The sequence below is a fragment of the Gigantopelta aegis genome, chromosome 9 (genome assembly GCF_016097555.1).
Source record: "Gigantopelta aegis isolate Gae_Host chromosome 9, Gae_host_genome, whole genome shotgun sequence".
NCBI classification, from domain to species: Eukaryota; Metazoa; Mollusca; class Gastropoda; order Neomphalida; family Peltospiridae; genus Gigantopelta; species Gigantopelta aegis.
The window spans coordinates 84124185-84241570 of NC_054707.1; the positions used below are offsets into that span (position 1 = coordinate 84124185).

Genomic DNA, 117386 nt, shown 5'->3' on the forward strand with positions numbered 1-117386 from the left:
TTTAATGCTTTTCGACTGTGACAAGTCCGATCGTGCTTAGCTACACGGGTTGGAGTTACCGGTGGGCCCATCAAAGACATGTGGGCGGGATGTAGCCCACCTGATTGGCGGTCTGTCTAGCGTCGATCCCCGTCGGTGAGCCTATTGGGCTATTTCTCGTTCCAGCCAGTGCACCACGGCGGGTAGGCCCTATATCAAAGACCGTGGTATGTGCTATCTTGTCTATGGGATGGTGCATATAAATATCAATGCTACTAGGCATGTAAAAGTTAACAAATGTTTGACATACAATAGTCGATGATTAATACATCAGTGTTCTAGCAGGTCCGTAGCTAGGATTTTTTGTTGGGGGGGGGGGGGGTAACTGAGTACTTAATAGTCTAAAACTACTTAAACAGTTAAGAAGAGAATTTTCTTTAAGTTCCTATGCTTTCCGGATTTTTTCGGCCTTGTCTACTGGTGTTATTAAACAAAACAAAGAATCATCAACAGGTGACATATCTATCACCTATCATCTATGTTCGTTTGGGCTTAGGTTCTGAGTTCTTGCAACATGTATGAACACAATAAAAGAGAAAGCATTGTTGATAGTAACTTTTATCAGTGCGTCCACCATTAAAGGCCTGGGATGAGAAACCCGGATGTACTCCTTATGACGTAAGCAAATAATGTTAAATACATTCTAACCTTACATCAGACTGAGTAGGATCATGAGTTGCCGAAAAATAAGGATTGTTTGTGAGAGGGTGGAAACTTCGTCTTGCCGTGGTTAGTGAAAGAAAAGCCGGTGTAATGGTCTTACACATCTCATTTAGTAGTTGTAAGGCACTATGGGTTGTAGCGGATACTGGGAAGCGATCCCAGCGGTTACAACACCAGCTCATTGAGTGCTTATGTGTGAAAGGGTTAATGTACCCGCCAATACCACAAGTAATTTTTTTCTTTACACGCATGTTGATTGGATCATTTTGTAACTTCCGCTTTCTGTTATCCAATCCAATGTTTCCTTTCATATATCTAATTCTTTCCACCATATTTCCTCGTGCTTGGTAAAGAAAATGTAAGTGTGCGTATTTAGCGATGTTTAGTATTTTGTTGATCCCCAGTCAGATAAGAGAATACTTCCGTTCCTTGTTCGTTCGGGGTGTTTTATATAGTGTTATGCTGTGGTCATAAATCTGTAGAAAGAAGCCCAAACAACAAATGAATGAACGAATTGTCATAAATTTTCAGCCATTTTCATGAATTTGCGATACAAAATGTGTCGACTTTCACGGTGTTTAGTCTTTCTAGGGTAGTTTTTTTTTATATATATTACGAGAATTTAAAACGGCTTATAAATATGTTGCTATATGCGGAAAAATATCCGCCCGGTCCCCCCCTCCCCTAACCCCAACCCCAACCCCAACCCCAACCCCAACCCCAACCCCTAACCCTAACTAAAAATAATAATGGAGGGGACCGGGCGGATATTATACCCTATATGCTAGTAATTTAATAAATTAGACCGTCAAATTAGAGAAAAAAAGAAAAATGTGTTAAAATCCGATTAAGACTTGACCACTCATTCGCGACGTATTTCGAGGGCAGAATTGTAGATTTAATTAGTCATGACTAATGAATTTTTTTTATACATACTGTCATCATTTGTTTATTTTGCATTTGTTTGGAGATATCACATAGATTCATTATTTATATAATAAAAACAAAAAATGTAGTGACAAATATTTACACTTAATAACACTGCCGTTATAAAAACAAATCATTGGCTGGTGATTAGATCGACAAATCTTCTATCTCTCCCCACACCCATTTATTTTGTTTTTTAAATAAAATTTATTTAAATTGTGTGCCAAAGAAATTAAATACCTGATCAATAATCCTAGTGTTTGGACATGGCCTACTGGTAAAACACTCGACCTGATGCCCATTGAGCTATTTCTCGTTCCAGCCAATACACCACAAAGGCCATATACGTGCTATCCTGTCTTGGATGGTGCATATTCTGTAAATCCTGAAATGAACTCGTCCCTAAATTGATGCGAGTGACGGTGGGCAGACTAAAATGCAACATGAAATTAATGCGAGTGGCCTCCCTTTTCAAAAAACACACGTCTGTACTTTTCTGTTAAATCCTAGTTACAGGTGTCTTCAATAAGATCAACTCACTAACATGTCTGTGTTCACATCAATTAACCCATTTAGTCCCTAGTATTTTTGGTGAGATAAACTCGAAGCATATTTTTGCAATAATGTACATAACATGTATAGTTACCTAAATCTGGCTAAACATTAACATACATGAACCATAACAACTGTATCTTCCTTATTTGTGAACGGCGATTTGAGTCGTAATGAAAGAACAATTCACAAAGTGATAATGTAGACAAAGTTTCAGCGAACTTGAACAGTAAAAACTAAGAAAGGGTCAACCTCAGAATTGGTGTGCTAAAACCCATTCACGTGCGATGAATTGTTTTGACTTTTGACAGGTTGGCAAAAGACTGCAATCGTCACATGTGGCAGGTATCTTGCTGGACTATAGGGCAATTAGTCTTGCCTACGATGAATTGGAATTTTAATCTTTGTTTTTTTTGGGGGGGTTTTCTTTTAGTAACGTTGGACAGATAAAACAGAAATAAATGTGTCATATTATTAATGTGAATAACACAGACTTGCATTTTTCACATTAATATTATGATCGCATTAATTTCAAGATCTACAGTATATAAAAGATCCCTTGCTACTAATTGAAAAATGTAGCAGGCGTACTTTCTAAGATTATATGTTAGAATTAGCAAATGTTTGACAACCAATAGCCGACGATTAATAAATCAATGTGCTCTTATTTTCATGCTGGGGTGTTGTTAAACATTAATTCAATCATTGAATGTGCACTAGTGGTGGTGTTGAACAAAGCAAACTTTACTAATTGTTGAAATGAATGATAAACACAACAAAGCATAACACGTTATTCATCTACGTCTGCCATTTTTGTTTTGGCTTTTGGGTGAGATTTATCCAGAAACATGACCTTAACAAGTCTAATAGAAAGGTTTTGTAGCTGACGTTTCCTCCATGTAGCAGACCTTGTCTTTTAAGGTATGATCGTGCTCGTACAGCGCACATAATTTCAATCTGGTGAGTGAAAAATAACACGTTAGCACACATTTAAAAAAAGTATATTGATTGCCACTAATTACCATATGTAGCTGATGGAAAGATCCGTTTAATAATACCAGAATTTTTTTTTTTTACTTGAACAGTAGCATCCATGCAAGCTTTTAATATATGAGATTATGACTGGTCTAATACTTATCTTATACAGATCAAAGACGTACCAGTCCGATCAAAATTCCTTTGCCTCTTTAATTTATTATTAGAAACTCCACTTTCGTAAGGTAATAGATCACAACATTTGATGTGTCTTAACTCATTTATACTGTTCATATAGTTATGAAAAAAAAGGAATTGAATTAAATAGTGGCCTACACAAATTACCTAGTTATAGAAATCGGCGAATTCTGTCAAATTGTCTCGATTAGTCCATAACTTTTAGTCTACAAATCTTACGCGAGGCCCAGAAAATGGCATTCGTGCAACTTTCTACTCTTTAAAAAAGAAATGAAATTTAGACGAAGACAATTAAAAAGTAGACCGAATAATAATAAAAAAAGCAAAAGAAATGATAATAGGTATGTAGGAATCAGCCTAGGTCTTGTGTACCCCCAAAAATTCTTCTTTTTTTTACATCTTAATATTTTTCTTTTTGTATCTTTAACAAAAAATCAAATAAAACTTAATTTAGATATTTGTACTTCAGCCAGAGGTTAATCTGTACAAAATATAGTAACAGTAATCAATGATCATAGCTGACTATTTAAGTTTTTGTTTGTTTCAATATGTTTGTTAGAAAGTCACAGACCACGTGACTGGAACAAGATTGTTTTAACTCTTTGGAACTCTGGCTGCATGCACACGCTGGTCTACTTGATAACTTGTTTCGCATTTATGATAGTTCTAAAACTATATACAGGCAGACTGTCATTATGTGACTACGGTGCAACATACTGTTCGATTATGGGTAATACAGTTTCACTGTCACTTCTGTGAATTGGGACAAAAAACACCTTTATGTTTATTGAAAAATCTCACCTAAAACCCGTTGCCCTTCAATGACTCACTCTTGTACTTTTATCAAATGTTGTCTCGTCAGTTTCAGCCTTGAAACCAGGCCCTAATCTTGCCTGAAATCAATAGTTTCATATTCTTTTAATTTCGTACAGTTTAAATAAGTTGTTCGTCATGTGAACTACAATTCGCTGTCTGAGGCAATAAATTGTTGTGGCAACAAAATTCTATAGCAGATCCCTCAAAAGTACCCGGTCTCCGGCGGCGACCTGAAACAGCTTTTGCCGCCGCCTACTTTTTGTTGATGGTAAAAAAAAAAGTGCTTTCTCTTCTTTAATAAAGTCTCCTACAAAAGGGATCCAAACAAGGTGCCAAAATAGTTGTTTATTTGTCTTGAAACACGATTAGTTCACATCGAAATTTTTATCAAGCAGCGTTACCGTTTCGGGTGATGTGGTTGGTTCGTCATTACACGTGACTGAGGGCCCCCAGACCCCCTGCTTTGCCCCCTGCTATCATCACTGTTGTAGCCTGCTACTTCTTAAACTATTGAGGGCGCTGCTATAGTGCTTTCAGTGGTTTCTAATTTTTAATATAAACTATAGAAATTTAAACTTAATTTTTACCACATTAAAAAAAGCCCTACTGCTTCTACTTCATTATCTCCTCTCAGCTTTTTTGCCATAGTAATGAAAGTCACAATTTAACATTAAAAAAAATTACACTATTCAATGTTCTTTTACATAATATAATTTACAATTTACTAATTTTCGTACTATTATAGAAACATAATTTTGTTTATTCCATAAATTTTTATTATAAGAATGAGAGAAATTTATTGACTGTTTCAAGCAAAGTTCTGCCTTGTTAGTTTAGCCTGATAAGCAGCCGTGATAACACATGACAACACAGGATCGAATCCTGGTAAAGGTACATAGAAGTAAGGAAGATTTTTAAAAAAGGAACGTAATTAAAAAAAAAACATTCTTCTTTATTACTCTTCTCCCCCCCCCCCCCCCCCCCCCCGTAAAAAAACAACAACCCCACCATCTCCCTCTTTTCTACATAAGCTTATCCAATATTCTACATAAGCTGATGGTTATTAAAGGGGAATGGGGGATTTGGAAATCTTTCAGTTTTGCCAGTTAAACTTTAATGGTGGGATCAAAGAAATTGACCTTGAAATGGATTTAGTTTTTTAGTGACTAACACTGGCATTAAATAACACAAACCGGCCTCGGTGGCGTCATGGTAAGCCATCGGTCTACAGGCTGGTAGGTACTGGGTTCGGATCCCAGTCGAGGCATGGGATTTTTAATCCAGATACCGACTCCAAACCCTGAGTGAGTGCTCCACAAGGCTGAATGGGTAGGTGTTAACCACTTTCACCAACCAGTGATCCATAACTGGTTCAACAAAGGACATGCCTGTGGGAAGTGCAAATAAAAGATCCCTTGCTGCTAATCGGAAGAGTAGCCCATGTAGTGGCGACAGCGGGTTTCCTCTCAAAATCTGTGTGGTCCTTAACCATATGTCTGACGCCATATAACCGTAAATAAAATGTGTTGAGTGTGTCGTTAAATAAAACATTTCTTTCTTTCTTTAAATAACACAAAGGTAGAGAAACCAGTTGCCAAGTTACCCAAGGTACTCGAGATGCACACTTACTTGTTCATCAAATTATTATTTGGGAAATTCTGTAGCGAGGTAAACTAAAATGAAGTATTCAGAAACATTTTCTTCAATTGAGACAAGTTTAGTATCATTTGACAGGTTATTATCTATACAGAGCTATATGTTCATTTTAATGGCTTACTCTGGCTAGTGGACCACAAATGTTTACTGGCTGATTTTAAAACATTACTAGCGACACTACTCTTTTGGTGTCAGTTAAGCATGTGAACATTGTAAGCATCATAATATAAATTTGGCTTATGCAGCTGGATTAAAAGAATAGGTTGGAACCATGAATTCTTTAGTTTTTCAAGGGTGCACAAATCTGTTGTCCACGCACCTGCAACACCCAAAAATGTGTTACGTGCAACTATTCCTTATCAAATGGTTGTGCAATGGGCATCTATTCATTATCAAACAGCTGTGCGACGGGCAACCAAGAAAATAAATTGATAGCTGCTGCTACTGCTTTTTGACTACACATTGAGGCCAGCTGTGACTATGAATGATACTGCCCTCTGTAGATGGGCAACCAAGAAAATAAACTTGATAGCTGCTGCTGCTTCTGCTTTTTGACTACACATTGAGGCCAGCTGTGACTATGAATGATACTTCCCTCTGTAGATGGGCAACCAAGAAAATAAACTTGATAGCTGCTGCTGTTGCTGCTTTTTGACTACACATTGAGGTCAACCGTGACTTAGAATGATACTGCCCTCTGTAGATGGGCAACCAAGAAAATAAACTTGATAGCTGCTGCTGCTTCTGCTTTTTGACTACACATTGAGGCCAGCTGTGACTATGAATGATACTGCCCTCTGTAGATGGGCAACCAAGAAAATAAACTTGATAGCTGCTGCTACTGCTTTTTGACTACACATTGAGGCCAGCTGTGACTATGAATGATACTGCCCTCTGTAGATGGGCAACCAAGAAAATAAACTTGATAGCCGCTGGTGCTTTTTGACTACACATTGAGGCCAGCTGTGACTGAATGATACTGCCCTCTGTAGATGGGCAATCAAGAAAATAAACTTGATAGCTGCTGCTGCTTTTTGACTATACATTGAGGCCAGCTGTTGCTATGAATGATACTGCCCTCTGTAGATGGGCAATCAAGAAAATAAACTTGATTGCTGCTGCTGCTTTTTGACTACACATTGAGGCCAGCTGTGACTATGAATGATACTGCCCTCTGTAGATGGGCAATCAAGAAAATAAACTTGATAGCCGCTGCTGCTTTTTGACTACACATTGAGGCCAACTGTGACAATGAATGATACTGCCCTCTGTAGATGGGCAACCAAGAAAATAAACTTGATAGCTGCTGCTGCTGCTTTTTGCCTACACATTGAAGCCAGCTGTGACTGAATGATACTGCCCTCTGTAGATGGGCAATCAAGAAAATAAACTTGATTGCTGCTGCTGCTTTTTGACTACACATTGAGGCCAACTGTGACAATGAATGATACTGCCCTCTGTAGATGTGCAACCAAGAAAATAAACTTGATAGCTGCTGCTGCTGCTTTTTGACTACACATTGAAGCCAGCTGTGACTGAATGATACTGCCCTCTGTAGATGTGCAACCAAGAAAATAAACTTGATAGCTGCTGCTGCTGCTTCTTGACTACACATTGAGGCCAGCTGTGACTGTGAATGATACTGCCCTCTGTAGATGGGCAATCAAGAAAATAAACTTGATTGCTGCTGCTGCTGCTGCTGCTTTTTGACTACACATTGAGGCCAGCTGTGACTGTGAATGATACTGCCCTCTGTAGATGGGCAATCAAGAAAATAAACTTGATTGCTGCTGCTGCTGCTTTTTGACTACACATTGAGGCCAGCTGTGACTGAATGATACTGCCCTCTGTAGATGGGCAACCAAGAAAATAAACTTGATAGCAGCTGGTGCTGCTGCTGCTTTTTGACTACACATTGAGGCCAGCTGTGACTATAAATGATACTTCCCTCTGTAGATGGGCAACCAAGAAAATAAACTTGATAGCTGCTGCTGTTGCTGCTTTTTGACTACACATTGAGGTCAACCGTGACTTAGAATGATACTGCCCTCTGTAGATGGGCAACCAAGAAAATAAACTTGATAGCTGCTGCTGCTTCTGCTTTTTGACTACACATTGCGGCCAGCTGTGACTATGAATGATACTGCCCTCTGTAGATGGGCAACCAAGAAAATAAACTTGATAGCTGCTGCTACTGCTTTTTGACTACACATTGAGGCCAGCTGTGACTATGAATGATACTGCCCTCTGTAGATGGGCAACCAAGAAAATAAACTTGATAGCCGCTGCTGCTTTTTGACTACACATTGAGGCCAGCTGTGACTGAATGATACTGCCCTCTGTAGATGGGCAACCAAGAAAATAAACTTGATAGCCGCTGCTGCTTTTTGACTACACATTGAGGCCAGCTGTGACTATGAATGATACTGCCCTCTGTAGATGGGCAATCAAGAAAATAAACTTGATAGCCGCTGCTGCTTTTTGACTACACATTGAGGCCAACTGTGACAATGAATTATACTGCCCTCTGTAGATGGGCAACCAAGAAAATAAACTTGATAGCTGCTGCTGCTGCTTTTTGCCTACACATTGAAGCCAGCTGTGACTGAATGATACTGCCCTCTGTAGATGGGCAATCAAGAAAATAAACTTGATTGCTGCTGCTGCTTTTTGACTACACATTGAGGCCAACTGTGACAATGAATGATACTGCCCTCTGTAGATGGGCAACCAAGAAAATAAACTTGATAGCTGCTGCTGCTGCTTTTTGACTACACATTGAGGCCAGCTGTGACTGTGAATGATACTGCCCTCTGTAGATGGGCAATCAAGAAAATAAACTTGATTGCTGCTGCTGCTGCTGCTGCTTTTTGACTACACATTGAGGCCAGCTGTGACTGTGAATGATACTGCCCTCTGTAGATGGGCAATCAAGAAAATAAACTTGATTGCTGCTGCTGCTGCTTTTTGACTACACATTGAGGCCAGCTGTGACTGAATGATACTGCCCTCTGTAGATGGGCAACCAAGAAAATAAACTTGATAGCTGCTGGTGCTGCTTTTTGACTACACATTGAGGCCAGCTGTGACTGAATGATACTGCCCTCTGTAGATGTGCAACCAAGAAAATAAACTTGATAGCTGCTGCTGCTGCTTTTTGACTACACATTGAGGCCAGCTGTGACTGTGAATGATACTGCCCTCTGTAGATGGGCAATCAAGAAAATAAACTTGATTGCTGCTGCTGCTGCTTTTTGACTACACATTGAGGCCAGCTGTGACTGAATGATACTGCCCTCTGTAGATGGGCAACCAAGAAAATAAACTTGATAGCTGCTGGTGCTGCTTTTTGACTACACATTGAGGCCAGCTGTGACTGAATGATACTGCCCTCTGTAGATGGGCAATCAAGAAAATAAACTTGATTGCTGCTGCTGCTGCTGCTGCTGCTTTTTGACTACACATTGAGGCCAGCTGTGACTGAATGATACTGCCCTCTGTAGATGGGCAACCAAGAAAATAAACTTGATAGCTGCTGGTGCTGCTGCTGCTTTTTGACTACACATTGAGGCCAGCTGTGACTATAAATGATACTGCCCTCTGTAGATGGGCAACCAAGAAAATAAACTTGATAGCTGCTGGTGCTGCTGCTGCTTTTTGACTACACATTGAGGCCAGCTGTGACTATAAATGATACTGCCCTCTGTAGATGGGCAATCAAGAAAATAAACTTGATTGCTGCTGCTGCTTTTTGACTACACATTGAGGCCAGCTGTGACTATGAATGATACTGCCCTCTGTAGATGTGCAACCAAGAAAATAAACTTGATAGCTGCTGCTGCTTTTTGACTACACATTGAGGCCAGCTGTGACTATAAATGATACTGCCCTCTGTAGATGGGCAACCAAGAAAATAAACTTGATAGCTGCTGCTGCTGCTTTTTGACTACACATTGAGACCAGCTGTGACTATGAATGATACTGCCCTCTGTAGATGTGCAACCAAGAAAATAAACTTGATAGCTGCTACTTTTTGACTACACATTGAGGCCAGCTGTGACTGAATGATACTGCCCTCTGTAGATGTGCAACCAAGAAAATAAACTTGATAGCTGCTACTTTTTGACTACACATTGAGGCCAGCTGTGACTGAATGATACTGCCCTCTGTAGATGGGCAACCAAGAAAATAAGCTTGATAGCTGCTGCTGCTGCTGCTGCTTTTTGACTACACATTGAGGCCAGCTGTGACTATGAATGATACTGCCCTCTGTAGATGGGCAATCAAGAAAATAAACTTGATAGCTGCTGCTGCTGCTGCTTTTTGACTACACATTGAGGCCAGCTGTGACTATGAATGATACTGCCCTCTGTAGATGGGCAACCAAGAAAATAAACTTGATAGCTGCTACTTTTTGACTACACATTGAGGCCAGCTGTGACTATGAATGATACTGCCCTCTGTAGATGGGCAACCAAGAAAATAAACTTGATAGCTGCTACTTTTTGACTACACATTGAGGCCAGCTGTGACTATGAATGATACTGCCCTCTGTAGATGGGCAACCAAGAAAATAAACTTGATAGCTGCTACTTTTTGACTACACATTGAGGCCGGCTGTGACTATGAATGATGCTGCCCTCTGTAGATGGGCAACCAAGAAAATAAACTTGATAGCTGCTACTTTTTGACTACACATTGAGGCCAGCTGTGACTATGAATGATGCTGTCCTCTGTAGATCATTGGTGTATTGACGACCTCTCTCTGCTGACAAACAAGTACCCCACTTGAGAAATTTGTACCATCCCATGATTGACAAGCAATACAAATGGGGAATATATGTTGTCTCCACCCTACCAATCCAACGATGACCATGATCCACTGATTTGCGTATATAGCGAGTGTGGTTGTTCAGCAGTAACAATATGCCTGGCGTTTCATCTTTAAACCCATTTGGCCCAAAAAAGACGTGTCTGTTAGCTTGATCTTAAATCATTTGTTAACCTTGCACAATTTTTATTGCATCCAAAAACTGCTAGACTACAGATGTCAATCGCCAGATAGCGCTCTCTAGAAGCTGGAAAGCTTTGACATCACAGTCTACTTTATTTTGTGACAAAATTGTGGATTAATTACTTAATTTAACCGATATTGTGAACAGCCTAAATCGGTACTAGTACCACATCCTTGTAATATTTAGATGTAGTTTGTTTCTAATATACTAATAAATAATAATGGTATTTTATTACACAATAAAAAAACACATTCTGCTTTGACCTGGTCCGACCATGTTACTAAAGGTAACAGTGAATACTATTTTTATAGCACCTGACCTTCGTTGGAACTTGGATGTTTCTTTCGATTGTACGATTAATTAGCCACGTGTGAGTAATGATCTTTTGTTGCTGCAAGTGATTTTTATGTTTTAATGAGAACAAATTAAGATGATTGATTTTGTGTATAGTGATATTACCACTTATAAAAACGACAGAAGTTGTTATGTCTTTCATGACAGTTATGTAGATCTTGGGTCTAGCGCCAAAATGAAACAACAGACCAACAACGTGAGCTATCACACTAACAAAGTTTAGTGATTTTGTTTTTAAAATCAGATTAGGTTCAAAATGTTAGGTGACTTAATTCACTACTGCTAATAACTTAACGACTTTTGGTGAAAAAACCTTCCATTTCGCCGGCTAGTTTGAGGCTTGGTGCATATAATAGATCCTTTGCTGCTAATTGAAAAGAGTAGCCCATGAAGTGGCAGCAGCAGGTTTCCTCTCTCAATATCTTTGTGGTCCATAACCATATGTCTGACACCATATAACCGTAAATAAAATGTGTTGAGTGCATCGTTAAATAAAACATTTCCTTCCTTGTGTTCAAGGAAAGATATGTGAGATTCAGCTATATTGATTGTCAGTGCCACATTATCTTCACGAGATTGTGAATGTTCACAAAGTCTGGCTTGTATCTCTCCTTGTGAGCATAGTCTGCCAGAGATTGACATGTATTGGTCTGTAAACACTTTACTGGCCAGTGATTTCAAATGATGCCATGCTGCATCTTTTTGGATTGAAGCATATTGCCATCTGAAAATAATGTTTTATCAAGTTTCTTTTTAATTTTCAGATAGTTGGAACAAAATGGCAGAACCAGAGAGGTAAGATTCAATTTAACATTTTATTAACGCTCCACTGGAATCGGGCATTGAAATGATCATAGTTGTGGTATCTTGTAGGTTGTGACAGTTGATCAACTTACAGTTCTCAATGATTTTACTACACAGATACTTCGTTCTTCATAACAATATTGTTCTAATTGCATCAATACTTAAATATTTAACTGATCTTTGAGTACCAAACAGGTTTTTCAACAGTTAGGTGGTTTTTTCATTGAGATTTTGTGGAGGATGAAGCGCCAGTCTCAAGTTTGTGTACATGTGGTAATCTGAACTACCATTGTCGACATAACTCGATGACTGCATCATAAGACTAGCTTAATACTCAGAATGGAAGAATATATATGATGAGTTAAGGAAACGCTTTTGTTTATCAACGTTATGTGGTGGCTTATTTTATGGATATAGAAAACAGAATTTTTATTCATGGAACAAATTAGCCCTTTTTGGGAGTTAATTTGATACATCTTAAGTTATAAATGATGTATTTGTCTAAAACAGGCCTGTGAGAATTGAAAATTGGTATAAACCATTGCACAAAATCAAATGGAGATAACCTATCCCGCTGTGGCTATGTAACGGATGGTTTAAATGTAATTCACCAACAAAAAATAGCTTACACAACAGCTGTGGCTATGTAACCGATGGTTTAAATGTAATGCACCAACAAAAAATAGCTTACACAACCGCTGTGGCTATGTAACCGATGGTTTAAGTGTAATGCACCAACAAAAAATAGCTTACACAACCGCTGTGGCTATGTAACCGATGGTTTAAATGTAATGCACCAACAAAAAAATAGCTTACACAACCACTGTGGCTATGTAACCGATGTTTTAAATGTAATGCACCAACAAAAAATAGCTTACACAACCACTGTGGCGATGTAACGGATGGTTTAAATGTAATGCACCAACAAAAAATAGCTTACACAAGACTCTACTTATGTGAGGAGTTGAAGTAAATTATCATTCTCACAACTGAGGTATGCACAAATATTAGTGAAGAAATGGCAAGCTCTGGATAATCGTATTGTTAAAAATAACGTTTACATTGCTTCAGTAGTGAAAAACAGTCTTAACTAATCTACAACCTCCCAATTTGTCAATCAAGTGGGTTTTAGTATCACTCAGAAACTGGTCCTTGTTTTTAAATGATTAAACATTTCACAATGATCCACTTAAAGATAATTATACAAACTCCAGTGCAGTTTTGATCTCTGACTGCTTGTTTGTGTATCTTATAACCTGTTTACTATGTTGTGTTGACAGCAAGGTGGTGGAGGAGGTTAAGGAGGAGGAGGAACACGAGGAAGGGGTCGATGAGGCAGAAGGAGGTAAGTAGTCGTTAATACAGTCAGCTCTTCATAAGGTGGAGGAGGTTAAGGAGGAGGGGGACGATGAGGCAGAAGGAGGTAAGTAGTCGTTAATACAGTCAGCTCTTCATAAGGTGGAGGAGGTTAAGGAAGAGGGGGATGATGAGGCAGAAGGAGGTAAGTAGTCGTTAATACAGTCCGCTCTTCACAAGGTGGAGAAGGTTAAGGAGGAGGGGGACGACGAGACATGAGGTGGTAAGTAGTCCTTAATACAATCGGCTCTTCATAAGGTGGAGGTACAGGAGGGGGGACGACGAGGCAGAAGAAGGTAAGTAGTCGTTAATACAGTCAGTTCTTCACAAGGTGGAGGAGGTTAAGGAGGAGGGGGACGACGAGGCAGGAGGTAAGTAGTCGTTAATACAGTCAGCTCTTCATAAGGTGGAGGTTAAGGAGGAGGAACAGGAGGGGGGATGACGAGGCAGGAGGTGGTAAGTATAGTCGTTAATACAGTCAGCTCTTCACAAGGTAGAGGAGGTTAAGGAGGAGGGAACGACGAGGCAGGAGGAGGTAAGTGTAGTCGTTAATACAGTCAGCTCTTCACAAAGTGGAGGAGGTTAAGGAGGAGGAACAGGAGGGGGATGATGAGGCAGGTGGTGTTAAGTATAGTCGTTAATACAGCCAGCTCTTCACAGGGTGGAGGAGGGAGATGACGAGGCAGGAGGAGGTAAGTATAGTCGTTAATACAGCCAGCTCTTCACAAGGTGGAGGAGGGAGACGATGAGGTAGAAGTGTAGTCATTAGTACAGCCAGCTCTTCACCTGGTGGTCGGTGACAAAAATGTGTAAATCACCCAGAAATAATAACCTGTAGTAAGTTTTGTTATTAAATGATTGTCAGTGGTGCTTGCAACTAATGCTGTAAAATGGTACAGTGACATTGTTCAGGGTTTTAGACCACATTATCTACTAACATGGGATTCATAACAAGTGTTTATTAATGTGTAATCTATTAACAAAGTGTTCTACTAACATGGGATTCATAACAAGTGTTTATTAATGTGTAATCTATTAACAAAGTGTTCTACTAACATGGGATTCATAACAAGTGTTTATTAATGTGTAATCTATTAACCAAGTGTTAGTTAATGTGTAATCTATTAACCAAGTGTTTATTAATGTGTAATCTATTAACAAAGTGTTCTACTAACATGGGATTCATAACAAGTGTTTATTAATGTGTAATCTATTAACCAAGTGTTAGTTAATGTGTAATCTATTAACCAAGTGTTTATTAATGTGTAATCTATTAACAAAGTGTTCTACTAACATGGGATTCGTAACAAGTGTTTATTAATGTGCAATCTATTAACCAAGTGTTAGTTAATGTGTAATCTATTAACCAAGTGTTAGTTAATGTGTAATCTATTAACCAAGTGTTAGTTAATGTGTAATCTATTAACCAAGTGTTTATTAATGTGTAATCTATAGTCTTATTCAACTTACTGTGCTAGCACAACAAATATGCTATTCAACCTGAGTCATACCTACACACTGCAGAATTCTGTCCCTTGCCGGATATGCGCAATGCTATCCTTGCACGGGCTACCTGTAACTTCATTCTCAATTCTACAGTCCACCTGTCAAAAAGTTTTCTTTACATTGTATCTTTGTGTTTGTTTTTTGTTTTGTTTTTCGGTTGAACTTGACATACGGTTGGTAGTTGGGAATTCTGTGTTGAATTTACCATATCCGACGCGAGTTCGTTGACAGCTAGCGCACGAAAAGTTTGTGCGCGAGATGGTTGTCTATTTCCTTCATGACGTAAAGACATACATGTGTTGTGTCCGGACTGCGCCACGTGGTCTCCTGACCAGTGGATTTGGTTCGGTTCGCAGACTCGGGGGTTCGGGTACCAGCAAAATCTTGTCGGCTGCTTCGGCAGTAGTCGGCAAGTCGGACTTAGTGGGTAGGTCCCCTAAGTCTGTGGACACTTCGAAAAGTGTCCGGAAAGGGGGGAAACACAAGTGTGTTTCTTCGTCGGTCCGTGTTACCAGTACAGATACCAATACTTCAGGGGCGCCTATTGTGACCATGGTACGTGAGCCGTCTTCGTTAGTGCCTCGGGCGTCGCCATCGTCTTTACGGTTACCTTTACAAACAGAAGTGGGGGCAGGGTGGAGTCATCGCGGCACCGGTTTTGACGACTTCATCGGTTACCGAGCACATGCACTGCTTCGTCCGCAGAGCAGGTGGCCCCGACTTTGCCTTCGTTTGCTGACAGTCGCTTAGACACCTCAGCATTCTCAAGGCCCGAGGAGAGTTCTGCCAGTTTGCTTCGAACTGAGCCAATTGTTCCGATGCCGGGATCCGTCTCTGATGGCATCCTGACCGATGTTTACCGTTGGGTGGAGGACTCGTCCTGTTGGGGTAAACATATGCAAATGGGGGACCCAAAGGGTCTGGTGACTTCGGTAGCAACGGACATCTCCTCACAGTTTGCACCGTCTTTGGTCCCTACCTCTTCGACTTTACTCGACAGAGGACGAGTTTCTCGCAGATACCCCGACCATTCCGCACCTTGCGCAAGAACGACCGTTAGGCTTTTAGGAAACGTTGTTTCGGAGTTTTTAACGCTTTGCCTCAATTGGGATCATTGCTTTCGCAGACAGGACCGTCGGTTGCGGCTCTCATTCCTCTCCCACCAGCAGACACTGCAGCTTGACGATGCAGTTAGGGATTGTCGTTCGGTTCCTATTGTTTCCGTCTCGGGAGACGCTGCCCCAGGGGCGTCTCGATTAGGGGGAAGAGTCCACGTAGATCTTCGCGATCCAATGGACGGTGACCTGGCTTCAGAAGAAGCGTTGGTTGGACCGGATTCTGTCGCTGACCCAGCTCTCTCTCACTCCCATTTCGGACGTAGAGGAGGAGTGCGATTATCCAGCGGTTCTGGCTTTTGTCAGGGACTAGGTCCGACGGGTATGCGGGGACGCTATACCTCAGGTTGAGGCCCAGCCTACGTTCAAGGGTGTCTCCTTCGGGAACCGTTCCTTGAATTGGTCACTCCTCGTGAGGAGTCTGGTTTACCACTTGCTCATGAGGTGCACAGTTCACTTTGTGACATTGATGCGTTGATCACTGGCAGTGATCGTATCCTGGGGGTGGGTGTTGAACGGCACTCGAACATATGACGGTCGTTCCCACTAGTGTGCGAGCTGCTCGTTACCCATCGCTGCATGTGTCATTGCTAATCAAGGATCTGGAATCGTTCGAACGGCTGGCTAAGTCGATGTTCCAGGTTAATAACCATTTAGGTACGTTCCTGTTTGGCTTGGATAAGGCTGTCGAGAGCCTTCCCGCGATGGCGAAAGGCTGTTTGGAGGCTGCGTCAAAAGCCTCTAAGCATATCGCTCAGTTATCTGTCTGATTGTTTGCTAACAAGTCTTTTGTTACAGCGTATCCATTACATGGCGGGTTTGAGTGCGTCAAATGTTGCGAAGACGTTTTTTCGTACACGTTCGGTACGGGAAAACTTACTTTTCGGTCCCGATTTTAATATTGTCCTAGACAAGGATTTGTCGTGACCAGTCCCGAACACTCAACCCTCAACCTCTGGTAAACGTCAGTCCACGTTTTCGGGGTTTAAGCCACCTCCTGTGAAAAAGGCTGCTTTTTTACAGTCTACTCGGATCCCTAGGGTTCCTGACACTAGGAGGGAACAACCCGTCTTCCGCTAAGCGAGGACGCAAACGTCGTACTGCGTTCCGTACTCAGTCCACCAACGGCGTTGTGCCTATGGGTGGTAAGCGGTTGGGGTGAGGGTACGTGAACGATTGGCAGTTGCTTTCGGAGGTACTGTTAGCAGCCATACCCGTGGGGGGCAGGCTCCGCCATTTCCTTCGAAATTGGTGCAAGCTGCCAGGTCTCGACCCCTGGGTTCTGTTGGTCGTTCGACATGGTTACAAAATGCCCTTTTCTTCGAGCCCTCCTCTTACTTCCACTCCGAGAATGCCGCCGTTACCGTAATCGGATCGGCGCGTTTTAGTGGAGAGTATGAAACTCGACGGGCCATCCAGAGAGTCAGTCTGGACACTCCGGGATTTTATTCTCATCTTTTCTTCGCCCAGAAGAAAAATGGGGAATGGAGACCAATCCTAAATTTGAAGCCACTGAACGTCTACGTCGACGTTCCTTCCATGAAAATGGAAACGGTTCATTCGGTCCAGAACCTGCTTCAAATTGGGGAGTGGGCTGTGTCTATCGATCTGAAAGACGCATACCTCCATGTCCCGGTGCACAAGACGTTTTGGAAGTTTCTGCGCTTCCTTTTCGACGGGAAAGCGTACAAGTTTTTGTGTGCTCCTGTACGGGTTGGCGATGAGTCCCCATGCTTTTACACGTGTGGTAAAAGCGGTGGTAAGTCATGTTCATTCGTTAGGGGTTCAAATGCATACCTATCTGGACGATTGGTTGATCCCAGCTCGTCGCAACAGGGGTGTCGAACCAATGTTGGGTTGGTTTTGGACACGATCCTCCAATTGGGTTTTATTCCCAATTGGGTGAAATTGGAGTTAACCCCGGCTCAGATTTTTACATATCTCGGTTGATCCCAGCTCGTCGCAACAGGGGTGTCGAACCAATGTTGGGTTGGTTTTGGACACGATCCTCCAATTGGGTTTTATTCCCAATTGGGTGAAATTGGAGTTAACCCCGGCTCAGATTTTTACATATCTCGGAGTGGTCTTCGATCTTGTGGTAGCGTTGGTTTGTCCCACCGATGCGCGTATCCACAATTTTCAAACATTTGACAGTTGCTTCAAAAAAAATATGGCCTGCTAAGAGAAAATATGGCCAATAATAAAATAGCATGTGTTGGGGACAGTGTGTGGAAAATTAGGTATAATAAAATAGCATGTGTTGGACTGTTTGTGGAAAATTAGGTATAATAAGATAGCATGTGTTGGGGACTGTGTGTGGAAAATTAGGTACCATAAGATAGTGTGGAAAATTAGGTATAATAAGATAGCATGGGTTGGAGACTGTGTGGAAAATTAGGTATAATAAGATAGCATGGGTTGGTGACTGTATGGAAAATTAGGTATAATAAGATAGCGTGTGTTGAGGACTGTGTGTGTGGAAAATTAGGTGTAATAAGATAGCATGGGTTGGGGACAGTGTGTGGAAAATTAGATATAATAAGATAGCATGGGTTGGGGACAGTGTGCGGAAAATTAGATATAATAAGATAGCATGGGTTGGGGACAGTGTGTGGAAAATTAGGTATAATAAGATAGCATGGGTTGGGGACAGTGTGTGGAAAATTAGGTATAATAAGATAGCATGGGTTGGGGACTGTGGAAAATTAGGTATAATAAGATAGCATGGGTTGGACTGTTTGTCGAAAATTAGGTATAATAAGATAGCATGGGTTGGGGACAGTGTGTGGAAAATTAGGTATCATAAGATATCATGGGTTGGGGACAGTGTGTGGAAACTTAGATATAATAAGATAGCATGGGTTGGGGACAGTGTTTGGAAAATTAGATATAATAAGATAGCATGGGTTGGGGACAGTGTTTGGAAAATTAGATATAATAAGATAGCATGGGTTGGAGACAGTGTGCGGAAACTTAGATATAATAAGATAGCATGGGTTGGGGACAGTGTGCGGAAAATTAGATATAATAAGATAGCATGGGTTGGGGACAGTGTGTGGAAAATTAGATATAATAAGATAGCATGGGTTGGGGACAGTGTGCGGAAAATTAGATATAATAAGATAGCATGGGTTGGGGACAGTGTGCGGAAAATTAGATATAATAAGATAGCATGGGTTGGGGACAGTGTGTGGAAAATTAGGTATAATAAGATAGCATGTGTTGGGGACTGTGTGGAAAATTAGATATAATAAGATAGCATGTGTTGGGGACTGTGTGGAAAAGATACCATGGGTTGGGGACAGTGTGTGGAAAATTAGGTATAATAAGATAGATTGTGTTGGACTGTTTGTGGAAAATTAGATATAATAAGATAGCATGGGTTGGGGACTGTGTGGAAAATTAGGTATCATAAGATAGCATGGGTTGGGGACTGTGTGGAAAATTAGGTATCATAAGATAGCATGGGTTGGGGACTGTGTGGAAAATTAGGTATAAGATAGCATGGGTTGGGGACAGTGTGGAAAATTAGGTATAATAAGATATCATGGGTTGGGGACAGGGTTGGGGACAGTGTGGAAACTTAGGTATAATAAGATAGCATGTGTTGGGGACAGTGTGCGGAAAATTAGATATAATAAGATAGCATGGGTTGGGGACAGTGTGCGGAAAATTAGATATAATAAGATAGCATGGGTTGGGGACAGTGTGCGGAAAATTAGATATAATAAGATAGCATGTGTTGGGGACAGTGAAAAATTAGGTATAGTAAGAGGATGTGTTGGGGATGGTGTGTGGAAAATTAGGTATAGTAAGATAGCATGTGTTGGGGACGGTGTGTGTGGAAAATTAGGTATAGTAAGATAGCATGTGTTGGAGATAGTGTGGAAAATTAGGTATAGTAAGATAGATTGTGTTGGGGACGGTGTGTGTGGAAAATTAGGTATAGTAAGATAGCATGTGTTGGGGACGGTGTGTGTGGAAAATTAGGTATAGTAAGATAGCATGTGTTGGGGACCGTGTGTGTGGAAAATTAGTTGTAATAAGAGCATGTGTTGGGGACTGTGTGGAAAATTAGATATAATAAGATAGCATGGGTTGGGGACAGTGTGCGGAAAATTAGATATAATAAGATAGCATGGGTTGGGGACAGTGTGCGGAAAATTAGATATAATAAGATAGCATGGGTTGGGGACAGTGTGTGGAAAATTAGGTATAATAAGATAGCATGTGTTGGGGACAGTGAAAAATTAGGTATAGTAAGAGGATGTGTTGGGGATGGTGTGTGTGGAAAATTAGGTATAGTAAGATAGCATGTGTTGGAGATAGTGTGGAAAATTAGGTATAGTAAGATAGATTGTGTTGGGGACGGTGTGTGTGGAAAATTAGGTATAGTAAGATAGCATGTGTTGGGGACTGTGTGTGTGGAAAATTAGATGTAATAAGATAGCATGTGTTGGGGACTGTGTGGAAAATTAGATATAATAAGATAGCATGTGTTGGGGACAGTGTGTGGAAAATTAGGACCTCTGAGATGTATTTTAGAGCATTATAAAATTAAAATATAACAGAATGACAAGCTCAGCTGAATAGAAGTTGAGATGATCGTACATACGTTCGTTTTCTGAAAAATAACCTACAACTTTTTTATAATTTTTGCAGATACATTTTTATTTCACCCGCTAGCTCTTAAAAAATGGACTGCTTTTTACAGTCGTCTATTTCGAGCCCTGTAATGGTCGTAAGTCTGCTATGACATTGTAACGCGATTTGCACGTTTAAAACTTGTTAGCCATGAGTGTAAATAGCAGATTTTTTAATGTAAATGTTAAACATGGGAGTATTTTGTGTATGCTTTTTTTTTCTTCTTCTTTTTTTTGGTGCTTTATTGTTATTGCCTTAATGTTTTGTCTATATTTGTTTCTCAAGCTTTTATTCTAATGAATAAAATTTAATTACTGACATTGTGATTGTTGATATACTAATATCAGTGAAAGTTGTTGTTCCTGTCTTACAGAGCAGGTTAGTGTTGGGGAAATAGCCAAAGTGATGCAGAACCCACAGCTGCTATCAGCAATTCAGGACAAGCTTTCTAACATGGTGGGGACGCCATCTGGATACGTGCAGAGGTAGGTGTGGAGAAATGTCGCCTTTATTGATTGTCTTCTCATACCATAATTACACAGCTCGGCTCCGCATACCTTACATTGTGTGAGTGCTGTTTAATTTTGATTCTTTATTGATTTAGTCTGACCTGGAGAAGTAGCTTTAGTCTATTGTTATGTCCTTTTCACTAGGCAAACAAATCTGTTGAATTAAGAATAAAAACTATTTGTGATTTTTAAGCAAATTATGCTGGATATGTCTTAACAGATGTTGGTGATAATTTATTTAATAATCTTAATTCTATTATATATTTGAACAGAATAAAATTATTACTAAAAACATTAAAACCATTGGGAATTATTGATATATTATATAAAAAATGTCACAAAATAATTTAAGAACTGAGGTACATATTTGTTATAACACCAAATCATGAAGTTTATTGTTACAAAGTTAGGAAAATTATGTATAATAGTGGCAGACAATTTTAAATCAGGGCATAAAATTTGGCACACGCGGTTTTGTCGTTCGTCTGTTGGTTATGCAAAACCAGTATCGACACGAACGACGGATCGTTCGTGTAAAAACTATAATCGCTCGTCAGAAATATAACTATTTTTGGAATAAAATTATTTCTGAAACATGTATTGTAATGAAAACGAGTACAACCCTTGCTAAATCAATTTATTAAAATATGACATACACAGCGAAGAAAATAGTATGTTTAATAAGGGACTTCAAAATAACGAAGTGGAAATTAGAACATGATGAAACACTGACTTGCAGCATCGATTGGATTGATCGAGGATTCGCAAAACTTCGGGTCTTTTCGTTCAGACCTGTTTCGTTTAGACTATTGTTTGGCGCCAACAAGTACTCCTCTGTAACAGAAAGGTTGGGGTAGTGTGCTGAAATGTAAATGGCAGCTTTCAAGTTAGTCCCAGCATACCAAATAATAATAGGAATTTAGTATTTATGATAAGAATTTGAAGAAAAGCTACGGAAATCGCCCATCTTAGATTCTCATTTGATTACCGTTGCCGGTTAATTTTTTCATTTGTATCTGAACCACTGGAGCAAATAGTTCATGCAAGCACTAAAACCACATGAACGACATATCGTTTGTCTGAAAAAATCAAATTTTATGATCTGTTGAATGTAAAATGAAATGGAATAATCTATTAATTAATTATATATTTAAGAAAATATTGAAAAAAAAATCTTGATTCTCATTTTCATCGAAATTAATGTTCTGTAATTTCAGTGCTAAAACTGAATCAAATATGTGGGCAGTTTATTCAGAAATTACAGAAATAACCAATAGTGAAATTCTACTTGGAATTCCTCGACCGAAGTTTTGGTACAAACGAAGGGTCGTGTAGAGATATGAAAGATCTACTGCCAGCCCTGTGTTTCCATTATAAACTATTTGTTGATTCATATGGTAAAAAAAGAGAGCAAAATATTGATTGTGTGTTCTTAAATGAACACAGCATGAGTTTTGTTCTCATTTCTATGTAAGAAAGTGTGAACTTTAAAGTATTGTTAATTTTTACTATTCTTTGTACTTTCAGTCTTCCTAAAGTTGTGAAAAGGCGAATTAAGGCAATGAAGAAATTGCAGTTTGACATTGTGAACGTAGAATCCGATTTTTACAAGGAGGTGCATACACTTGAGTGTAAATACGCTGCCAAGTATGCTTCAATGTTTGCCAAGGTACATCTGTCTCACCTTTACCAAGTAACAAGCCGACATATACACGTTTATTACCTACGAGGTACAGCATAACGAGGGTCATATTTATCGTACAGTTTCCCTCGTATGTCATAACTAAATCGTATGTCCTGACATTGTCGTTTAACGATTGGCAAGAGTACATTTCTTTCTGATTGGCTGACACGACATTCCACAGATACTACTTTCTTCATTAATACATTTTTATTTTGAGTATAAGCTGATCACATGCCGTAATGACAAATACAAAAATTATGAATATAAAGTTCACAACTGTTAGAAATCTATACTAAGGTCGACGAGTCACTTTTCGCACTCTTTGTTTTGGCTTCATACATAATAAATGTAGCATATCTTAACGTAATTTCACTTGAAAGACATATTTAGTAAAAGATACAATGTTTTAATCACAAGATTTTCTTCAAACACATTCAGGTGCGTTAATAATGTTTAAAAAAAAAAAAATTCAACAGCAATTTTGCACTGGAATTTTTCCAGCATTCTTAAAACGGAAACGTCATGTACCCAATTTATAGTTGTTGTAAGGAGATGCAAAGTGACATCATTGGAATACGAAATATGGCCATGAATTGAAAATGTGACAAGATAGGCTGTTATAATTGGGCCTGTTGTGTACGAAGCCAAAAAGATGTTGCGGCAACTGTTTGTCGTCAAACTGCTACTCTTTTTTTTCTTTTCTTTTGACAGCCCTATGTACAAATTGTCATCGTCATATCTAGTCAGTCCCATTCTACTCAATCAACAATTCAGTCATTATTGATAATTTGAGCACCTCATTAATTGAAACTTAATGCAAATTTTGTGCCAAAATATAAAGTGTACATTGCTGATGTCTCGTTTCTCAATGTGACATGATTTAAATTTATGTGACATTCCATGACTTAAATCACTTGCTGACCCAATTCGTAGAAAAATAACGTGTAGTAGGTCTCGACATCTGCTTACTTCTGCGTTGCGGCTCGTTTGCAGTTGGTTTATAATAAATAAAATACTGAACTAGCTTGCCTGTCGTACCATTTTTATGAAACTTGTGAACAGTGTTGATATCTGACAAGCTTTCACTCGTCAAGATACCAAAACTGTAAACTCATTTCGTAAAAATGGCATGACAGACAAGCTAGTTTAGTATTCTATATATAATACTCTTTAACAACAACAGCGGTGGTGGTGTCAACGTTTGCATTAAAGTTTCGTGTTCAGATCAATTTCTCACAAGATACAAGTCCTGGGTCATTGAAACTTGAACTTGCAGTTGCACCTGTGAATGTTTTTTTTTTAAAGTTGTTTTATGCTTGTTTGAGGGGGGATGGGCGTGCACCGAGATGAACATCTGTGGATGTAATGGTTGGTAATATGTAATACATTTATGGCAGGTGAGATATTCAATTCTTCACAATTACTTTTTTGAAATTTCTTAAAAATGTTTAATACTACTACAGACTTGTGTGTCCTTAGAACTTTGTTGATTTTTAGATGTTTATATTTTGGAGCACCTTTCCTTGAATGGTATTTTTCAGAGGAAGGAAATTCTGCTTGGTACAGTTGAACCAACCGATGAGGAAGCTGATTGGCCGAGTGATGAGGAGGATAAGGACGATGATTTACCAGTAAGTTTAATTGGTTTACGCTTAGTGATCGGTGTTAACCGCCACACAACATAATTAGTTTACGCTTGGTGATCGGTGTGAACCGCCACACAACATAATTGGTTTACGCTTGGTGATTGGTGTGAACCGCCACATAACATACTTGGTTTACACTTGGTGATTGGTGTTAACCACCACACAACATGCTTGGTTTACGCCTGGTGATTGGTGTGAACTGCCACACAGCATTTTTGGTTTACGATTGGTGATAGGGTTAGTATGGTTTACAACTGGTAATAGGGTTAGGAATTCTGCATGCACACGCTGGTCTACTTGACAACTTGACATTGATGATGGTGTCAAATTATGGAGTTTTTATTATCTTTATTATGGCATCCCACGTTTGGAATAAAATCCTTTGTAATGACAGATTTCATCAGAGTTTGTATATATTTTTTTATCAATAAGTCAACATTGGGCCGTTCTAGATCAATGACGTAACGCTGTCAGAGCCGTTGGTTACTTGTAGCGGTAGGTCAAATGACGTGTTACAAAATGTTGAGGGAGGGAGACTGTTTGTGTAATTGTTGAATTAAAAATACCATGTGAATGTCAATGTCCCAACCAACACTATCAATTGAAGTAATTGTAGACCTACGTTTCACATTGTGACTAGTTGTTTAAAAATAAAATGTTTTAATAATATGAGTCGGTAGTGCACACCTGAGATGCTTGAGTCGTAGTTCATGAACCACCTCCTCGGAGCCAGTGTTTTTTCCCCAACCAAACTATCCTAATCATGTTCAAGACAAGTTGATTCCTATATATGTTTAGCTGTATATATATATATATATACAGTGGCGGATCCAGAACATTGCTTTGGAGTGGGAGGCAATAATACCGGTATAATGTCGATATAATACATTTTTCAAGTGTGGGGTGGCATCTGGTAAGCGAAAACATTGTGTTTCATTACGCTTAAAAAGTATAAACCCAGCTTTATGTGGGACAAAAACAGAGATCACGGTTTTACGCTAGCCAATGAGAAGTTGTCTTACTGTTGACTGCCGTGATCACCAAGTCGAAGACAAAGCAGTGTGGATCGACTCTGGCAGTGTTATTAAAGGCGTGAAATAAAGAGATGTAATGACTTCCTAACCTACCCACCCCTCATCTTATATTTATCCTAACTTAACCTAACCCGGGGGAGGGTTGGGGGTAAGGATACCTTGTCGTACGGGATTAGCTACACGTAATCAAGACATCGGCATAAGATGCAGACTGGTCAATCATCGCTCGGTTATTGATGTTTCATTTTAGATCTTCAACAAAATATCAAGTTTTGCTTTCAGTATAATGTGTAATAACAATCTGTGGTATTTCTATCAGAAATTTTGATTTGTATTTATTATTTCTTGACCAGAAGTTGTTTTTGTCGACGAAAGTTTACGATTAACAGATTTGGAACATTGTGGTATGTTCCGGAAAACACCAAAGTTGCACAGAATTACGTTTCACTTTGGCTGTCATAGTACAAGACCAATTGAAAAAATTAAAATAGTACAGTATACAAACAGTGACGGTCCCAAAAATAATGTAACATAATTTTCTGTATTAAATAATAAAAACGAAAATATTAATAGTATTTTCGTGATTATAGGTTTTAAAAGGCCAAGATGCCTTACACACCTGTTACCTCAGTTGAAACTGAAAGTTTAAAGAACTAATATTGCAGTAACAATGAACATAATCAGCTGGATATCATTAGACAGTGCTATATGAAAAAAGAATGGATTAACTGTATGATGAATGTTGAATTAAAAGTAAGTAAGTTTTCAAAATGGGTCTTTCAGTTTTGAGAAAAACTCTTGAAAGTTTGTAAATTTTGAAGTGAGAAGTTTGTATGAACCCTGGGTTTATATTTGTTGATAGGTTTTGTATCTGCCCTCATCAAACCACCAACATGCTTGGTTTATGCTTGATGATCGGTGTAAACCGCCACACAATGTACTTGGTTTATTTTTGATAATAGGTTTAGTATCTGTCCTGATTGAACCACCCACACAACATACTTGGTTTATGTTTGGTAATAGATTTAGTATCTGCCCTCATCGAATCACCTACACAACATGCTTGGTTTATGTTTGGTAATAGATTTAGTATCTGCCCTCATCGAATCACCTACACAACATGCTTGGTTTATGTTTGGTAATAGATTTAGTATCTGCCCTCATCGAAACACCTACACAACATGCTTGGTTTATGTTTGGTAATAGATTTAGTATCTGCCCTTATTGAACCGTCCACACAACATGCTTGGTGCACATTGGGGTTGTTTGAAATGAAGACCCACGTCCCAGGTATAAAGCATCAGGCCATGATGTTGGACTGTCCTCATTGAAGCACCTACACAACATGCTTGGTGCACATTGGGGTTGTTTGAAATGAAGACCCACGTCCCAGGTATAAAGCATCAGGCCATGATGTTGGACTGTCCTCATTGAAGCACCTACACAACATGCTTGGTGCACATTGGGGTTGTTTAAAATGAAGACACAAGTCCCAGGTATAAAGCATCAGGCCATGATGTTGGACTGTCCTCATTGAAGCACCTACACAACATGCTTGGTGCACATTGGGATTGTTTGAAATGAAGACACACGTCCCAGGTATAAAGCATCAGGCCATGATGATGGACTGTCCTCATTGAAGCACCTACACAACATGCTTGGTGCACATTGGGGTTGTTTGAAATGAAGACACACCTCCCAGGTATAAAGCATCAGGCCATGATGTTGGACTGTCCTCGTTGAAGCACCTACACAACATGCTTGGTGCACATTGGGGTTGTTTGAAATGAAGACGCACGTCCCAGGTATAAAGCATCAGGCCATGATGTTGGACTGTCCTCATTGAAGCACCTACACAACATGCTTGGTGCACATTGGGGTTGTTTCAAATGAAGACGCACGTCCCAGGTATAAAGCATCAGGCCATGATGTTGGACTGTCCTCATTGAAGCACCTACACAACATGCTTGGTGCACATTGGGGTTGTTTGAAATGAAGACACACGTCCCAGGTATAAAGCATCAGGCCATGATGTTGGACTGTCCTCATTGAAGCACCTACACAACATGCTTGGTGCACATTGGGGTTGTTTGAAATGAAGACACACGTCCCAGGTATAAAGCATCAGGCCATGATGTTGGACTGTCCTCATTGAAGCACCTACACAACATGCTTGGGGCACATTGGGGTTGTTTGAAATGAAGACACACGTCCCAGGTATAAAGCATCAGGCCATGATGTTGGACTGTCCTCATTGAAGCACCTACACAACATGCTTGGTGCACATTGGGGTTGTTTGAAATGAAGACACACGTCCCAGGTATAAAGCATCAGGCCATGATGTTGGACTGTCCTCATTGAAGCACCTACACAACATGCTTGGTGCACATTGGGGTTGTTTGAAATGAAGACACACGTCCCAGGTATAAAGCATCAGGCCATGATGTTGGACTGTCCTCATTGAAGCACCTACACAACATGCTTGGTGCACATTGGGGTTGTTTGAAATGAAGACACACGTCCCAGGTATAAAGCATCAGGCCATGATGTTGGACTGTCCTCATTGAAGCACCTACACAACATGCTTGGTGCACATTGGGGTTGTTTGAAATGAAGACACACGTCCCAGGTATAAAGCATCAGGCCATGATGTTGGACTGTCCTCATTGAAGCACCTACACAACATGCTTGGTGCACATTGGGGTTGTTTGAAATGAAGACACACGTCCCAGGTATAAAGCATCAGGCCATGATGTTGGACTGTCCTCATTGAAGCACCTACACAACATGCTTGGTGCACAATGGGGTTGTTTGAAATGAAGACACACGCCCCAGGTATAAAGCATCAGGCCATGATGTTGGATGTTGGTGTAATCTGCTTCTGACTAATAGAACCTTTTTAACAACTAAAATCTTATGTTCCAGTAAGTCTGCAAGCGTGCACACATTTCGTTTACCTGCGCAGGTGGACATAAATAAGGATTGAAGTAAGGCTTCTTTATCATTCTATGAACCCTGTCCCCTCTCCCCAAAAACAACAACAATAAAAACCCAGGATCTTAATTAGTGGTAATATGGCCCAAAAAATGCTTCATGTACAAACTTCTGTTTCAGAAATCTGTAATCATTTTGTTGCTGTAATTAGCTTTTTGGTTAATATGTTGTGATGTTTATTGATGAACTTAAACATGTTTACAACTTACCAACCCTTCTTTATAATGGTATTAATTGTGTGTATCTTTATAATTTATGTATAGTTTTTCTAATGGTATTAATTGTTTGTCTTTATAATGGTATTAAATTGTGTGTCTTTATAAATGTATTAATTGTGCGTTTCTTCCCTTGTCGAGGAGGATCTGAAGCAGAAAGCTGTATTAGAGGACAAAACGGACGAAGAGAAGAAAGAAAACGAGGATAAAGATAAAGAAGACGGTGAGTAGCAGACTGACACGTTTCTTGGTGATGTCGTTTTATACCTGTAATTTAGACGTTTCTTGGTGATGTCGTTTTATATCTGTAATTTAGATGTTTTTTAGTGATGTTTTATATCTGTCATTAAGACGTTTCTTAGTGACCTCGTTTTACATCTGGAATTAAAACACTCATAATTTAAAAAACCCAAAACCAATATGAAGTAGGATGTAGTAGCATCAGATAATCATAAAATCCCTCCACCCTAAAAAAAAAAAGGGCCAAAATTCTAACTGCACCTCAGTTGTTTCCTTTCAGAACTACCGACTAGTTACTCTATAGTGTGGGTGTAAACTTGACTGTTATGGCAATCCTCCTTGAATGGGGGGGGGGGTGGGGGGTCAATGTGGGTATAAAACATGACTGAAATGGCACTCCTCCTTGAATGGGATGTGTTGGGGGGAATCGATAATGTGAGTGTAACACATGACAGTGGTGTGGCACTCCTACAATCATAAGTTATACAAATTCGTGGAGTTAAAAAGCCTGAACGATTGTTCCAGAAATTGAACTAGGTTTCTTTGACTGTCTACTGCCCATACTAAAATAAAAGTAATTTACTATCTGTTGCCACCTCCCCTTAGCTTTTAATGTGTCCTGAATGATACTAACCAAATAATACATACTAAAAGATATATTAATATAAAAACATCCAATGTTTTAATGTTACTTTTTCTCTTTTCAGATGATGTCAAAGGAATTCCTCATTTCTGGTTAACTGTTTTTAAGAATGTAGATATGCTATCAGAAATGGTCCAGGTAGGTTTAACACATTGAAACTACTCACATCTAGCATGTCTACTTTACAAAACAAAATTACAGCTACCTACTTTACAAAACAAAATTACAGCTACTTGATACGTAAAAAGGCTATGCATTGAGCTACTAGAATTCTATGATATAGATGATGTATAACTACATATTTTACCGTTTAATAGATGTGTAATTGTAACTGGGTGTTAACTGCATTCAATACACACATACTATTTTCAAAAACTGTTCACATAGGTTTATTCTGTCGGGTTATACTTGTGCAGGCTTTCTTTGTTTTCTTGCCTTCTCTGGTTTTTTGGGCTTTTTATTATTATTAATACTTGTTAAAATCTTGAAATACTTTAAAATTTGTGTTTTAGACAATGTGTTGATGATTTTGGTTAGTACTTGTTGAGAATCATGTGGTTTTATCGGAGGTTTGACTTGGCAGTAGTCTAGAAAAATGTCTGAAACTTATTAATTGGGGAACATTTGATTTTTCAGGACCATGATGAACCTATTTTAGAACATCTTCAAGATATACAAGTGAAATTTTGGGAAAGTGATCCTGTTGTGAGTGTGACTTGTCAGATATTTAGGATGGTTGATTTTATTACACTAAATTTTATTTATGGTTGATTTTATTGATTCACATTCAGAGCAGCAATCGGCCGTGCCATTGCGAAAGCCATTATAAGATCTGCAAACAGCAGTGTTTATCAGTGTGTATTGTTGATATCAGCTCTAAGAATGCCATGTAGCATTTCGAGGACTATTTGCAGCAGTTACGAATGTGATCAGTTGATCTCGGTAGATCCAGGTTATATCTCTTAGTCTTGGTCTATTCCCAATACAGTTACAGTGGAACCTCGTTAGTCCGGACAGTATGGTTATTAAAAAAACTGTTCGGATTAACAAATTTCCGGATTACTGAAATGTACGTGTTAAGTAACCTCCCTTGATTCACAAACAAAATAAAAAGGAAAAACCTTTTAATATTTTTTTTCTGGTCAGAATTATATACATGTGCCGTACGGCAAACCTCATTTACATCAATGGTTCACAAAGCACTCAGTGATAGCTGGTTGTCTGATTGAACAGTTTGGTGCAAACGACCGGTGGTGTCATGGTTAGGCCATCGGTCTACAGGCTGGTAGGTATGGGATTTTAAATCCAGATACCGACTCCAAACCCTGAGTGAGTGCTCCGCAAGGCTCAATGGGTAGGTGTAAACCACTTGCACCGACCAGTGATCCATAACTGGTTCAACAAAGGCCATGGTTTGTGCTATCCTGCCTGTGGGAAGCGCAAATAAAAGATCCCTTTCTGCCTGTCGTAAAAGAGTAGCCTATGTGGCGACAGCAGGTTTCCTCTAAAAAACAGTGTCAGAATGACCATATGTTTGACATCCAATAGCCGATGATAAGATAAAAAATCAGTGTGCTCTAGTGGCGTCATTAAATAAAACAAACTTTACTTTTGGTGCAAACGAGTTTTGCTTTCTGAGTACGAGTTCCAAGGTGTTTTTTCGTCACCCATCGTCTCAAAGTACGAGAAACAGCCTCACTAAATACCGTTGGTAGTGTGCCTTGAATGCTCGAATAATTCCTGCATCCATTGGTATTCGATGGTAGAAAATGGACTTTCTCATTACCCAACTCTTAACCAATCACAAAAAAGGTCGGAAGTCATCCACGCTTTCTTGTTACAATATCGGACGTAAAACCTCCGGGTTGAAATCACTACCAAAACAACATGGTTTCCGAGCTTTCGTGATCACAAATGGCTTTATTTTGATATCACCGTTAGAATTTCCACAAATTTTTCCTTCGATCGTTTAACACCTTTTGTTAGGCTTTGAAGCTAACGTGTAGTTTGGGCCCAGATTAAAAAACAGTCGGGTTTCGTCCATGTTGAAAACATCTTCTGGTGCATAATCTTTTAACACTTTCTTCAGTTTGGCAACGTTGTAGCGAGACTTGAATCGTGACAGCCATCCGTGAGAGTAAATAAAGTCAGTTACGTTCATCTTTTCTCCCAGACTTTTGGCCTTTTCAATCAACATTTGGTCATTGATTGCTGCATTCCGACTGGACATGTCACTTAGCTACAGGTAGAGAGCCTCTTTTAACTTCTGGTTCTTGACATTTCAAGATCTAGAAAGTGACAATTCATCTTCAGCTTTATTAAGCCATTTTTCTTTTTTCTTCAGAATGTCGCCAATTGTTTATTTTTCTATTTCTTGGCCGAAACTATTGGCGAAATATTTTGACATTCCATCCAGACTCGCTTTTGGATTTTCGGATTTATACCGGCAGATTTCTCTCTTTTCGTGAGCAGTAATTTCATGACATTTTCTTTTTTTTGGTTGACTCGACATCGTGACTGACAGTGAATTGTGTCATAAAAAGGCGTACATTTGTTTTTATGTTCAGACCTGCTGACAACTTGTGCTCAAAATTGTATTAACTCACGAATCGGACATTTACTAAAGAATAGGGTATTTAATCTTTAATTTAACATTTCTATAGATCAAGGAAATAATATGTAAAAATAACAAACACTAAATAAACACAGGTGAATGGTTAAATAAACGGCGGTGTGAAACCCTGTGCAGCCATTTTATCTCTGTCTATTCCTTGAGCATTAATTGGTAGATTACTTTTATGTTCAATTGGCGGCGACCGGTCAAAGGAAGCAATTTACATTTGATTCAGAATTATGACCGTCCGGTTCCGGAAGCTGAATATCTGGATTAATGAATAACTTTACTCAGTGGTTGTTTCATTTTGTGAGGATTCCGGAATACTGGAGTCCAGACTAAAAAGGTTCCACTGTCTTTTCTTTTCAACATCATCTGTCCTCAAACTAGTGCATATTCCCTTAGGGATAGTAGTCTGGTTCAAACATCCCAAAAGCCAATGGGATGGCCTAAAATAATTCTACTGCGCACCCCTTCCTGTCCCAGTCACATGAATGTAACTTCCTTTGTCCTTCGCTCTTATGATTCGGACGTTCTTATTTTTCACTCCGTCTTAATTTGAGCTATTGTCATTTTTTTTACTTGGTTTATTTGAGACTCTAATATGATTATCTAATGTGATTGAAGTCGCTTTTTGCCCTCACGAGAGAGATAGCAAATTTCACAATTCACCAGACAAACATTTAAAACTTGTTAAAGGGACATTCCTGAGTTTGTTGCAATTTTTAAGATGTTATCGACTAACAGACTTTTTAACGAATATAATTACATATCAGATATATTTTCCTGCATAACATGACTATATTAAACATGTTTCTGATCGTTCTAATATTTGTACTAGTGTAAATTTCATTTTATTTCCTAAAATAAAAAAATTCATACTTAACGAAATTATTTCAAGACAAAATCCAGTTTGGGCTTCTTTTAAATATTAACACGACCAGAAACACATTGAATATACAGACACTGATATTCTAAACAAGAAAATATATTTAATATGTAAGTTTAATCATAGAAATGTTTTGTTAGAAACATTTTCCAATGCAGCAAACTCAGGAATGCCCCTTTAAAGTTTGTTTTAATGACATTGCATTGGACATTGATAATTAACTAGACACGTAGGTCAAATTGAATTGGTCTGGGTGCTGTTTAATAGAATGTTCAGCAATGTCAGCTTATAATGTGTGTACGGGGTTTCATGCATTTCCATTGTTTTAGAAGCAAAATTTTCACAAATCTTAGCATTTTCATTTCAAATAAAAGTTGCATGTTTTTCTTATTTTGACCAATTCAGCTTTACCTTTTCAGGGTTTTACACTGGAATTTTACTTTTCACCAAATGAGTATTTCAAAGAAACAGTGTTAACAAAACAGTACACAATGCGGTTTGAACCAGATCCGACCGACCCGCTATCTTACGAAGGTCCTGAAATCATCAAATGCAAAGGGTACGTAAATGATTAGGTTTGGATAATAAAGGGGTAAAGTGCAATACACAGGGTACATAACTAATAAATAGGTTTGGATTATAAAGGTATGAGACGAAGCCCATTGGTAAAGTGCAATACACAGAGTACGTAAATAATGAATAGGTTTGGATTATAAATGTAATGCATGTATGGTTATGGCTGATTGTTTTAGATGGAGGTATTTATATATTTGACTTGCTATAAAAATGTCTGAATAGAGGGATTTTTACATTAAAAAACTGTTAAAAGTAACCATGTGGAATCAAGAGAATAACAAATCGATATGAGGAGTTATGAATGACGTGAATGAATGTTGTCAAACCTTTGCCAGAGGCCTGAGTTTACAGTATTCATTCCCTCGGCTCAGATATTTGTAATATTTCATAGCTTGTTGGTTATTCTGTAAATAATGTCACATATTTGCAACAAATTAAAACAATTCCTCAGAAACGTTGACTAAATATTTTTCCTTCAGCTTCATTACTATTTAATTAAAAGTTTTGCTTTGTTTCAAGATGTACTATCACTTGGAATACGGGGAAGAACATCACTGTCCGTGTTGTGAAGAAGAAACAGAAACACAAGGGTCGAGGAACCACGAGGACCGTCACGAAAACTATTCAGAACGACTCGTTTTTCAACTTTTTCAATCCGCCCACAGGTGAATATCATCAGCTAAGATGAGCGACACTCATTTTAGGCACCCTTGTTTTGGCTTCGTACACAATAAACATCACAGATCTTACCATAATTTCACTTCAAATCCATATTTTGTAAATAGTACAATTTTGTTCATTACTAGAGTTTCTTTTTAAAAACTCCCAAACGGGTGCTTTAGAAATGTGCAGACAATAACCTTTAAATAGCCATTTTGCATTGGGATTATTCTAGCATTATTAAAACGGAAATGTCATGCACCCAGTTTATTGTTAAATTATAAGAAGATGGAAAGTGACGTCATTGGAATACCGACGTCATTTAAGTTCAAAATTAGCTATATCATTACAATGCTATCGTCACATTAAAATAAAAATTAGTGTACTTACCATGACCCCTGTCAAAATAATTCTGAGAGCAGACAACTCGGTTGGCATGTTTTTATTTTTTTCAATTTTAACCTTTAGACTACTGGATTAATTTTTAACAAAAACTACGTTGAGGGGCACAAGTTTATAATTTTTACTCGCATATATTCACTTAAATGTTTTATAAATACATGAAATAAAGTTCATACAGGAATCGGTAAGTATTATTTTCGTGTCTTTTTTGTAATTTTTATCATTTTTAGATAGGCTAATGGTGATTAAAATTAGGCAAAAAATCTAAAAAGTTGCGTTTACTTACGGTCATTTGTGGCCAGCTGTCCATTATTTATGTCCATTATTCCTGATAAGTTGTTTTAACCAGAATTTTTTTTAAAACCCGAACTATGATTCATATAACAATATTTGGTAATTTTCGTTGTTGGTAAAACAATCAAATTTATTATCAAATTAGCTGTCACAATCAGCTATCGATCCCTGAAAGTGACCGCGACATGCTGTCATTGTTGTCAAGCGAAAATACTTGCCGAAAACCACTTTTTGAACTCAAAATTTCAAGGTATTTTCAGTTGAAAAAATCAAAACAAAAGCCACCATTTTGAAAAAAAATCTTTTTTCTTTTATTATATTTCCATTTCCGGTGAGTGTCGTGTGTAAAACGGCGGGAAATATGAATTGGGGAATGCACTGTATACAGTGTACAGTAAGGTGCGAAGAATGACTCATTGATCTTAAGGTGCGAAGAATGACTCGTTGATCTTGAGACAGTGTTAAAAGAAAAACCCTTGTATTGTCTCCTGTTATGACTGACTGACAAAAATTGAGCAAACTGCCTTTCAAAACTAGTTTTAATGTTATATAGCCAATCAGCATTTTAAAATCTAGTTGAGAGGATCAGGAGCCCATTTCACAAAACATCGTAAATTTAAGACTGCGACTAGCAGTTCCAACAGGTGAAATGTTTTCCTGTGTTCGGCATCTTATTTCACGCTGAAAATGATATTAGTTGCTTATTAAGCTACCATTTGTTAAATAAATCTTATATTGATACATCCGTTTCTGTTTGGAAATATATGGGGATGACATTTGGTTTTTAGCTACCTTGTGATTTTTCTCTTTCAGTACCAGAAGGAGAAGAAGGAGATATGGTAAGATGGTGGATGGCAATAGATGTTAACACTGATATGTTTAATATCATGGATGGGAATAGATGTTAACACTGATAGGTTTGTTAAGATCATGGATGGAAATGGATGTTAACACTGATATGTTTGTTAAGATGGTGGTTGAGAATAGATGTTAACACTGATGTTTGTTAAGATCATGGATGGGAATAGATGTTAACACTGATGTGCTTAAGATCATGGATGGGAATAGATGTTAACACCGATACGTTTGTTAAGATCATGGATGGGAATAGATGTTAACACTGATGTGTTTAAGATCATGAATGGGAATAGATGTTAACACTGATGTGTTAAGATCATGGATGGGAATAGATGTTAACACTGATAGGTTTGTTAAGATCATGGATGGGAATAGATGTTAACACTGATGTGTTTGTTAACCTTTAGACTACTGGATTAATTTTTAACAAAAACCACGTTGAGTGGGTACAAGTTTATAATTTTTACTCGCATATATTCACTTAAATGTTTTATAAAAACATGAAATAAAGTTCATATATTAATCGGTAAGTATTATTTTCGTGTCTTTTTTTGTAATTTTTATTATTTTAGATCGGCTAATGGTGATTAAAATTAGGCAAAAAATCAAAAAAGTTGCGTTTACTTACGGGCATTTGTGGCCAGCTGTCCAGTATTTATGTTCATTATTCCCGATAACACTGATGTGTTTAAGATCATGGATGGGAATAGATGTTAACACTGATGTGCTTAAGATCATGGTTGAGAATAGATGTTAACACTGTTAAGATCATGGTTGAGAATAGATGTTAACACTGATGTGTTTAAGATCATGGTTGAGAATAGATGTTAACACTGATGTGTTTAAGATCTTGGATGGGAATAGATGTTAACACTGATGTGTTTAAGATCATGGATGGGAATAGATGTTAACACTGATGTGCTTAAGATCATGGTTGAGAATAGATGTTAACACTTAAGATCATGGTTGAGAATAGATGTTAACACTGATGTGTTTAAGATCATGGATGTGAATAGATGTTAACACTGATGTGTTTGTTAAGATCATGGATGGGAATAGATGTTACACTGATATGTTTGTTAAGAATAGATGTTAACACTGATGTGTTTAAGATCGTGGATGGGAATAGATGTTAACTGTTTAAGATCATGGATGGGAATAGATGTTAACACTGTTTAAGATCATGGATGGGAAACATGTTAACACTGATGTGTTTGTTAAGATCATGGTTGAGAATAGATGTTAACACTGATGTTTAAGATCATGGTTGAGAATAGATGTTAACACTGTTAAGATCATGGTTGAGAATAGATGTTAACACTGATGTGTTAAGATCATGGTTAGGAATAGATGTTAACACTGATGTGTTTGTTAAGATCATGGTTGAGAATAGATGTTAACACTGGTGTGTTTGTTAAGATCATGGTTAGGAATAGATGTTAACACTGATGTGTTTGTTAAGATCATGGATGGGAATAGATGTTAACACTGTTAAGATCATGTTTGAGAATAGATGTTAACACTGATGTGTTTGTTAAGATCATGGATAAGAATAGATGTTAACACTGATACGTTTGCTAAGATCATGGATGGGAATAGATGTTAACTGATGTGCTTAAGATCATGGATGGGAATAGATGTTAACACTGATACGTGTGTTAAGATCATGGATGGGAATAGATGTTAACACTGATGTGTTTAAGATCATGGATGGGAATAGATGTTAACACTGTGTTAAGATCATGGATGGGAATAGATGTTAACACTGATGTGTTTGTTAAGAGCATGGTTGAGAATAGATGTTAACACTGATATGTTTGTTAAGATCATGGATGGGAATAGATGTTAACACTGATGTGTTAAGATCATGGATGGGAATAGATGTTAACACTGATACGTTTGTTAAGATCATGGATGGGAATAGATGTTAACACTGATGTGTTAAGATCATGGATGGGAATAGATGTTAACACTGATACGTTTGTTAAGATCATGAATGGGAATAGATGTTAACACTGATACATTTGTTAAGATCATGGATGGGAATAGATGTTAACACTGATGTGTTTGTTAAGATCATGGATGGGAATAGATGTTAACACTGATGTGTTTGTTAAGATCATGGTTGAGAATATATGTTAAGACTGATAGGTTTGTTAAGATCATGGGTGGGAATAGATGTTACACTGATGTGTTTGTTAAGATCATGGGTGGGAATAGATGTTACACACTGATATGTTTGTTAAGATCATGGATGGGAATAGATGTTACACACAGGTGTGGTCAGGTTACGACACCAGCTGATGGTTTACTTCAAGCTGTTTTACCAAATGGTTAACATAAAAGTATCCATGTTGATAATTAGCTACATTAAAGATGTGAGTGGGCTGTGTAATTTGGTGTCAAAGCGAGTGGTTGAGATGCAGTGTAAAATTTACTAGGGTTTTTTGTTTGTTCTCTATTCCAACTGTTACTTAGAATCTGTGGTATGTACTGCCTTGCCATTGGGAAATTCATAAAAAGAACCATGGTTGCTTTTTAATGAGAGGAACCTATATGACAACTTCATTTGTGTGTCGAAATAATCAGAAACTGTTTTGATAGGCCTGTGATATTAAAGATCACTGAATATTAAAATACACAATAGCTTAATATCTCAGCATCACATGCATTAAACTATAGTTATATGTTAAGCACACATTGTCACCCACACACATAGGTTATGCGTGCGTGCGTACACACACACACACACACACAAACTCATTTAAGCTTTGTATATCCGAGTCATAAAAAGTTTTTTATTTTTTTTTTTTTATGCGTGTATAATGTATATACCTGAAATCATTCACTGAGGAAGAGAAAAGAGGATTGTTTAAATTTTTATGTTTGTGATTTTATTCTGTTTTGCTTTACTTGTTCCAGGATGAGGATCTGGAGGCCTTACTAGCAGCTGATTTTGAAATTGGTCATTTCATCCGAGAGAGAATCATCCCCAAGGCCGTTTTATACTTCACTGGGGAAGCCCTAGATCACGAAGAGGTGGGTACCAACTTTAAACATCCACTGACTAAACAAAATATTTCAATTAGATATTCAGATGAAATTTTGTGTATAGCTTTATCATGTACTGTTACAGATCAAGTTTGACTTTCATGGCGATTTGGCCTTTGAGACTAGGAATACGAAAATATATTTTTCAGACTTTTGTTTTTGCAATGTCTGAAGATATCGAGCTGAAATTTTTTTGTACCTTTATCATGTACTGTTACAAATCAAGTTTGACTTTCCTGGCTATTTACCTATTTTTCCACTTCTTTTTTTTTTTTTGAAACTAAGTATGATTCATATCCTAATATTTTGTGAATTTATTTGTTGGTAAAACGATCAAATTTCTTATCAAATTAGCGATCACAAAGAGCTTAAATGACTGCGATGTTCTGAAAATACTCACTGAAAACCACTTTTTCAACTCTGAATTCCCAGGTATTTTTCATAGAAAAGACTAAATCTGCCATAGTCTCCATTAATCTATTCCCTGTTCTATTATTTTTGGTCGGTGCCATGTCCAAAATGGTGGGGAAATACGAATAGGGGAATGCTCTGTATACAGTGTACGGTGTGTCGACTTTCTGGACGTTGGACGAGATCTCACCGGCTGTATCCAAAAGATGGAGAAAAATTGGTTCTCTATTAAATAATAAAGATGTTACATTGTTATTTCTTTTGTTTCAGTTTGAAGAAGAAAATGAGGAAGAAGTAAGTTATATTACTGCTAATTTGTTTTACATTATATGGTTACTGTGTACAGCAACTAATATGATATATGAAATGTGCAAAAATTAATATAGAAATTCTTCATTTGTTCTTAATTGTTATGGAAAGTATTTTCCCTTAAAAGGAATGTAATTTGTTTCTATCTTAATTTTTAAAACCATGTCTTTGTTAAGCTGCAGTTTTGTTTTCCCATCTTAAAACGTTGGTTCCTAATGTTTCAAATTAAACTAAAGTTCTAGTAAACTTAGTTTTTACTATTGCTGTATATGGTCAATAAACTTGTGTGTGTGTTTACTATTGGTGTATATGGTCAAGTGTCTATATGACAAGTCTATTACTGTATTTTTTATTCCTTGTTACATTTGAGTGGGAAAAGGTATGCTGCAGTAATGGTAAATTAAGTATTTTTATGTGACCTCAATTATTGACTGTATGAAAGGTTAATTTAAAGAATACCGGGCCACAGAAGAGAAAATAGTGTTAACAATGTAGTTAGTACTAAACATATACTGAAGGTTACAGCTTTACTATGACGGGAAGAACGTTTTTGCTGCATGTGCAGTTTGTTGTTCCGTGAAGTGTAACGACGCTTGACGTGCTGGGTCAGTGTTAAATGTCTGACGCCATCTCTCACGGCCAGATAACTAACAGGTTGTGTTACGCTGCTTATTTTTAGCATGATGCTGATGAAGATTATAACGAAGATGACGATCCCGATTTTAACCCACAGGTATAACAACACTTCACCTCATCTCACATTTCACAACCAGCTCATGTACATACGCTATGGGGGAAGTACATACAGGCGGCCTTGGAATCTAAATTTGCTAATGTTTTACAAACTTGACTGGAGTAAAAATGAATATCATTTGTATCTTCTCAGTATTGATCGTTCCTCATGAGGATGACAGGATTAAGTTTACATAAAAAATTTAAAATACAGTGTACGGGTCTGTGGTTTTTGTTTGTATCATGACATATTGATGTGACTTTTCAAAACATTTTATTAAGTTGGTGTTATGAAGTGTGAAAAGCATAAGTAAGATATAATAATAATTTTCCAACTTTATATATTGGGTTTCCTCTCTAATACTGTCAAAATTACAAATGTTTGACATCCAATAGATGATTAATAAATCAATATGCTCTAGTGCAGTGTGTCCATGTCTCCTTTATTTCATCATTCTGCTAGATCTCCTTTATTTCCTCTTACTTTTTTGACAAATCTCCTTTTTTGGAAAAAAGGAGATTTTCTGCATTTTTATTGGCTTATTTCATCACAATTGTATTCAAGTGACTTTTATACTTTCAAATTGAGCTCTTTCTGCAATAAAACACTGGTTTATACGGGTGTATCGTCTATTTTCCCCATTCATGTCTTATATTATAAGTTTATAGCTCTCCATCTATGGTGTATTAATTTAATACAATATCTTGTTAAAATATAGATTGTGGACAGATGTCTTCAGGCCAAACCTTGAAATGTTGACAGATGCTGTCAGAATGCATCTCAGGTTACTTTTGTTTTTTTCTTCAAAAATTTTGGACAAAAAGGAGGGGGTGATACCACCACCCCCCCCCCCCCCCCCCCCACCCCCCCACACCACAGCCTAAAGCTTTATCTCCTTTATTTTTATTTTAAGTCTGTGGAAACAATGTAGTGGTGTCAATAAAGAAAACCAACTTTAAATTGTCAACGCGGACAACCCAGACCAATGCCTACAGGGAGCTTCAACCTTCATTTAATATGGAATAAAAATATATTAAACTTAATGACAACATTTTAGTACTCTGTCATCCTTATGTGAACCTATTCATTCAGAACATAATTTTTAAATATTATAATAACAAATTGAATGCAGTCCATGCCATAGATTTGATTGACTAGGTCCAAGCGAGTAATTTTCAACATTTAGTCTGTAAAAATGTTTGTTCAGAGTCTGGTGGATATATGTGATATCTGTATTGTTTTGCATGTACTAATCAAGTGTTAATGTGTAGTGATTCAAGTACTGTACATATCTACCTAGAGTAGCTTGTCCATTTTGTCACCAGTCAAAGGTTATTGTGATCATTAATTGAAAGTTTTACTTTCTCATGAAGTTTTCCATGAAACTGTATACAACAAGATTTACTGATTGATATGCAGTGTAAATTGTTTGTGTGCTGCTGCTAGGGAATATATATTTAATAACGGACACCTAGATCTTTTCTTACGAAAACAGTAAAAGCAGTTTGACACACAAGAACGTAGGGCTAAGTCGATGTTGAACTAACCCATGCCGTAAACAACTCTGATCCGTTTTTTTATAACTAGACTAAATAATACACTACCTGGGGAGGAGCATTTTTTTCTAACACTGAACTGATTTTAATTGTAAAAATTCAATAGTGCAAATCTCGAACTAGGTTTATTTAAAAAAATTTTTTTAAAGTCATGGTTATATTGATCCAGGCCCCATGCTTATAAACCTTTATTAAGTCCAGACTTTTAACGTCATGGCAACGCCATTCAAATAGCATTACGTTAAAGTGTGGACTTTATCAAAGTCTAGACTTGAAGTTTTATGAGCACTGGCCCAGAATGAACATTTGTGACCCGCTCTGGCGAAATCAGTCGCATGTCGCAGTTGTCGATTTTGCGTAATGAGACAATTAGTGAAAAAATACACTACCTGGTGAAAATTGCGATTTTGACAGAAAACAGTACCTACATGTTTAAGTTATCATTTCAAACTACCCTCGTTTAATTTAATAATGTCTAAATACTTTTTATTACGATTTGTAGTTGGAGTTATTATTCAGAGAGTCGAAACAATGGTCCGAGTTAGGCTCTTCTTTGTTCATTTTCAACACTTTGAATTGCGGTAGCCGTTTGTTGAATAGCTTCATATTTAGTATCAAATTGTGCCAAAATAATTCTTCTACACCATCCTTTCAGTGATGTGTGGGTATGACTTAGCTGTAAGCCAATAGGAATCGGAAACTGACCATACACAAACTAGTTTGTTACTAGGCAGACATCTTAGCTAAGTGATATACGCCTTTTGATTGGTCACTGACAAGGTCACTGCGGCTTTCTGGGTAATCGAAGTATTCAAGCTTAAAGTGATTCGTCGAAGGAAAACACAAAGGAAGAAAAAAAAAGATGGCTGCGCCTACGGTTTTTGTTCGAAGAGCAATTTTTAAATGTGAATTTATGTACCATTCTAATCAGTTATTTTACTTTGTGATGATCTTAAAGTAAGTAAAAAAAGACGCTCTTCTTGCTGGAGCTTTCAGTGGGCTGGACAATCTATATTTAAGTGAAGCCAATTTGGTTAATGAGTGGACAAATGTAATTTTCCGATTATTCCTGGGATGTGGACGATCACGATGACGGGGGCGGAATTCGAAACCAAAATTTGTTCCAGGGTGACCCAGGATGTGACTTTAGGAAAATGACGTTAGTTATTTTCAAGTAAAAAAAAAACAAGACCAAAAAAATAAAGGAAAAAAAAGAGAGAAAAAAAATAACCGACAGAAAAACACACAACCTTCCATGGATTTTCTCTGGAATCGGAATGTTAAAACCATCTAAAAGGTATAATAATAATAGTTTCACTCTGTATATTGTGTTTGACTTATTATTTTAGAAATTTACTATCTACTGGATTTTACTGCTTAATTTATAATTTGGAGCTTATATAGCTCATAAATTTGCAAAATGATTTTCACCAAATAAAAAAATAAAAAATTACTATGTATTAAATTATTTAATTTTATCCTATTTAACCACCCTAAACCTACACATCCTTTTTATTCATATAGTTTATGATTTAAACTTAATGTGTGCACAATTTGAGAGCTGTACCTTTATTTTAAGTATATTGTTGCTATGGTGTTTTGATACCAGTGACCAAAATCCAGCACCTTATCTTCAGCGGCCATTATCTCAAAATAATGATCTCACATATCACCGAACATTTTTCGCTCAAACTGTCAAAAATCAATATATTTTAATAATTTTTGCACCACATTGAAGCTGAGACTCTACAGGTTAAGAATATTCATAAAAGTCAAATTAATTTTTTGTGACATGTGACTGAATTTGCCAGGGTGAGTCACATTTGTATTTGATAGTGTTTTTAAAATCCTGTTGCCTAGTGGTCTATTGCCTGGTATAACAGTGTATAGGGACCTGATGCTGATCTGTATTTGATAGTGTTTTTAAAATCCTGTTGCCTAGTGGTCGATTGCCTGGCATAACAGTGTATAGGGACCTGATGCTGATCTGTATTTAAACGTGACAATAGGTTTTTCACTTTCTCTTGTTATTTTTGCTGGGATATATAGCCAGCTGTTACAGTGTGCTGGGTTGTTGTTAAACCATCGATACTGGGAGTAAACATCTTTTATATAAGTCCAGATTACTGAAGGCAATATATGTTACAAATATATCCAACATGGTTTGCACCGACCTTAAAAAGACTGAATTTTAATTTGTAAATATTTATTTTATTATTAAATGTAACGATTGAATTTTAATGATTGAATTTTATAAGTATTAAACTGAACTCTTGAATTTAGAAAAAGATCCAAATTGTTATAAAATTATTTTTCTTAAAAATGTTTTTGCATTAAAAGTAGTTCAGTCTAAGTTAATGGGGGGAAATGTTAGAGGTCAGGCCAAGTTGAAAACAAAATGGCTTTATCAATTAGTTGTTGGATATTTGTTCATAAACATGAGTTGCGTGTGTGTGTGTGTGTGCATACGTGCGTTTGTGTGTATGTGTGTCTAGATGTATAGCCCATACTAGCTATAGTCTATGCAATTAATCAGTTGAAAAATGTAATCATTGTAAAAAAAAATGTTTTAAAAAGTCCCTGGAAACATTTTTCCACCAGTTAGGATTTATCCAGACATTCTGTGTACCGAACATGGCCCTTTTCCAAAAGCAATTGGCACTGGAAATTACTAATTTTATGAGTAAATATTTTGTAATTGTCTGTTTTGGTAATTTAATTTAACAATAGTCCTTTGCTATCATTCAATGACCTAAAAACAAAATCCCAATTATGATTAAATTGCACTATTTTCCCCAATCTCATCGGATATGGGACTCTGTGGGAAAACTCTGGATAAATCTCTGGTCAGTATGACCCTACCCTGAACATGATTTGAAGCTGGGTTTCTGATGAAGATAATTGTACTGCATTGCTTATCAGGGCTCGAAATTAACATTTTAGCTAAGCACACAGTGCACTTAAAGGGACAGACCTTTGTTTTTAAACACTACAGAATATGTGTTCACTATTAAAGCCGTTTATGATCACTGAAATCAAACATTACTTATATTGTATTGTTTAGAGTATCCATTTCTGTAGAACCGGAATGTTTCTGGTCATCCTGTTGTTTCTAATACCACAAAATGCATTTTTCATATTTTTATAAACACAAGTGCATCTGAGAAGTAGCAGTGATTGATTAAGAGTTGTAGTGATTGATTAAGAGTTGTAGTCTATTTTTAATGGTATTTCCCGGGGTTTAACATCACAGACTAAATTTTCTCTCTGTTGTAACTTTAATGAAATGTGTTACTAGTTTGTAGATTAACTAAACTTAGTGTCCATTTTGAAACTAGGCTCTGTGCCTTTAACATAAGAAAAATAGGAGCCAAATATCGATTGTAAGAGCCAAACCATTAATGAATGTAAAAATAGTGCTCATTTATAACACCTTTTGTTAATTGAAGTATTTTAAAGATATGCAATACTGTTGCAGGTGTATAATGTATGTTGTGTTAGAAGCCAGTTACCATGTTTTTTACATGCACAATTTACTTGGAAAAAGTTTTCAAGTACTGTAGTCAACTGAACTTCATCCGGTTTTGACAAACACGATTACAAGTAATGTTAGTGGAGTATCATTAGAGAGGGAGGGACAGGACCATGTGTAAATTAAGGTAGTAACCATGATACATGTTACAGTATGTGCTTTTGGACGTGCAAATGGTAAAGATAACTGAATATATCATAATAGAATAATGGTCAAAGTTCAGGTTGCACAAATCGACTAAAGCAATTTATGTAAACGCACACATCAAATTGTGGTCACATTTATGACAATAATAACTGATTCGAGCCCTGTGTATTCCTTTGTTTGGAATAGGACTTCACTTTTAACATGACAGAGTGTAAATTGAATTAATGTGTTGTCATTGACAAGTGTGTTCTTTTAACGTGAAATTTTTACTTTGTACCAATTGTCGAACAAACATTTATATTATCTCTAACCTTTTTTTTCTCCTTATTTTTTCCTCTATAAAACATCTGTCACCAGGATTCTGAATAAACTTGCATCATTGAGAGCTTTAGGTATTTTTTACTTTTCTGTATGTGCTTTCCTCCAATTTTGTATGCCAATGTTTGCCATTTCATACATAGTCCTGTACTTAGTATTATGCAACCTTGCTATGGCATGCTTGTGTTAGGGGACTTTCAGCAGTTGCATGGTTGTGTGGTATTTTGGTTTATTTTATTTGATTATTATTAAATTTGTTTTATTCTACAACCGAAACTACATGGCATAATTACAAAATAAGCAGCCAACGTGAAAAATGTGAAGAACTAACGAGTTTACATACAGATCTTAAATTGCACATCTGTAACTAGTCATCATCATAGCATGCACAAATCCATACTTCCTGCACTTAGCAATGCATTATGGGTGGGTGGGGGGGGGGGGATATGAGTGCTCTTAACTTTTGGTTGATATTCAGTCTGTTAATTACTTCAGTTCGGAAAAAACCCAACAAAGTTTGATCCTAAAGTTTGTTTTAACAACACCACTAGAGCACATTCATTTAATCATCAGCTATTGAACATTTTGTAATTTTAATAGTCTTAAAAAGGAAACCCGCTACATTTTTCCATTAGTGGCAAGGTATCTCTTATATGCACCATCCCACAGACAGGATAGCACATACCACAACCTTTGATATACCAGTCGTGGTGTACCGACTGGAACGAGACATTACGGTTTGAATAAAACAGATTGATTTATTGGTTATGCCTGTGTCATTGATGTTAGATTATCAGTCCAGCCTGTGATTTTACAGATGGAAGCAAACAGTTATTTGAAAGATAAAATTCTGATACAATTTACCAGATATATCATCTTGTTTATCATGTGTTTCTGTCTTCCCGCATGTATCATGGGATACCATAGTTTGACACCCAATAGTGTATTTTTCATGCTGGGGTGTCGTTAAACATCTATTCTATTCTATTGTATGATGGGAGTGAACTGGAAATATTGATATGAACACACACACAAGCAAATGATGATTGCGTGTGTCTGTCTTCCTGCATGTATGATGGGAAAGAACTGGAAATATTGATATGAACACACATGGAAGCAAATGATGATTGCTTGTGTCTGTCTTCCCACATGTATGATGGGAATGAACTGGAAATATTGATATGAACACACATGGAAGCAAATGATGATTGCGTGTGTCTGTCTTCCTGCATGTATGATGGGAATGAACAGGAAATATTGATATGAACACACACAGAAGCAAATGATGATTGCGTGTGTCTGTCTTCCTGCATGTATGATGGGAATGAACAGGAAATATAGATATGAACACGCACGGAAGCAAATGATGATTGCGTGTGTGTGTCTTCCCGCATGTATAATGGGAATGAACTGGAAATATAGATATGAACACACACAGAAGCCAATGATAAGAACATGAAGTGAGGGTGTAGGCAGGTCTAGGACGTAACAGCAGCTCTTGATGGCAATAGATGTAGTTGAAGTATGGATTGCCATAGTTTGAGGGCTTTACTCGTAGCACAATCTTGCTGAGGGATAAACGTGATTGCTGTCGGTCAAAGGAATCATTTTTGGTTTTAAATTGTGTGATTATTTGTTGCAAAAGTTACTGATTAATAATTGCTGTAAGCAGATTCAAAATTGCCAGATGTAATCATTTGTTAATTGTAAAAATGTTTCAAAACTGTCGTTGGTAAGAAAATGTTAAATTGGAGCCATGTGTATCCATTGTATTTGATGAAACACGTATAGCAGTTGCCTTGTAGTTTCACAAGGTATTTAGATTTGTATTTCTTTATATTGTTGAAATAAATTGTCAGTTTTGTTGTTGATATTTGTTCATGTTTAATTTCTGGAAACTTTTTAGGACTATTCCATGGTTAAATGTATATAGCCTGGGGGATAGGTGTTAAAAAGTTGTTAAAAGAACAGAAACACAGCAAAACAATTCCGACACATATTCATGCATAATATTTGTCACCTGTCGGGGGGGGGGGTTATGCTATTTTGATAGATGACAACAAAAATAATTTTTCTAATTTCATTGGCATTAATATTTGTAATTTATATAGAATTATATATTGCTACTTTTGTGCATTCAGTGAAAAACCTTACAAAATCAGCTTATGGAGTCCATGAAAAGACTGTTAAAAGGCATTTCTTTTCCTGTCTTTGTTAACACTTGCAGATCATACTTTAATAACGTTTTGACGATCGCACCCTCAACATACATTTATGTCTGGAATAGTCGTAACATTTTTAGTTTTACTTGGTTGAAGGGCCTAGCAGTATGTTGTGATGTCATACCCAACTCAAATGAATACAGAAAAATATTCAGAAAAATTTGGGGTTTTAACTTTATAGTTTGATGAGATGTCAGAAAATTAATTTAAGTTTGTTTTAGTTAACAACACCACTAGAGCACATTGATTTATTAATCATCGGCTATTGGATGTCAAACATTTGGTAATGTTGATGTGAAACTGCTACAATTTTCCATTAGTAGCAAGGGATCTGTTATATTCACCATCCCACGAACAGGATAGCACTTACCACAGCCTTTCTTACACAAGTCGTGGTGCGCTGGCTAGAATGAGAAAAAGCACAAATAGGCTGACGGACAGGAATCGATCCTAGACGAACTGGTTAACCAATAGGCTACGTCCCGCCCTCTGAGTGTACTCCAATGTAAGACTCCAGCCACCTTACTAGATGGTTTGGTTTAACCAATAGGCTACGTCCCGCCCTCTGAGTGTACTCCAATGTAAGACTCCAGCCACCTTACTAGATGGTTTGGTTTAACCAATAGGCTACGTCCCGCCCTCTGAGTGTACTCCAATGTAAGACTCCAGCCACCTTACTAGATGGTTTGGTTTAACCAATAGGCTACGTCCCGCCCTCTGAGTGTACTCCAATGTAAGACTCCAGCCACCTTACTAGATGGTTTGGTTTAACCAATAGGCTACGTCCCGCCCTCTGAGTGTACTCCAATGTAAGACTCCAGCCACCTTACTAGATGGTTTGGTTTAACCAATAGGCTACGTCCCGCCCTCTGAGTGTACTCCAATGTAAGACTCCAGCCACCTTACTAGATGGTTTGGTTTAACCAATAGGCTACGTCCCGCCCTCTGAGTGTACTCCAATGTAAGACTCCAGCCACCTTACTAGATGGTTTGGTTTAACCAATAGGCTACGTCCCGCCCTCTGAGTGTACTCCAATGTAAGACTCCAGCCACCTTACTAGATGGTTTGGTTTAACCAATAGGCTACGTCCCGCCCTCTGAGTGTACTCCAATGTAAGACTCCAGCCACCTTACTAGATGGTTTGGTTTAACCAATAGGCTACGTCCCGCCCTCTGAGTGTACTCCAATGTAAGACTCCAGCCACCTTACTAGATGGTTTGGTTTAACCAATAGGCTACGTCCCGCCCTCTGAGTGTACTCCAATGTAAGACTCCAGCCACCTTACTAGATGGTTTGGTTTAACCAATAGGCTACGTCCCGCCCTCTGAGTGTACTCCAATGTAAGACTCCAGCCACCTTACCAGATGGTTTGGTTTAACCAATAGGCTACGTCCCACCCTCTGAGTGTACTCCAATGTAAGACTCCAGCCACCTTACCAGATGGTTTGGTTTAACCAATAGGCTACGTCCCGCCCTCTGAGTGTACTCCAATGTAAGACTCCAGCCACCTTACCAGATGGTTTGGTTTAACCAATAGGCTACGTCCCGCCCTCTGAGTGTACTCCAATGTAAGACTCCAGCCACCTTACTAGATGGTTTGGTTTAACCAATAGGCTACGTCCCACCCTCTGAGTGTACTCCAATGTAAGACTCCAGCCACCTTACTAGATGGTTTGGTTTAACCAATAGGCTACGTCCCGCCCTCTGAGTGTACTCCAATGTAAGACTCCAGCCACCTTACTAGATGGTTTGGTTTAACCAATAGGCTACGTCCCGCCCTCTGAGTGTACTCCAATGTAAGACTCCAGCCACCTTACTAGATGGTTTGGTTTAACCAATAGGCTACGTCCCGCCCTCTGAGTGTACTCCAATGTAAGACTCCAGCCACCTTACTAGATGGTTTGGTTTAATGTGGCATGACATTAGTAAAACTGTCAAATGTTTTATAATTTTGTGAATCCACTATAAAAGTTTTGGCAGTATTTTAAATTTAGAATGAGAGCTCTTATCCATCTTAATTTGTACTCTGAATAATGTGAGATGGTTTTTGGGGTGGGGGTTTTACAGTTGTAGGGTAAGTTGGGTCATGTCATCAGAAACAAATATTAAAATGTTGCCAAGGTCTAGTTCAAAGTGTTTGTAACAAAAGTGCTTTGATAGAAGGTATAACACTGCAGACCACTGAAATATTTACTAGCACTGACTTATGGTGAAGGAAAACATACATTTATGGAGTAGGGGAAATGTATCAGTTTTTATTATTATTATTTTTAATCTTTACAAGTTTTCATTATTGTGTTACCTTTTTCTGAGTAAATTTAATGTTTCATTAATTAGCCTAGGTAAAACTAATAATACATCTATGCGTCTGTGTATACTTCGTATTAGATGCCACCAGACAAATGCAGTGATGCATTGCATGTTAGCATCACTGTCGTGCTGGTTTTCCATGGGTATGATTAACAACAGCTCAGCACAGTGTAGGTCATCAGCCAGTAGATATCAGGGATGCTGTAGTTGAGAGACTAGCACACAATACAGCTACTATATAACATTCACCGTCAGTACTGACCGGATGTTTTTGTGAAAACCACAGCATTGCAAATATCAGCTGGCAAGGAAATGCACCCAGGTCTAAATAGTGGGATGGATCTGAGATTTGTTGTGGGGCGGGATTTAGCTCAGTCGGTTGAGCGCTCGCTTTAGGTGTTTGTATAGCAGGATCAAACCACCTTCGTGGATCTGTTCAACTGATTGGGTATTTTTCCGTTCCAACCAGTGCTTTCCTGTCTGTGGGAAAGTGCATATAAAAGATCCCTTGCTACATTAAGAAGGTTTACTCTATCGACTACGAGTCAGAATTACCAAATATTTCACATCCAATAGCCGATGATTAATAAATCGATGTGCTCTAGTGGTGTCCTTAAACAAAGCAAACAAACTTTAACTGAGATTTGTTGCAAATCTGGTAAAGTACCACTGATTTGTGTCGACCACTATGAAGAATATTCCATTCCATTTAAAACTCATTTCAGGGGAATTGGTGGAAGTGATTCCAATTTGACATAAACCATGACTTCCTCTCCAGCCCCACACTTGGTTGTGGCTTGCTGAAATCACCGAGGAGACATGATGCTTGTTTCTTTCAACTTAACCTGACCTCAAACTGCACAGTTTATCAAAAGTACCACTCACAAGTAGATTCCTACATGTGGTTCATATTATTTATACAAATTTTAAACATATTGGAAAATGACAGATCATCATCAGATTTTAGCACCTGGTTGCATATCTTTTGTCCAACATATAGAGAGATAAAAAAGATGACTGGTTTATTTTAATCTGAGTATCTTGATTTATGAAACCATAACATTTTGTGATGGGATTTACTGTTGTAAATAGTGAACATTTATCTTGCAAATCTTTGTAAATCTATGGGTTTGGGGGGGGGGGGGGGGGGGGGGGGGATGTGTGTGTGTGTGTTGTACCTTCATTTTTTGGGAACATTCTGTTAAATACATGTTTTTTTTTATTTGTACTTTTTCTCTCTTTCTCCCAGGGTGAGAAACCTGCCGAATGCAAACAGCAATAGCTACATGATTAGGAACAAAGTGAAGTTAACACGGATACCAGTGTCATTGAACTAGAGACCATTTTGTGTGTGTCGCTGCAACTGGCCCAGTCATCTTTTGTCAGTCGCTGTGCCGGTCTAATGGTACCGAGGCTGGCTGAACTGGTGGCCTGCGCATTTATCACTTCTGTCAGTGGAGAACTGGTAACTACTGCAGGACCAACAGAGATGGGAGACTGGACTCTGACCACAATCTGCCATCCCTGTTGATGACTGTCGACTATCCCTGTTGATGGATATCAAGCATTATTATGGTGCTGCTTCGACTATCTTGCTCTTTCCTTCAGTCTTAATAACGAGATCCAAGCATGTAGTCATCAAATGCAGGTTTCACATGCAAAAGTGTAACAGTTAACTGCTGCTAAGAACTATTAAAAGCAAATCAATTCTCATAACCATTCTACAGGAAGGTTAAGTTTATTTATTTTCAAGCCCAAGATTCATACAGTTAACTGTGTGCATTGACCAACTTCTCCTAGCAAACTACTTAAATTGTCTAAACTTCAGTTCTTCTTCACTGTATTAGCTTGTTATTTGTGGATATGAAATGATTGGGAGTATTTTCCTGAAGTCGTGTAATTTATGAAAGCATGTAGAAGTAACAACTGTGTTTTTGAATTTTTAAAAATAATGAATTATGGAGTTGTGAAGTAAAAAGTGCTTGAAAGGACAATTACATGTAGGTTTACTTTGGTTGTCTTGTTCAACCTCTCAACATGTTTAAAATGGAGTCACTTGTCCAACACAATTATAAGAGATTTTTAGTAGCTGAAATGTTCTGCATTATATAGTTGTTCATTTATGCAAGACAAGACCAAATTACAATAGTGTCACACACAATATGAAGCTGTGGTGATGATATTCATCAGATGATGAGTGTACAGTCGTAATCAGACAGATCAGTGCTGTCAGTCAGTCTGACGTCTATGGAGGGAAAATCTAACTTAAGCAGGGCCAGCTCTGGCTCAGCAGAAAGGTTTGCCATATTATCTATTAAATTTACAAATTTTATAGTTTTACAGTTATTTTGTGACAAAATATCAATTACTACATGAAATATTTGTTCAGATTAAAATAGAATGTGTTGAGTACCAGAGTGATCCCTGCTGAGACTAGAATGAGTGCTCTGTCATGTTTAATACATCATCACTGTCGGCTTTGTTGTTACTCGAGTTAGGAATATTGCTGTTTTCATTTACCATTTTGTGGATTAAGTTGCATAATCAGTTGCTCATTTTCATTTGCCACCAATGACATGTTAGTTTTGGGAGTTCAAATTTAATTTTTATTGTTGTTTTAACAGTAAATTGTGAAATTGTCTGACATCTTTACTGGTAAGTGGCTGATAGTGGCCGCTATGATTATGCAACTTGCAAAAAAATTCTGTGTCAATTTTGAGATCATTGCAGGTATGTTATTTATTGGTTGCTTTCAAAAGATGGCAATGAAATACCGCATATTGGTTTCATTTCTCATCATACATTGCATCCTCAGGGGTTTTCGGGAAAGTAGTAAAGAATCAGGTTACACTTGTTTAATCAGGGGTTTTCGGGAAAGTAGTAAAGAATCGGGTTACACTTGTTTAACCACAAGCATCTCTTAGGAATGTTTATTGCAATCAATTTTTGGATATTGCTTTGGCCAGTTTATTTATTTTAAGTGAATTTAAACATGTTTTGTTAAGAAAAACCCTAAACAACTCGATAAGCAGGGTTCACGCTGTTTGCCACGGTCAGATTGAAAGTTGAATTTCATAAATATATTAGCAATAAAACTAGGTTAGGTTTGTGAAAACAAAGTTGAATTTGGCTACAAACTTTCAAACTTGGTTAATATTTATCCAACAATACAACATAGTTTGAAATAACACCCATTGATTCTGGTTTAGTACCAGAACATAATCTTTATAAAAGTAATAAAACTATGTAGGCCTGTATAGGGGTGTATGACATTTATATCATGACTCACCAGTCCAGCATCGAACTCATCTGTAACTATATTTTTATGCATCCTCCACAATGTTAAACACATTTATGCACTAAGTTATATTTCGGTTCACATAAAACCACCCGTGGAGGACGATCTGAAGCACACTGGATAATGTGCAATTTTTAAAAACTTCTTATTTTTTCTTTTTTTTCAAATGTCATCAAAAGTGTGTCCTGATGCTTCAATGTGCAATAATCTGTAGGAGACATCTTGCTATGAAATCGGGAGGAAACAAATCCAGACAAAAATGTCAAATAATGAAAACTGTTAGTCTTTGGGCACATGTAATATGAATGAAGCAGTGTTTAACCGGTTATTGAGAGACCCGTGTTGGGAATCGGTTGGAATTTTATTATTGATGATCGATCGGTCAATTTTAGATCCCACAAATCAGTTAAAAGATCTTCATGAGAAAGATCTTCATGAGAAGGATTTGAATTAAATGACTGTTGTTGTGCAACTTGCTAATTTTACCTTCAATAACTAGTATATTTTTTCTAAACATGTTTATAATTCCATTATCTAAACTGGAGACACAATTACTGTTAACATTTTCCCACACAATCGATTATTATTATCAATATTACATTGGTTGAGCCTAACTGATTAATTTTCTATTATAGCCACTGGAACATCACTACTGTGTAATGAGACATTCAAATCTTTTGATTCCATGACAAAGTGTGCATCTAAAATAAATTCTGTAACTTCTTAATTTGAAAAACCTGGCAGACAGTGGGTAATAATCGTGGGTTATGCGTCGAAGTCATGCTCCCCAAGAAAATGATGAATTTTTTGGTGGGGGTGTGGAATAAGAAAATTTACTTGAACATTATGACCCCCTGAAACCCAACCCCTGCACACATGCCAGTAGTGTGGTGAAGACAGGTTTTTCTCTCTCGATGTAACAATGCTACAAACATTTGCACATTGGACCATTACAAACACCTTTGATGGATGTTTGTGTGTTGGAAAGGGAGGTTCACATAGAGATAAATTTTTAATGCATTTAGTGAATTTTGTCATTTTTACTGTTAAATTAAAATTGTTGCATGTGTTTTGGGGTATTTGTTTGGGCCTTGTTGACCTCTTGCTTCTATAAACTTGATGTTGCCTGCTACAACGGCTGGTCAAATGCAATTGTACATATGTTTTAGTTATACTTCGTTCTTCGATGCCTTTTATCCAGCTCGGGACTCTTGTTTGTGTTGCAGCAAGATTGACAAGTAAACATTTGGCCACATTTGTTAATAAATATTCACATGGTTGAAAAAAAGAAAAAACTATGGTAATCTCACAAAACTAAATTAATTAATTTGGAAATAAAACTTGTATCGTAAACATTTGTTTGTTGTGTATGTTTTGGGTTTTTGTTTTAACCAGCATGGTTTATGTTCTCAGGTCGCCTTAGGTGAAGTCTCAAGTGATCTATTGTGGTCAGTTTTCATCCAGCGTGCTCAAACGTCACTTAACACTTGCAACAAAATATTGCAGGAAGCTTCCTTGGCGCATGGAGAAACAAACTTATAAAATGGTTACTCTGGTGTTAAAATGGCTGCGAATGGTTCAAGACCAAAAGCAGTGAAACATTACCTTGGACGAAGTCTGGAGCCGGCTGTCATGGGTATTTTAACAACGCAAAATTAAGATTCATACAGTAAAATTAACTTTAGTGGAATGTGTTTACTATTAACAATTAGAATTATAGTTAAATATTCACGCGGATTTCCAGTGATGTTTAATTCTCGACATGTATCTATTTAAAATTTATTAAATTATGCCTCCCCTTCCCCCTAAAAAACCCAACTCGCAGACCTTTATCACAGCTCTATTTTCCCCTTGTCGTTTCATTAAAAAAAAAGACAGTCGTACAACTACTTATCAATGTTACATGTCTATTCACAAATTATTTATTCACTTATTTATTATGTTATTTTATTTTATTTTATTTTTGACTATCATTTATATCAAATACATATGTAACAGGGTCCAAGTATTGATAACCACAACACGTCTCGTTTGGAAAACCTTTTACTTGTGTGGGAAAATCGTGTGTCGTTGACAAACACCCTGCCAGATTAAAAGTACACAATATATAATAACAGTTCGTTGTAAGTTGATTATACAAATATTTAGCAAATCTTCAATTCATGATAATAAAAACAAATCATCAATCATAAAAATATTACAAACAAATAGTCAACTGCTTCGTTAAACATTTGCTGGATATTGCCCGCTTCCGAGTTCCGATTATCTACAGGAGTCCAGGAGTTGTTTTATTCAATCCATTATTGTTAGAGAAATCAACGCATTGGACCCATTTTCCATAATTTATTGGAATTAGTATGAAGCAATGAACAGAATATAACTATTTTCAGCCATAATATCAAAATATGCATAACACAACAACAGAATTCTTCCATTATGCAATGTTCTCAATTTTTCAAATGTAAAAGTGTCAACTAAAATAATGTAACGGTGCAAGAGTAGGTGGCGAATCTGAGACGTTAATATTATATTTTTCCTTGCTAAGAACTAGTTTCAGCCATATTAAATATCAAAAGCACAAGTCAGCACAACATAAAATTATTTTTTCAATTTACTCAATGTTTTCAAGTTTAAAAAAAAAAGGTTTCTATAAAAAAAAAAGAAAAAAAAAAGGTTTCTATAAAAAAATAATGAAACAAGAAGCCGCAAATCTTGGACATTAATAGTTTCAGCAATATTAAATAACAAAAACTGTTTTCAACGCGAAACGTTTCAGTTAAGTCGATCAAACTGGGGTAGAGCAGGCCGAGTCTCGGCGACATCAACAGTTTCATTTGACTGGCTCCTGTTTCACAAGGGCGGTGGCGGCAGACTCTTGAACAGCTTTTTCTTGTTGGACATTTTTATCGCGGATGCTCTTATTCAGAAATATAAGCTTGTCGACCGAATCTGAATCGAGAGAAGCACGCAGTTTTGTAACAGTTCCGCCTGCAACTGAGAAAACACGTTCTGAGGGGACGGACGTGGCGGGCACAGACAGAACATGTCTCGCAAGTACAGCTAGTGTTGGATACACCGTTTTATTCAGTCTCCACCAATCAAACGGATTCTTGTTTGTGCCGATTGGCTTCACGGTCATGTAAAGAGCCAACTCCTCACTACTTGACGTGGGAACAATGATCTCACACTCTTCTGTGTTAAAATAAGGCCCGAGCAGGAATGACACTTCATCTTGCGACATTTTAGCATATTTCAAACAGGGCTCAATTCCATCAGCATCTGCAGAAACCGTAGGCGAAGCGCTCGTGGATGCATCTATTTGGGAGGGGTTGTTTTGATAATCATTGGGAATTTGCAGTGCATTCACACCGGACAGAACATTAGCTTTCACAGTTTCTCTTTGCTCATCAGATAGAAATGGCAGATTTTTGTATCTTGGGTCAAGGAAAGTAGCAAGCATAGTAAGGCTGCTCAGTATCTTGTCGTCGTTGAGACTGTAACGTCTGTGAATGTCTGCGAGTAACTTTTCTTTGAAAGTCGCCACACTGACACAGTCAGTGTCTTTTACCAGAAGATGGTGGTTTTTCAAGCTATAGAGGATAGGATCGAGTCCACTAATGGTCGGATACTCTTCTGAGCACATGATCCGTGTGGCCATATAGAGTGGCTTCAGTACAGGTATCATCCCCTCTATGATGGTCCAGTGACTGTCGGTCAGATCGAGTATTCGGGCATCACCTGGACTTTTCATGTTGTGTACGACAGCATAGACAGATAGACGTTGTTCAATCAGTCGTTCAAACATGTCAAATGTCGAGTTCCAACGCGTTGGACAGTCTAATACCAGTGAATGTTCTGTTAAGTGCATTTGTTTTTGGCGGACTTTCAATTCGTTGTTAGCGACAACTGATCGGCGAAAGTATGATACAAGCTTTCTACCAGCGACGATGGTACCTGAAATTGATGGTATGTCATCGAATGCGCCTCTAATTGACAGCTGGAGGGTGTGTCCAAAACACCTTATGTGCATAATTCCACCCATGTGCTCCATACATGCAACCATGTTAGACGCATTGTCAGAGACCAGAGCAGTTACTCCCTCTTTCTCAATACCAAACTCACTGATAACAACTTTTAGATCTTGAGCTATGTTCATCCCTGTGTGTCGTTCTGTTGTTTGACGTGTTTCTAGTACGCAATTGTGATAGTAAAATTCGTCATCAACAAAATGAGCAGTAACAGTGACGTATCCCTCGACAGCACAGCTTGTCCAGTGGTCACACGTAAGTGCCACCCCGATCTGTTTGTTTAACAAGCGAACCAGTTCTTCTTTCATTTCATCATAACTGATAATATATGTATTTAGCAATGGTGGTTTTTCCTGGAACTTTAAATGCTGGGTTTAACGTATTGCAAAAGTTTTTGAAACCAACCTCTTCAACAATACTCATAGGGCGAAGGTCACGAGCGCACATACACGCCAATGCCTCGGCGCATCGTTGCCAGTGTTCTTTTGACATGCTGGTAGCACGTTGGCTGAACGCAGTTATTAGCTTTTGAGAATGGGCGTTGCCGTTCTTGTCATTATTGTCAATGTTAATTAGGGACTTAGGCTTGAACTTTAAATGATTCGCCATAGTTCCCGTACTACCCCCTGAGTACGACGTTGTCGCTGCACACAGCGAACACTTAGCGCCTGTTTTACCCCCCTGTTCTACAACAGAAAAGAATTTCCATACCGGCGATCTTTTCTTGCCCTCCATTTTGAATAAGGTCTATGGGATAGTGGATGACGTCACGACTCACATTCATCGCTACGTCATAATTCGTTTAAACGGATACCATTTTTGTAAACGTTTAGGTCTCACTACACAGATCACTTCCGGGTGAGAGTTCATTCATCACGGTCCACTATAGTTCCTAATTGTGACACATGTTATGGTTCACATATTCACTTCTAGGAAATGGTGAAGAATTAAAACAATATGTATGTTTAATGGTAAGCCTTCTGGCTGTATTTTGCCCATGTTATTTTGTAATATTGTGCATCGACCTTTTGGGACATGGGTATATAGCGCACGTGACAGCCGGAGTGAATCGATTAATGAACCACCTGTTCGGACCGGTACTACAGCCAGATGCGGTCATATAGCAAAAAACTGAGACGGAAATGTTCTCAATTTTGCAGTGAAAATAAATGCTTATATAATGTATGTTCGCAATGGTGTATGTTGTTGGTGCCAACGAGAACCCGTTCTATGGGCAATCTTCACTTGAAGTTGGGCAGTTTAACATGGGTTTCAATGGCAGATGACATCTGTGTAGTGAGACCATAATGTAAAACATGAAATTACTGTTTATCCCAAAATATATAACTTTAGCAAGCCAAAATGAAAATGTACAAGTGTAGCATCCTTATAAAAGGTAACTACATCGATGTTGATTTCAGCCAAGTGTATGGGGGCCCTGTTTGGGTAAATATTGCAAACATGTCAATTTTATTTATTTTTATTATTTTTATTTTTATTTTATTTTTATTTTTTAGGGGTGTGTTTGTCAAAATGTATATTCTAGTGTTCTTACATGTAATAAATAAATTAATCTGAGTGTCTAACACTGAGTTTCTCATTGTAAAAGGTCAAAATTCAAGATCACAAGGTCAATATCCAAATTCACCCTAATTTCTGTGATTTTGTGCATAATGATTTTTTTCAGATGTACAGTCATAATGACAAACAGTTTTGATGGTATTGTGAATATATAACATAGTTTTCTACTATGAAAGTAGAATTTGTGTCTGCCATTAACAATATGTGGATCTTCATGCTGAAATATACCGAAAAAACCAGGATTTCAACACTTCATTATGAAACAATTGTTGCCCATAGCAACAATTGATGGAAACTAATATTTTTAATGAACCAACTAGATAATTATCTTCTTTGTATGTTCCCCATATCAGAACTACCAACAAGGTCATACATTACCATATAGTGGCTGCTTGTTTGATGGCCATCTATTGTGTGGATGACCAAGGAGTAACAATGTGATATGAAGTTTTATTGGATGGTATGGTACATCTATCTTTTGGCGTATTGGTTAGAGTTGATAAGTTACACGGCTCTAGTATAGCTTTTCATGGTGTAAATGACCCAAATTATCAAACTGACTTCAAACCAAGTTTGACAGAATTGGTCACTAGACTTTAAGGTCTCACTACACAGATCACTTCCGGGTGAGAGTTCATTCATCACGGTCCACTATAGTTCCTAATTGTGACACATGTTATGGTTCACATATTCACTTCTAGGAAATGGTGAAGAATTAAAACAATATGTATGTTTAATGGTAAGCCTTCTGGCTGTATTTTGCCCATGTTATTTTGTAATATTGTGCATCGACCTTTTGGGACATGGGTATATAGCGCACGTGACAGCCGGAGTGAATCGATTAATGAACCACCTGTTCGGACCGGTACTACAGCCAGATGCGGTCATATAGCAAAAAACTGAGACGGAAATGTTCTCAATTTTGCAGTGAAAATAAATGCTTATATAATGTATGTTCGCAATGGTGTATGTTGTTGGTGCCAACGAGAACCCGTTCTATGGGCAATCTTCACTTGAAGTTGGGCAGTTTAACATGGGTTTCAATGGCAGATGACATCTGTGTAGTGAGACCTTAGGTCTCACTACACAGATCACTTCCGGGTGACAGTTCATTCATCACGGTCCACTATAGTTCCTAACTGGGACACATGTTATGGGTCACATATTCACTTCTAGCAAATGGTGAAGAATTAAAACAATATGTATGTTTAATGGTAAGCCTTCTGGCTGTATTTTGCCCATGTTATTTTGTAATATTGTGCATCGACCTTTTGGGACATGGGTATATAGCGCAAGTGACAGCCGGAGTGAATCGGTTAATGAACCACCTATTCGGACCGGTACTACAGCCAGATGCGGTCATATAGCAAAAAACTGAGACGGAAATGTTCTCAATTTTGGAGTGAAAATAAATGCTTATATAATGTATGTTTGCAATGGTGTATGTTGTTAGTGCCAACGAGAACCCGTTCTATGGGCAATCTTCACTTGAAGTTGGGCAGTTTAACATGGGTTTCAATGGCAGATGACATCTGTGTAGTGAGACCATAATGTAAAACATGAAATTACTGTCTATCCCAAAATATATAAGTTTAGCAAGCCAAAATGAAAATGTACTAGTGTAGCATCCTTATAAAAGGTAATTACATCGATGTGGATTTCAGCCAAGTGTATGGGGGCCCTATTTGGGTAAATATTGCAAACGTCATTTTATCTATTTTTATTATTTTTTTTTTCTTTTCTTTTTATTTTTTTAGGGGTGTGTGTGTCAAAATGTATATTCTAGTATACTTACATGTAATAAATAAATTGATCTGAGTGTTTAACACTGAGTTTCTCATTGTAAAAGGTCAAAATTCAAGGTCACAAGGTCAATATCCAAATTCACCCTAATTTCTGTGATTTTGTGCATAATGCATTTTTTCGAATGTACAGTCATAATGACACACAGTTTTGATGGTATTGTGAATATATAACATAGTATTCTACTATGAAAGTAGAATTTGTATCTGCCATTAATAATATGTGGATCTTCATGCTGAAATATACAGAAAAAAACAGGATTTCAACACTTCATTATGAAACAATTGTTGCCCATAGCAACAATTGATGGAAACTAATATTTTTAATGAACTAACTAGATAATTAGCTTCTTGGTATGTTCCCCATATCAGAACTACCAACAAGGTCATACATTACCATATAGTGGCTGCTTGTTTGATGACCATCTATTGTGTGGATGACCAAGGAGTAACAATGTGATATGAAGTTTTATTGCATGGTATGGTGCATCTATCTTTTGGTGTATTGGTTAGAGTTTATAAGTTACATGGCTCTAGTATAGCTTTTCATGGTGTAAATGACCCAAATTATCAAACTGACTTCAAACCAAGTTTGACAAAATCGGTCACTAGACTTTAAGGTCTCACTACACAGATCACTTCCGGGTGACAGTTCATTCATCACGGTCCACTATAGTTCCTAACTGGGACACATGTTATGGGTCACATATTCACTTCTAGCAAATGGTGAAGAATTAAAACAATATGTATGTTTAATGGTAAGCCTTCTGGCTGTATTTTGCCCATGTTATTTTGTAATATTGTGCATCGACCTTTTGGGACATGGGTATATAGCGCAAGTGACAGCCGGAGTGAATCGGTTAATGAACCACCTATTCGGACCGGTACTACAGCCAGATGCGGTCATATAGCAAAAAACTGAGACGGAAATGTTCTCAATTTTGGAGTGAAAATAAATGCTTATATAATGTATGTTTGCAATGGTGTATGTTGTTAGTGCCAACGAGAACCCGTTCTATGGGCAATCTTCACTTGAAGTTGGGCAGTTTAACATGGGTTTCAATGGCAGATGACATCTGTGTAGTGAGACCATAATGTAAAACATGAAATTACTGTCTATCCCAAAATATATAAGTTTAGCAAGCCAAAATGAAAATGTACTAGTGTAGCATCCTTATAAAAGGTAATTACATCGATGTGGATTTCAGCCAAGTGTATGGGGGCCCTATTTGGGTAAATATTGCAAACGTCAATTTTATCTATTTTTATTATTTTTTTTTTCTTTTCTTTTTATTTTTTTAGGGGTGTGTGTGTCAAAATGTATATTCTAGTATACTTACATGTAATAAATAAATTGATCTGAGTGTTTAACACTGAGTTTCTCATTGTAAAAGGTCAAAATTCAAGGTCACAAGGTCAATATCCAAATTCACCCTAATTTCTGTGATTTTGTGCATAATGCATTTTTTTTTCGAATGTACAGTCATAATGACACACAGTTTTGATGGTATTGTGAATATATAACATAGTATTCTACTATGAAAGTAGAATTTGTATCTGCCATTAATAATATGTGGATCTTCATGCTGAAATATACAGAAAAAAACAGGATTTCAACACTTCATTATGAAACAATTGTTGCCCATAGCAACAATTGATGGAAACTAATATTTTTAATGAACTAACTAGATAATTAGCTTCTTGGTATGTTCCCCATATCAGAACTACCAACAAGGTCATACATTACCATATAGTGGCTGCTTGTTTGATGACCATCTATTGTGTGGATGACCAAGGAGTAACAATGTGATATGAAGTTTTATTGCATGGTATGGTGCATCTATCTTTTGGTGTATTGGTTAGAGTTTATAAGTTACATGGCTCTAGTATAGCTTTTCATGGTGTAAATGACCCAAATTATCAAACTGACTTCAAACCAAGTTTGACAAAATCGGTCACTAGACTTTAAGGTCTCACTACACAGATCACTTCCGGGTGACAGTTCATTCATCACGGTCCACTATAGTTCCTAACTGGGACACATGTTATGGGTCACATATTCACTTCTAGCAAATGGTGAAGAATTAAAACAATATGTATGTTTAATGGTAAGCCTTCTGGCTGTATTTTGCCCATGTTATTTTGTAATATTGTGCATCGACCTTTTGGGACATGGGTATATAGCGCAAGTGACAGCCGGAGTGAATCGGTTAATGAACCACCTATTCGGACCGGTACTACAGCCAGATGCGGTCATATAGCAAAAAACTGAGACGGAAATGTTCTCAATTTTGGAGTGAAAATAAATGCTTATATAATGTATGTTTGCAATGGTGTATGTTGTTAGTGCCAACGAGAACCCGTTCTATGGGCAATCTTCACTTGAAGTTGGGCAGTTTAACATGGGTTTCAATGGCAGATGACATCTGTGTAGTGAGACCTTAGGTCTCACTACACAGATCACTTCCGGGTGAGAGTTGATTGGTCACGGTTGTTTGATCACGGTCAACTATAGTTCCTAATTGTGACACATGTTATGGTTCACATATTCACTTCTAGGAAATGGTGAAGAATTAAAACAACATGTATGTTTAATGGTAAGCCTTCTGGCTGTATTTTGCCCATGTTATTTTGTAATATTGTGCATCGACCTTTTGGGACATGGGTATATAGCACAAGTGACAGCCGGAGTGAATCGGTTAATGAACCACCTGTTCGGACCGGTACTACAGCCAGATGCGGTCATATAGCAAAAAACAGACGGAAATGTTCTCAATTTTGGAGTGAAAATAAATGCTAATATAATGTATGTTCGCAATGTTGTTAGTGCCAACGAGAACCCGTTCTATGGGCAATCTTCGCTTGAAGTTGGGCAGTTTAACATGGGTTTCAATGGCAGATGACATCTGTGTAATGAGACCATAATGTAAAACATGAAATTACTGTTTATCCCAAAATATATAAGTTTAGCAAGCCAAAATGAAAATGTACTAGTGTAGCATCCTTATAAAAGGTAATTACATCGATGTGGATTTCAGCCAAGTGAATGGGGGCCCTATTTGGGTAAATATTGCAAACATGACAATTTTATTTATTTTTATTTTTATTTTTATTTTTTAGGGGTGTGTGTGTCAAAATGTATATTATAGTGTTCCTACATATAATAAATAAATTGATCTGAGTGTCTAACACTGAGTTTCTCATTGTAAAAGGTCAAAATTCAAGGTCACAAGGTCAATATCCAAATTCACCCTAATTTCTGTGATTTTGTGCATAATGAATTTTTTCGAATGTACAGTCATAGTGACAAACAGTTTTGATGGTATTGTGAATATATAACACAGTATTCTACTGTGAAAGTAGAATTTGTATCTGCCATTAATAATATGTGGATCTTCATGCTGAAATATAGAGAGAAAAACAGGATTTCAACACTTCATTATGAAACAATTGTTGCCCATAGCAACAATTGATGGAAACTAATATTTTTAATGAACTAACTAGATAATTAGCTTCTTTGTATGTTCCCCATATCAGAACTACCAGCAAGGTCATACATTACCATATAGTGGCTGCTTGTTTGATGACCATCTATTGTGTGAATGACCAAGGAGTAGCAATGTGATATGAAGTTTTATTGGATGGTATGGTGCATCTATCTTTTGGTGTATTGGTTAGAGTTCATAAGTTACACGGCTCTAGTATAGCTTTTCATGGTGTAAATGACCCAAATTATCAAACTGACTTCAAACCAAGTTTGACAAAATCGGTCACTAGACTTTAAGGTCTTACTACACAGATCACTTCCGGGTGAGAGTTGATTGATCACGGTCCACTATAGTTCCAAATTGTGACACATGTTATGGTTCACATATTCACTTCTAGGAAATGGTGAAGAATTAAAACAATATGTATTTTACCCATGTTATTTTGTAATATTGTGTATCGACCTTTTGGGACATGGGTATATAGCGCAAGTGACAGCTGGAGTGAATCGGTTAATGAACCAACTGTTCGGACCGGTACTACTGCCAGATGCGGTCATATAGCAAAAAACTGAGACGGAAATGTTCTCAATTTTGGAGTGAAAATAAATGCTTATATAATGTATGTTCGCAATGGTGTATGTTGTTAGTGCCAACGAGAACCCGTTCTATGGGCAATCCTCGCTTGAAGTTGGGCAGTTTAACATGGGTTTCAATGGCAGATGACCTAAGAGAACTATTAAAATAAATACTAGATGGCAGACAACTATATCTGACAAATACCTAAAACATAATATTAAAAATAGCAAACTATATACACTTAATATTACTAAAATATCATCTGCCACACATACAACTTCACTTGAAATAATATCTGATATTTACGAAGTTTTAAAAGATATATGAGCTGTCACACGCGAAAACCTATAACTTATTAGTATGACGTCAGAAACCGAGTTAATGAGGCTCAAAGTTTGACGTCACATGTAAACGCGGAAGTAAAAGTTGACATGCTGTTTGCGTTGTTTGTTTTGAAGAATTTAGAAGATAATTTCTTTTTTACATGAAGATAATTTTGAAGTAAACTGTTACAAATATCTGTATGTACAATAGTGTTTGATTACTATTTTGTATGTACAGTAGTGTTTGGTTACTATTTTGTATTTTGTACCTGAGAACATTGGTCGAGATCGTTAGCAATACCATCAGTACTTTGATACACATTTACAAGCATAGGGTGAAGTCCTATATATCGATATGGTATGCAAGTATCACACGTGTTCATAACCTACATGATTATACATAACAAAGTTCAGCAACTATTCCAGAGTGGTAGACCCATGCAACCCGATACGATCCTAATTTGATGTTTGGTCCAACTTATAAATATTGTATACAATTTCAGGCCCGTAGCCCAGTTAAAAGTAATCTATCAAGATAAACCTTGGTTTATTTTCCTTTAAAATAGCTTAAAATATTAATACGTCTGATACAAATTCCCGAAAGCTGATTTTAATAGATGTTCTATGAAACGCGGCGCTTCTAATGATACCAAAATAAACACACCCAGACCAAGGTACTTGTAATTGTCACCGATAATATGGCACAAAGCAAGCATGACAGCAAATCGATTCATTAATAATAGTAATTTTTAGAATGTCAACAATTTAAATGCAACGAGCAACTTATACACATGTATACATGTATGCAGATATCATTTTAATTATTTATTTGCTTGTTTGTTCTTTTCTTTCGTTCTTTATTTCTTCATTTATAGATTTAAAAAAAAGAAAGTATTTTAATTTGTGGATGGTATTAAATGGTATACGTTCTACAAACAATAAAAAAATAAGAAGTAATAGTGATCAGACAGTTTGCAATTACTAATTATGGCTTATTTCAATAATATAACAAAATATATATGTTATGTATTGATACAATAATTATACCTATGGTTATGGGTACCTTTTCGTCAATAATCCAAATTTAAGAATAATAAATCTGGTTTTGGAAACTGATTCCGTCCCTGCAGTATACATACGTTTATAAATGTTTGAAATAATTTAATAATCCAAAATTATCCAGTCTTTCAGTGAATGAAATCGGTATGGTTGTAAAATAAAGTGCATAACTTCATGGTAGTAACATCATTTCATTATTTGTGTAGATTTGTGTAAATGTATTTGATTACTTTCAATTATCTTGTAATCGTAATCGTAATCGTGACATTCTAAAGTAATCGTAATCGTAATCGATTACTTTTGTCAAGTAATCGCCCCATCTCTAATATATATATATATATATATATATATATATATATATATATATATATATATAGAACCCCTTGCCAAACAATGATATGACGCGGTTACACTCGACCGGCCTCAGTGGCGCAGTGGTTAAGCCATCGGACTACAGGCTGGTAGGTACTGGGTTCGGATCCCAGTCGAGGCATGGGATTTTTAATCCAAATACCGACTCCAAACCCTGAGTGAGTGCTCCGCAAGGCTTAATGGGTAGGTGTAAACCACTTGCACCGACCAGTGATCCATAACTGGTTCAACAAAGGCCATGGTTTGTGCTATCCTGCCTGTGGGAAGCGCAAATAAAAGATCCCTTGCTGCCTGTCGAAAAAAGAGTAGCCTATGTGGCGACAGCGGGTTTCCTCTTCAAAAACAGTGTCAAAATGACCATATGTTTGACGTCCAATAGCCGATGATAAGATAAAAAATCAATGTGCTCTAGTGGCGTCGTTAAATAAAACAAACTTCTTCTTCTTCGGTTACACTCGAGAATAATACACGAACTTTTGTTGCGAAATATACGTTAACAAGTTGAATTAAGTTGTGGTATGCATGTAAAATGGCCTGGTCACAGAGCCACGACAAGAAACCGTTTGTTTTCAGTCGTACCAATGTATTTATAATAAATGATACATGGCAAACTTCTCACATCCCACAAACAGGATAGCATACACGACGTCCTTGGATGGATCATTGGTTGGGAAGGGAAATAATCAAACGGGCCCACTGAGGAGGATCGAACCTTCAGCAAATGAAACCTCAGACGGATGTTCTTGCTACATTATCCCGGTCATTTGGGGACAAGGACTTTTATATGTAAACTCCGATTTTTTTTTCATTTGAGCGGAACTCTCAATCCTGCATTGGGGGGATCGTCCGATTCCAATTTATTTCCTAAAATATATTTTTTCGTACGTATGAAATTATTTGAATACAAAATCCAGTTTGGGCTTCTTACAAGTATTAAGACGACCAGAAACGCATTGAATATACAGACACTGATATTCTAAATAAAAAACTATATTTAATATGTAAGTTTAATCGTAGAAATATTTTATTAGTCGGAAACGTCTTACAATGCAGCAAACTCAAGAATGTCCCTTTAAATAATCTTGCTTCGAATTTAAATAGCTGTACATGCAATACAGTTACAGTTCAGGACCCATATTCACAAAATATCGTAAGCCTAGTTTTACACGTAAACGTAAATCTACGACTGAAGAGCTATTCACGAAACAACGAAAACGTAAGTTACGTGTAAAGTTGGACGTAAATATAAGAGTGCCTCAGGTTGCAACTAACGCTGCACGTAAGTTGTGTACATATAATAAATCAAGTACGATCGCCGTTATTTACTATTATTTACGGAAACTAGCAGCATTTCCAATAAATGAAGCAGTTTGCTATGGCGAACGCCCACGGATTGAACATATTTTTGTTCGTGATCGAACGGATGTTTTCGACTTGGCCAATTTCTCCTGAGTTATCTTTTCCTTTTTAAGAAATGTCCTCAAATTCGTACCAAAACGCGGATCCCCACCAATACCAAAATGCCATGGTTCACTGTTCGCAATGTTATTGTTAGCAGACGACAAACAAAATTGCGTTTTGCGCATTTGTTATTTACCCGGTAGCCATCGTTTCTAATGTGTTTTTATTAATTACTCCGGTGAGAATGTTAAATCGTAGATTTACGTCCAACTAAGTTACGTTTACATTTACGACCATCTTTGAGAATAAGGTGCTTCTTGCACGTAAACGTAAATCTACGGCACACGTAAGTGCTAGTCGTAGACGTAAATTTACACTGTTTTGTGAATATGGGTCCTGGACCCATATTCACAAAATATCGTAAGTCTAGTTTTACACGTAAACGTAAATCTACGACTGAAGAGCTATTCACGAAACAACGAAAACGTAAGTTACGTGTAAAGTTGGACGTAAATATAAGAGTGCCTCAGGTTGCAACTAACGCTGCTCGTAAGTTGTGTACATATAATAAATCAAGCACGATCACCGTTATTTACTATTATTTACGGAAAATAGCAGTATTTCAAATAAATGAAGCAGTTTGCGATGGCGAACGCCCACGGATTGAATATATTTTTGTTCGTGATCGAACGAATGTTTTCGACTCGGCCAATTTCTCCTGAGTTATCTTTCCCTTTTTAAGAAATGTCCTCAAGTTCGTACCAAAACGCGAATAACCCACCAATACCAAAATGCCATGGTTCACTGTTCGCAATGTTATTGTTAGCAGACGACAAACAAAATTGCGTTTTGCGCATTTGTTATTTACCCGGTAGCCATCGTTTCTAATGTGTTTTTATTAATTACTCCAGTGAAAGTGCGCGTGTGTGTGTGTTTTACCACTGTTTTGCAGAGGGCTGTGGAAGATAAGCTTGTGCTAAACCTGTCGCCCTCATTACCCGACTTACTTTGTAGGCTAGGTCAGCTGACTGCAGTGCATGCGCCAACCAAATGGTTGGATCTAACCATAATTGAATTTGCGTTATGTAAATAGAAATTAATTTTCAGACACTGTGATTATGGCTACATTCGATCGCATAGACGGATATTAAAGCCCCGTTACTGGAACGTATAAACCACTAGCAGAAATCGATTAGTCAGAATGACACGCTTGCTATTACAGTTACGGTCTCTGGTTACCATATTATAACATCATGTACAAATATGAAATACAAGCTCAAATGCACTTTTAAAAAAATCGTGTATGTTCGCTATGAACGGAGATCGTCAAAAGTATACGCTCGATTCGTCGTCTGTGCCGCCATTGCTCGGCAAAGCACAAACGACAGCCTGTTGTCAGTTTCAGTTAACACGTGCGTTTGCCGATTTCAAATTATAGGGTTGTCTCAAAAACATGAAATGAGAAATCTTGCGCTGTACGAAGAACGTTCGGTTGAGGATATGGTACTAGAAGTTTTCGTTAAAACCGGTTTGGCGTATTATCGACAATCGTATCTTCCTATTTCAGAATTAATATTTTATAAAGTGTTAGTAGAACTTTCAAAGTTTAATTTGTATACTAGTAACACATTGATCATGTATATATTTCTTGAATAAAATATACTAAAGTATACAATGAACGTTTTCACTTCTTAATTTTACGTGTGTTAAAATCGACAAATTCAAATAAATATTCTTTCGTTTGGAAAGGGTAACGTTATTTTTTGTTTGTTTGTTGAACGACATCAGTGTTAGAGCATATTGATTTAATAATCATCTGCTATTGGATGTCAAACATTTGGTAATTTCGACATATAATCTTAGAGAGGAATCGGGTGCATGTGCAGGGGGAGGGTATTGGAGGTCTAAACCCTTATCTGCCCATGCTTACAAAAATTTAAATATATTTTCATGGGGAGCATGGCCCCATATAAACTTTCCTCAACACAGTCTATATCCCCAACCCCGCTGAAATCCCTGCACACGCGCCTTGGAAACCCACTACATTTAAAAAAAAAAATGTTTTAGCAAGGGATCGTTTATAGGCCCTATGTACCATCCCACAGACAGGATATCACACACCATGGCCTTTTATATATCCGCCGATGGGGATCGATCCTAGACTGACCGCGCATTTCCCAAACCCCTCCACCTTTTTAGGTCTAAGTAATGAATAAAAAATAACATATAGTCTTGAAAAATGTTACGTAAATCGAACACAACATCCTCTTCCTCTACCCCTAGAGCGTTACGTAATTATTAACACCCCCTTACATGTAATGCGTATGCCAACCGCTGGCTAGTGTCAAAATTTCAAGGCAAATCCCCCACCGACCCCTGGAAAGGTGTTGTTCCATATCTCTATGACTATAAATATGTCTTGAAGATATCAGACGACCCCTCAATCAAGACAGTGAAATTTGTTCAAAATCACGCGAGAAGCTCAGCGCCTGCGCAAATCACGTAAAGTCCCAGTTCTACTGGCGGGACGCTAAATGAAGAAAAACAAAGCTGGCCATTGCGTTTGTAGTTGACCTAGATACTGTAGATAGCGAGCATTGCGAAACTATAGCGATGTGGTGGACCTTTTCATTCATTCATCCATCCATCCATCCATCCATCATTCGTTCATTCATTCATTATTTTTATCATTCATTCATGAATTCATTCCCAACTCCAGAAACGCGAAATAAATCCAATGGTTCTCTCTTGCTGAAGGTGTAATTTATAAATAAAGAAGGAGAAGATGGCGGAGGAAGATGAGTCTGTGTCTTCTTCCCCATCAGTCTCCGAGAAAAAAGAAAGTCTGCTGCAGCGGATGTTAGCATCCATTGTCGAGGAAAGAACCAAAGTATTCTCAGGATCTGCGGGTACGTATGGGTACACATTTAAATATGAGAGCGAGTATGTACTAGCTTGGAAAAACATGATCATTTTAACATAGATGTGAGTTGTCACTGACAAAGTTGAAAGTTTCAACATTTGTGGGCGTGATAATAGTCAAATTTGGACATTAAATTAGACACCTTAAATTTCTATGCATAAAACTGAAATAAAAAATGATTACACACTAAAAGGTAAGTGGTTAAAAACAGCAAATAGAAGCAAACAATTCTTCAACATTTCAAGCGATAATACTAGGGACCGCGGACACTTTTTAAATATGACAAGAATGATATTGATTGTTTGCTATACTGAAGAAATACCTTTAAAAGAATTTAAAAAAAAAAAAAAAAAAAAAAAAAATTCAATTAGCCCTGACCCCCAAAATAAAGGTTCCATTAGACCAAATCAATTCCTATTGCTGATAATGTTAACGTTTACTAATAAAACTGATATAAGCAGCGTTTCAACACACCCAGGAAGTACAGCAATAGAAAGTGTGGCACCTCACATCTAATCTAGCTGCAAGAAAATGAGATTTAATTTATGTTTTTAATAGAAACCGTCATTTTTGCTGAAAATTGTAGTTCCATTTTTGGGGGTACCCAGCATTAGTTTCAACCTCTGGTATATACTGCATAACAACTGTATAACAAATAAAAGTGTATTTATTTATTGTCAATGGATAATAGTATTTGCACAAATAATCAATGTCACATATTACTACCAATCACACCCACAGCTGCTTTTACTCCGTAAATATTTGACGGTGCACGTCGAACTTTGACACGGTACTCTCTTCTTTGGTACTATGCAACCTAAAAAAATTGTAATCAGGGTAGGTAACTCCGTTTTGCCAAAAAAAATTAAAACCCAAAAAGTTTGGCACACTCAAAATTGTAGGAATGTATTCATTATTTTCAAATAAAATACCTTCAGTACCATTAATATAATCAGTATAATCGACTAATTGGTCATTATAATGCCCATCCACCCCCAAAAAGGGCCATTTTTGTTGCATAAGCATATATCATACAACATGTGGAATGTAATAAAACTCATTTGTGCATTACAAATTAACATTACCATCATCATCATTATCACAGCATTCAATTGTACAGAGTAAAGAGCATCAGTCTGCCATGGAAAAAGTGATATACAGGTCAATGGTCATATGTAAGAGGACAAAATGTGTACCATTAATGTTGTATCTCTGTCAAAATGTCAACTTGTGTGTATGTGTGTTATATGAGAGAGAGAAGAGAGACAGTGAAAGAGGGGGAGAGAGGAAAAGGAGGACAGAGCAAGAGAGATAACAGATGTATGTGTTAGGTTTTGGCAAATTGAGTTTCTTCATAATTACAAAATTTGGAATAATTAGAGGAATGTTTCATTGTTGTTTGTATGGCTGATTAGCCAGCCTGTCTTTGATTTTTTAAAAATAAGTTAGTGGCATGCTGTGTTATTGGGACAATTATATACACATTTAGTGCTGTCATTGTCAAAGGTGTGCAAACAGTGGTTTAATTGGTGAAATGAAAAGTTGTAGAATACATGGTTAGGATTTTAAAAAGGTTTTTTTACACATTAAGTATAATGTCAAAGTTGACCTTTTTACCTGGGTACCACTTTAATTGATTACAGCCAGTGCTCCACAACTGGTGTAACAAAGGCTGTGGTGTGTACTATCCTGTCGGTGGGATGGTGCATATAAACGATCCCTTGATGCTAATCGAAAAAGAGTAGTCCATGAAGTGGCGACAGCGGGTTTCCTCTCACAATATCTGTGTGGTTCTTAATCATATGTCTGATGCCATATAACCGTAAATAAAATGTGTTGAGTGTGTCATTAATAAAACATTTCCTTCCTTCCACTTTAATACTGATATTAATAGTTGATATTTTGACTTGACATTTTTTCCAGTGACACTTTGTCCTACATCCGTTAATTATAAAGATGGTGGTTATAGGGATTATTTTTATGTGATTCCCTAACAACAGATGTGTCAGGGCCACAATAAATGTATTCATAATAACAAATTGAAAATGTAAACAAATATCCGCCATCTTGGATTGTAGTAAACAGACAAACAGGAAGATGTTGTTAACGGGCGATCACAGTTATACAATAAATCAAAACATCTAAATTTTGTCATGTACTGCAAGAGTAATAAATTAAATTTAATTACCTCACAAAAATAAGTACTTGCAAGAACGACAACAACACTATTTTTCAATAATTAAATGCGATATCGCTACTTTTTCACTTTGCCACTGAATAAAACGTAAAGTGGCAAGTAACATGAGTTCTATATTTGTTATAAAGTTTTATCAATGTATTTTATACCTGTTACAAGTACTGGTATTCTTCCAATATTAAACAATAAATGTTTTATACAGACGTTAACTAACATGTGCTTTTCAAACCTTGCATTCGGCAATGGTGTAACGGATGTGAGTGGCGCTACCAGTCTTCCGGTGCGGTCTCTAATAATACCTACGATGTTGTCATGTCGGCCATTTTAATTATCATACAAAATAATACATTCCAAACGATACTCACCATTAACAAATATATTCCAAAGTGATGGCTCGCAACAGTTCACTGAATACTTCCTCTTTGTTGTATTTACTTCTCCACATGTATTCTGCAAGATGAAGGCCAAAATTCCCACGTGTGCAATGAGTACTTGGTAGTTGTCTTTTCACGTGCCACCATTTGTTTTCAATTAAGTTTGTACATGCCTTGGTTGTTGGATCTGAAGAATAAACATATAATTAATTATACATTATTAATTTTTATGTTATTCATGTAATTAATACAGGCACATAGAAATTCTTTTTGTTTTTGTTTTTTTAATTAGTTTTTTTTACACATACTATACTTACCTACGAAATTCTCCGAATGATTCACTGTTTCATGGATGTAATTTTGTTCCAATTCTCCAAATCGGGAATAAGACACTGGTCTGATATAATTTTAGTTTTTGGTTTTATGTATTTTACAATTAAACGTAATAATGTTTCTGCATTTCGTTTTTCCACTGGAATTAAGATCTTGTGTTTCACGACAAATTCCCCCAAAGACCCACTGTCCGTCTACTTGCCGACCCCGGTTGTATTTTCTTTTGCCGAATTTTGCTTCGTCTATTTCCACAGTACAACCTTCCCCGCCTATTATGTTTTTTCCACTTTTTTCAACTGATGCAGCACAGATTTCATGACAATAGTTGTAATAGTCAACAATAGTTTCAGATGAAGTTTTTTTCTCTCCTTTGATCTCTTCTTCGGGAATGGTTGTTTCTATTTGAGCAATTTCTACCGGATATTGCCTTGAAAAACAGTACAGAATTAACAAACTTCTTCTTATAGACAGGTTTGACGCCTCAAACCACGTACCTTTTCTTAAAGGCACCTGATTTTTACTTTTGTTTTTACAATTTTTTTTATTACACTGAAATCGATAATGTAAGTAATTATGATTTTTTCCATTTCACCAGTATTAATTTGTCTAAATCACATTTACAATTGGGGCATCTCACAATTTTTGGAAGAAGTTTTAAATTTTGGCAAAAGTTAATTGCTTCCTCCTCGGTTCTAACTTCACTACATAGTGTAAATAAATTGTAATACTTCAGTATAGGGGTATCAACACCATGGTCTATTGTAGCACTAACAGGTTCTTCGTTGTTGTTTTCTTCAGTAGTGTCAAACAGGTCAGCACTCTGGTCGAACGAACAAGATGGGGTGGGTTCGGTTTCGCTGCAAAACTTCTTTTGACCGCAGGGTATTTCAAAATCGCTACTTGAAGAAAATAAATTGTCACTAGAAGATTCCGGTAATGTTGTAGTACTTTTTAAATACTTATTAGGTGGTATGGCATCATCCTCATCATCACTGGATATATTTCGCTTGTTTCTATCATTACTCATTTTACAAATGTGGCAATTAATAGGGCGTGATATGGTTCTTTTATAGCTTAAAAAGCATGATTATCTCTACTATCATACAGTGGACTTTATATGTGAGGAATGTGTGCACAAACATATAATGAATACGCTGACAGTCAAGCTTTGGTCACTAATTGCACGTGCTTTCACATCCAATACCTGGGTGTTATACAGCAATCCGACTGGGATCCATAACGAAATCAATTTCATTACTTACGGAAAGTAGGTTTTACGGAAAATTACGAATAGCTATATATTGTCGGTATATTTCGGTATTTTCTGTAAAACCAGCGGAAGAATGACTAAAACAAATTAACTAATTTCATTAACTTACGTGTTTGGTCGAGTGCGTACAGTCATGGACTACGCTCCTGAAGGTCTGGTGTTCACGACGTCGTAATGTAAGGTAAGTGTTTATAAAAATACATAGTGTTAATTAGTGTACATGTCAATGTATGTGACTGTTTGTGATGGTATATGAATGTATGATATGTGAAAAGTAGACAACTGTTAAGGAAATAATAGTACATGGATTAATACAACAGAACACAACAATATTGTAAAATATATTTTATTAAATTTTTTTTTTATTATTTCTTTATTTCTTTATATCCCCCCAAAAAAACATGCCCCATTTTTTTTATGGAAGCCCCATAAAAATAAATCCCACTTTATATCGATGATAACCGGGGGGGGGGGGGGGGGGGGGGGGGTGCAGGAGGAAATCTTTCCAAGTAAACATCTAAGGTCCGTTTTTTAACATTTTGACGTCACATTTATTGGACCTCCGATGTTTACTGTATAAAGAAAACTTCCCGAGTTAGGTTTTATGCAGTTTGTCCAAATAGTAATCCTGCATTAATCCAATTTTCAGTTACGAACAAAATCACGAATATTCCCGCCAGCCGTTATAAGCACATTAAAAATGTGATTGAAAACTGTTGGCGGAATAGGATTACTTTTACAATTATTCATCTCAGGTTCACGATTTTCTTCCACAATATACGAAAATTAATGGAATATCACATTTAATAACAAAAATAATAATATACTCTTCAAAAGAAGAAACGCAAAACCACATTGTCGTAACATTTGGAGAATTGATTTAATTATTGAATGGTGAGTCCGATAATTACCAAATGTTGCAGAATTGTTCACAATTCACTCTAGTCCATTGTGAGTAAGTGATAGGACACACCACCAAGGTCAAGGTCATCTGGAGTCAATACCGGGTGTGGCCTCCGCGTGTGTTGACAACTGCCTGGCACCGCCTGCCCATTGAAGCAACCAGAGTATGGATGACGTCCCGGGGGATGGTGGCCCACTCGGCCTGCAAGGCTGCTGCCAGCTCGGGCAGGGTCTGGGGCTGTGGTTGTCGCTGTCGGAGGCGTCGGTCCAACTCGTCCCATAGAAGCTCAATTGGGTTCAAATCCGGTGATATCGATGGCCAAGGAAGGACATTAATGTTGTTGTTCTGTAGGAAAGCCGTTGTGAGAAGTGCTGTGTGAGGCCTGGCGTTGTCATGTTGGAACACTGCGTTGGCGTTGGCCATAACTGGAACGATGTGTGGCCGGAGGATCTGGTCAATGTAGCCCTGTGCATTCAGGTTGCCCTGCACGTGGACCAGGTCAGTTCTGCCAGTGTGTGAGATGGCTGCCCACACCATGACACTACCCCCGCTGAATCTGTCCACTTCCTGCATGCAGTTTGCCGCATAACGTTCACCACGACGCCTATACACGCGACATCTTCCATCATGACGTCGGAGCAGAAATGGGGACTCGTCACTGAACCACACCTGTCACCATCGCAGTTGAGGCCATTGTCGATGAATCTGGCACCACTGCAGTCGGAGTCAACGGTGTTGTGGTGTTAAGATGACACCTCGAACTGGACGTCTGGCACGAATTCCTACCTCACGTAGGCGGTTCCGTACGGTCTGGTCGGATATCCTGCGCAAACCTGGTATTGCTGCGGCTGTGGAGGTGGCAGTAGTCATTCGTTCCCGAAGGTGGCGTACCCGGATGTAGCGGTCCTGCCCGGGGGTAGTGACCCGTGGTCAACCGGATCTAGGGAGGTCACGTGTTGATCCATGTTGCTGGTAACGGTCCCACAGTCTGGAGATGGTGCTTGGGGACACATGGAATGCCCTGGCAACGGCCGTTCTGGATTCGCCTGCGTCTAGTCGGCCGATGGCATTGTTTCTCTGCGGTTCACTGAGACGTGGCATGTCCTGGATTGTCAACTGTCGGCCAGATACAGAGGCCAGGCAAGCGAACACCCTGCACTTTTATACTGTCAGTGTTCATGTTGCACGTGCAGACAACGCACGTGCAGTGGTGACATGGTTTGCACGTGGCTGCGTTTTTGCGAATATTCACATTTGAAACTTTATTTTACAGTAGCTGCGTTTTATCGAATGTAACCGTGGGAATGTGTTTGGGACATGCAATGACCTTATATTCACAAAGCATGAACCGGTAGGAAACATAAAATCGGAGTTATAACCCATTTGTACCCTTTTGCGTTTCTTTTTTTGAAGAGTATATAAAATGAATAATAATAAATAAATTAATTAATTAATATTTAAAAAAAAATCAATTAATAAATAATAAATTAATAATATTAATAATAAAAACTAAACAATATCATAAAATTAATTAATACTTAATTGATAAATAATAAAATAACAATAAATAAATTATGATTTAATAATAATAATAATAAATTAATTAATTAATTAAATTATTAACTGAATAAAAATGTGCTTTTTTCATTTATAAATGTTTCCTTCACACACACAAAAAAAGAGAAAAACCTTTGAAACACATGTAACCAATGACCTATAATAATATTTAAAAAAAGTCTAAAGGAAATAATAAATTTTAAAAAAGTAAATAAGTGAAAGCCTTAAAATAAGGACCTGTACTGCCAATAATAATTTTTTTTTATAATAATAAAAAATAATATCCCCCCCCAGAACCCCCCCCCCCCCACCCCAACAACCTTTAATGGCATAAATATTAATAATGCATATAATGCAACCCACACAAAGCACATATATAGAAACAAAAATAACAAAATGAATAATCAGTTCCATTCAGTTCCGAAATATTTCTTTTTATTGGCTGTACGTAAAATGTTTGATACGAATAATTGTCGTTCCGCCATATTTTCGCTTTCCAGACGGTTTGTCCACTGGACGATTTGTCCACGGATAATTCGGACAATCCGTCCACTCGATGACTGCATTTTTTTCAAAAATCTTAATAGTTATTTCTTTGACATTGTAATTATTTTTTAACATTATTTTGTGGTATACTATAACCAAAAAAGTAAACTAGAGTTAGAATTCAACATTAATATCCAGTTTTTATTAACTGTTTGTATTCATTATCATGCAGACGATTCGTCCACTCGCTCGTACATTATCTCACATGTCACGATGTGGTAAATAGGTAATGCAAGCCTCCGCGTCGGAAAACTTTATTACCCCCCCCCACCCCATGTCATGTTCTCCTTCAATGGCGTAAATTCTATCCACTGTACCCTCCCTCGTCACATGTTATCCCCATATGCCTAATAACCTCGAAATAAAATTAAAAACTCGTCTTCAATTCCAATTTAATTAAATGTACTTTAAAAAACAATTCAACAAAATAGCAAATGTCATTCAAAAGTTAACATATTTGACATTAGTGTAAATGAACAAGCGAATGTTTTTGGTCAATTAAATCAGTGTAGAATCAATGAATGGTATTTCGTCATTGTTAACTGCACAAATCACTGTAGGAGATTATCCATTCAAATATCACTGGAAGAGAAACGTCCAACAGTCAGCCGACTAATGAATGGATAATCTCGCAACAGCACGAATCAATTCTTTGGCAGTAATTTCGTCATTGGTGTAGCATCTCCAAATGGCAAAGACTTCTCCCTGCTGGGTCCTATGCTTCAGCCGTTGCATCCGTCCAACTCTTCCATCGCTCACTCGTTCCATCGTCATATTCACCAGCTTGGCTTCTCGGAGAAGCAGGCACCAGCAGGTAAAATTGTATCCCGTCTCGTGTTGCTCTGACGTTAATTCGCCGATGCCAACCTTCAGTGTTGTTGTTTGTTCTAATCTGAAAGTGAATAACAAAATAAGAGAGAATGTAAATACAGTCTGGTTGTCCAGCATAAAACAGCGTAAAAAATTATAAGAAACAAAACACAACTAACAGAATTACAAGTTTTAGGTGGTGTGGTCATGTTTTCTGTACAATACATTATACTAAAACGTACGTTTACATGTACCAACATTTTCATGATGTCAACGATAAATTTTTATGCTGTTATTATCATTTCAAAATTGGTTTAAACATACATGTTATACATCAAGATGGCTAGAACAATATTACAATAAAGATAATACGGATAGTTGGGGGAATAGAAGAGAGGAGTGTGTAGAAAAAACAAAGAATAAATAGCAAACAATTACAATGGTTAAATGGTTAAATGATCTCGAAACGCTTACTATTAATAAAAAAATTCTGAACAGATTTAAATGTAGAGATGTTTTCTTGGACACTTAAATTTGAATCTCCAAATAGCAAAGTATGACACTTGAGATTATAATAGTTCAGTAAATGGGTATTGCGAGCTGCAACATATATTGGGCAAAAACATAGAAAATTTTCTGCATCTTCAACTGGATGGCCACAAATACAAGAAGGGGTATCTGTCACATGTCGTACAAATTTATGACCATTCAAATCACTGGTACCCAAACGGAGTCGGCTATTTAGGATCTGTTGCCATCTATCACCTTCATAATTCAATACTTACTGGCATTCCAAATATGGACCAGTTGTCCACCTTCCACACGGTGCTTCGAAGCCATGTTCTTCAAACATATGCCATGACGTTCAACACTTTTGGCGGTATGTTGTTTATACTGCATAGTCTTTCGAACTGACTTTCTATGTCATCCGCTGGCAGGTATGGGAGGCATAGCATCTGTTTAAGAAATTTGTGTACACTGCCCCTTTCGTTGTAAGATTTCTCAAGCCCTTCTTGGCGTATTCTTTTGAATACAGCTTGTGTTCAGTGGAATAGGCATCCCTAAGAAAAGTAAAGTAAAGTATTAACTATTATTCAGTTTATTTACTTTGAAAAGTAAAATTATGCAATTTATATAGTAGTAGACTACAATAATTATTTTAACCTGATGACAACCATATGTAAAACAACTGCAAAAACAACGAAAGTAAAGTATAATTTTAATCGATTTTTAATAGAACTTTTATGACATACTTTTATTTCCACCTGAGGTAGAATTGTGCGTATCGCAGCCCATGTTGCCGCTTCAAAGTCTGAGACAATCCTTTGGAGGTCCATTTTTTCCAATAGGGCACTGAAGACCTATAAATTATGAGAAATATGAATTAGAAATTCGTTCGTGAATGAAAAAAAAATGATAATGTCGTGTAACTAAATACGTTGTACTTTAGGTTTAAAATAACTAATTTAACAAGCAAGGGATGCTGTCAATATTTTAAACCCTTTTATGCTTACCTGTAAATAGTCAACGGTCTGTCGCCTTGGAAGACTAAAGATTATCTTTATTGAGCATATTGTACTAAAAACATTCTACGACATGTAACACACAGGTAGTTAGTGGTGCAGCTTTGAAATAAGGCGTGTTGTTTTAGACGCTACTGGATCCAACTTGGTGAAAAAAGTTTAAGCAGTAATGAGCCTGCATTGCTAATTACTTCACAATATCACAATAGAGGACACCTGTACACTTAATTGGTAAAGCAAACAGAAACGAAACAAGTTGAAATGGAAGGGCTAAAGATTATCTGTACTGGGCATATTGTACTAAAAACATCCTACGACATGTAGCGTGAAAGGCGTACATTATAGAAACAAATAATAACTGAATAAATAGAAAAGCCAAAGAATTATGTCTGCAGAGCATTGTTACAAAAACATCTACCAAGCGTAATCTAATACAATAGAATTTATTTTCACCTTTGTAAATTTATTACACAGCAAAAAAACATTCGGGGTAAAATATATATAATAATTTATTTTGCCCCCACGTACATGTAGTACACATTATTTAGTCCGTGGACGAAATGTACTGGGGAAATGAAAACCCAGTGGATGAATCATCCGGAACTGATTTTTTGTAGTGGACGAATCGTCTCGAGTTCCTCAGTGGACAAATTTTCAGTGGACGAATTGACTGCATTCCATATTTTAATTCCGCATTTTCGATGTGCCAGGATAAAAATAACTTTTAAATGTGAAAATGTGTCATCTTCAAACATCTAATCCTGGAAAGGTTACCAAAGGTATTGTAATTAAAGTTTTAGTCTAAAATTTATTAAAATATGTGGTTGTATGTGTTGAGGCACTTAAATAAAGCACATATGCCTGATTTTATTAAATCGTGATTGCAAATGGAAAATTCGATCCAAATTTCAATGGATAAATGTTACGGCACAGCAATAAACATCACAATAATAAATATCGTGCCGGAGACGTTTATATTGATGAACTAGGTTATGAGATTCCACGATTGAATGTTAGACGGAGAAATTGCAGCATTTTAGAAACATAACTGCCCTCTTTCAAGCAAACATATAATTAATTAAGATTACCGATTAACCTTGACTGCATGTGCAAGATATGTCAACGTTAATCTGGTGAAGGCATTACACCTGTAGCAGTCAAATTGCAAGCCTGCGCAAAATTAAAAATTTGCATAACCTGAAAAGGTGTTATGCCAAAAGATTTTGCATAACCTATTTTGGTTTGCATACCCGTAACCTGATTTTTTTCTTTATAATTAAAAAAAAAGACAAAAAAATTATTTAATTTTGAGAAACAAGAGAGTGGCAATGGTAAGTAAAAAGTATATGCACATACAAATGTTTAAGAGATTTAAAAATAATAATGATTAGGACTATTGTAATAAATTACCAAAACATAGTGAATGTCAGGCGTGACCTTTTATATAAAACACATCATCATGTGTGCATAACTACGTGTGAATAAATAAGATTTCATCTCAAGGCAATCAATGTCGTTCGTGTGGTTTTAGTGTTTACACGAACGATTTTCTTCAGTAGTTTTGAATATTAGAATCTAAGATGATCGATTTTCGTAGCTTTTCTTCTATCATAAATAGGAAAATACAGTTTTTGTGCACAAAAACTAACTTAAAAGCTACCAGGCGAAAATAAAAATTAGATTTGTTTGTCCTAACCCGACCGACCCATGAAAATTGACCCGTGTCAAAATCTTTTTTGATCTCTTGGGGAAGAATTTTTGTTGTTGTTAATATTTAACCAATTTTAATGTAGGATTGAACAAGTATAATATTGATCAGTAGATGATATTTGTCAAACATTTTAAAACCTCAATATAATTTAATAAACATTTATTAACGTGAGTTTGGATTCATTGGAAATGAGAAATTCTGTAAAATGCTATTCATAGTAACGAGAACACGATTTTGCCGCAACGGTGGCAAGAGATCTGGCGCACCACGGTGCATGTTCGTAATGCAAGGTACATACTCTTGTGACAGGCAAAATGGCCTTCAAACTAAATCAATCTAATGGTAGCAGCCTGGTTAGAACATTACCATCAAGCACATATGATGTACACTAAGGTCAGGGATTTCCCACTACACACAGTTTTCCAAAACATGATACTAGCCAATACACGTTTGTTTGGGTTTTCTGATGAGTGATTACAGCTTTTGTCAAATTTTATACACTGCAATTTATTTTTCTTCAACCTGCTAAACAAAATTTGAAATAATTAAGTCATAGGAAATCCCGAATGATTTTATGTGTGTAGTATATTACATTTAAAACATGTTTGAGGTAAGATATTGTTTAAAAAATCAAGAAAAAAGTAGGATACATGTTTATTTTGTTGGGGAAAGGTGAGATGGAACTCTTGTTATGGCTGAAACTCAGGACAGTCCCTTTAATTTCCAAACAGCATAATATGATTTTGTGCACGTAGCAAAATGCTCAAAAGGGAACGTGCAACTATAATACTTATATTTTCAAGACTTCTAAACACAGCGGTGCAGACTTTGTATCGATTGCGATGCCGATTTCAAACGGTTACATTGTATCTTTCTTACACCGGCATTGTAGGCTTATTTTCTTCCAAAAACAGTGATATTGTTTTAATACATTTTATGACGAACGATTACAGCTTTTGCACGAACGATCCATCGTTTATGTTGATATTGGTTTTGCATAACCGACAGATGAACGACAAAATCGTACGTGCCAAATTTGATGCCCTGGGATACTGATACTGTCACTGTCATTATCATTGACACTGTCATCATCATCACTGTCCGATTCGGAATTACAGTTAATAATAGGGTCACTGTGACTCTGGTTTACCCTGGTTGCTGATCCAGTTTGAGATTGTAATAACCATCACAATATCACCATTTTTGATTGGATAAATTCGGCTATAACGCCATCTAACAACCAATGGGAATGCACCTATTTCGCAAGACATTTTTACAAACGTAACTGGTTATGTTACGCGCTATGAAAAAGCACTGCATCGGGAACAAGAATAATGTTTTGTACTCGCGATAAAAATATGTTGGTATGGTGCCGGAACTAATCATTCAGTAAATTTTACATGAACGGTAAATTGGTTATGCCAAATAAAATGACATAACCGATGCACAAACGAAACGGTCATTCGTACAATTTGTGCAGGCCTGAACTGAACGAAACTGAGGTAAAAATAATGACTACCATCACGTTTTTCCACCCTAATCGTGTATTGTAATATATTCGAGCTTATGGAGACCAAGAAATACTTACTTTGAAACAAACTTCACTTTGAATTAAAGGAAAAAAGTCTGACTGGGTTTTAGAAGGACTTTAAAATGCATGGTTATTGTTATCTGCCGTTATTGGAGGGAAATAAAACAAGGAACAGTCTTGTATGTGGAAAAGAATCGGTGAAGTCATTTCTCGTTCCATAATAAATACAAAAAAACCCATAAAACTAAAAATGAATTCTCGTTCAATAATAAATACAAAAAACCCCATAAAACTAAAAATGAATGAGAAATGACTTCACCGATCCTTTTCCACATACAAGACTGTTCCTTGTTTTATTTCCCTCCAATAAGGGCAGATAACAATAACCGCACATTTTAAAGAAAACCCACACAGACTTTGTTCCTTTAATTCAAAGTGAAGATCGTTTCAAAGTAAGTATTTCTTGGTCTCCCTAAGCTCAAAATAGATCCCAATACACGATTAGGATGGGAAAACATGATGGTAGTTGTTAGTTTGACCTTAATTTTGTTCCGAGCAAAATTACCGAAAAGTACACAGATGTGTGTTGTTACAAAAGTAATATTTCAAAGGGAAGCCACTTAATTTCATGTCTGCCCATCGTCACTTACATTAATTTAGGGATGCATTAATTTCAGGATTTACAGTATTTAGTTCACATTAAAAAAGATGAAAAAATTTAACTATTGCCCAATTTTATATGTCATTAAAAATTAAAATCATAGATTCGTTATATTGTTTCAAAACAAAAATGAATGTCCTGTTATCGACCTTATTATTATATACTAAGCAGCTAAGTGTAGCCATAGTACACGCAGGGGATATCACATGACTCGTGTCATACATAGTCTATATTTGCGGAACAAGTTCATATATTTTTAGAGGTAGGTTGGTGATTTGTTTTGGGAGGAGGGTGTGGTGTGGTGAATTGAGCACATGAACTGGGTTGAGTTGACCAAGCACTGATGAGTTGGTAGGGGCACCTTCCCTCACCAGTAATGCTTTGTAAGGCATGCATATTCGTACAGTGTTACATAATTGCTGAATGTCTCCTGAACTGGTCAGGAAACATTTTGTTTTAAAATGTTGATTAGCAACATTTGCTGTCAGTTTTAAAATTGATCAGTAACTACATGTACTAGTTAATATTAGATAATTGTGTAGCGAATTGCTATATGATGCTGAACAAATGTTCACTGCTGGTACACATAATCTGGGTGACATAATCAGCCAAAGAGCCAGTGCACCACGGCTGGTATATCAAAGGCTGTGGTATGTGCTATCCTGTCTGTGGGATGGTGCATATAAAAGATCCCTTGCTACTAATGGAAAAAATGTAGCGGATTTCCTCTCTAAGACAATATGTCAGAATTACCAAATGTTTGAAATCCAATAACTGATGATTAATATTAGTGTTCTCTAGTGGTGTTGTTAAACAAAACAAACATTAACAGCTGGACACTGGTATGTTACAGAGATCAGGTAACTGCTCTCCTGGGCAAAGACAGCTGCTAATCAGTAAAAGTATCTTCTTTATTGAAACCAACAACATAAACAAATTAAAAACCCATCTTATACATCATATAAAATGGACCACTGTGTTTTGAAATTTCAGATAGTGGGTTTGAGTTGGTGACAGTCAAGCAGTTTTGGACGAGTCTCTTCTCTCAGTATTTCCTCGATGGCAGCTGTTCGCCTGATGACAGCAGAGATGACATGCTGTTTTACGTCAGGAAAACAGTGGAACCAAAATCAAAACAGAAATTCTTACAGGTAAACATACAAGTATTGCACTCACATGGACTTAATCAGTTTCTACTAGTCAGGAACCCCCCTCCCCGTCATTTACCTAGAATAAAAATAGAGGTGTCACATGGTGGCAAGCTGTGGGTTCTGAAACAGCAAAGCACCAAGAAGACAATTTGGGAATGGAGATTGAAAAATGCCAGGAAATTATGTCCTATAATCAGAACATCAGAACTTGGACCCGAAGATTATGTACTTGTAAAACAATGGCATGATTTCAAAATACTACTCTGTTATGTCTTGATGAGTATCTTGTAAAACAATGGCATGATTTCAAAATACTACTCTGTTAAGTCTTGATGAGTATCTTGTTTTTATCTTACTAGTATTTCTACAGACAGAACTTGAAGTATGACTTTTGTTTCTTTAAAATATTTCTGTAATGTTTTGTGTATTGCCTTCACGCTAGATGTCTTAAAACATTGAAATTTACTCTGCAGCTACAGGCTATATGACACGCACAGAGACACACATCCCAATTCTTTTTTACACAAAAGTTAAATAACATTCGCACTCTTTTTGTTTGTTTGGTTTTTTCTTCTTTTTTGTTTTACACAAAAACTAAATAACATTGCTAAATTGCATGTCAATGATAATGACTAAACAGACAGGTGATCAATTTTCATAATCATGCAGTTGCCATTTAAACTATTGGATAATCATTTTTACAAAACAACCTTTTATTTTTGAATGCAGTTTATCTGGTGCAGCAGGAAATACACAAAAATTATGGTACACATTTATTTTTGTTCTGAATCCTGTGGTCAACAGTAGGCTACTTATCAGCAACTGTTTTCATGTGACCGGCCTCGGTGGCGTCATGGTTAGGCCATGGGTCAACAGGCTGGTAGGTACTGGGTTTGGATCCCAGTCGAGGCATGGGATTTTTAATCCAGATACCGACTCCAACCCCTGAGTGAGTGCTCCGCAAGGCTCAATGGGTAGGTGTAAACCACTTGCACCGACCAGTGATCCATAACTGGTTCAACAAAGGCCATGGTTTGTGCTATCCTGCCTGTGGGAAGTGCAAATAAAAGATTCCTTGCTGCTAATCGGAAAGAGTAGCCCATGAAGTGGCGACAGCAGGTTTCCTTTCAAAATACGTGTGGTCCTTAACCATGTCTGACTCCATATAACCGTAAATAAAATGTGTTGAGTGCATCGTTAAATAAAACATTTCTTTCTTTTCTTTCTGTTTTCACGTAACCTTGATGATGGTAGGTTATGTTTCTTGCTAATGGGTAAAATGCTACTTGAAACAGTCAGTTCTGTGAATCTGGATGGCTGTGTTTTACTTAAGTTAAAGTACTATAGAGCAGTAATATCCAGTGTTCTTGCTGGGTGAAAATTAAAGGAGGGCGGCTGCGCAGCACCACACCCTTCAAAAAAAATAAAATGAAAAGCAAAAAAAAGCAAAAAGAAAAAAAGAAAAAAAAGAAAAGGGGGGGGGGGGGAGGGGAGAGCCATGGTGGTTACCATGTTGTTGTGTGTTGATAGAGTTTGTGGAAAGACATACTCCTTATTTTGCCTACAAAAAAGTTTATACGAAATACAAGCAGACTTGTCTTTTAATTGAACCAAAGATGTTATCGGTCTGATATTCACGGGCAGTTCTGGTTTTGCTGAACCGATCAAAGTTTTAATATTATTTTAATAAAAATTTCAAGATCTATGAAAAACAAAAAAGATGTCATTGTTTGTGTGATCCCCTAATGTCAGATTTAATTTTTTTTATTTCCATCTTCATCAAATGAATCAATCGCTGTGATAAAATAATATCGCCAACTGATAAAAAGTAGTTTAGTTTTTGCAATGGCGGTGTATATATTATTTGCCTCCCAAGATGAATGATTTTAATGCTAAACACTACCACTTCCGTTGATTTTATAAGCTGTGATATCCCCCGAAAATTAAAAGTTTACAATATGTTATAAGAACTGCTGAATAAACAGAATGACAGAAATGACAGAAAGTAAAAATCATCAGTTACAAACAATTATATCTGCAACTGAAGACAAAATATCAGACGACAGTTAGTGGAAACAAAAGATAGAGTGACCGTTCTGATCACGTGACAAATTTGGCGCCAAATAAGTGGGGGGTTTTCATTCGGAGACTTCCGAATCCATAAAAAATAAAAATGTTTTCATTGCTCAAATAAAATATAACTTTTATTGTGTGTATTAAACATACAAATGGATACAGGTATGGGACAAAATAGAGGCTGTTAAAAATACTATTAAATTTTGTTACGGTAACTGTTGTAAATGTTTCGTCAATTGCTTTTTCGTGCACAACGCAGCTTGTTTCCTTTGACGTCCAGTGTGCAGACTGATCGTTGTGTTTTTTTATATGTGGAAAAAAGTGTGCATTTGGAAATAGTGGAGACAGGTGCTAGAAAATATAGTAGGGTGCTGGAAAATAAAGAGGGGCGCAGAAAAATAAAGGAGGGCGGAAAACGTGAAAGGAGGGCGGCAAAATGCAATAGTGGGGCGGGCCGGCCCGCTTAAATGGAGCAGTGAGAACACTGAATATGTATTTTTTCTTTATGTCTTGTTTTTGTTTTTTTACAGACCGAGATTGAGGTATATCGCAGAGATTCAAAGAAACTTCCGCCACTGGAAGACGCGTCCATTGATTGGGAGGAGACGGTTTATCTGAATATTATCTTACACCAGGTGACTCTTCTAATGCAGTGGTAATGCGAGATCAGTCTGGAATCGATCCCCATTTTTGGGCCCATTGGGCTATTTCTCTTTCCAGCCAGTGCACATGGCTGGTATATCAAAGGCCATGGTATGTGCTATCCTGTTTGTGGGATGGAGCATATAAAAGATCCTTTGCTACCAATTGAAAAATGTAGCAGGTCTTCTCTCTAAGACTATACGTCAAAAGTACCAAATGTCTGACATCTACATGTAATAGTTGATGGTTAATAAATCAATGTTTTCTAGTGGTGTTGTAAAACAACACCAAACTATAACTGTTGTATCTGACTGAAATCAGTGGTGTGTTCATGAGGAGAGAGCTCAGTGTTCGTTTGACTGGTTTCCATCCGGTCGGATCCCGGCAGTCATGCAACATGAGGCACAAAAACTGAGCCTTGGTCTCATGAACAGGCCCAATCTACTCTCCGTCTCTTCATCCCATCTCTCCAGTCTTTCTTTCTCTCTCTCTCTCTGTTTTTCTTTGACTCTATCTATGTGTATGTGACTCTCTCTCTGTGTTTTTCTTTCACTCTATCTATGTGTGTGTGACTCTCTCGCTCTGTTTTTCTTTCACTCTATCTATGTGTGTGTGACTCTTTCTCTCTCTCTCTGTGTTTTTCTTTCACTTTGTCTATGTGTGTGTGACTCTCTCTCTGTTTTTCTTTCACTCTATCTATGTGTGTGACTCTCTCTCTCTGTTTTTCTTTCACTTTGTCTGTGTGTGTGACTCTCTCACTCTGTTTTTCTTTCACTCTATCTATGTGTGTGACTCTCTTGCTCTGTTTTTCTTTCACTTTGTCTATGTGTGTGTGACTCTCTCTCTCTGTTTTTCTTTCACTCTATGTGTGTGTGACTCTCTCTCTCTGTTTTTCTTTTACTTTGTCTATGTGTGTGTGACTCTCTCTCTCTCTCTCTCTCTCTCTATCTGTTTTTCTTTCACTTTGTCTATGTGTGTGTGACTCTCGCTCTCTCTGTTTTTCTTTCAACATATCTATGTGTGTGTGACTCTCTCGCTCTCTGTTTTTCTTTCACTCTATCTGTGTGTGTGACTCTGTTTTTCTTTCACTCTATCTATGTGTGTGTGACTCTCTCTCTCTGTTTTTCTTTCACTCTATGTGTGTGTGACTCTCTCTCTCTGGGTTTTTTTCACTCTATCTATGTGTGTGTGACTCTCTCTCTCTCTCTCTGTGTTTTTCTTTCACTTTGTCTATGTGTGTGTGACTCTCTCTGTTTTTCTTTCACTCTATCTATGTGTGTGACTCTCTCTCTCTGTGTTTTTCTTTCACTTTGTCTGTGTGTGTGACTCCTCTCTCTGTTTTTCTTTCACTCTATCTATGTGTGTGTGACTCTCTCTCTCTCTGTTTTTCTTTCACTTTGTCTATGTGTGTGTGACTCTCTCTCTCTCTCTCTCTGTTTTTCTTTCACTCTATCTATGTGTGTGTGACTCTCTCTCTCTGTTTTTCTTTCACTTTGTCTGTGTGTGTGTGACTCTCTCTCTTTCTCTGTTTTTCTTTCACTTTGTCTATGTGTGTGTCTCTTTCTCTCTCAGTCTCTCTCTATTAGCTGATATCATGTAATATCCAGCTCCATCTTACTGTAGCTGAGATGAAATAATGTGTTGTAGAATCACGCACCTTGTATGTGAAGAACTGCATCTACTTTATTAATATTAGTACTTGTAGTAGTATTATATCTGCAATTATATAACCACTGCACAAAGATTACAGGTCAATAATTAATTAACTATTAAACAGTTAAATACGTAATCAGTTTATAGGGGGTGACATAGGTTATGGTGATAATCAGATACAGTTCACAATGTTTATTTTTCATTTCAGTTTATTTATACAGTAACTTGTGCTGTTTGTTCAAGAACCGGGGAGAAAGAGCTACAAATACTTAAGAAATTTAGCCAGGTATGTTTTGTTGTACAAAATAAATATTTAGTTACAGTATTCTGTTTCAGTATTGGAGAGTGGCCATGTTGCTTTCAACCTGTTTGTTGAGACTCATCAGTTAGTTATCTCCCTTTGTCAAGTTATTATTCTGAATTAACTAGTTGTTACGAGAATGTTTACAAAATAAATGTACCTATTTATACTGTAAACTGAATTAATATTGCGACATGTTTTTTTTTTACGAATATGCACCTTAGCGCGTGTTGTCGCAATGTTTAAATTTCGCGAATACCGGTAACCGTTGGCATCTGTGAAAAAAAAAATGGCCAGTATTGCCTATATCGGTATGGAAAAACACACCTCACTGTCGGTGTGGTTATGATTTTATAGTGTCCAGAATATCAGTGTTTCCTGTTACTCGACATCAAACAATTGTCTTTGGTACCAAGTAAAGAGGATTACACAAACACAGCTCACGGCTTTAGTTGTTAACAATGACATATACCGGTACCTGTGGTATATGCAGGGGTGCACAAATTGGTTGTCCGTGTGCCAAAATATGTTGCGGGCAACTATTCTTTGTCAAACAGTTGCCTGATGGGCAACCAAGAATATCATAAAACAAATAAAATGAAACTTTTATGAAATATGTGGGCAACCAAGAGATGATATTGGGCAACCAAACTTCAGCTACTGCCATCACAATTTCACATTTGTGCACCCCTGATATGTCATTTTTAACAACTGTGGTAGCCGAAAGCAATTAATGTTTAGTTGCCACTGACAGGAGTGACGCTCATTAATAAATAGTAGAGAGAAAAACACTAAAGTAAGCTTATTGTGAGTTGGATGGAATGGAACAATTTAGTGCTACTAGTATTTAGTATTTCTGAACATGTCTGTTCCTCAGTAAATTGAATGATAATTATTAAGACTGTGTTTTGTTTGTTTTCCTCCATGGTTTACTAGTTTATAGAAAATCAGACACCACCTAAGCACACTCTAACCTGGAAAATAATGTGAACAGCGTGAAATTAATACGCACACAATGTTTTCACAGTTTACAGTACACTGGTGGCACGTAAGTCTGCGCACCTAAGCATTTGTGTTATATTTTTATGTTAAAATATTTCTTTAAAAATATTTGTTTCACCGCCACAGTACAATGGAACAATAAACGTGTTACTACTGAAAGTTATTTTAATTTTAATGTTTTTAAACTCAAGTAATGAGCGCATTTTTAGTGTGACCCCCCTGTATTTACTGGCCTGCATGACGGCACATAAGTCTGCGCAGCAAACATTAAAACAACCACTTCTGTCGCTGATGTTTACAGAAATAGCAAACAGATAATGAATCTCACTTTGAAAGTTCTAAATAACAAACACTTCCTGTTATAGTCTATTTCAGAAACATTTACATTATGCAAATGAGATAAATATAAATGGTGTTCCATGCTCCTTAGTTTGGACAACACAAAATGACAATATAAAAAATAGCCAATCTCAAAAAAAAAGATCATTATTCAACAAAGGGTGTCTGTTGTTAACTGTAAATGAGCACAAATAGTATTCGTTAGACATATAGGACAATCAGTGATAATTTTGAAACAGACTATAACTAAAATAGGCCATGCTGTAAGTGCAGAATCAACATCTGTGTGCAGCCATTTTGCATTGTGTCACTCGGAGGGAAATTCAAAGTATGCTTGGATGTTCACGTTAACATAAAATAAAACATTCATTTCATTTATGGATTCATAAATTACAATAAGGTATGTATTGAAGCTTATCTGTAAACTTGTGTAAGTTGATATACACGGTTGATCATTACAGCGTTGACAGACACGTGTTGACTGGTGATACAAAAACACGTTGATCGAGGCTGACAAATTAAGTGCATTAATTCTTCTTCTTTTTTTCAATCAAATTTTTATCTACCAGTTTTATACATATATTCACAATCAAGATGTGTTGTTTTAAGAACGGTTTTATGAATTAAATTAATGTTGTTTGTTTGTTTACAAACATACCCCAACATTTGTTTCAAGATGTAATGTAACGTAATTAACGTGCGCAGACTTTTGTGCCGCGCATACTAAGGTGACACGAGTGTATATATATGAGGAGTATTTGTAAATATATCGTCGACTGCTGAGAGAAAAAACAACCCAAAATAATGTGAACAGCGTGAAATTAATACGCACACAATCTTTTCACGGTTTACAGTATATATATAAGGAGTATTTGTAAATGTATCATCGACTGCTGAGAGAAAAAACAACCCAAAATAATGTGAACAGCATGAAATTAATACGCACACAATGTTTCACGGTTTACAGTATATATATGAGGAGTATTTGTAAATGTATCGTCGACTGCTGAGAGAAAAAACAACACAAAATAATGTGAACAGCACAACGTTTTCACGATTTACAGTATATATATGAGGAGTATTTGTAAATGTATCGTCGACTGCTGAGAGAAAAAACAACACAAAATAATGTGAACAGCGTGAAATTAATACGCACACAATGTTTTCACGATTTACAGTATATATATGAGGAGTATTTGTAAATGTAGCGTCGACTGCTGAGAGGAAAAACAACACAAAATCTTCTTTTGAAATTTTACACTGAATTAATTCTTGAATCTGATATGTCACAATAGAATAGTGATATATTAAATTTTCTTTTTTAAAACTATCTTTAGAGTGTATACACTATGACCAAATGCAATCCAATAGCCAACAGACGTATGCAGCTAAAACTATCTTTAGAGTGTATACACTATGACCAAGTGCAATCCAATAGCCAACAGGCGTATGTAGCTAAAACTATCTTTAGAGTGTATACACTATGACCAAGTGCAATCCAATAGCCAACAGGCGTATGTAGCTAAAACTATCTTTAGAGTGTATACACTATGACCAAATACAATCCAATAGCCAACAGGCGTATGTAGCTAAAACTATCTTTAGAGTGTATACACTATGACCAAATGCAATCCAATAGCCAACAGACGTATGTAGCTAAAACTATCTTTAGAGTGTATACACTATGACCAAATGCAATCCAATAGCCAACAGACGTATGTAGCTAAAACTATCTTTAGAGTGTATACATTATGACCAAATGCAATCCAATAGCCAACAGACGTATGTAGCTAAAACTACTACATACAATGTTTCCATCAACATTTTCTCATATAACAAAAAGTGTCTTTGACTATCCTAGTTAAAAAAGTAAAATGTTGAGCTGATTGTTGTGGCTTCTGCACGTTTCAGTAGCGTCAGGTTCATTTGTACTGGTTCAATTTAAAATACACCAATTTAGTAGCCAGAAGAAACAACATGATAGAATGTATTAAAGCCTTCTGCAAACTAACCTCTTTGAATGTTTGTGTGAGCTAATTGTGATGACGACACCCAAACCTTTAAAGAGATGTTGTTGTGTTTCCAGCGTGTGTACCCGTCACCCAGTAAGAGATGTATGGATGGCAAGGGGTCAGGAGAAGTTATCACATATCCAAATATATTTTTTGCAGTCGATAATTTTGAAGAGGTAAGATAGGCTCTATTTTTTGTTCAATTTCTTTTCATTTTCTATAAATACATTACTTTTCAGTTTTAAAGCAGTTTTTAAAGGAGAACGTACACATTATATAATTAATCATTTTAAAAAGGGTCTATATTTGTAATGTTTTTCAGTTGTAATTTAGATTTGTGTGTACAATGTATTAAATCTTAAAGAACAAGTTTCTTATTTTCATAAAAATGTCATTGAATATGACACGAAAAGGTGTTAGTTTTCAAGGCCTATTTCTCTCAGTTTAAAATGTGTTCCAGTTTTAAACAATCCTGTATTTTGTATGTTATACAGCAAATAGCCGTAGTTTAAAATGTGCCCAAGTTTTAAGCAATCACCCCTTGTGTATGTTTCAGGCCTTCCAGGATATAATTGTGCGTGACAGCGAGAGTATCGCGGTGGAGTTGACGGCGGCTGACAAGGACGGGTCCGTGCAGGGTTTGATCTTCCAGGGTTCGGTAAAATACGAATCTCTCAAACGGGTTTACGACACCAGGGTACGTTTTAGTCTCAGTTTTACCAGTCACTATGAAATAGGAATCTCTCAGATGGGTTTACGATGCCAGGGTACGCTTTATTTGGCTCAGTTTTACCAGTCACTGTAAAATACGAATCTCTTAAATGGGTTTACGAAGCCAGGGTTGGCTTCATTTGGCTCAATTTAACCAGTCACTGAAAAATAATCTCTCAAACGGGTTTACGATGCCATGATGCCTGTTAGTAGTGTTAATCCAATTTAGCATCATTCATTTTTCATTCACGTTTTAAAGTTAGAAAATAATTTATATTGTCATTAGAGGTAAAACAAAATCTAAGAATGTACCTAAAATCTAAGAATGTATCTGAAATGTTTAGTGTGTAATTCCTAATTGTTACATGCAAACGTTCAATCCTCAGTTGCTTGAGTTTAAATAGCCTTTAGCATCCAGACATACATGTATTTGTGTTGTCACTGGCAGGCAAAAATAAAAGAACAAAAACACAGGAAAAATTAAAAGCAGGGGCGTAGGCTCGGGGGGGGGGGGTCCGCTTTGAGTACTAAAACATACAGGTTTATAAATATGGAGTTTTGGGTGGTGCAAAAACAAGATAGAAAAAGGTCCACTTGGTTCATATTCGAAACACCCCCCCCCCCCCCCCCCTCCGGTCCAGATCACGCTACGCCCCCCCCCCCCCCCCCAGTCCAGATCACGCTACGCCGCCGCCGCCCCCGGTCCAGATCACGCAACGCCCCTGAAGAGGAAACATTTTTGTCTTCATTATCCGTGTTTTTCTATTCTATGATTTCTAGTGTGACATTCTGAGGAAGGACAGGATATAACATATTGGAAGAGTCCAGCATGTTACTGGAGTATAAAGCCCTCCATACTGTTACTGGAGTATAAACCCCTCCATACTGTTACTGGAGTATAAAGCCCTCCATACTGTTACTGGAGTATAAAGCCCTCCATACTGTTAATGGAGTATAAAGCCTTCCATACTGTTACTGGAGTATAAACCCCTACATACTGTTACTGGAGTATAAACCCCTCCATACTGGTACTGGAGTATAAACCCCTCCATACTGTTACTGGAGTATAAACCCCTCCATACTGTTACCTGAGTATAAACGCCTCCATACTGTTACCTGAGTATAAAGCCCTCCATACTGTTACTGGAGTATAAACCCCTCCATACTGTTACCTGAGTATAAACCCCTCTATACTGTTACTGGAATATAAACCCCTCCATACTGTTACTGGAGTATAAACCCCTCCATACTGTTACTGGAGTATAGAGCCCTCCATACTGTTACTGGAGTATAAAGCCCTCCATACTGTTACTGGAGTATAAACCCCTCCATACTGTTACCTGAGTATAAACCCCTCTATACTGTTACTGGAATATAAACCCCTCCATACTGTTACTGGAGTATAAACCCCTCCATACTGTTACTGGAGTATAGAGCCCTCCATACTGTTACTGGAGTATAAACCCCTCCATACTGTTACCTGAGTATAAACCCCTCCATACTGTTACTGGAGTATAAACCCCTCCATACTGTTACCTGAGTATAAACCCCTCCATACTGTTACCTGAGTATAAACCCCTCCATACTGTTACTGGAGTATAAACCCCTCCATACTGTTACTGGAGTATAGAGCCCTCCATACTGTTACTGGAGTATAAACCCCTCCATACTGTTACCTGAGTATAAACCCCTCCATACTGTTACTGGAGTATAAACCCCTCCATACTGTTACCTGAGTATAAACCCCTCCATACTGTTACTGGAGTATAAACCCCTCCATACTGTTACTGGAGTATAAACCCCTCCATACTGGTACTGGAGTATAAACCCCTCCATACTGTTACTTGAGTATAAACCCCTCCATACTGTTACCCGAGTATAAACCCCTCCATACTGTTACTGGAGTATAGAGCCCTCCATACTGTTACTGGAGTATAAACCCCTCCATACTGTTACCTGAGTATAAACCCCTCCATACTGTTACTGGAATATAAACCCCTCCATACTGTTATTGGAGTATAAACCCCTCCATACTGTTACTGGAGTATAAACCCCTCCATACTGTTACTGGAGTATAGAGCCCTCCATACTGTTACTGGAGTATAGAGCCCTCCATACTTTGACTGGAGTATAAACCCGTCCAGCATATTACTGGAGTATAAACCCCTCCATACTGTTACTGGAGTAGAAACCCCTCCATACTGTTACTGGAGTAGAAACCCCTCCATACTGTTACTGGAATATAAACCCCTCCATACTGTTACTGGAGTATAAAGCCCTCCATACTGTTACTGGAGTATAAAGCCCTCCATACTGGTACTGGAGTATAAACCCCTCCATACTGTTACTTGAGTATAAACCCCTCCATACTGTTACTGGAGTATAAACCCCTCCATACTGTTACTGGAGTATAGAGCCCTCCATACTGTTACTGGAGTATAAACCCCTCCATACTGTTACCTGAGTATAAACCCCTCCATACTGTTACTGGAGTATAAACCCCTCCATACTGTTACCTGAGTATAAACCCCTCCATACTGTTACCTGAGTATAAACCCCTCCATACTGTTACTGGAGTATAAACCCCTCCATACTGGTACTGGAGTATAAACCCCTCCATACTGTTACTTGAGTATAAACCCCTCCATACTGTTACCCGAGTATAAACCCCTCCATACTGTTACTGGAGTATAGAGCCCTCCATACTGTTACTGGAGTATAAACCCCTCCATACTGTTACCTGAGTATAAACCCCTCCATACTGTTACTGGAATATAAACCCCTCCATACTGTTACTGGAGTATAAACCCCTCCATACTGTTACTGGAGTATAAACCCCTCCATACTGTTACTGGAGTATAGAGCCCTCCATACTGTTACTGGAGTATAGAGCCCTCCATACTGTTACTGGAGTATAGAGCCCTCCATACTTTGACTGGAGTATAAACCCATCCAGCATGTTACTGGAGTATAAACCCCTCCATACTGTTACTGGAGTAGAAACCCCTCCATACTGTTACTGGAGTAGAAACCCCTCCATAATGTTCTTGATTATACATATAACTACACTGCAACATACAGGTTTCTTCTCTGATTGTGTAGACCAATATCACGATGTTTTTGTGTTCAACACCTAATAGCCCTAGTTTACAGTGTGTTGAGTTGTTCCCCTTCCTGTGTTGTGTAGCTGAGTTTGACCTAATAGCCCTAGTTTACAGTGTGTTGAGTTGTTCCCCTTTCTGTGTTGTGTAGCTGAGTTTGACCTAATAGCCCTAGTTTACAGTGTGTTGAGTTGTTCCCCTTTCTGTGTTGTGTAGCTGAGTTTGACCTAATAGCCCTAGTTTACAGTGTGTTGAGTTATTCCCCTTTCTGTGTTGTGTAGCTGCGTTTGACCTAATAGCCCTAGTTTACAGTGTGTTGAGTTGTTCCCCTTTCTGTGTTGTGTAGCTGAGTTTGACCTAATAGCCCTAGTTTACAGTGTGTTGAGTTGTTCCCCTTTCTGTGTTGTGTAGCTGAGTTTGACCTAATAGCCCTAGTTTACAGTGTGTTGAGTTGTTCCCCTTTCTGTGTTGTGTAGCTGAGTTTGACCTAATAGCCCTAGTTTACAGTGTGTTGAGTTGTTCCCCTTTCTGTGTTGTGTAGCTGAGTTTGACCTAATAGCCCTAGTTTACAGTGTGTTGAGTTGTTCCCCTTTCTGTGTTGTGTAGCTGAGTTTGACCTAATAGCCCTAGTTTACAGTGTTGTGAGTTATTCCCCTTTCTGTGTTGTGTAGCTGAGTTTGACCTAATAGCCCTAGTTTACAGTGTGTTGAGTTATTCCCCTTTCTGTGTTGTGTAGCTGAGTTTGACCTAATAGCCCTAGTTTACAGTGTGTTGAGTTATTCCCCTTTCTGTGTTGTGTAGCTGAGTTTGACCTCGAAGATGGTTCAGCGGATGTCACTCGGCTGGTACAAGGGACAGAAGCGCGTCGAGTACATGCGGATGCGGGGGCCGCACGGCAAGGGGCAGGCCGAAATGGCCGTCAGTCGGGTGAAGGGGTCAGGTCCGGAGACCCCCGATCTGGAAAACTTTCCACTTGATGACTTTGATGAACAGGTGAGGAGTACATGTGTGCCGTGTTTACACGTTTACATCGTGTTGTGAGGTGGGAGCTGCTTTAACTCACCAGAGGCTGTGGAGGTTCAGTTTATTGAGTAATACAGTAATGTTTCTTTTAGAAGTAATTGGACATAGAAGTCAGCAGTTCTGACTTTTTAAAATAAATATTTAAAGTACTGAAAAATAAATTATAAAGACGTTTGCCAATATTTAAAATGTTTCACATTTGTCAGTTGTCATTATTATTACTTATAAGTTTATGTAAGAAAATTGAATTTTGAAAGTAGTTTATTTTATTTACAGCCAATTTACGTGTTTATCTCTTGGTGATATGCGACTTTCTAAAATGGTCATAACCTTGTATTTTTAGTCGTTTACAGTAAACACAGTGTTTAGCCATGTCACTTTGTCTTTGTCGGCATTTAACACCTAAACCTGGCTTTACTATTTATCTTATGCTGTTTGTCTTATTACTGGCCACTGCTGGTTATTTCCATTGGTCAATAAGCTTTATATTTCTCTTCATTTTCTGCATTTTAACATCAGAGTTTAACTTTTGAATTTTTATATTGTCGTTGATCTTCACTTAATTTTTATATTGGCGTTGATCTTCACTTAATTTTTATATTGGCATTGATCTTCACTTAATTTTTATATTGTCGTTGATCTTCACTTAATTTTTATATTGGCGTTGATCTTCACTTAATTTTTATATTGGCATTGATCTTCACTTAATTTTTATATTGGCGTTGATCTTCACTTAATTTTTATATTGGCATTGATCTTCATTTAATTTTTGTATTTACCTTAGTTTGACACCCAATAGTTGATGTATTTTTTGTGCTGGGGTTTTGTTAAACATCAATTAATTCATTTAACATCAGAGTTGTCAGAACATATGAATTTCCATGGCTTTATTGGTCTACTCAAATGATTCATTTACTAATCATCCGTACATAAAAAAAGAACTGAATTCTAATAGTTCACTGGGTTTTTTTTGGTAGGAGATTTGTGGATAAACACTTGATTGCACTCTGAATTGATCTTAAATACCAGCGATGTTTGTATTTCGATTCCACTCCGAATTGATCTTAAATACCAGCGATGTTTGTATTTCGATTCCACTCCGAATTGATCTTAAATACCAGCGATGTTTGTATTTCGATTCCACTCCGAATTGATCTTAAATACCAGCGATGTTTGTATTTCGATTCCACTCCGAATTGATCTTAAATACCAGCGATGTTTGTATTTCGATTCCACTCTGAATTGATCTTAAATACCAGCGATGTTTGTATTTTGTTTGCACTCTGAATTGATCTTAAATACCAGCGATGTTTGTATTTTGTTTGCACTCCGAATTGATCTTAAATACCAGCGATGTTTGTATTTTGTTTGCACTCTGAATTCATCATAAATACCAGCAATGTTTGTATTTCCATTCCACTCTGAATTGATCTTAAATACCAGCGATGTTTGTATTTCCATTCCACTCCGAATTGATCTTAAATACCAGCGATGTTTGTATTTCGATTCCACTCCGAATTGATCTTAAATACCAGCGATGTTTGTATTTCGATTCCACTCCGAATTGATCTTAAATACCAGCGATGTTTGTATTTCGATTCCACTCTGAATTGATCTTAAATACCAGCGATGTTTGGATTTCGATTCCACTCTGAATTGATCTTAAATACCAGCGATGTTTGTATTTTGTTTGCACTCTGAATTGATCTTAAAAGAAACATGTCACGTAAACCATATTTGGCACCAACCATGTACAATTAATTATAAATTGAATCACCTAAAAACATTTTTTATAAAATATAAATTACTTAAAATATCTCCATAAAAGAACCCCAGATACGAGCTCTTAGCGGAAATTGCCGATCTTTAATGAGCAGGGCAATCACGAGGTCCATGACGTCAGAGACGCGTCGCTTGATCTGAAGCCTTACACTTAAAAGCATTAGTCCTTACCACTCATAAAGAATCTAAGACTTGCACAGCTTACCAAAACAATGAGTGTTCGTTCGCAAAACGTTTTGCCGTATCAATATGAGCTGTTAGTAAATGAAGAAAGACACACATTTACTTACAACAGTGATACTGAAGAAAAAACGGATAGCGAGTCGGAGGGTGGAGAAACTGATGGTGCCAGACCAGACCGGTCGACCAATTTACAGCCCGGAGCCCGAAAGTAACCCGGAGACAAAACCAAACCTCTGATGCTAATGCCGAGGTGTATACTGTTCATATTTAGCATAAAGATACACCTCGATATGATGTATTTAAATATGTAAAAAATATAAATGTAGGAGAAACATTTTTTTTTTTTTTTTTTTAGAAAATATCGCATTTTTTATGTTCGGGCTGTACATAATGAAATCTGTATGCACAGTGTAAACAAACACTCTAATTTACGACAAGGCGCTTCACTTTCATTAACCTGGCTTGTAAAACAACGTAAATGACTTGAGAGTATAATCAACTTTTAAACTAAATATATTTCTATTTGCATCAATAGAACGAAATGGGGTTATAGTATTTTTCTCTCATAAAAAAAGTAGCATATTATTAGGCCTATTGGTAGGGTGCGTTAGAGTAAAAACGACCACTCACGATACCCAAGTGATAATTTTCTTTTCTTTGGTACTACGTAATTGGTCAGTTTTGTAATTTTAGATGGGAAAGTTTACTTAATCAAGGGTTTTACAGCATTATTTACAGTAATGAAGCAGGGCGGCTGATAATGTCCATTAACATTGTACTATAGTCGCGACAGGTTACGCCACAATACCCTGTGATCTTAAAACAACTGGCACGTATTTTGTACGTATGTCTAGACGGTGGTAGTCACTTACCTGGTCGATACCCTGCAATATACACCTGCCAATCAGGAATCACATGTGCAGGCCACGGAAAGAAAGGACCAATTAACTAAAACAACACTCCGATTCTCAAGTCAGCCCGTGGATGAAACATAATAGTTATTTCGACACCGACAGTAGTGGTTTATTTTGTATTGAACTTCGTGTTGCTTTGGGGCTTCGGGCGATGAGGAACATTTTTGTGACGTATTCCGCCCGAAGATTAAAAACATTATTTAAAATTATTATTGTTTTCTACACGTTTTTTAAAAACATATTTAAATACATCGTACTGAGATGTATCCTCATGCCAAATCCCATGTTTGTATATGCCATATTTAATTACTTATTGACGTTTCCTTCTTTGGACGGTGAATACAGATTTTGTTATGTAGGCCTACAGCCCTAACATGAAACAAAAAAAAATTTCCAAAAAAATAAATAAATAAAAAATTATACATTTTTGTTTTAACATATATAAATACATCATGCTGAGGTGTATCTTTGTGCCAAATATGTACAATGTACACCTCGGCATTCGCAACCGAGTACTGTTTTTGTCTCCGGGTAACGTTTGGGCTCCGGGCTGTAAATAGGCTGACACCAAAGTACTATGCGGTGTTGGTGTCCAATCTTTTCTTTTGCGATAAAATACACGCGTCTTTCTTCGGATACAATCCTTTGGAAAACCATAAAAAGACAATCCCGATCATTTAAACTGTTTATTTTTACACCCAAAGGCCGCGCAGTACGGCACTGTTGGACTGAAAAGATCGTAAGCCCCTTACTCCATATATAAACAGTTAACAACAATGGAAGAGTACAGCGGCTCTGACGTCACTTCCCTTTTTTTCCGAACGCTCACGAAGAAATATGCATAAATCGTACTTTGATACTGATTAGCGTAATTTCTTCATTTTAAGTTAACTACACGTATTTTATTGTTATAAAGTTATTTGTATATTATTTTTATATCATTTTTCTTTTAAAATGAGCTATAATATGGTCTCGTGTCATGTTTCCTTTAAATACCAGTGATGTTTCTATTTTGTTTGCACTCTGAATTGATCTGAAATACCAGCGATGTTTCTATTTTGTTTGCACTCTGAATTGATCTGAAATACCAGTGATGTTTGTATTTTGATTGCATTCTGAACTGATCTGAAATACCAGCAATGTTTGTATTTTGTTTGCACTCCGAATTGATCTTAAATACCAGTGATATTTGTATTTCTGTACAGCTCTTTACATTGTGTTTTTGATGATTTTTTCTAATAATGTCCTGTTTTAGACTGATGTCAGTCTATCATCCATTCTTTATATCTCATATATTTTATTGTGCTGGAGTGTCATTAAACATTCATTTGTCCCTTCCATCATCCATCCATCCATCCATCCATTCATTAATTTGTGTTTTTTAACCAGCAACAGTATGCACAAAGACGAATGAGTGACCCGAGTTCGGGACTCAACTCGTGGGTTCGAAGCGGTTTCCGTCGTACGGCTAGCATGAAGAAGTCGCGGTCAGAGACGGAAAATGTTGACGTGCATGAAGGGGATGGTTGTCATGAGGTGGAGGCAGGAACTATACAGGAGGGTAATCACTCTGTTTACTGGTTTAGAGTTACATCCCTTGATACAGTTATCAGACAGTTGTCACAATATAGAGGGGTAATCACTCTTGTTTACTGGTTTAGAGTTACCTCCCTTGATACAGTTATCGGACGGTTGTCACGATACAGGAGGGTAATCACTGTTTACTGGTTTAGAGTTACCTCCCTTGATACAGTTATTGACGGTTGTCACGATATAGAGGGGTAATCACTCTTGTTTACTGGTTTAGAGTTACCTCCCTTGATACAGTTATCGGACGGTTGTCACGATACAGGAAGGTAATCACTGTTTACTGGTTTAGAGTTACCTCCCTTGATACAGTTATTGGATGGTTGTCACAATATAGAGGGGTAATCACTCTTGTTTACTGGTTTAGAGTTACCTCCCTTGATACAGTTATCGGCTGTTTGTCACGATACAGGAGGGTAATCACTGTTTACTCATTGACAATTACCTCCCTTGATAGAGTTATCTGACAGTTGTCACGATACAGGAGGGTAATCACTGTTTACTGATTTACAATTACCTCCCTTGATACAGTTATCTGACAGTTGTCACGATACAGGAGGGTAATCACTCTGTTTACTGATTTATAATTATCTCCCTTGATACAGTTATCGGACGGTTGTCACGATACAGGAGTGTAATCACTCTGTTTACTGATTTACAATTACCTCCCTTGATACAGTTATCTAGCCTTGAAACTTTTATAATTATTTTGATTAAATATTAATATATGGAATTTTTAAAAATGTATTTATTTAATAATTATTTTATTTATTAATTTAATAAGTTATTAATTAATCAGTTTATTTATTTATTTTAACCCTTATCCTGCCACATTCTTTTTGCTAAATTTAACGAATTTTCACCTGTTCTACATTTCTAGTAATTTTATTAAAATCCATAGACATTTTAACATGAAATTACACCCATATATACCATAATGATCCACCTATGTAATGATAGCATTTTGTAGATGGTTATTTTATTTATGTTACCATGGCAACAGCTGCAAATTTCAATATACAATTTTTTCATTAATAATTAAGAAACCATGAATAAAACACTATTATTTTTCTTTTAATTTAACTGTATGCTTTGATTTATTAAGCATAATGATTGATTTAAAGAAAAAATTACGTAGACTGCCAATTTTTTTCAGAATAATAGGGTGCAATGCACATACTGTCATCAACACTTTTTTGTAAATTGTGAAGATAATGTCCAACATTAACTATTATACATTTGTAGTAATATCAAAACCTGTTGATATTTCAACATGAAAGTACACACACATATACAAAGGAAATCCACCTATGAAATTATAGCATTTTGTTGTCAGTTATATTATTTATGTTACCATGGCAACAGCTGCAAATTTCAATATACCATATTTTCATTAATAATTATGAAAATTTTAATTTAAAACTAATATTTTTCTTTTAATTTAAGTCTATGCTGTGATTTATTAACCATACTGCTTGATGTAAAGAAAAAATTAAGTCGACAACCACTGTTTTTCTGAAAAATAGGGTCAAAGGCGCATTCGGCTATCAACACATTTTTTGTAAATTATAAACATAATGTCCAACATTAACTATTATACATTTCTGGTAATATTATTAAAATCAGTTGACATTTCAGCATGAAATTACACACATATACTAAGAATATCCACCTATGTAACACTAACATTTTATAGTCAATTATATTATTTATGTTACCATGGCAACAGCTGCAAATTTCAATATACCATATTTTCATTAATAATTATGAAAATTTTAATTTAAAACTAATATTTTTCTTTTAATTTAAGTCTATGCTGTGATTTATTAACCATACTGCTTGATGTAAAGAAAAAATTAAGTCGACAACCACTGTTTTTCTGAAAAATAGGGTCAGACGCACATTCGGCTATCAACACATTTTTTGTAAATTATGAACATAATGTCCAACATTAACTATTATACATTTCTGGTAATATTATTAAAATCAGTTGATATTTGAGCATGAAATTACACACATATATACTAAGAATATCCACCTACATAACGCTAACATTTTAAAGTCAGTTATATTATTTATGTTACCATGGCAACAGCTGCAACTTTCAATATACCATTTTTTCATTAATAATTATGAAAACTTTAATTTAAAACTAATATTTTGCTTTTAATTTAAGTCTATGATGTGATCTATTAACCATACTACTCGATTTAGAAAAATAATTAAGTAGACAGCCAATTTTGTTTTTGAATAATAGGGTCAAATGCACATACTACCATCAACACATTTTTGTAACTTGTGGACATTGTGTCCAACATTACCTAGACACTAAAAATATGTATACTATCTCTCATACTTTATATATCTTTGTCAAATGACACAAGGTTTTAAAAAAGGTATATGCCCTTTCACTAACTGTCATTTTCAAATGAACATTATTAATTCTGTTACCATGGTAACCAATGCAAAAAGAGGAACCGTTTCCCATATGAAATGTTTTAAATGAATTTATTTGAATACAAATCACTGTATAATGATGTAATAATAAGCTCCCAGCTGTTTACAAGAAAAGGGTGAAAATTGTGAATTCTGTTGCCATGATATTCTATGCAAAACAGAGAAAACAAATTTCTAAAAATATATCATTTTCAAGGACAGAGAAAAAACCAATGTATAGTGATATAATTGTACTATGTCTGTAAAAAAGATATATGAAGCTTATTAATTCTGTTACCATGGTAACTAGTTCAAAACTATATGTTACCATGGTACCCAGATCGAAACTGTTACCATGGTAACCAATGCAAACTATTGGTTACCATGGTACGGTATGTAAAACTGGAAACTATTTGCTGTGTGCATGCAACCTTTGGGTCATAAGGTCAAAAGTAAAGGACACCAGTAATCAATAATTTGAGGGTACTTGAAAACTCCAGATCATAACTGCTACTAGGTGGTTATGGGGTTTGGAATCTTTTGAAATTGGACACTGCATTTCATGTACAAACTTTAAGCAGCAGCTATCTTACTATAATCGTTCTAAAAATTATTAAAACGTATCCATTAATTCCCAAGATTTTAGGGTACATAATTTTACCCTTCATACCCTCTGGCAGAAACCCTGGACACTGATATTAGAATAATAGAAATAGTCAAAAGGATTTTATGCATTTCAGTAATTTATTGTGACACAAGATACTTGCAATAGTGCTTCACATGGTCACAATTGTAAAAAAAAGAGTAAAATGTCCATTCACCTAAAAAATGTTTTAAACCCAAAGAAACAAGCATCAACGTGTGAGCCCAAATTAAATATGTACTGTATACATAATGTGTATCCAGTGTTGAACACTTATGCATGATACAAAATAGATCTAAACGGTCACCTGAGTAAATTGCTGACCACAACTACCCATTTTCCTAGGGGGATTAAAATGACCAAATTCATGGTTTTGGGTTTTCCATGGGTGAGAGCAACTACCAAATAAATTTGGTTGGAAATGGTCTAGTATTTCTGAAGACAATAGTTTAAATGCATTTGTCTATATGATAGATGGTTTAATGAATTTGTCTCCTACCTGAGGGGAGGGGGGACAGGGGACACAACATTAACGGAATTCGCAAAATTGATATTTTTATGGTGTTCCTGGACACGACAATTGGCTTAATTTCCCCCTATTTGTGCCCCACCCTTAGGAGAGGAGTAGAATGACCAAATTCACAAGGAAATGGGTCACAGATATGCAATTTCTATATAACTATTGTGAACTCCATCCCCACCTAGGGGACATTTACAAGTTATATACACTGGTCATCTATTTGCCTTTATATATTATTTGCATTTCGGGCAAATGAGCTGCCCTAAAACCTTTTCAACATGTATTTCCATCATTTTACTCTGACACAATATTAGTTGTAATCCATGTACCCCTGCGTGTGCTGTAACCTCACTGTGGTGCAGGGGTGTAACATTCTCTTTGAGAATGGCCAATACAGCACAAAATTGAAGTTTTGAGTAAAATTCAGTATCCGTAAAATTCTGTGATATTTGTGTTTTTGGTTAGTTCTTTACACTGTTTTTGTTTAGGTCTTGAATTTTTATATTGATGTTGATCATCACTTTATTTATTTGCATTACCATAGTTTGACACCCAATAGCCGATGTATTTTTCGTGCTGGGGTGTCGTTAAACATTCATTCATTCATTCATTAATCCATGTAAAAATATGTTGTGATTCATTTGCAACCCTATATAGCTGTTCAAGGCTGTAACTAGGATTTAAACAATGAACCAATGAGCATGGAAGGTGCAAGACACCATTTTGCTGTCATTTCAGGGAGGTTGCATACTTAAAACATCAGTATCAGTAAACTATTTTTCTATTATTTTACTTATTTTATTTGGTCCTGCTAAGTATTGTATCTGGGTCAAGCGTTGATAATATTATAGGCCAACTACACTTTGAAGTTTTTGCGATTTTTAAAAATATTTTAATCAACAATATAGGATCGTTTTATGATTTGTGATTATTACATCCTGAATACAACATTTTATTTGCATTAAATAATTTGTTTAACGATTTTTGAGACAGAAACAATGTTTCTGGTCGGTTCCTACACAACAGTGTCGGCTCTGTTAAAGTACGTGGAAATGTTTTCTTTTTAATTGTTATTTAATTTTTTTTAGTTATTACCATATTTTTTAAATAAAAAACGTGATTACTTACTCTGAATCTATTGCAAACCATTATCCTACTGTAATTTTCACATTTTATATAGGTCCATATAGTTACCGCACAATTTTTTTTGGGTGTTGCGTAACACGAAAAAGGACCGTGTCAATAACTGTTTGAATGGAAAAAAATTGGACCTTGCAGTGAGGGTGTGTACACTCCCGATGCATCCACACTAATTGGTATCATACAGGCCTGATGTACTAATCATAAGCGTACGGGATCCCGTTTTGTTTTGTAGGGGTGGGAAAGGGAGAAGGGCAGGCTAATTTAAGCCCAAATTAAACGAAAATACCACCAACTAAAAAACATTTATTAGTTTTAGCATTACTGCCAACCAGCTATATATAATATAGGATTTCAAACGAAGCACTACACATTTTTACATGGATTTAATTACAACTAGTATTGTGGGAGAAATGTTGCAAATACTAGTACATGATGAAAAGGTTTCAGGCCAGCTCAGTTTGCCCGAATGTCTCTGTCGTAGTCGCCCGTATTTTAGATTTTGGTACTAATAAATTTATCAAAATACAGTAGATCCAAAACAACTACAGTTTACCTCATGATGATTAATTTATCTTTATAACATTTGCAGATGTGTGTGTAGGGAATGGGTCGACCACCCCCCCCCCCCCCCCCCCCCCCCCCACCCCCCTTTCCAGTCCCTGCTCGAGCAGATTAAAAAAACAAAAACAAATTCAATACATATTCCGGCGGAGCATGACTGAAATCCCCTATAAACTTCGCTCTCCAGACACCCCTACCTAAAATCCCAGCACGCATGCCTGATTTAAAAAAAATTGTCATCCACCATACAAACATAATTACAAAACATTCACAGCTTATATAAGCTAACTTATTCATAAAAAGCCATTCACGGCACCACTACACTCCCACACCCCACCCCACACACAGTCCTTGGATTCGTGACTGGTACAGTATAGTACATGCTTTAATTTATTTCAATTAAAAAAAACCCCAAAACTGGTGGTGTCACATAATTATGTGTGACACACTACGAGAATGTTTTGTGATTGGTTATTGAAAATAATGTGGGTCAAGGTATTGCCCAGACTAGTTCAGCAGATATTTGTAACCTATCGTTTGTAATTCATTTTGAAAAAATGAGAACAGATATATATCCACTCAGTAGTGATTAATACCAATGTGAATGTAATATGTCATGTTGAAAAGGAAAAAGGAAAATCTGGCAGAAAAACAACACACAACAAAACAACGACGAACACAGAGCACATGTTCGTATTCGATCATATAGTCGACGTAACTGTTCAAGCAAACATACATGTAGCTAGTTAGAATATTGTCTGCTGTAGTATAAGTAACGACTTTGTAATTATTAATGAAAACAGTTAGCAGCACATGCAAGCAATATGTACTACTGCTGTCAAATTGTATGGCGGGAAATGTGCTGTCAAATGACCTGTTGTTTATAAATAGAAATAGGGAAATGGTGCTTTTCGATGACTGTTTAAGCTGTCGGATTACAACTATTTGATTGTGTTTGTACCTTTTTTAGGCATTAAAAGTTATACTTGTTCTATTTTAATGCAACTGTCATAATGTAGTTCATATATAATAGAATATTATGACAACTTTGTAGAGATAAAAGAAACCGATACAAAAAAACAAGAAACAATAACAAACAATAGCACGCGCTATTTGACGGGTCATTTTGGTTTTCAAAAAAACATAAGCTGTACAACAACAATTTAGCAAATATTTGGATATGTCATTCTAAGACTATTTATTGACATTTTCTTACTTTGTTTTTGACAAAAATGTCAACAATTAATTTAGAAAACAATTTTTAAATGAAAACAATGCAAAGTGACGTCATTGTGATGATGCTTGAAACGGGTTAATATTTTTAAAAATGTATTTTATTTATTTATTTTATTTCATTTCTTAGTTATTTTAATTTTATTTAAGTTTGTGAGCATCATCTTGTACAAACCCTGAAAATCTGATTATAGTGAATCGTGAGGTTTTTATGTCTGTCTACATGTTGGTGAACTTTATCTGCAGAGTTTGAGCCCAGTGTTGACCAGTACGGTGGGTTCTGGGGCAAGTCGTTTGGTCAGGCGTATTACTGGTTCAAGGAGCAGCGACGGGCGGGCAGTGTGGCGCTCAACTCCTACCTGACCTACATCACATTGCCATGGCACTGGATCATAGGAGGTATGGACAGATCTGTAGCATCACTAGTTAAAAATATAAACTGAATTCATTGTCTTGAATACAAGTGTCTACTATGGTGTTGCTGATTGAAATAAAATAAAGTTTGTGCTACCACAAACAACAGGGCAATCAGAAAGACATTAAATGTACAGACACTGATATCTAAAAACAGTTCAAGCACATTGTCCTTGACCCACACCTCAGCTTCCTGGTCTGTTGGTGGTGAACGTGTTAGTGTGTGTCAGTCCATGTAGAGACTTTACACTCCCCACTGTGTACTAGTGTTTGGCTTGGACCTGGTAACAGGCTGTCTCATAGTTTAACCACTGTACAGGTGAGGCTGGATCTTAATAACAAACATAATGAAGTTCTAAAATACAAAATGAAATATCATTTTATTGCTTACAGACACTGACAAATAAAAAAGAAATGTATGTGTGTGTGTGTAATATGTTTATTTTCTGAAATGAACTAAGCTCTTTTTTGTTTCTCTGCAGATGTTTTAGATAACCAACAAGAGCCAGCATTGACTCACTGACAGAACTTGATGCTGGGACATCACGGACAAAAAACTGGTGCTCATTCCACAGATATATTATTATTATTATCCACACCATTCCAGGAACAGTCTATGACACTCTGATGATATCACCACTTCAACTGTTAAGACAATACAAACCAATGATACCATCACTTAAGTGATTTAAATCAATGATATCAGTACTTCAGTGATTTAAACCAGTGATATCAGTACTCAGTGATTTAAACCAGTGATATCAGCACTCAGTGATTTAAACCAGTGATATCAGCACTTAAGTGATTTAAATCAATGATATCAGTACTTCAGTGATTTAAACCAGTGATATCAGCACTTCAGTGATTTAAACAATGATATCAGCACTTCATTGATTTAAACCAGTGATATCAGCACTTCAGTGATTTAAACCAGTGATATCAGCACTTCAGTGATTTAAACCAGTGATATCAGCACTTAAGTTATTTAAACCAGTGATATCAGCACTTCAGTGATTTAAACAATGATATCAGCACTTAAGTGATTTAAACCAGTGATATCAGCACTTCAGTGATTTAAACCAGTGATATCAGCACTTCAGTGATTTAAACCAGTGATATCAGCACTTAAGTGATTTAAACCAGTGATATCAGCACTTCAGTGATTTAAACAATGATATCAGCTCTTCAGTGATTTAAACAATGATATCTGCACTCTTTCAAAATGTGCCAACTTTCAAATTGATCTAATTCTGGAAGGGAAGATTAATGATGGGGAAAATGGGAATCCCAGAAGAGTATGTCGAGTGTTGACATGATCCCAGAAAGAATGTCAGTGTTGATATTATCCCAGAAAGAATGTCAGTGTTGATATGATCCCAGAAAGAATGTCAGTGTTGATATGATCTCAGAAAGAATGTTTCAGGTGTTGATATGATCCCAGAAAGAATGTTTCAGGTATTGATATGATCCCAGAAAGAATGTTTCAGGTGCTGATATGATCCCAGGAAGAATGTGTCAGGTGTTGATATGATCCCAGAAAGAGTGTGTCAGGTGCTGATATGATCCCAGAAAGAATGTGTCACGTGCTGATATGATCCCAGAAAGAATGTGTCAGGTGCTAATATGATCCCAGAAAGAATGTGTCAGGTGCTGATATGATCCCAGAAAGAATGTGTCAGGTGCTGATATGATCCCAGAAAGAATGTGTCAGGTGTTGATATGATCCCAGAAAGAATGTCAGTGTTGATATGATCCCAGAAAGAATGTTTCAGGAGTTGATATGATCCCAGAAAGAATGTGTCAGGTGTTGATATGATCCCAGAAAGAATGTTTCAGGTGCTGATGGATCCCGGAAACAATGTGTCAGGTGCTGATATCCCAGAAACAATGTGTCAGGTGTTGATATGATCCCAGAAACAATGTGTCAGGTGTTGATATGATCCCAGAAACAATGTGTCAGGTGTTGATATGATCCCAGAAACAATGTTAGGTGTTGATATGATTTAGAAAGAATGTGTCAGGTGTTGATATGATCCCAGAAAGAATGTGTCAGATGTTTATGTGGACCCAAGAAAAGGTGTTTATGGAGATCCCAGAAAAAGAGAGTGAGCTGTTGATGGGGGTCCCGGAAAGAGTGTGTCAGGTGTTGTGGGGATCCCGGAAAGAGAGTGTCAGGTGTTGATGAATATCCTGGAAAGTGTGTGTCAGGTGTTGATGTGGGATCCTGGAAAGTCGGAATTTGGGTGTAGTTTAGTGGTAGATCACTCTCCTGAGAGGGGAAGGATCATCAAATGTTTTTTTTTCCATTCTAACCAGTGCTGTATGACTTATGTTAAATGGTTGTGCATATAAAAGAACCCTTTCTTCTAATTGATAAAAGTGAGAGTAGTGGGTTTCTTCTCTCCAGACTAAGTGTCAAAATTGATATATGTGAATATACTTAATAGCTGTTATTTGAATATGATGACTTACAACTGAATTTACATTCCTTTCCTTTACCACAAAGCCGTACGATTGCTGTTGAGTGTTTGTGGTTGATTATAACATACTGGTAGGTCAAGTGCTATGTTTGCTTTAAACAAGTGGACCAAATATCCTAGTCACCCCAGCATTGATCTTATGAAGGAGTACAGAAATAATAGCTTTCTAGTATTTTATAGAGGTTGTTAAAATGTATATAGGTTCAGTGACTATATCTGGAATAGTCCTCTGTACAAACCATTAGTTAAAGCTTGTGTCAGGGATGTGTTTACTAATACTGACTCTTATATCTGGAATAGTCCTCTGTACAAGCCATTACTTAAAGCTTGTGTCAGGAATGTGTTTACAATTACAGATTATATCTGGAATAGTCCTCTGTACAAACCATTACTTAAAGCTTGTGTCAGGAATGTGTTTACTAATATTGACTCTTATATCTGGAATAGTCCTCTGTACAAACCATTACTTAAAGCTTGTGTCAGGGATGTGTTTACTAATACTGACTCTTTTATCTGGAATATTCCTCTGTACAAACCATTACCTAAAGCTTGTGTCAGGGATGTGTACTGTTACTGACTCGTTTCTGGAATAGTCCTCTGTACAAACCATTACTTAAAGCTTGTGTCAGGGATGTGTTTACTAATACAGATTGTATTTTTAAATTTATGCTTCTGTCTTTCATTGGTCATCAGTAAAGACGAATGTTATGTCAAACCAGTTTTTGTAATGGTTTTTTTTTTTTTTTTTTTTTTTTTTTTTTTTTTTTTTTATACAGGTGTTCATACTTTTTATTTATTGTATTATAACACAAGTGTACTGCAATGTTGATGAATTAGACTATGTAGTGGTATTGATATATATATATATATATATATATATATATATATATATATATATATATATATATATATATATATATAATCTACAGTTTTTCTACTATATTGTACCTTTTTTATATACCATTGTCCTTTAAAGCAGTTCAGAAATTGTGATGTTAAGTTGCTATTTATTCCTTCATTTAGCCAAATTACATTACATTTGTAACCAGTTATTCATGATAGATTTAAACAGTTAAAATTGTAATAATAAAAATCACCAGAATTTTCCTGTGGAGGAAAGGCAGTGTGATATTACTTCCTTTATACCAACATCTACGTCCATTCTGACCTAGAAGTAGAAAATACAGTTCGTATTGGTACAGAACTAATATAAGTGGAAGTCAAACATTCCATACATATTTTATTTCCACTTGATTATTTGTACTACTTAGTGACAGTGTCTAGAGAGTATTCTTGATAGTGGAAGTTAGTACGTGTGTATATAATGTGTTTATTTTCATATAATACACAAGTAAACCTCACCTCACAATACATAACCTCACGGATATGACGATTTAAAATATTTTAATCTGAAATTGGATTTAATTTAATATATAGTCTTAGTTAATATTATACATTAAGTTAATGAATTTTCACTGAATTACTCAAAAATTGAAATGACCTCTATTTAGATTTTTGAGATGTTTAAGATGATTACTATGGGGATGTTATTTTACACATTTTTGTCTCACTTCAGATTTTTATTTTCCATTTAGTCCCCTTCCGGTCGAACCGAGGGGACTATAGGTTTCATCTCTGTCCTTCTGTCCGTCTGTCTTTTGGTCTGTCTGTCTATCCATTTGTCCCACATATAGTTTTCCAGATGTTTTTTGTTTTTGTTTTTGTTTTTTTACAATGCATCAAAATATTGATCTAAAATTTTGTGTATAGCTTTATGATGTTCTGTTAGAGATCTTTCAGGATGATTTACCCATTTTTGATAGAGTTATGGCCCTTGAACTTACTTGATATGTACATTTGTTTTCTGGACTTTTATTTCTATTATGCCACAAGATATTGAGCTGAAATTTTGTGTACAGCTTTATCATGTTTTATTACAGGTCACGTATGACTTTCAGGGTGATTTACCCATTTTTGATAGAGTTATGGCCCTTGAACATACTAGATATGAACATTTATATTCTGGACTTTTTATTTCTATTATGCCACAAGTTATTGAGCTGAAATTTTGTATATAACTTTATCATGTTCTGTTACAGATTTAGTTTGACTTTCGTGGCACTTTACCAGTTTTTCACATAAGTTATGGCCCTTGAACATGTATTGCTTTAGCTGTGCTCTTAAAATGCTTGTTAATTTTTACAATAGCCAAAGTTAAAAAGCTAAAAATTACCTTTAATTATGTTTGTTTTTTTTGCTAAATCATTATCATGTCATTTTCACTGTTGTGGGTCTGTTCTGGGTTCCATAGAGGAAAAAACAATTAAATAACAAACGACAGCTTCCTCTCCATTTTAACAACAAATTTAAAACTGTTATGTTAAATACTAAAATAGCAATTGAAGTGAATTCAATAATGTAAAAGATTTGGTTTATGTTTCTCAGGTTTGAAATGTTTTTAAGATGAAAACTCCAGGAATGTTCATTTTTATAGTCAGTGCAATTTGAGATACGATGACTAATTTGTGAAATAAGTGGACTACAATATGAGAAAGTTTTCTTAATCACTTTCTGAAAGGACTGCCTTGAGTTTGCTACATTGTACAATGTTTATCACTAATAAAATCTTTAACAACTAAAAGTACATTCTCAATTTATTTTCTTGTTTAGAATATCAGTGTTTCTGATCGTACTAATGTTTGTAAGTACCCCAAACTGGATTTGGTCTCACAATAATTTCGTATGTATGAAAAAATATATACTGGGAAATACAATAAAGTTTGACCAAATATTAACACTAGGATGATGAGAAACACATTTAATATACAACCACTGATATTTTGTTCAGAAAAGTATGTTGCCAGTCATTAACAGTCTCTATTGATTGGTAACATGTGCATCAAACTGTGGCAGTCCCTTGAAGTGTTTAGAGTGATGCCTATCAATCAGGTTTACAAGTATACAAACCAGGTGCTTTGTCTGAGCCACACTCCAGCCCGTCGCTGCTCCTTGAAGCAGTAATAAGCCTGACCTAATTAATTTACCCCCAGTCCACCGTACTCACCAATAATGATGTCTAACGCAGTCTACAGGAAGACCTATTTTACAGAAAAAAGATTGTAAGTTTTGTTTGACAGTCACTTTATTATGACAGAAACCGCTTTCTATCATCGCTCACACTCGTCACCCACTCGCAGTGTTTGTTGTGTATGCTTGTAAAATGATTGAACTAATAGCTGATCTTCTAGTACCAGTAGACGTTTTCTAATGATATAAAAATTAAATGAGTTTGTGTAATTTAGTGAGCTGCTTTGCATGTTGCAGTCATTGTCATTGTAAGTTCATATGTACACAACCACAGAAACAATTATAACCATTGCATTATTGAACATTTAGAAATGAGATCAAAATGGTGTATTTAAAAATAAAGCTGTCCAAAGTAAATGGAAACAATCTGAGTATGAAATTGACTGCAAATGTTTTTTATTGTTTTATTTCATAAAAGTATTGTTACCAGTCTACATATTTTCTATACTATTATATTCTACCACTGTTTTTTATTATTACAATACTGCATTGGCTGGCATTTTAGCAATCGTACAACATTTTTTTTCTAATTTGCATTAAATTATGTTATACATTGTTTTGTACTTTCAAATGTTGACAACCTGCTAACACTCCAAATATTGTATGTTCATCCAAACATCCACAAATGAAAATAACCAAAGACGTTAACCACGTACCAGAATATGTAAGTACCAGAATATGTAATTACAGTCGTTAAAAGGTCTGTTAGTGAACAACATCTTAACAAGTGTATTAAACTCGGGGCAGACCTTGAAGTGTTAGGGTGATTACTATCGATCAGTTGTACAACCCTTGACTTACCTAAAACTATATCTCTGATTAATACAGAATCCAAGGGATATTTATACATGTGACATGATTCCAGAACTGAGCCACGGTACCATTCAGAAGTGTACAGTGTATTTCGTATGCAGTATTCTGTATGGAATGGCACCGTCACTTAGGAAGATGAGAGTGGATGTAGACACATAAATGTACAGCCGTCGACTTGGAAGAGGTGGGATGGAGCTAGCTCAACGGTCTAGCACTTGTTTGATGTCTGATAGTTTGATCGATCACCCCACCCCACATTGCAACCAGTGTACCACCATTGACATGGTAAAGGCTGTGATATGTGATGTCCTGCTTATGTGAAAGTGCAAATAAAACACCCATGCAGCTATTTTGGTGTTCTAAATATGCCCCATGTGTTCTTGATCACAAAATGTATTACTTTGAATTTCAAATCCATCCTGTGTACATGTTTTTGCTAAACTGATGTGCTTTGAAATGATTACCACAAATGCTAGCTAAAAATAGTAAAATGATGCCTTGGTGTTTTCTTTTTCAGTAGATGACATTTAAAAAAATTAATTTTCATATTCTGAGTTTCGTTCCTGCTGGTCACATGTATATAGTGTTTGTAATACTGATTCATTCATTGAAGTTAACACGGCCTCACATTGTGGCTGTCTTTTGGCAGTCTGATTTATCATGTACGAAATAAATTGACTAACATAAAGGGACTGTCAGTTGTGTTTTATTTATTTATTTGGTCACAGATCAAAGAGAATAGCATGGCCCCAGTTGGTGTGTTACATAAGTAATGAGTAGTGGCGTGCAAACCACCCCGTGCACGCAAACCAAACCAACCCGTGCACGCAATTACCACGTGTG

At 36.8% G+C, this 117386-nt stretch overlaps 3 protein-coding genes across 5 annotated transcripts; 2 read left to right on the forward strand and 1 right to left on the reverse strand.

The window, feature by feature from the left end:
• The first annotated feature begins 11958 nt into the window (after positions 1-11958).
• LOC121380893 (nucleosome assembly protein 1-like 1-A) lies at positions 11959-55119 on the forward strand. Of its 3 annotated transcripts, XM_041509912.1 has the most exons (16): positions 11959-11990; positions 13280-13344; positions 20994-21105; positions 22657-22798; positions 24355-24444; positions 28844-28925; positions 29650-29723; positions 30222-30290; positions 33508-33647; positions 34184-34329; positions 35834-35859; positions 38801-38917; positions 39611-39634; positions 40329-40382; positions 45975-46009; positions 51718-55119. In XM_041509912.1, exons 1-15 carry the CDS (start codon positions 11974-11976, stop codon positions 45984-45986), a joined length of 1170 nt encoding a protein of 389 aa, XP_041365846.1. In that variant the 5' UTR covers positions 11959-11973; the 3' UTR covers positions 45987-46009; positions 51718-55119. The 3 variants fall into 3 exon arrangements, with proteins under 3 accessions (XP_041365846.1, XP_041365844.1, XP_041365845.1); XM_041509910.1 differs by lacking the exon at positions 45975-46009; XM_041509911.1 differs by lacking the exon at positions 45975-46009 and having other exon boundaries at positions 28847-28925.
• A 975-nt stretch (positions 55120-56094) lies between these two features.
• On the reverse strand, positions 56095-58611 carry LOC121381351 (E3 SUMO-protein ligase ZBED1-like). The gene has a single exon (XM_041510633.1). It carries the CDS (start codon positions 58100-58102, stop codon positions 56597-56599), a length of 1506 nt encoding a protein of 501 aa, XP_041366567.1. The 5' UTR covers positions 58103-58611; the 3' UTR covers positions 56095-56596.
• Positions 58612-71185: 12574 nt separating this feature from the next.
• On the forward strand, positions 71186-113407 carry LOC121380543 (uncharacterized protein KIAA0930 homolog). The gene is made up of 10 exons (XM_041509397.1): positions 71186-71305; positions 85730-85887; positions 88494-88598; positions 90467-90544; positions 93987-94088; positions 94469-94609; positions 98526-98717; positions 103016-103187; positions 109996-110148; positions 110646-113407. The coding sequence occupies exons 1-10, from the start codon at positions 71254-71256 to the stop codon at positions 110684-110686; spliced, it is 1194 nt and encodes a 397-aa protein (XP_041365331.1). The 5' UTR covers positions 71186-71253; the 3' UTR covers positions 110687-113407.
• The last annotated feature ends 3979 nt before the right edge of the window (positions 113408-117386 follow it).

Coding starts and splice junctions, on each gene's coding strand:
- LOC121380893 (XM_041509910.1), top strand. Junction 13,345..20,993: donor GGTCGATGAGGCAGAAGGAG/GTAAGTAGTCGT, acceptor CCTGTCTTACAG/AGCAGGTTAGTGTTGGGGAA. Junction 39,635..40,328: donor AAGAAGAAAATGAGGAAGAA/GTAAGTTATATT, acceptor GCTTATTTTTAG/CATGATGCTGATGAAGATTA.
- LOC121381351 (XM_041510633.1), bottom strand. CDS start 58,102: ATGAAAGAAGAACTGGTTCGCTTGTTAAACAAACAGATCGGGGTGGCA.
- LOC121380543 (XM_041509397.1), top strand. CDS start 71,254: ATGTTAGCATCCATTGTCGAGGAAAGAACCAAAGTATTCTCAGGATCT. Junction 94,610..98,525: donor AACGGGTTTACGACACCAGG/GTACGTTTTAGT, acceptor TGTGTTGTGTAG/CTGAGTTTGACCTCGAAGAT. Junction 98,718..103,015: donor TTGATGACTTTGATGAACAG/GTGAGGAGTACA, acceptor TTTTTTAACCAG/CAACAGTATGCACAAAGACG.